This window comes from Melanostigma gelatinosum (genome assembly GCF_949748355.1).
Source record: "Melanostigma gelatinosum genome assembly, chromosome: 1".
Taxonomy (NCBI): Eukaryota; Metazoa; Chordata; class Actinopteri; order Perciformes; family Zoarcidae; genus Melanostigma; species Melanostigma gelatinosum.
Genome location: NC_136634.1, coordinates 27,538,810 through 27,682,988, shown reverse-complemented (window position 1 = coordinate 27,682,988; position 144,179 = coordinate 27,538,810). Strand labels below are relative to the sequence as shown.

Genomic DNA, 144,179 nt, shown 5'->3' with positions numbered 1-144,179 from the left:
ACAGGGTACAGAAGATGCTGGCGTGCACAAAAACGCAAGAGCAAGTCTATATCAATTTGCATACAGGAATTTTTGCCTCTCCCAGTACTCCAGAGGCTTTTCCAGCCTGCTTATATTTGGCTCGGAAAGGTAGCGCTAGACCTCCACAGTGGCATCTGGTGTTACATTTTGAGTCTTCCGTGCCTCCATGACCCTGTTGTCTAAACGATGCCACAGTTTGCTACCTAAGAGGAAACCACAGATCACGTTACTAAGTGTTCTCATCGGAATAATCAATCTCAAAATGTAAAATAATAGATTACCTCCTGTGACATCATGAGAGGTGGAAGCCTGGGGGATTTCCTCTCTGCTTTGTTTTGACCGTATAATGGTGGCACACTCGGAGGTCAGTCGTTTTATTGCTTCGGTGGCTTTTGTTTGGCTGAAAAATCCTATTACTTTAAATCGGGATCCAGTTTGGACACAAACGCCCTGAATCCAACATCATCCACAATACTGAAGGGCTGTGTGTCCTTCACTATCATGGAGACGAGGGCTTCATCCAGCTCTTGTTTTCTGGTGGCTGGTTAAAAGAGAATAAATACAGTGTCTGTTACCTGTCTTTATTTGCACAATAAACAAAAGTGAACAGGGAAAAATTGTGATGGTGCATTTGTAATATTGTAATGATTTACAATGGCTGGGTGAAGCTCCAGTTTCCTCCTTATTCTCATGCAAGGCACGGTGATGCCTTAGCATGGATGAGGTGTTATTGTACCCCAACTCCTTGGAGCACAATAAACACCTCACCTTTGAATAAAATAAGAAACTGTGAAAAATACAGTTCTTGATAAGCAAACCTAATGTGTCTGAAATAGAGTTAGATTTAGCTTACCTTATTAGGAGTTATCAAATCAAAGTGTTCCCACACAGGGGAAACCCTCCTCTTCCGAGCTGGCTCCATCTTATCACCTATCCTTCTCTCCTCACTCTCCTAACTCTCCAAACTATCTCTCTCTAAACTCTCCAAACTATATAAACGCCATCCAAACTATCCAAACTCACAACTCTCCACCAACAACCCACATTTTGAATGGAGCCTGAGTGGTTTATATTGCTGTCAAACCTCTCGGCAAAATCTGAACCACTTCCCGAAGCAGTCACGTGGTACAGCCGGGCAGCGAGGCTTCGGACGTCATCATTTTTGGCTCCTCCCCTAAATGAAGCAAGCCTCGATACGCGCTTCAAGGAAACGCCCCCTCCATTACTCGACACACGCTTCGAAGCGTCGGCACATCTCGTAACATCACTAGTTATTTCTAACCTTTCTGGCTGTCTGCAGCACTCCTGCCGCGCAGAGTCGATCCCCGGGAATTCACCTGTGCGCAGAGGCCGACCCGAGTAGTACCATGAAGTTCACCGGTCGGCGTCCTTTGTTTCCATCCCGGACCGTCTCCAGCCGTGAGTAAGGTTGAGTTTCCCTCCCGACTCCGGAGGCTGCATCATCCTTCCTCGGTTGAGTTTCCCTCCCGACTACAGAGGCTGCACCATCCCTCCTCGGTTGAGTTTCCCTCCCGACTCATGGAGAACGGACAGGCTTTGGCCACTGGACACGGTGCCGTAGTTCGTTTGTTTATTGTTTTATGTTTAAGTCTGCAGTTATATTTATAATAAAGATCTTGAAGGATTAATCTGCTGTGTGAGCGTGCGTTTGGGTCCATCTACTACACCACCACATAACAGTTCTGGACTCTTTCCAGCCTATCAGCCTTCAACACCTGATGGATTTAATCCTGAAAACAAAGCCTTCATCTTGTCCTCTGGATGTTATACCATATTCTCTATTCCAGAAAGTTCTGCTAATTATTGGCCCTACTGTAACGTCTATTGTTAATTCCTCATTGTCTACAGGTCCCGTCCTACTTTAAGCATGCCACTATCCAGCCTATATTAAAGAAACCCAACTTAGATCCTGCATTACCTATTAACTACAGGCCCATATCAGAACTGCCTTTCCCATCCTAAATCTTAGAGAAAGTGGTGAACAAACTACTTACTGCTGCACTGGAGAGGCACAACATGTACGACAAGTTCCAGTCTGGGTTTTGAAAACAACACTCTACTGAAACCGCTCTCCTGAGGATTTTGAATTATATAGTCATATCCTCCGATGCAGGTGACTGCTCTGTTAGTTCTTCTGGACCTCAGTTCTGCATTTGACACTGTAGACCAGGGGTCTCTAACTGGCAGGCCACGGTCCGGATCCGGACCCAGACGCAGTTGCATCCGGACCCAGGACCTAAAATCGATATTTCGGAATCATACATATTAGGCAGCGAGTTTCCACTTTTAAGCGGCGCATCTTATACAGCCGTTACGGTACTTGTTCAGCGGTGCAGGAGACACCGACCAATGCGTGTAAAGCTCAGCCAATCAAATGTGAGTATTCTGACAAGTTTCCTGACTGAGCGAGGTTTACACACCGTGACACACGGGGGAGAGACGAGGAAACAGAAACAAGAGCAGGACAATTGCGCTAATCGGAGAAGTTATCTCACATGACGTTCTCCAAAAAGAGAAACGTGTTCAGAGAGAATATAATTTACAAGCATGAATGAACAGACTCTTCTCTGTTAATTCTTCCCGCAGGCAGTTAAATCCAGCATGTCTCATATGTTCAGAAACCGTAACTATTGAAAAAAGCGTCAAATGAAGCGCACTACGAGACAAAGCACAACTCTTTTGAACAAACGTACCCACTCACATCTAAATGAAGACACAGAAAATAAACCTAAGAGCCCAATATGATCAGAATCCTAACGCATGAATTCACTGCCCAACAATGTTACCAGAGAGAATAGAGCTGAAACAAGTGGTTTAATAACCACAGATAACGTCCATGCTCACTGATTTATCTATTTAGAAGACACAAATATTATATTGTGACTTTTTTATTGACATCACTTCACACCTGAATGAACTGAATTTAAAGCTGAAGGACAATTCAGTGAAATTAATGTTTCTAAAATGAATTTATTTTAAGTTGCACATTTTTCAAAAGCTTTCTGTTATGTCAGTTATTCTTTAATCCAGCCCTTATTGTACTTGAAATAAGAACATTTATTTATGTATTTCTATGTATTATTTATAATCCATCCAGTTCAGTTTGAAGTTCAGTTTGATATATATATATATATATATATATATATATATATATATATATATATATATATATATATATATATATATATATATATATATATATATTAGGGGTGTAACGGTTCCCAAAATTCACGGTTGGGTTCGGTACGATACAGTGGAGCCACGGTTCGGTACGTTTCGGTACAGTAGAAAACTATAAATTCCAGAGAAATGTACTTGATTTTAAAATATATTTATTCATTACAACTAACATCATGAAGTTATTCTTTGACTTTGAACAATGATGGAACTATACCTGAGTGACCCATCTTCTGGGGTGTCTTCTTAGCAACACATAAGTGTCAGAAATAAAATACAGTAGTAAAATGCAGAAATGCAGTTGGATTCAACAATGACGGATAAGAGGCACAGCAAGGCAAGGCAAGGCAAGGCAAGTTTATTTGTATAGCACATTTCAACAACAAGGTAATTCAAAGTGCTTCACATAAAACCGTTAAAAGCATCAAAACACAAGGCAAAAGAAAAGGAGATTTCAAAAACAATTAAAAAACAGTGTAAGAAATAAAATGCAGTAGTAAAATGCAGAAATGCAGGAAATTGATTAATATATTAATTGAACGTGGTTCAATTAAAGGCAGCAGCAAACAGAAAGGTCTTCAATCTTGATTTAAATGAGCTGAGGGTCTCAGCAGACCTGCAGCTTTCTGGGACTTTGTTCCAGATATGTGGAGCAGAACAACTGAACGCTGCTTCTCCATGTTTAGTTCTGACTCTGGGAACAGAAAGTAGACCAGTCCCAGACGACCTAAGGGGTTGGGATGGTTCATAAGGTAGCAGCAGATCAGAGATGTATTTTGGCCCTAAACTATTCAGTGCTTTGTAAACCAACAGCAGGATTTTAAAGTCAATTATTTGTTTGGCAGGAAGCCAGTGCAAAGACATCAGAACTGGGGTGATATGATCCACCCTCCTGGTCTTCGTGAGGACTCGAGCTGCAGCGTTCTGAATCAGCTGCAGCTTTCTGACAGACTTTTTACAGAGACCTGTAAACACACCGTTACAGTAGTCCAGTCTGCTGAAGATAAATGCATGGACAAGTTTTTCCAAATCCTGTTGAGACATAAATCCTCTAATCCTTGATATATTCTTCAGGTGATAGTAGGCTGATTTTGTAATTGTCTTTATATGGCTGTTCAGGTTGAGGTCTGTATCCATAACTACACCTAGATTTCTGGCTTGGTTTGTGGGTTTTAACATCAGTGATTGAAGCTGAGCGGTGATTTTCAATTGTTCGTCATTGGTACCAAAAACAATTACTTCTGTTTTATCTTTGTTTAATTGAAGAAAATTCTGGCACATCCAGTTGTTGATTTGTTCAATGCAGTTACCCAGCCCTTGTATGGGATTATAGTCCCCTGGTGACATAGTTATGTAGATTTGTATGTCGTCTGCATAATTATGATAACACACTTTGTTGTTTTCCATAATCTGAGCTAGTGGAAGCATGTAGATGTTGAACAGAAGAGGCCCCAGTATTGAACCTTGGGGAACACCACATGTCATTTTAGACATGTCAGAGAAGAATGACTGCCTTGCATTTCTAAATTCCAAATTATAATTGCGAAGTCTCTCTTTATAGATGTCACAGTGAACCTGGAGATTAGTTTTTCGCCACCTGCGCTCAGCTTTCCAACACTCTCGTTTCTCTATTTTGACCAGCATAGCATTTCTGCAAGGAGATCTTTGCTTACCCGAGACAACCTTCACTTTAGTGGGTGCAATGGCATCAATAATATTTTTGACTTTAAAATTGAAGCCATCTACAAGCTCATTGACTGAGAGGCAATACACATAGCACTACACAGTCAGACTGTGAACATCATGCTGTATTGAAGAAGACTTGGATCTAGAGATTGAGACCATAAACTCATGTTTACAATGTTTACTGAGGTAATAAATCAAGAGAGAAGTAGAGTCATCTTCTCATAGACTTCTATACAACCAGAGGAGTCGCCCCCTGGTGGACATTAGAGAGAATGCAACTTTTAAGACACTTCCACATTGGCTTCACTTAACACTGCTCTAGACTCTAGAGCAGTGGTTCTCAAATGGGGGTACATGTACCCCTGGGGGTACGTGAAGGCACTCCAGGGGGTACGTGAGATTTAAAAAATATATATTTAAAATTAGCATCCATTCAAAAATCCTTCAAAAATAGTTATTTAATAAATATTCAATAATAATATACAAGTGTAAGTTCAGAAACTGAATTTGATATTCAGTAGGCTATTTCATTTCATTATCCTTAAAACCCAGAGTCTCCCCCATACCAGGATGGCAGCACTGAGATCCAGTAATACTAAGACTGAACTTCTGCCATTGTCTGTGTCATTGAAAACCTTAACAAGAGCAGTTTCAGTACTGTGGTTCTGTTGAAAGCCTGACTGGAAAACATCAAAGCAGTTATTTACAGCCAAAAAGTTGTTTGGCAATTATTTTACTTAAAAATGGGAGGTTTGATATAGGCCTATAATTTTTCATTGTTGCGGAGTCTAAACTAGCCTTCTTTAGGAGCGGTTTAATAACTGCAGTTTTTAGGGCTTGTGGGAAGACACCTGAGAGAATGGATGTGTTTACTATGTGTAAAAGATCAGTGGTCATGCAGTTTGAAATATTTTTGAAAAAGTGTGTTGGTAGAATATCCAAGCAGCAGGAGGATGACTTCAGATGTTGTATAATGTCTTCCAGGCTTCTACGGTTGATTCTAAGGTTTTATCAGCCTCATGCTCTATACAGGGAGAACTATGTGACTGTGACAGAAATGACTTGTACTGTGACCTTTTGATGCAAGCAGAGAGGTTTTGAGGTTGTGTATTTTATTAAATTTATCTTAATAGTTTCAATGTTTTAGGCCTGTTGTAACACATAAGTCAGCCGATATATTTCTCTCAAATTTGATGTCTGCACAATTGTTTTGCGGTATCTATGATACTTCCCATTTATTCTTATATTTCATTTTGATGTTGTTTTCTGTGTATCGATGAAGAACCACATTTTAATTAAGTTAATGCGGAACTTATAACTTGTTTTTTGAACTTGCAAATTTGTTGCTAAATTTGTGAATGTGAATGTGATTATTTCCATTAAATATCATATTACTTATAAGGTGTGTTTTTGTGGCAAAATCGTTTTGGTATTTGTTCAGTGTGGAGATGGAACAACGGGGAGATGTAACTGTGTCACGCTGTGTAGAAATGCCATCACATCAATGATCTGAGTCTGTATATAAACAGCAGTATGCATGAGTGTGCTGCAACAGGATCTCTCTGTCTGCTGATCCGTGTGAGAACGCTTGTCCCTCAGCATATGCATATATAAGCCTACAATACACTTTCAATTGCAACACTGTTCCTGTTCTCTCCCCCCCCCCCCCCCCCCCCACACACACACACACACTAACACAGGGACACTGAAAAGGCAGAGTCCCTTTTTTCCCAGTTATGCAAATAACATCAGCCCTTAAAACGGTTTGAGTGAGAATTAAACGTGAATTAAATGAGGCTTGGCTTCTTTCTTCCCATTCTGTCTGAATAAGGCAAAGTCCCGTCACCATGGGAGATCCCCACGCCGCTGCCATGCCTGTTATGGGATTGACAAGACGAGAAGTGACATAAATACCGTGGCCGGCGTTCAATCCAATTATGTGGCGTTACCCGCCTCAATACCTGCTAGCCATGCAGCGCTGTGCTGGCGTCCTTGTATTCAGCCCGCCTCAGAAATGAGACTGGCCGTATTCATCTCTAAGCCTAGCGCTAACCTCGGTCTCTTCACCTCAGCTAGCTCTGAGACTCTGCCCTCAACCCTACGCTCAAGCCACAGCCTGCTTTAATACAGGCCTTTGGAGAAGGTGCTTCTCCAGGCTCTCTAAATACCCCCGGGCTGAAACAAAACCCCCTCTGAACTATCCAAAGACCCCAAGCTAGCACTGGAAATGAATGAAAGCTATTGATACGATATACACAACACAAAGACAGGAAGTCTGAGTGGAAAGAAACTCTGGGTGATGTTTCTGTGTGTGACTGAAGTTTCTACTGAGTCGAAACACGAGGACGACCCAATGAAATCAGCTGTGAGCCCATAGGGGACCATTGCTGTTGATGAGCTTGTTTTGCACGATATAGAACAATTTGTGTTAAATTGAGGAATCGTGGTGCAATGGAACACAGAAATCACAGTCATTATTTTTGACTATTCTATCACTACACACCCCACTGCTCCACCTCAGAGTTCTATTTAATTCAATTAAATTTAGTTGTATAGCCCAAAATCACAAAATCCTAAATTTGCCTCAGAGGGCTTTACAATCTGTACACACAAAATGAGTTTCATTGTTTTACATCGTATCCTAACACAAACGTTACAAATGAACAGAATGTGTTGTTGTTGTTGTTGTTTTATTTAATTTTGAATTAGTGAATTATTGATCAACAAACGTGTTAGTTTAGTGCTCATCAGAATGCCCCCGGCTGCTCTTTGTTGCAAGTCCGTCACAGGTGACCCCTTTCACAGTGTCGCATTGTTCTCACATTGTCATTTCAAACATTTATTATACAAATAGGAATTACAGCTGCTGTACAGCTGAATGTAGTTTTCTGTAAAACAACATACAGTATATTTAGTGGTAGCGCTGTGAGAGCATATCAGGTCCTTTGGTTTGAATATATCTGTGCAGTAATACTCCTGGTGCACAGACGATACCGCGCTTTCTGCTTTCCTCTGGCTCTGAGACGACGATTCCAAGAAAAAAGTAAACTGAAGCAACACGTTGCTGTGAGCACTGCGTCACTTTCTTTTTTCCCCAACGAGTGACAAAACCAAAATGTAAAGTGGACTTGACAACCACATCGGTCCCCCCCCTCTCTTCTCCGGCAGTGCTCGGCTTGTGTTTGGGCCCCAGAACTCACTTTAACCACAGGCATTTACAAGCTCCCCTCTAAACAACCTGCCAGGTGCTTTGAGCTCCCGCTGAAGGGCCACAGAACGTTATGAGACTCCAATAAGATTAGAGCAGAATGGGCTGTGAAGAGAAGAATGGAAGCTCTTATAATGGGATAGATTGTTAGCACAGCGATATGTTGCTCTGAGCTCCCATGACCAATCTATAACTAATGAGCATTCAGTGAGTGTTAAGGCTAAAATCTCCTCACAATGCAAATGGAGCCGGCTAGCCCACGTGGAATGATAGCTTTTCAGACACACGGCGCTAAAAACATTACCGAAACTGATTTACAATTATAAGGAATTTAATTCCACTGATGCAAGCACGATCACAGTTATACATTGGAGTATATACTCCTATGACATATTAAAACAATAAAACCCCATTTGCAAAAAACTCTACTCAGCTCCTCAGATATAAAACACGTCTGTCCTCTGCGAGCATCCAGGTGAGAGAGAAAAAGGCTTTAACTTAAACCTCCCACCCCTGTTCGACACACCTCCCCTTCCGTCTATCTCAATTGCTATTGGCCAAATTCCCCTATGCACTTTTAGCTACTTAAACCTATATCACTTTATGTTTATCTTAATTATGCATTCCAAAACCCTTATGATTATGACTAATTATGAATTATTAATTATTAAACACTTTTATTATATCTACTAACTACAGTTTTTTGCTCAAATTTCTTACAATTCCCCCCTAACTCACAGTTCACTGTGAGTTAGCTACTCAAATGTAGTTAGTTATTCAAATGTAGTTATTTACTCAAATGTAGTTATTTACTCAATGTCCCTGGAGACCTCCCCCCTACTCAATCCAGGGAGAGGCTCCCTATCTATCTAAACAGAGGCAAACAATTCATGCACACAGATATCATTTCAAGTATTTCTGTTCAGTTCGTTTCAAGATAGAGTGCGTTGAAAATCACTGCCTTCCATGTCTTGGGGCTGGCAGGATCAGGATACAGCCTGTAGGCTAGAGAACACATACTGAGAAGCCTTGACTGTTCTTTTACACGACAAAATTACATTTCTTAATCTTTACACCCTAAAATCCCCTTATAACCCAATTAAACAAAAAATAAAATCTCGAGATACTCATCCAGAACAATCCATCTATTTCCCAAACTTCCAACATCTCACTGGATGTTTTAGAAGTCCATCTGGGCCTTTAGCAGGTCCTTCAGGATCTCCGAGAGGATGGTCAGGAACCGCTTGTGAAGTTCTGCTATGGCACCGCTGGTGGCCTCATCTAGACTGTGGCCATCAGAAGCTCCAATTCGTCCTCATCCTCGTCACATAACTGGTTGCCCTGGACTGGTGTCTGGCTCATCGTTGAAGCAATAAACCCCTGTAGAAGTCCACGGATGCAAGGGAACCCACATCCACAGACGACTAGGAGGGCTACGACGACAACACACAGAGTAGTTACGATTGACAAAAATGTATGTTTCCACTTGCCAAACATACTCCCCAACCAGTCGGTGAATGGATCAGTGGCACCAGAGTTCTCCGCTAGCTCTTGGCTGAGTGCTGTCAGTCCCTCCAGAGCCCTGGTCACCGATCCATCAGGAGCTGTGTTATTTGGAATGAAAGTACAGCACGCAGACCCAAACATCTGGCCCACGCCACTTTTCTCTGCTAAATCATATCTAATATCATTCTGTTCTGCAAGGTCATTAAACTAGTCTTCGCCAGCTGTGCATGCAGTCCTGATATGGCGTCACTGGTGAAGTTTACTAAACGCTGTTGGTTATAGTAAATGTAGTTGATCCAATCGACATTTTTATTAATCATCACCCTCTGAGAGAAAACAGATTCTAAATCTGCTGCTATTTGATTTCTGGCTTGAAAGTCATTAGACACCCCCCTTGGCAGTCTTATGACATCTTATGTACACTTGGTCATCAAAGGCTCCCTTCGGGCCACCGGCATCTCTTTTGGATCTTCTGTTGGCATGTGGGCGTGGAGAGATGAGTTCTCTATAAGTTGCAGCAGTGACAGGCAAGATATAGAATGACAATATAAGTTGCACCAACGCACATCTACCTGTCCAATCTTTAGGCAGGATTGGATGTATGGTTCTTCCTCCACACCATCACCATAAATCAGCTCTAGGTGCTGTCTGTCTTAACACACTGTTATATAGATAGTCGCTAGCGTTGTGACTGTTGCTACAATTTGCAATAATTTGCAATAATACTACCTACATTGGGCCCCTTAGCTGTATCTGAGACTATACAATCAAATGGACCCTCTGTAACCTTGAACAGAGGTGGGGTATTATATTATACAGGCGGGTAATGCCAGTGTAGCCTCTGACAAGTGTGATGGAGGGGCAAAGTGTCATCAGTAAACAGAGTTAAAATACAACTAAATTCAGGACTTATGAGTCTGAATCTTGAAGGAACTGGTGTTGCTAGGGGTTGCTAGGTCCTGAACACACAATACAATCTGTACTACTGACTCTTAAAGGATTACATCTACCCACCCCCTTTGTACACATCACAGGCATAATATGATAACAGCTTCCCATACTTATGTGTGGCAGGCCCACACTCGTCAGTTATGATGCACAAGGTTTTGGACATCCACCCGTAGGTGTGTTCATACTCGGGACAGGAGACTACCTCACAGAAGTCGAACTGGACCGTCGATGCTGTACCTTCTTTGAACATAAGAGTGAGAGTTACATTTTCATAGGTGAGTGTCGTCAGAGAAGCCTCTCTACGTGGTCTGAGATCGGTTTGATTAGCTACTGAGGCTAAATGTCGAATCCTGATATAGTCATGCATGTGATCTGGTTCCTGTCTGTGGTTAATTCCACATACTAAGAGGGAAGCTACTGAACTCAGGAATAAAATAATTACAGACTTCCATAACCTACTGAAGCTAGAGTCTCCTACTGGACGCCCTCGCTTAAACTGTGGGGAAAACGTCATCTTCAGTACTGTCTAAACCCCTCTTTTGAGGTGTCTTTGGCTTCAAATTTTCCTGTTTGATGTTCAATCCTGTCTCTGCGAGTGTCTTACTCGTTACCTTCGCTGCTGCACAGTGAGTGAGGTGGTGCCAAGTTGCTCCCATTTTTACCTTTCACCTTTACTGCATGTGAGGTTGCCAATACTACCTCCCATGGACCGGTCCACCTTGGTTCACTCCACTTGCGCTTGTGGACTCTTATCCACACCAGACTGCCTGGTGACACGTCAGCCTGCTTCCTTTCGTCAGCTGCTGCTTCTGCGTTTGTCACCTGAGAAAACAACACTCGGCTCATGTTAGTTAGAGCTCCCGTATATTTCTCAATTTCTAGAGTTAGCAAGTCTAGTTGTGGTTTATCATGACGTCATTAAATCTCAAAAATTGTGAGTAGCACCTTTACTGAAAACTATTCTAAATGTGGATCTACAAAAAATGTTTGACACCTTACCATAAATGTTTGACACCTTACCATATCCCCCCTTCACCTCGATATCTCTGCTGTAAGGGATCACATGGCAACCATCTATGTATCTTGGCTATACACTGAACCTCCCCATGGTCCTGGTGACAGCATGGGCATCTGTTGATGTCTCATGGGAGGAGGTCCAGCTGGACCTGGTCGTAGGTACTGCTGATGTTGTGGTAGGAACGGAGCATGTTGTGGTGCTGCATTGGGCTGTCTTCCTCTTCTTTTATGTGGGCAATCTCTCACCCAATGACCTTCTCTCCCACATACGTAGCACTTCCCTCTACCTACAGGTCTTTCATACTCTCCTCTGTAGTTACCTCTCCCTCTGTTGGACGCTCGTGCACGTCCTCTGCCTCTATAATGTGGTGGAGGTTGGTAGTACACCACTGTGTGGGCTGGTACTGCTGGATTTGGTTGGTATGAGGTCGGGGGTGCAGCTGGATATTGGGGCTGTTGTGAGGCCTGAGCCTTGGCTACGGCCATCTGTTTCTTGGCCAGATGTTTTCTACTGATTTCTCTGTCGACCTCTGCTACTTGCAGTTTCAGCAGTCGCAGCTGCATTCTCTTTATATCCTCGTCTTCTTTACTTTCTGCTCGTCTTTCCTCTATCTGCTGTTGCAAATCTTTTCTGATGCGTTCTACTTCTGTTACTTCACATTTTAGTCTTCTTACCAGTGCTCCTACTTCCTTACTCTGCTTCTTTAATGTAAACATTATGCAGCCTAGGAGTATTCAAATGTGTGTATTAAATGTGCACGCTTGTCATCACATGAATCAAAGTCAACTCACCCTCTGTGCTGTATGGCGTGTGGCCGTTGACTCCAAAACTGGGATCCACTGCTTCACTTCCCAGATCTGGACCCACTCAACCACGCACCTTGACTAAAACAAACACAAAACTGCCAAAAGTTCAGCAGTAAATGTTAGCATACGTCTGTAGTGTAAGAGAGGTCAACGATCTCTCAAATATGTTTGCGCCGTCCGTGTCAAAATTGATTCTTAGGAACGATGTAAAATAGTAAATGTACCAAAATTAGTCAATACTGGATATGTGAAGGAATCTCGAATCCAAAATTGAAGCTAGAATTCCGAAATCAAACTCAACATCTAAATCAGAATCACAATCACAATCCAGTTCCAAATCAGAATTCGAAAGGTTTAAAATTGGAAGTAAAATGAAATTAAAAAACAATGAATAATTAATCAATTAAATATTAAATTCAACTTTAAAATCAATAACTGTGTTCAAAGATATTCAATCAGAAATACCAATGCAAGTCAAACTGTTGAACTGCACTTACACTCTGGTCTGCACAATAATGAATCACAATTAAGTTCAAGAATTGAAGAACAACTGAAACCATTAATCTTTGTTAAAATGCTGAATTAAAACCAAAGTCAACGACTAAAGTTATAATGCTTAATTAAAACTAAGGTCAGGATATAAGCTCACAGCTCTTAGACAATGAATCTCTGAAAAATTTACAGATTCTAAACACTTATTTACGGTTATCTGCAGTTACTCCTTCTGTTTAATTGTTTTTAAATCTCCTTTTCTTTTGCCTTATGTTTTGATGCTTTTAATGGTTTTATGTGAAGCACTTTGAATTACCTTGTTGTTGAAATGTGCTATACAAATAAACTTGCCTTGCCTTGCCTTCTGCGCCGAACCGGAAGTTGTTCTGCGCCGAACCGGAAGTTGTCCTAAAACTGGCTGTGGTAACGGATATGCTAACCGCAATGCTAACGACAAAAACGGAGCTTCTAATAAAGCATACGCACACACAAGTATCACCAAAATCCCACACTTTAATTCCACTGGTACGCCCTCTGTCTCCTCTCACACTCTACTGGTTATTTTATTTTATAAGCACTTATTTTACATACAGAGTACCGCAACACCGGAGCTACACGTAGCTAGCGTTAGCTCCCCACAGCGCGGTTACAGATCATGCAATGTTATTCATCATTTTAAACGTATTTCCACGCTGCTAAAACACAGACTAGTCACACGTATTATTGGACTTATTTAGTCATCATTTTAAACGTATTTCCACGCTGCTAAAACACAGACTAGTCACACGTATTATTGGACTTATTGTCCGGTTTTATTACACCTTAAACCTCCGGTTAACAGGCTAATAGCTCCTCCAGACCTGAGTTCATCGTTACGTATATGAAACGCGAGTTATTCACTGCCAACGCCACAACCACTCACCCAGTCTGCCTAGCACCACCAAAAGCCCATCATTCTACCTCTTCCGAATCACCCACACGACCCTCTATTTATCCATTCACGGCCAAAACAAGCGAGAGTGTCTCTCCCGGAGCCGCAGCTTCAGAAGCTAACTCCCGCTAGCCTAGCTTCTCTAAGCAGCGTACGCGTCGAGACCTGAAAAGTCATGAACGAGACCCGCAACGGGTTGCACGCCAGAGCCGGAATGCCACAATATTTCAGTCCGCCAAGCTACATACCTGCTTTAAACGAGCTATCTGCAGGCCTAACAATACTTATGTTGGGCCGAAGGAGGCTCCCAGCATGAGCAAAGCAGTTCGCCCATTCCATAGCTTGTTTGGTTCCAATGTGGTGATTTAATTACAGCGCTGTCTGCCTTTAATTGATTCTTAGGATCCTTATACTCTGGACTAATCCCTTAGTTCATCATGCTTCAGAAAGTAAATCGTAGCTTACCTCAGTGGAACGTGGCCTCCTCGTGGAACGTCCCCCACCGGCAACGCCGCGCTAGCCGTTAGCACCGCTTAGCCAAGCAGACATTCCCCTAATGTCCTACAAGCTAACTCACAGATTTCATGAAACGGCTCTGCCTACCGATATTATGGGCCCAGGATGTCTGCTTGACCAACGCTGCCTCCAGCACACACAGCGAGGCCGGTAAGACTGTCCCTTCGTGTGTTGCCAAATTTGTTAAGGCTAAAATCTCCTCACAATGCAAATGGAGCCGGCTAGCCCACGTGGAATGATAGCTTTTCAGACACACGGCGCTAAAAACATTACCGAAACTGATTTACAATTATAAGGAATTTAATTCCACTGATGCAAGCACGATCACAGTTATACATTGGAGTATATACTCCTATGACATATTAAAACAATAAAACCCCATTTGCAAAAAACTCTACTCAGCTCCTCAGATATAAAACACGTCTGTCCTCTGCGAGCATCCAGGTGAGAGAGAAAAAGGCTTTAACTTAAACCTCCCACCCCTGTTCGACACACCTCCCCTTCCGTCTATCTCAATTGCTATTGGCCAAATTCCCCTATGCACTTTTAGCTACTTAAACCTATATCACTTTATGTTTATCTTAATTATGCATTCCAAAACCCTTATGATTATGACTAATTATGAATTATTAATTATTAAACACTTTTATTATATCTACTAACTACAGTTTTTTGCTCAAATTTCTTACATGAGCGTGCTCTATGTCACAAGTGTCCAGAGGCTGCGATGGGGACACCGAGGCGAGCAATTTCTCATATTTGTCAGCAACATGGGCTTATCGCTTCGGGCAAGTTTTACTTGTATTGTATGAATTCAGTATGCTGAGGACGTTCTCACACTCTGCTTGATGAAAATTCATGGGGCTGGTCACTGACAAGTCAGTATTTTGTAGTGAGATTTAAGCCTCCGGAGATTGAGTTTTGACATGCTGGTTCCCACGTGCTGGGAATGAAGTTAAAAAAACGAAATATTGCTGCTGTAATACAGATTGTACTGTGTATAAACCTTTGCTTAGAATGCTCAATGAGTTTGCTAATACAATTGAAACGCCCACTTCCAGCCAGTGTCAGTGTCTGCAAAACTGCAGCAAACAATGCTGTGGTTGTATGCAATGAACAGAAGTGATGAATAGAAACAAAACGAAGTGCCTGCAGCCATGCTAGCAGCACTGTGGAGCAGCTTTCAGCTAAATGCTAATGTCAGCATGCTAGCAGCACTGTGGAGCAGCTTTCAGCTAAATGCTAATGTTAGCATGCTAGCAGCACTGTGGAGCAGCTTTCAGCTAAATGCTAATGTCAGCATGCTAGCATGCCCATTGTAGCGGCAATCTTCTCTCCGTCCGATAGTCCACATTACCACTACTGTTACAGTCTGGGTTTGGCAATAAGCTTGACGCGTAATGAATCTTCGTAGGCAGTAGCTTCATTTAAAGAAGGTTTACTTAAAAAAATAAAGTTACAAGATACATTCTTTGCTCAACTTGTCACAGCGTTAGCACAACGGTCAAAAAACTATGTTGCTCCGCAGACTGAATAACCTCAACTGAGGGCTGTTGGCTGTGACGTAGTCAGTAATGCAACTAAAGGAGCATTTCCACATGTTTGTTACACAAATCACTTAAGACATCTTATCAAGTCTCATATGGCTCTTACACCCATAGTGACATTGCTGACATGCTGAGGTTCAGCAGATATTTTATAATTTGTAAACCATGTTCACCATCTCACCAAAGCGTTAGCTAGATTGCAATATTGAAAAATAATAATGTCAAATTTGGTCTCAGATCAAAGTATTAGACAACATGTAATTCTGGCCTAATGGTGGCAACAGATGAAAGGTCACAGGGTCACCAAAGAGAGTTCATATTTAGAATGAGGGGTCAGTGCAGTCCAGGCAACAGTTTGCAAGACCTTTCTCTCCCCACGAATGTCAACCTCATGGTGCTCAAAGAGAAGTCAGAGGATGACCTCATGCTCAATGCTGTGTTTTTATGATAACATAGAACTAATGATTGATTGTCAAGATGAATAATATCGACCTTCGTATGTATTATTACAGCATAAGAAACAATAAATAAACTTGTTGTGGTATTTGAATCGCTCCCTGTCCACACAGGTGAACCATCAGCTGATCAGACTGGAGATGTAACTTGAAAAATCGGTGAGTAACTGCAATCTTAGACATTTGAACTTTCAATTTTTCGATTGTGATATTTACTGAAATGACCAAAAGCAGGATACTCTCTGGCGATCTCCCTCCCTCCTCCTTTTTCCAATGTGAGGGTCTAAGGACAGAGGATGTTGTACAGATTGTAAAGCCCTCTGAGGCTAATTTGTGATTTGTGATATCGGGGTATACAAACAAAATTTAATTGAATTGGAGTGAAATGAAGAGGTATCGTACAGCTCCTCATTTCAACTTCACCAATCAGCTGCTCCTCATTCATATGATGCTTTCAAAGCGAGCGACAGGAATAAACCACAGACTGGATATAAGGAGTGGACGTAGTCACAGTGACGTCACCCATTGGTTTGTGAACTGTGGTTTTAAAGCCTTTAGTTCAGCATTTTTTCCGTCACCATCTTGGTTTTTGGTCGTCACCATCTCGTTTTTTTTGTCGCCAGAAGTGACTCGATAGGGTGGAGCTCAGTACAAGTAAACACTGAACACTTGTAACCTCCATGAAGTGACAACACACTGTGAAAGGGTAAAGTTGTGAGACAAAAACACGGGCAACTTCCAGACCGGACAGCGTCTCTGGTGAGAGACCTGTCAATCACAGTCGCCCCGCCCTAAAGCATCCCCTGCTTTATGGTCCGTTTGACTCTAAATGGACCATAATGTACGAAATGATCATGCTGTATTGAAGAAGACTTGAAACTAGAGATTGAGACCATAAACTCATGTTTACAATGTTTACTGAGGTAATAAATCAAGAGAGAAGTAGAGTCATCTTCTCATAGACTTCTATACAACCAGAGGAGTCGCCCCCTGGTGGACACGAGAGAGAATGCAGCTTTAAGACTCTTAAACATGGCTTCACTTGTCAGACCTGGAGGTTGCTGTCTGCATAAATAGAAACATGGTGTCTAACAAACGTTTAAAAATCCACGCTGCTGATTTTGTTGCTGTCGCAGTCGCTTCCATCACATTTCATAAGGATACGGTCAAGGAGAGTCAAAAGAGGAGCGGTCATGTGTTGTATCATTTGGGCTCAGCAGGATGAAAGGCTCTCTTGTTGATGCACAAGCGTAGAAGTTCTGTCAGGTCGACAACATCCGACTCAGCCATGAAGCACCGGCGGACAACATCCCTTTATTTCTCGCAACGTCTGCTGGAACCCTCAAACATGGCAACTCAAATTGCACTGCGCTTGTGTCCCATAGCTCAGGACCGCTTCCTAGCCGTCATCAGCCTTGGACACAGTAAACGCCGATGGAACCTGAACACAGCATCCCAACACACTAGACCTCTCAGTGTCACTGTAATGAGGTCATAGACACACGTCACTTCCTGCATCTGCTTCACTCTCAGCTTTTACACTTTGTGTTCAGGTTTGGTTTCTACAGTCATTTTTGCGATATCACTCATTGAGTATTAGCTGGGATATGACTATGCACAGTTTGTTGTTTACATCACAGTCACTCTGGATTATTTAAAGTTCAAAGTAAAACCAAAACGATGGTTTGAAAGAAACTAAGACCCGGACGGGAGCTGCAGAGACGGTGATGCTTCTCTGCAGTGTGACACGTCCTCATCTCATTCTTTGTTCAGATAACAATGAGCAGCTAAACGTAGAATTCACTTCCAGTCAGTTCACCTCGTGGACCAACAAACATGTATTCCATTCGGCTACATTCTTTTCTTATTATATCATTATGTTATTATAATCATCTGTTTAAAATCCGTGATATTTATACACATATCATAGACATATGATAAAATATAATAAATATTCTCATGCAGCTTCTTCTTCCCAATGCTTTGAAAGCTGATATTCACAGTTTGATGATGTCACTGACAACCATAACAGAACTACAGTGAGTCTGAATGGAACAACTCTCAGTGTGTCATTCAGTATTGTTCTGCATTGTCTTTTCCACTGCAAAACAGTACATTGAGGGAACAGGTGCATTGAGGGTGACACACACGCACACGCACGCACTCTCTCTCTCTCTCTCTTTCTCTCTCTGAGGGGCTTTATCCCAGGCCTTGTGTCTTTCTCTCCCTCCACAGAGCGAGGTGATGTTTAATGGAAAGTTAATATGGCTTTAATGCTTGTCGTCGCACTTCGACACTGAAGGCCCCACTAATCCACTCTGTTCCACACTGCCTGGCCCAGGGACACGCAGAGGGACAGAGAGAGTGAGAGAGTGGGAGAGTGGGCTCCAGGAGGAGTGAGAGAGAGTGGAGAGAGACGATACTATTGGCAGTTGTATTGAAACAGTATACAATATTTACACGATGACATTTCACCTTTTTACGAGCTCATGTCACTCTAATATTCTCGCTCTCTCGCATTCTGAACTTGTGACTTTTCTATTTCTGAAGCGAGGCACCAACCTGCATGGTTATGCATCCCTCTGTCACTGTAAACCCTGGTACTGATGTGCCTACAGTGCTTAATGTTGTTAACACAATGAACTTTTTGTCCTCGCTACACCTTTCTAGTCTACAGTTGCTTCATGGAAGTTTTTAGCAACACTGCGCAACTTTGGTTGCTATCAATTAGCATATCAATTAATATATGTGGAACAAAACTATGCAACACAACAGCAAGTTGAAGTTGTCAGAGGCGATATTGTGATTTCAGATCATTCTGGTGAGATGTTTGAGTAGATGGAGACGGCAGTGTGGCTGCACAGGACAGAGAGCGACCTCCTTCTTGGTGTTTGTGTTTGGTGGCTGGTACGAGTGCACCACGTTATATCCAGCAAACACGGAACGCTCACAGGGACGTCTCCGTCACATACATGTGAGAAAGTATGTCACATGTTGCATTGTCAGGAAACGGAGGATGTTCATGCACGTGAAGAACCGCCCATTTACATTATTACATTACATTATTACATTATTACATTACATTATTACATTATTACATTACATTACATTACATTACATTACATTATTACATTACATTATTACATTATTACATTATTGCATTACATTATTACATTATTACATTGCATTATTACATTATTACATTACATTATTACATTATTACATTACATTATTACATTACATTATTACATTATTACATTACAGTACCACATTATTACATTATTACATTACATTATTACATTACATTATTACATTACATTATTACATTATTACATTGCATTATTACATTACATTATTACATTATTACATTATTACATTGCATTATTACATTACATTATTACATTACATTATTACATTAAAGTACCACATTATTACATTATTACATTACATTATTACATTACATTATTACATTGTTACATTATTACATTTCATTATTACATTACATTATTACATTATTACATTACATTACATTATTACATTATTACATTACATTATTACATTACAGTACCACATTATTACATTATTACATTACATTACGTTACATTACATTATTACATTATTACATTACATTACATTATTACATTATTACATGACATTATTACATTACAGTAAGGCAAGGCAAGTTTATTTGTATAGCACATTTCAACAAGGTAATTCAAAGTGCTTCACATAAAACCATTAAAAACATCAAAACATAAGGCAAAAGAAAATGAGATTTAAAAACAATTAAGAACATTCATTGCATTAAAACATTTTTTTTTTTAAACAGTGTAAGAAATAAAATACAGTTATATCCAGCAAACACGGAACGCTCACAGGGACGTCTCCGTCACATACATGTGAGAAAGTATGTAACATGTTGCATTGTCAGGAAACGGAGGATGTTCATGCACGTGAAGAACCGCCCATTTACATTATTACATTATTACATTACATTATTACATTATTACATTACATTATTACATTATTACATTTCATTATTACATTACATTATTACATTCCATTATTACATTCCATTATTACATTATTACATTATTACATTATTACATTACATTACATTATTACATTATTACATTCCATTATTACATTATTACATTATTACATTATTACATTACATTATTACATTATTACATTACAGTACCACATTATTACATTATTACATTATTACATTGCATTATTACATTATTACATTACATTATTACATTATTACATTATTACATTATTACATTATTACATTACATTATTACATTACAGTACCACATTATTACATTATTACATTACGTTACATTACATTATTACATTATTACATTACATTATTACATTATTACATTATCACATTACATTATTACATTATTACATTATTACATTACATTATTACATTACATTATTACATTCCAGTAAGGCAAGGCAAGGCAAGTTTATTTGTATAGCACATTTCAACAACAAGGTAATTCAAAGTGCGTCACATAAAACCATTAAAAACATCAAAACATAAGGCAAAAGAAAATGAGATTTAAAAACAATTAAGAACATTCTTTGCATGAAAACATTTTTTCTTTTTTTTTAAACAGTGTAAGAAATAAAATACAGTAGTAAAATGCAGGAAAATTATGAATATATTAATTGAATGTGGAACCGTTTTGCCACTATTCATTTCTTTCAGTTTACCTTCTAAATCCCCTCATAACATTTTAAGTTTAGCGGCACTTAATGAGCCATTTTCTGGAAACCCAAACTCTTCTGACCAGTATGGAAGACATTCCAAACATGACTCTCCGTGTTTTTGTCGCATTAATTCAACAATCGGACCTTCCGGTTCCGCTGATTTTGAACATTTTCCACCCATGTTACCTTCTGGTGTGGACGTTGACGTTATCTAAGTACAATGCAATTGTCACTGCAAAGTTGAGTTTCCTTATACATCGGAAAAACTTCACAAAAACCTAGTCTGAAATTCACGCATTACGTTATTACCGACGAATCTTATTCGATCAAGTACATTAGTAGAATTCACGTATCAAGGTAAATAATCGTTACATTACATTATTACATTACATTACATTATTACATTACATTATTACATTATTACATCATTATATTACATTACATTATTACATTATTACATCATTACATTACATTACATTACATTATTACATTACATTACATTGCATTATTACATTACATTACATTATTACATTATTACATTACATTGTTACATCATTACATTACATTATTACATTACATTACATTACATTATTACATTATTACATTACATTATATTATTACATCATTACATTACATTATTACATCACATAATATTATTACATTACCTTATTACATTATTATATTATTACATCATTACATTACATTACATTATTACATTACATTGTTACATTATTACATTATTACATTACATTACATTACATTGCATTATTACATTACATTACATTATTACATTACATTGTTACATTATTACGTGACATTACATTATTACATTACATTATTACATTACATTATTACATCATTACATTACATTATTACATTACATTATGATATTATTACATTACATTATTACATCATTACATTACATTGTATTAGTACATCATTACATTACATTATTACATTATTACATTATATTATTACATTACATTATTACATCATTACATTACAGTCATTTAGCAGACTTTTTATCCAAAGCGACTTACAATTCAGATTCTATCACATTCACACGTAGGCACAGGAAGGGAGCATGTTTGGGGTTAAGTGTGTTTCTCAATGACACATCGACACGCGACTAGCGGAGCCGGGAATCGAACCGCCGACCCTCTGATTGAAGGACGGCCACATCATCTGTCTCTGCACACGAGATTGTGTTCTAAAAGTTGACGACTATTTTCTGTATTTACCCACAAAAAGTGCTTTGAGTGGTCGGAAGACGAGAAAATATCTATAAAAGTTGAAGTCCATAACATTCATCATATTTTAAAAGTATACGCTTATTCTACATGAACTGTAAAAAGTATTAATAAACAAAAAAAGATATTAAACTCAATGAATCGTCTCTTCTGTTCTTTGGTATTTTTGTCATATACAGATAATGATGCCTGCTGGGTAATATGTTTGTTCACGTCTCCATCTGGTCACGTGACTCTGGTACGATGGACAGCAGCTGGTTCAGCTGAGCGAGCATCGTGTCCTTCAGTCAGAGAAGCTTCAGGAAGAAGCCGGGTTCATTGTAGACCGAACCACCGAACCACCGTTCACCAGCGCACATGATGTGATGTTCTGTACATGACACCTGCCACACTCCGTGATGAACATCGTCGCCCAGAAACTCTTCTGCCTCTGATGAGTAAAGCATATCGATGTATGTAGTTTCACGTCGCATGCAAGCTGAGCTCTGTGCCTTTAAGACAAACAGAGGGAAACGACTTAACAAGCTTCTTGTGAAACATTCATCCCATCATTCTGACAACACGTTCCAGTCAGCATTGTCTCTTTGCTTTGTTTGCTGCATTTTTGTTGAAACTTGGAGGCTTAGAGCTTAACTAGTTACTTCACCACAGACACAGCCGTAGTTGTTTTCCCTCTTTGCATGTGTAACCAATCGGGCCAGTAAGGTGGGAGGCTTCCTGTTGTCAGACTTCAAGAGGCTAATAGCTTAGAAATGAGTCTTAACTGTGTTTAAGTCACCGACAGCTGTTGTGCTGGTTAAGAATCGAGCAGCAGGCCGGCCTGTCTGTCGGACCAGCAGCAGACATTAGTTCTGCTGATGCCCATGTTCCCTCCCAGGGAACCATCTGCTCCACTTCAGTACAATAGAGGGATTTTCTGAAGGAATAAAATGCTTTGAACGCAACTATTTCTCTCTCTCCCTCCCTCCCTCTCTCTCTCTCTCTCTCTCTCTGGTTCTGGTTAAGGTGCGATATTTCACGGCAGGACGGCCACTCAGAAATCTTCTGCATATTTAATGAGTGGTTGTTTTTATTGAAGAGTGGATCATTTCATCTTGATGACTTCAAAATGATCTGATCTAAGTGGGTATAGATTTGGGCCTGAGATGTCTGAAGAATGAGAAGGCTGCTATGTTGAGTGGGGTGAAGCCTCCTGGTTAAAGCTGCTGGAGCATGTGGCCACTAGGAGGTAAAGGCACAGGTGCCTCAGTTGGTTCGGTATCTTATGTTCGGCGTATGTCAGACCACACACGACCGTCCAGCAGCAGCTCCTCTGGTTCTAACCTCCTCAGCAGTAAAGATGCAGAATGGACTTGTGACCCGAAAAGTTGGTCCGAAAACATTTGAGGAGTCAGCGTCAGCTGTCAATGGATGTGGAGCAGAGTGCTGCAGGACAAGACGCCACGCCTTGTAATCAGTTAATTCATTCAGTCCTTCCTGAGCGTCATGCTCACCAGGACGTCATGCTGGTGAGCCGGTGGAAGAGAAGGAGGAACGATGGTGGCTTCAGAGCTCACGGAGGATGAACGGAGAGGAGAGCAGCACACGCTCAAATGCCATCAGTCACAGGTCTTATCAAGAGAGTCAAGAGAGACCAGATCTTCTCTGAAAGTCTTTGTTCCTCTCTCACCTCGATCTTTGTGAAGTCCAAACACCACCACCGCCTTCTCTCACAATCACAAACTCAATCTATAAGAAGACATCAATGCCAAAGGTCACAAACATTTTGCCTACTGCCGAGATCTGAACGACGATTTCCTCCATTCAGCCTAAAGCAGCATGCCAGGGGGCATTCAGGGGCAGTGGGTGCTCTGTGCCTCATTTTACACTCATTCAAGTCAACGGGGACATTCAGACGATCACATGATCAAAGGAGGCAGAACAAAGCTGACTTTAAGTCTCGCTCCCTTTCAGTCCTTTTAAGTGCAGGACACCAAGGACACCAAGGACACCTGTTTTCAACTTGACTGGATGACTAATCGATGATGATGATGACGATGATGATGATGATGATGAAACAACCTGGATTTAAGTAGAAAAATAAGTGCTGTTCTTTTTTGGGGGAAATCCCACAGAAAACGTCCAGATCCTGAAATGATTTAATTGACTTTAAGTGACTTGAATAAATATGAGCATTGTTAATTATCATAATCATTATTCTCACAGGCCTGTGATGATGCACAAGAGACTGGGGTTGTTGTTATTATGATTATTCAATTCAATTCAATTTATTTTTGTACAGCCCAAAATCACAAATTACAAATTTGCCTCAGAGGGCTTTACAATCTGTCCCTATTGTTGTTATTATTATTCATATTATTAATATATTTAGTTGAACTGTGCTAGTGGTGGGGTGTCCTTGTCTGAACACAGCCTGTGTAAAGACACTAGTTCTGTGTATTCCTCTGTCGGCTGCATTCATGTGAGTGATTAGTCAACAGGGTCGAGTTCTTCAGAGGTTCTTCAATAAGAACACATATTATATTACAGCTGTCACAAATAATCCAATGGGTCAGACGTAAAACACCTTGATGTGTGCATCTCATCAGTATCATGCGTGCATGAATGACATTTATTACACACATGAATTACAATGAATACAGCAGATCAAACATGAGGGTTTGACTAAAGCATCAGAGGACGTTGACCAATCCCGTCAGCCTGGCCTACTGTTCAAAGAGACTCAGGCGGAGGCTGAGGGCAGAACTTGTGCGCGTGCACATGTGCACGTGTCTGAGTGTGAGTGTGTGTGTGTGTGTGCGTAGAAGTGACTGCCTTGTCACTCCTCTCCAAGAGGGCGCAGAGGCGCACAGCGCGCAGAGTGACCGTGTCTGTGCGTCCCTCTTTATTTTCTCCTTCGAGGCTTCTCTGCAAACTAAACAAGAAAAAGTTGTAAACTGTTCCAGACTGGACGACCATGATGTTCCCCTGCAGCGCTCTGCCGCCTCCTCTGTACCCGAGCTCACTGCGTCCCGCTGCGGCTCTCTCCTCGCCCCTGAACCGCTCATTCCACTCAGGCTTCCTGGTGGAAGACCTCCTCCGGTTGAGCCAGCCGGTCAGCTACATACATAGGACCTTCTCTTCCACAACTCCCGGGGACATTCTCCCGCTCAGCGTGGGAGCGTGCGGCCCACCCCGGGCGTTAGGACCCAGCACAGAGCGCTCTGCGCACACTGCCCGCCCGGACTCCGGCTACCTGAAGTTCGGTGTTAGTGCGATACTGGCACCGCCGACACGGAGCGGTGAGTGTGAGGCCGGTGTACTGAACGACGATGATGATGATGATGATGATGATGATAGTTATGATGATAGTTATGATTCTTATGAAGGTAGAAGCTGCTGTTAGTATTCTAATGATCAGTAGAATATGACAAAATATGTATTTCTATTATTATTGCGATGTTATTTATTATTATAATTATGATTATTATAATTAGTAGTGATAGTAGTATCTCACAATAGACTTTGCAATATCAACTCTCCGGCTCTGCAAACTGCTGCTCCTCTCTCTTGACAAAATAATGATAATAATAACAATAATAATCATAATAATACATTTCACGCATGAAGGCTCAGTAAATTAGCATATGGCCAATAAAAACACTGCCGAGCTGCATCAATCAGAAACAATTAAAAAATGTTATGTTATCTGTTTTTTCAATCAATTATTTGTCTCTAGGCCCAGTTATTAAAGTATTGCATATTTAAATGTTCCTTATATTTATCATTGTGATATATTTCCTGCTGACGTTGTGAAATATCAGCTCAGTCGATGTGTTCTTGTTCCGCTTGCTCCTCAGTCCAGAGTCTTCAGACCAAGTCCTTCCCTCTGCCTTTCTTTGATGGAGGCCTTCATCCTTTCATCAGAGCTTCCTATTTCACAGGTTGGTGGACTGAGAGTCATTTTCATCTCTTTAAAGATGAACATCTCTTTTACAAGAGGGATCTGAGAACACGCAACATTAACAAGAACACAAACGACACAAACGACACAATATACAGCAATTAAAAGAGTTACAAGAACCACAAACATCAGACTGAAGCTTAACATCTCCAAACATCACATATTCACACATTGATCCCTTTTACATAGGTCTCACTTCAGGTTGAGGATATGGACCTCACTTTCACTTTTCTATTTACAATATATTGCATAAATAAACAAGATCAGCGTCATAGTGCACTACGTGCACTACGTGCACTATGAAGTTGCTCCTGTAGCTGTGCCTACGGTGTGATAGGATCTGAATTGTAAGTCGCTTTGGATCAAAGCGTCTGCTATGACTGCTATGACTGATTACTGTGATGACTGTGATGACTGTTATGACTGCAATGACTGTGATGACTGTGATGACTGCTATGACTGTGATGACTGCTATGACTGCTATGACTGTGACGACTGCTATAACTGTGATGACTGTGATGACTGCTATGACTGCGATGACTGCTATGACTGCGATGACTGCGATGACTGCTATGACTGCGATGACTGCGATGACTGCTATGACTGATGACTGTGATGACTGCTATGACTGTGATGACTGCTATGACTGCGATGACTGCTATGACTGCTATGACTGCGATGACTGCTATGACTGCTATGACTGCGATCACTGCTATGACTGCGATGACTGCTATGACTGCGATGACTGTGATGACTGCTATGACTGCGATGACTGCTATGACTGCGATGACTGCTATGACTGCGATGACTGCTATGACTGCTATGACTGCGATGACTGCGATGACTGCTATGACTGCGATGACTGCTATGACTGCGATGACTGTGATGACTGCTATGACTGCGATGACTGCGATGACTGCTATGACTGCGATGACTGCTATGACTGCGATGACTGCTATGACTGCTATGACTGCGATGACTGCTATGACTGCGATGACTGCGATCACTGCTATGACTGCGATGACTGCTATGACTGCGATGACTGTGATGACTGTTATGACTGCTATGACTGTGATGACTGTGATGACTGCTATGACTGCTATGACTGTGACGACTGCTATAACTGTGATGACTGTGATGACTGCTATGACTGCGATGACTGCTATGACTGCTATGACTGCGATCACTGCGATCACTGCGATGACTGCTATGACTGCGATGACTGCGATGACTGCTATGACTGCGATGACTGCGATGACTGCTATGACTGCGATGACTGCTATGACTGCGATGACTGCGATGACTGCTATGACTGCGATGACTGCGATGACTGCGATGACTGCTATGACTGCGATGACTGCTATGACTGCTATGACTGCGATGACTGCTATGACTGCGATGACTGCTATGACTGCGATGACTGCGATGACTGCTATGACTGTGATGACTGCGATGACTGCTATGACTGCGATGACTGCTATGACTGCTATGACTGTGATGACTGCGATGACTGCTATGACTGCGATGACTGCTATGACTGCTATGACTGTGATGACTGCGATGACTGCTATGACTGCGATGACTGCTATGACTGCTATGACTGTGATGACTGCGATGACTGCTATGACTGCGATGACTGCTATGACTGCTATGACTGCTATGACTGTGATGACTGTGATGACTGCTATGACTGCGATGACTGCTATGACTGCTATGACTGTGATGACTGTGATGACTGCTATGACTGTGATGACTGCTATGACTGCGATGCCTGCGATGACTGCTATGACTGCGATGACTGCTATGACTGCGATGACTGCGATGACTGCGATGACTGCTATGACTGCGATGACTGCTATGACTGCTATGACTGCTATGCCTGCTATGACTGCGATGACTGCGACGACTGCGACGACTGCTATGACTGCGACGACCGCGACGACCGCTACGACCGCGACGACCGCGATGACCGCTATGACTGCAATGACTGCTATGACTGCGATGACCGCTATGACCGCGATGACCGCGATGACCGCGATGACTGCTATGACTGCTATGACTGCGATGACTGCGATGACTGTGATGTAATGTAATGAATGTAATGAATGAAGTGGGGTTACAGTACAGATGTGTGTCAGACCTCCAGCTGTCTGTAAAATATGATGCCTCCATATCTAACATTTGGCGCTGAACATTTCAAACTGATATTGATTAATATATGAATGAATTATTTCATGGATATACCTGATTGATACGTTATCTGTGACTACAGCTGTTGATCAGATCTCACTGATGATGTGACAGCTTGTGATTATGAGCTGCACATGTTACCAGCTGATGCTAATAATGATGCTGATGATGCTGATGTGGTCTCAGCCGTTTAGCATGGGAATTCCCTGGACAGCTTGGAATCAGCTCCGCCAATTTGAAGGTCTGTTAAGCGGCGCACTGACTGCTGACATTAGCACCAGTTGTCCCAATCTACAAATTAGTCCAGTTTGTCACGCTCTCAACAGATCAGTGCGGTTTGTCACGCTCTAATGTGAGGCGGGTTTCTTCCCAGCTCAGGAACTCAGCGCCTCTTCATGCGCCGTCGTTTTCCCACCAAGCCCCTCTGCAACCACAAAGATCCCTCACCGTGACCAATACAGCCAAAACCACACACACACACACACACACACACACACTAGCTCTCACACACACTCACACACACATTGATTTGATTTATTGATTTGATTGTACACATATGAACATGTAGAAGGAAGAGCTTTGATAAGTAGCTCATGAAGAGCGCTAAGCTGTGTCATTATACTGACCTGTCTTTAATGGGCCTGTAATATACTGGCCTGTCTTTAATGGGCCTGTAATATACTGGCCTGTCTTTAATGGGCCTGTAATATACTGGCCTGTCTTTAATGGGCCTGTAATATACTGGCCTCTCTTTAATGGGCCTGTAATATACTGGCCTGTCCCACTCTGTTCATTACAACACAATCACTTTTCTCTGTGCATTTGCAGCCCATACACGCCTCCTTCATGCCTGATTAGAGGCAGTGTGGGCTGAGCTGTGGAGAGCCCGTCTCATTAGCATACACTCTGTTTCCACTGCTGGACAAATTGGGGCTTTTTAACACCAGATTTCAGGCAGAACAAGTATATTATCGGCAGCATGTGTGCTGATGATGGAATCAGAAGGGACGACTCGTTGCTGAGATCCTGAGGAACGTAGAAGTTCAGCAGAAATCCTGCTAAAGCAGCTTCAAAGCTTCTCGTCATGAATCACATTCAAACGTATCCGTTCAGAAACTGCAGTTTTACTAAATAAACAAGGACATCAAGAAAGTATGATAGATCGATAAGCTGATTGATTTCTAACATTTTCGACACATTAAAGGCACAAACAATGAAAAAGAAGCAGAAACACCAGAAGGCTCAGTTGGTAGATGTTCTCTTCTGGTCCTCTGACTTCACTTCAGAGCGCTTTAACACGACACCTCATCATTCACCCGTTCACACACTGGTGACTGCTCAGAATGGTACGAGTCAACCTTCAAGATGCTCAGAAACTCTTCATCAGAGGACACAATTATAATTAAAGTTATTAATGCAAAGAATTGTTAATTCATCAAATTGTACAATGAATTGTGGAATGAAACTGTTTCATCTTTAGCAGTGGATACAGAAACAACTGCACGGAAATGTAAAGCCCAACATTATGACTCATGCACTCATCATCATCATCCTCATCCAGTAGCTGCTCAAAGCTGCTGTAAACCATCTGTGTGTCTCAATGTTAGAAATCAACCAATGAATCCATCTATTGTTGCAGTAAGCATCAAACTAAATCATATGTAATGTTAGTACCACAGTATAGTTGAAGGTCATGATTGAGGTATGAATGGCTCACCTACCTGTGCATCTGTTCAGAGGAGCTTCTCTCCTCAGGCTCTTTACCTCCGTACTTTATCCTCATCCTCAACATACTTTCTTCTTTGTGTGTATTTACTTATGTAGCAAAATGACTTTAAACTTCATTTTGTTGTGCGATGACAATGAAGGAACCTTGTAACCTCGTTTTGATGGCTTGCTGTTCGATAATGAGCTCAACTAGTTCTCCATCTTTTATAAACCTAATGACGTCGATCGTTTCTTCTTTGTCCGCGTCGGCTGTTTCTGGGAATTTGGGAGTTAAAGCCACCAGCAGCTGTTCAGTGGTCCTGTCACAGCTCCGGGATATGTTTTTGTAGACTCAATCTCCTCAGAGTTGGCTACAGGGGTCCCAAGGGTCTTACAGAATTTGATTCATTGTTATTTCATTTATTTTTCATCATTAGCCAGATGCAGAATGCACGATGACAACTATAATGCAGTGTTTCCATGAGATGATACAGGGATGGCTTATGAATCTCTTTCGTCCCTCCAGCCTCGTCCTCTGTGGTTCCTGTCCCGGGAACGTTTTCATGGCCCCTGGCCCCCAGAGGGAAGCCCAGGAGGGGCATGCTGAGGCGGGCTGTGTTCTCAGACCTCCAGAGGAAGGCCCTGGAGAGAACCTTCCAGAGGCAGAAATACATCAGCAAACCAGACAGGAAGAAACTCGCCAGTAAACTGGGACTCAAAGACTCCCAGGTACAGTACCCCTCAAGGACCATTTCATCTTGTCCAATGCATTGAACACGTTCACGTTACATAATGAGCCAGCGCCCCATGGCTCTCATATTGTGTATTTAAAAACGTGAACGAGGTTATTCGTCGATGAGGTCAGTGACATTCACACACTGGCTTTCTTGTCCTTTGAAGGTGAAAATCTGGTTCCAGAATCGCAGGATGAAATGGAGGAACTCCAAAGAGCGGGAGCTGCTGTCGACAGGTGGCTGTCGCCAGCAGACCCTCCCCACCAAAACCAATCCCCACCCAGACCTCACTGATGTAGGCAGCACCCACTGCCACGAGTCCCGTCTTCACCACCATCATCATCACCACCATCTTTCCTCTCCGTCAGAGTCCGGCAAACAGTCGGAGCTCTCAGAGTCAGACAGTGAAGAAATCACCGTGTCATAAGAGGCAGACATCTGCCCACAACATCTGGTTAGACTCTCAAACAGCAGCCTCCTCTGAAGACCCCGTCAGCTGTGAAGGACTCCACAAACTGGTGAATGGAGGTGAAAACCACAAGTGCTTGAATCTTCTCTGTACATAGCTACAGCTACTCCGCCATGTCTGTACAGCGCTGTTTATATGACTTATATGTAGTCCAGTAAATAGAGTATACGGAGTTATTTTAGATATTTGTAGATTGAACTGTCCAAAACTCTTAAATATACAAAGTGGTCTTTTGATGCATATCTGTATTCTTTACATTTTCTCAAATAAATCTTGACAAGTGCCATTTCGTGTCCTGCTTCATGAACTCTGTTCCTAGCACGTCTGATATTAAACTAGACAGCACAGGCTGTTTGCCGTTAGCTTAGCTCTGGTTAAGGTTGAAGACCGACAGTGGAACCAGCACAGCCCACAACCTGCAGCTCAGCGAGTCGCCAGTGAAGAGCGGTGACCTAAGGTCATCATAGAGGAGCTGCCACTACATGACCTCTGACCTTCTACAGTGTGACAGTCAGGAATCAACCATTTATTGCCATTGTATGTTGAACATACAAGGAATTTGACATGACGGGAGGTGCGTAACATTTAACAAGCTGCGAGATCACGTGACTGTATGGAGACATTATCTGACATTGGCAGCCATGGAGAAGAGGAGGGGGGGGGGCTGTGTGAGTGATACATTAATCCGGAGGTCTGTCAGTGTGTGAATGACGTGTAGTGGTAAATAGACTCCTCCTCCGACCACTCAACGCATTCCCCACTCCACGTCCTCCGCAGCCCGCAGGAGGGTGAGGGGTCCGGCCCACGGACAGGAGCACCGCTTCAGTAACACACAGCTGAATAAAGAAAAACCGCAAAATCACAGCTGGATTGTTAAAAAAAAAAAACTTTATTTCCATTTTCCACTATGGATTATACAAGGAAAGCAACAACGTAGGACCAGCACACACAATCAAATTAAAAACAATGTTAGTGTTTTTTTTCCTTCTTTCAGATAACAGACAAGACCATCATCACAAGACAATCGCACGGCTTCATGTTGCTGTGGAAATGCAGCTCAAAGTACTTTGTGGCAGGAAAAATATCTAAAATTGATAGAAATCAGACATCCGTATTTGCACGGAGCTATTAGCCACCAAACAATGCTAATCTGACAATTCTCCTTTGCTGTTACAGACAGAAAATGTTAACTTTCTGCAAGTAATCCAAATCATCAGATGCTCCCAGTGCGGAGAATTACAAACTGATACTATGACAGTGTTCAGCCACAAGGGGGCGGTCACACGCTGCATTTACACAGCGACACTTTGCGCTCTTCACCAGCATCTCCTTCTGAACCAGCAGCAGCGCCGCTGTACATCATGTGAAACAACTTTTAAATATGTACAAACATATTGTGCAGGGATATTGAAACAGAGCGGAAGATTACCATTTAATTATCAGAATAAAACGTGTACATGAGTAGAGGGTGGGAGGCAGCCTGAAAGAAAGCTGGGACGGGACGGCAAGATGGATCTGTACAGACTGAGAATTAATAACATCAAAGCTTACTGCTAGACTGAAGTTTGAGTCTCGATCTGAAAGTTCTCGTCTACGTCATACATATCAGATTAAGGTGCGTTTGATGTCTGATCACTTACAGGCACAGTGGGTGGAGTCAGGTGTGTTTTGTCTGCTGCTACCTGGTTTGTTTAACTGCTTCCTGTTTCCGTCCACCAGAACATGAAGATAAACACAGACCGGGTTTTCTACCACCAGCTGAACTCCACAGGCTCTGAGATGGAATGAGGTGCTCCTTACTGCCGGTTGCTCTTGATCCTCTCCAGACGTTTCTTCAGGTCGTCCAGATTGGCCGCCGGTGAAGCTGAGCGGGCGTGCGTCGGGGAATGGGATTGTGCGTTGTGTTCCTGCTGGTACAGCTCTCTGGACTCTTTCAGCTGAGACAGCTTACTGTGGAGCATGTCGGTGGACGAGGCCACCGGCGGCTTGGAGGACAGCAGGGAGGACATGGGCGGTCGCTGCTGAGGCTCGTCCTCGCTGCCACCGACACCCTGCTGCAGTAGAAAGGGGAAGACTTGGGTCAGCTGCCATCAGGAGCACACAGTCAATGGTAAACTACAAAGTGTAACGTGCTGCAGCAGAACACCAATTCAAATAATATTCCAAATGTCATCGGAAGCAACATGTTCAGCAGGTGTTTTGTACAAAGCACAAGTTGAACTGCTTTGTAGAGCAGCAGGAGGGAAAGGAAGACCAACCCAGCTCACATCAACTCAGATATTACTCAGTGATGTATCGAGATTAATCATGACATTCCAGAGTACTGGTACACTGCATCTATTGATTAACTGCACATTTGATGGATTTACCAGCAAGTTAACAGTCAGGGATTTAGTTGCGATGGTCTAGATCGGGGGGGGCAAACTTTCTGGCTCGGGGGCCACATTGAGTTCTAAAATGTGACAGACGGGCCGGGAGCAGATGAATGGAGTGTTTGTGTGAACTTATATAAATTACAAGTAAAATGTAATTCCAGTGGGAACAGTGCTGTTGGTCACCCTTTTTAACCAGTGCGTCAACGTTTGGTGTCAGTTTGGTTGTGGCAATTCTCAGAACAGATCTGAGGTGTTCATCAGTTAGCTGGGCTCTTACACCGTATTTTTTTATTGCATAAATGCCTATTTTATCATGCACTTCATTATTAAGCAGTCATTTTTGACACAGAGTTTTTAGTGTAAAGGTCAATGACTGTGGTCTTTTTAGCAGTTTGATTCTTTGAAGGGATCATACAGATATTTAACTGTCACATGTAACATGATCAGAGCTCTGCTCTGTAAAGTCTTTCCTCGTCTCTCCCCCCTGTGCCACGGTGTGGGTACATCTCACTGGAGTCAGGGAACGTATCAGAATACCCTTATTTTATTGGTTAAACTGCATCACGTGACGTGATTTACAACGCATTGGTCGGTGTTTTTCCTGCACAGCTGAACAAAGTGCCGTAAATGCTGGAAAGGAGCGTGAATAACTCCGCTGCATAAAGCAAAGGCCACTGAAAACGGGTCCGCGACGAACCACCAGTTGAGAATCACTGGTCTGCAGGATGCTGACGAGCGGTGAACAGCTGTTTGTGTGGCGTGTCTTCCGTCTCTTCCAGTTTCCTTCGCCTACATTCCCCTGGGTCCTAAGCCCCTCCCTGTACAGTGTCAAGAAGAGTTGAGCCCAACAGAGCTGCCTCGAAAACATGCATACACGATCAGGGGAAGGTCAGGATATAAAAAGCATATACTCAGAAATCAATAGTTAAAGTGTAATCGAAAGATAAAGTGTATGATCGTTACATAACAAATGTTTAATACATAGAGTGATTTAACAAATGTAAACCTGATAATAATAATAAGTGTATCTGAGTATAGTGCAGTCTGAGTGTAGAAAGTACGGCGAAAGAGGAAGTAAGCAGGGTGTTTGCTTCAAGGGATGGGGAAATAATGATGGTTGAGAAGAAAAGACACAAAGCACAATAATGATGAAGGATGAGATCAATAATCATTTTATAAGCAAATGTGTACTAAGTAGAGTGATTTAACAATTGTAATAAGTGTTTAACAAATGTCCTGTGTAACCGGAGCGGCGATAAAAGTGTTTTGTCAGGATGACTTCGCAGAAAATAGGAAAAGACTGTCGCAAGAGATGAGTCATAGAGGCATGATACAGGATGAAGCCTGGACATGTCCGGACATGTTCGAACCCAACACCCTTTCCAGAGGGTGGGGGGATGAGATCATGTATTGAACAGGAGGGGGCTGACAGCCCAAATGATGGATAAAAGAAGTGACTTGCAAACAGCAAACTGGGATTTCAACACGGGTGCCGTCCAAGAGCACCGATGAGGAGATACGGACGATTGCAACTGATGTATTGAGGACTTCGTCTCTGTTCACGGAAAGAAGACCGCTGTTCGTGGACAATAAGATTTAAAGACGGAGGTTTTCCTCTCCCCACTGCTCGACTCTTAACATCTGGACAACGGAGAAGACGCAGCAGCCCTAGAAAGACTTTGTACTGAGTTTTGAGGACTGTTGAACGGACTTCGCTGCGAGAGCAGGAGGACTGAGGGTCCGGCCGGACCTTCGCTCCTAACAACTCCAAAAGAACCTTTTCATCGCACCATTGAACATCCAGCTCCAACCGAGCCGTCTCGGCATCTAAAACTAATGAGTATAATCTGAAGAAGAATCAAGTGTAGTAACGTTTAATGAGAGCTGTAGCTTAACCCTTGCAAACTAACTAAATATAACCTGCAATAAATATCTAATCTGTATTTAAAGTAAATTTCTCAAGTGCATTCATTTGCTCAAGTAGTAAAAAGTTCCTCGTGGCAGTAAAAAGTTAAAGCCATTGTATGTCTAACAACTGAGTTCTGTAAGGTTATCCTAGAGACCGAATCCACTTAACAATCCCTTACGGTTTTAGAAAGAAGAGATCCTAGCCGTTAAAACCTAACCTGGCATTTACCAAGAGCACGGATCCATAAGAGGGAAGCTGCCATAACCGACACGACTGGTAGGAGCGCCCGGGGTCAGGGTGGCCCCTCGACCGAGTGCACTCAGACCGGAGGAAGCAGGGTAGATGTCGGGAGTGACGGCAGTTAGAAGAGCCAGGCGAGTTCCCTCGCAAGAACACCAGCTCGACAATCTTTTAATAGAGAGCTGAGTCAGTAAGTAGCCCCGTATCGGGCCAGAAGTACCCCAGGATCTAACAACAGCTTGTTATCACCTCTTTGCACCAACGTACATTTATAACAAATACCACGCATATTACGGTAATCAGCGTTATTATGTGTCAAACTCTATCGGTGCATCTCCGGTCTGTCTTTGTTCATCCTGAATCGCTCTGTTCTGTTCTTTAATGGAACATTACTGGAGTACGGAGCCTCTCCCAGCTGTTAGCAGACTGTTGTGCTAGCAAGCAGGCTCGCGAGCGAGCTGTACCCAGCATGCAGTTCAGCGGTGAAATTTTATAAATGTACAATTATTAGTGTTACAAATTGTTTATGTGTCAGACTGTTGTGTGCTGTGGTGTGTTTCTCTGTTACAGAGCGTTAGTTGTGGGTTGTTCATTGTTGTGTTATAAAGTTATGACCATGACTAGAGTTCCCTCAATACATATAAGACAACTAGCGCTGACCACTGTGCGATAGCAGCAAAGAATACATTTAGCTGCCTGTTGAAAGCAGACAGCAGTTGTTTCGGCTATGATGTGTGTGAAGAATTCATATCACACGGGAAAAACCCGGGTATACTGCCCAGCCCTAGTCTTTATTATAGTATTGACAATTTATACCAATATTTGACGGGCCGGATTAAAACGCCCAACGGGCCGTAGTTTGCCCATGCCTGGTCTAGGGTCAGGGATTTAGTTGCGATGGTCTAGGTTAGGATCAGGGATTTAGTTGCGATGGTCTAGGTTAGGATCAGGGATTTAGTTGTGATGGTCTAGGTTAGGATCAGGGATTTAGTTGTGATGGTCTAGGATCAGGGATTTAGTTGTGATGGTCTAGGATCAGGGATTTAGTTGTGATGGTCTAGGATCAGGGATTTAGTTGTGATGGTCTAGGATCAGGGATTTAGTTGTGATGGTGTAGAGCAGGGATTCCCAAAGTGTGGTGCGTACGGTTCTCTAGGGGGTGTGCGAGAGGAAGAATGTAATGGTGGTCTCATGGTGCAGTCCTGTCTCCTAAAAATGACGTTCCCCAAAACTAAAATGCATTCTCAATTACGTTTGACCACAAACGTATTTTCTCCCCGATTACGTTTGTGTTTGACGTACAAATACGTTTCTCATCAACATATCTTTGCCATACTCTAGTCTTTATTATTTTTCTGTGATCTGCCTCGCCTCTAACCCGCCACCCACGAGTTGTTGACCCGCGGCCTGTTCCGAGGGCTGAAGACCTGACGATCGGGTGCCTCGCGGCGGGGGCGGCTGGAGACCTCGCGTCCCAGCGCCAACGGGTGAGCGCCCCGCCACTCGGAACCATAAAACCAAGTCCCGGATTTCACCCGGGGGACATTCTGGAGGTATTGTGACCGGGTGATGTGCCTCGTTGCTGGGGAGGTATGAGCCGAGAGTGGCAGGTGTTATGGAGGTATATATTACAACTCGGTGTTGTTCCCGTGCGTGGATGAGCGCATTTCTGCCGGAGACAGGCGGCGTGTTGTGGTAGTATTCTGACCGCGTAATAGGGAGAAGGAGAGGCGGTGGTGGAGAGGGGAAACATGTTAAAGAGATGGTGGAATGTATGATTGGAGAGAGAGAGAGAAGCAAAACAGTTGGACGTGATCCGGCGTCCAACAACACTGTGTCGCCGCATCGAAGCTTTGGCCGAAGACATCCTGGCTACATTAGTCGGTCGCGTGAAGAAGAGTGAGTTTTACTCTCTGCAAGTAGACGAGCCTACAGATGTGGCCAATCTGGCCAATCTTCTGGTGTACGTCCGTTACCTTTTTGAAGGCACGGTGCAGGAAGAGTTTTTGTGTTTTTATCTTGTGAACAAACGCCACGCGCGAGCAAACTGTTCCCTCATTAGTCCGATTTGTATGCGGCTATAAATAGGCTGTTGCTTTTTTTTTAAGGTGGGGGGGGGGGGGGGTGCGTGAACCCGTTCGGGATGTAGAAGGGGGTGCGTGGCCTAAAAAGGTTGAGTGGCGATGGCCTAGGTTAGGATCAGGGGTTGAGTTGTGAGGGTCTAGGTTAGGATCAGGGGTTGAGTTGTGAGGGTCTAGGTTAGGATCAGGGGTTGAGTTGTGAGGGTCTAGGTTAGGATCAGGGGTTGAGTTGTGAGGGTCTAGGTTAGGATCAGGGGTTGAGTTGTGAGGGTCTAGGTTAGGATCAGGGGTTGAGTTGTGAGGGTCTAGGTTAGGATCAGGGGTTGAGTTGTGAGGGTCTAGGTTAGGATCAGGGGTTGAGTTGTGAGGGTCTAGGTTAGGATCAGGGGTTTAGTTGTGATGGTCTAGGGCAGGGGTGCCCACACTTTCGGCTTGCGAGCTACTTTTAAAATGACCAAGTCAAAATGATCTACCTACATTAAAAATGCCGAATATCTATTTATATATATATATATATACATATATTCTGTATATTTTTGGTCGTTCCCTTACTCTGATGACTTGCACTGAATGGGATTGGCCAGAGTTGCATAGTCCTGACAGTAGCTGCTGGTATCCGCCTCAAGCAGACTTCAAATGATCATCAGTCATGGTGGAACGGTGTATGGACTTAATGTTCTTCATGTATGAAAAGGCTGACTCACATAAATGAGTAGAGCCGAATAATTCAGTCAAAAAGGGATCACATTTCCTCATGTTTGGGTACTCTTCCTCTGTGAGAAAACTGTCCATGAGCCCTGGACTTCAGCTGCAGTGTCAAAATCTCATCCTCCACTCCAGACGAGTTCAGGTGAAACAATGTTGCAATTTTTGATGCGAGTGAATCAACCTCAATATCTTCCCGAAATGTGCAGCACATAAGTGTAGCAACTGGCTCGAGTAAAGCAAAGTCTGGAAAGCGTTTGTCAAACCCTGACAGACACTTGTCAATCTGCTCTGTGTAGCGCGCACTGTCAAGTTACGCACACGCCTTCCGTTGCGTCTCCAGTTCTGACGCAAGGTTTTGGACGTTTCCCAAATCATGGCGCTGCAGATGTAGCTTCTTTAGTGGAAATAAATTGGAAGGCTGACTAATTAGCTCGCCGGAGTTTTGCAGTAGCTCGCGCGGTTGACCGCGCATACGTGGTGACCCGTGTGTTCGAAAATCAAGTGGCAAATGCCATGAGGACGTCTAACTTTTTTTGAATGGCATGCGATCTACTCGCACTACCTCCGCGATCGACCGGTCGATCGACGTATTGGGCACCCCTGGTCTAGGGTCAGGGACTAGGGAGTGAATAACGTCAGTGAGTGTCCTCCTGAAGATGAGATCCTGGGATGCGCTCCAGTCCACTAACCTTGGAGTTGTTCTCCAGGCCTTGTCTCTGTCGGAGGATCTTGAGTCTCTCATAGTAAACGGCTGGATTCAGCTCTTCATTGTTACTGCTCAGACTGAAGTCCACACCATGCTGAGGGATCACTGTGGAGATGCACACACACACGTTACTATACAGGACTGGCTTCACTGGGACCAAAGAGCCGGTGACGGCTCACAGGTTTACCTGCTGAGGTCTGGATGCGAGCCTTGCCCTCCCTCTCGGACTCGATCATACGAAGGCCTCGCTTTACGTCGCTCTGGAACAACCGGGACGTGTTTTTGAGGAAGGGCTCCAGGTCTGCGTCCGAGTACTTCTGTTTGTACTCGTACAACTCTGTCAAACCCTGGAAGAAGATCGGACACAAACTATATACTAAATGTGCTCCAAGCCCTTCGTCAAAATACTCATCTGAAGGTTTAACAAGGCAACGGTAATAGAAACATTTCCTTTAAGTTTGAGACTGCAACAACCAGTACACTTCGAATGATTTGAAAAATGGAGTGGACCTCTTTGGTGTTCTCCTTGGAGCCGATCTTCTTGAAGATTTCCGACAGAATGTCGCTGACCTTGGCCTTCGACATCCGATCCTCCTTGAACAAAAGGACAGAGTCACATCACTTCAGAAACACCGCCACCCCAAAGACTACGACACCGTTTGTGTAAAGTCTTGACCAACACGACGGCGGCTCCAGTGTGTGTAGCTCACGGTTAGAGGAGATACTCTCGGCTCCGCACAGTTCGAGTCAGAGGAATGCAATGCGGTTATAAAACGGATCGATTCTTCGTGATGCATCAACATTTTTTTCTCACCGACTATCTGCTACTTTAGCAGCATCCTCGTAGTAAAAACAGAACTCAGCATGTTCAGTCATTTGACATAGTCTGGTCCATAAATATTTGGACATTGACACAAATTTCATTCATTTCATAATTTTGTCTCTGTACACAACCACAGTGGATTTGAAATGACACAATCAAGATGTGCTTTGCGTGCAGACTTTCAGCTTCAATCTGAGGGTATTTACATCCAGATCAGGTGAACGGTGTCGGAATTACCAGACCTTTTATAGGTGGTCCCTCCCTTTTGAATAATGGTTGAAGAGACAATCCGCCACCACGACTCACCGTACGCAGACCGGTCTTCTCGTTGCCACGGTCACTCTTGAGTCCCGAGAGGTTTCCAGACTGTTTGACCGCCCGCCTCAGATAGGCCTCCAACCCTGACTCATTACGATTCTCTATCATCGATAGGTGGTCCAGGATCTGTTGATCAATGCATCGATACAGAAGTTCAAAACTCAATAAGTCAAAATGAAATACAGTTATCACAGCAGGTTTATTTATATCGCATGTTTCACAACAAGGCAATTCAAAGTGCTTCACATAAAAGCATTAAAAGCAGAACAATAACTAATAACATGGTGGGGTAGGTTTAGTGGTGCTACCTTGGCCCCCTTGAGCCTGCAGAGTGTGTGTAACAGAGTCTTCAGGGTTCTGTGTGGGACGTCATTCTTGAGCTGCTTGAGTTTATCTTTGGGGAAGATCTTCATGAAGTTGTGGACATCCAGTAAGATCCGATCCAGGTTGATGTTGTCGATGGTCTCTGGGAGAAAGCGGATCACCCTCCACAGACACTGAACACACACAAACCGCGCAGAGTCAGGTACCGGACAGCAGGGTCAGTAAGAGGAGGCGGAGTCACTCCTTACCTTCAAGACCAGCTCACAGAACATGGGAGAGGCATTCGTGACCAAACTGTCCTGAAGCAAAACCAGCAGAGCACTGCAGACAGGAAGGGAAGGGTTAACAGCGATGTTCTACCTATTATTATTATTCCAATAATGTCAAACATATTGGTATCGATAGACTGAACACTAAAATAAAGCACAGAACTGGATTTAAGAACATCTCTTGCTTTAAAGAGGAAACTATTTCTGCACTGTACACAATCACGGATTGTTAGCGTATAGAGGCCACATCCCTGGGACCATATTTTAGTAAAAATATGTACGATAGTCAACAGCAAGAGAATATTTTTTGACCCCATTTGAACAGTGCCATGAATTACACATATGGTGTTTGTCAGACAGTTTTGCAATTCAAGAAAGTGGCAGTTTGTTGTAGAAACAGTCTGTTTTGTGTGAATGCGATCAGTGAACTTCATCTCGTCACCAACATGGCCACTAGCTAGACTAGCTAGCTAACATAGCTAGACGTGCTAGCTAGCTAGCTAACATAGCTAGACGTGCTAGCTAGCTAGCTAACATAGCTAGACGTGCTAGCTAGCTAGCTAACATAGCTAGACGTGCTAGCTAGCTAGCTAACATAGCTATGTTCCTCGCACAAACGTCACATCTTTTCATCTCCCAGGAAGCAAAAGCAGGAGGAGACCAGCTGTTGGTGTGAGGCATCGTAGCTTCAGAGAGACGTCTCTTACGCCACTCCTGGGCGTCTTTGTAATCACGTATTTTCACAGCCTTATACTTTAACCCTTTTTGGACAAACTGCATCTTTCTTGACGAGCAAAATGATCTTTTGAATTAACAAACGTCATGTTACACAATTCAAAATGGGATCAAAAAATGATTTGTCCCTCTCCATAGACTACCGTCAATATTTTTTTGAAATGATATCACATGGTGGTCCACTGGAAGGGGCGGGACTTCGCTGCTCTATTATAATAATACAGGAGATTAAAACCAATTATTTGAAAGTCTGGTTCGGGCGAATTCTCTCTTCCCTCACTGAGTCACAGAAGACTCAGAGGTCTGTTACGTACGCGTTGAATAAACACATTGAAGAACTACTGGGCGGTTTGGAATAATGTTACCATTTCTTCATACCAACCTGTTTATGTTGGTCTGGTCAGACTTTTCCATAACTCTGGTCACCAGCAGGTTGACTGATCTGATGACCTGCTGTCCGTCTTCTATGTTCTCCACTCTGCCGTCCAGCATCAGCGTTATCACACCGTGCATCAGGTCCTTCAACACTCCCATAGATGCCTCTCGGGCCAGGGACTCCATCGAGAACAACTAATAGAAAGAGAAGGAGTCATATCAACCTCACCAATGTAGTTATTGATGCATCACGTTAGTATATGTGACTCACAGAGAGCATGTTTCCGATGATGCAGCTGTACAGTTTCATGATGTCCTTCTTGTCCATCCGCTCATCAGCCATGTGCGTGCTGTAGATGAGCCTCAGCTGCATGAAGGTAGCAATGAGGAACTGATTGATGTGTCCCGATATGACTTCTGCCTTGTCCTCCTGCCGCAACACCTCGTCGATCTACGGGGACAAATCACACCTCAAAGCATCTGTGTTGGATATTTCTAGTACAACAAATGCATCATGTGACAATATGTAGTGGGGGGGGTCGCTACTTGTAGTGGTGAACATACGAGAGGTATCACTATGATGACTATTGATTTTTTGACGCACTGCAAAATCGCATCCAACGCACCGCCGGTCGTGTTCACACCAAACGCCGCAAAATCGCTCCGTGCCGGAGAGGGGGCGTGGTTTATCGGCCTGAAGCCTGGAAGCCGTTCACCTGGCCGTCATTTCTTTCCGCTGTCAACCATTAAAGGAATAAGAACAATTGCTGCTTTGTACGTGTTGTGGAAGTCCCTCAAACATCGGAATGCCAAACGCCGTCATGTCTGGTTCATAATATTGTTCAGAGGAGCTCCGTGGATTGTATCGAGCTGTATTCACTGTGTCTAGCAAGCCACCGGTCGCTGTTTACTACAGCTGTACGAACACAACATAAACTGATTTGGCTGTGATTTAACGGCAATAAACAGACAAAAAGGGACTCCGAAATAACGACGTAATGATGCCGATTTGTACTTGTCTTCTCCGACAAAAAGGGACTCCGAAATAACGACGTAATGATGCCGCCGATTTGTAGGTTACTGGTCTTCTCAATGGAGCTCTGATGGATCGGTGCTAGGCTATGCTAACATCGTAGCAGCTCCACCAGCACTCAATAACGTCACGTAGACGTAAATACGGCAGCGTCTATTCATTGTTTGTACCGTATGGTTTACACACACACACACACACACACATGTATACACAGTTTGGTCCGGTCTCTATTGATATGAGGTATCGTAGAGCTCTGGGTGAACACAGACGGCTACAGGATTTATTTCCTGATTCAACAACGGCAGAAAGCCAGTGATGACAGGGGGAGCAACTCAACGCTGATAGGCTATCGCGCCACAGCGTCACGCGATTATGTCGCTGAAGTTGAAAAATTTCAACTCGCGCGTTGGCGATTTTGCCAACAGATGCAAATTCATCAACCGGATGGTATTTTTTATTTTAGCTGGTGATTTTAATTCAGATGTCAGATCTGTTTGACCTAAATTCCACCAGCATGTCCACATCTCCACCAGAGGAAACAACTGTGTTGTTTGTGTGGAGTCTCTTCCTGTTTCCTTCACCTACACTCCCCTGGGTCCTAAGCCCCTCCAGTACAGGTTCTTATCACCCTCTATGTACCAACGTACATTTATAACAAATACCACATATCACGGTAATCAGCGTTTCATACGTGTCTGACCTAAATACCATTTGTTGTTCAGTCTTTGTTCATCCTGCATCGCTCCGTTCTGTTCTTTAATGTAACGTTACTGAAGCGACACAGCCTCTCAGCTGTTAGCAGACTGTTGTTAGCAAGCTTTACCCAGCATGCAGTTCGGTGGGGAAGTTTTATAAATGTACAATTATTAGTGTCACAAATTGTTGATCCGGTATACCGCCCAGCCCTAGCGTTAACATCGCGGTAACTTGCCCAGCACTAATAAAAACATATTTCACACATGACCTGTTGATTTAATCACAGATTCGTTTAGTGTTTCATTATCAGAGCAGCCATGAGAAAGCTTTAATATTGCTCTCCAGACTGCATATTGTTATTGAATAGAATGACCAGCAGTAAAACTGTTTTCACACTATGATGGTTAAACTCTAACAACATTAATCTGCAGATCACTGACTCCTTGATACATTTTTATATCCAAAATGCTCCCACACTGTGATTTACTCTTTTGGCAGATATAAGGCTGGAGGACATTCTTACAGCTCTTCTATAACACTTCAGGTGAGTAGCTCGAGTGTCACACATAAAACAAACCAGAGCACACACATGCAGTACAATCATAGGCTCACTACTTCCCAAACACATGCATATCCACTCAAATCTTACCATTTAAAACAATTTGGACTGGCCCGGCGAGTAATTGGCCTGGGCATGCGCAAGACTTTTTGTTAGGGATCACTTCAATTTGGTTATTATAGAATTGTGTCTCAGTTATGTGGAGGGTTGGATTTTACATTTGGAAAATAACCGGTCTGTGCTGGACAAACTTTGAGACGCTGCGTCTCTCAAACCACTTCTTTTCTCTGCTGACCTTTCTTGTGACTTATTTGGCCAACATCTACAGCATACTGATGCATCTGTTATAGGCATTCAAGGACTGATTGGTAGGTGTTGTGGTGGTTCCAGCATGCTCCACCAAGGCTCACCCTTTGACCAATATTGTTTTCTAGCTCTAGTAATTGCAATAACGGCAGTAGACAGAAATCCAAGCTTCAAAACATCCCATCATCAGTGATGCCACAGATGCAGTCTTCATGTTTTCATACCTGTTCCAGTGCTTGTAGGCTGTTGCTGATGTCACCGCTAGCCACCTGAGCGATGACAAAGTTGATGGTGGAGGCCGTGCTGTTGTGGAGGTCATCAAAGTGTGGAGAGACTGAACGCATCCTTTGAACACAAAAACACACTGTATTAAATCACCAAAAATGATTTCCCCCCCCCATGGCTTTCTATCTGAACTCCGTATTTGCATCAGTGTTTGTCAGTCTGGTTGTGTGTCAGAGTGCGTTTACTTGGGTTCAGGGATCATGATGGGCTCCAGCAGCTCGTCCAGCTTGTGTTGGACGAGCTCCGGCAGCTCACACACTCGGCTCAGGTCCATCATGTCCAGGTCTAACTGAAACTCCTTGGGGATGGAGGGGTGGGAAGACTCGCTGTGCTGGGCGTTCTGACGGGCTTGGCTGGATGGACGATAGGACAAGAGAGTATATTTAGTCCAGTGTATTATCGATCAGTGCCTTTTAGCTTCAGTCCTGACTGACAAGCTTTCACGTATTAGTTTGAGCATCTATGACACTGGGTGTGTATCCGATAGCAGTCAGTCTAATGAGTATTCAGTGCACGAAGATCAATAAAAACGAGGATAAAATGTTTGTGATCCTCAAACGGCACAACGCTTTTATTGAGAATCAATTCCATTTTTAAAAAGCATAATTTCCCCTTTTGGCTTCAAAAACCATCAATATCTAATTCTAGTGAGTTAAAAACAACTTTAACAGTCAGACAACAGTCAAACCTTGAGGGTTTTCCCTCCAGTGCATCCCTGCTCTGAACTCTAGTTTAAAGGACCTCATATTACAGAGTTCAAGTGATTAGCTTCAACTTCTCCAAATTGCAGTTGGACTGTCAGGACTGGAGCTGATCAGTACTGATCTAAAACAAACATTGTGCATCTGTATCAAGTATTTTCCATTCGATGACTGTTGGCCACATTAATGAATAACATTGTTGCTACTAGGTGGTGGAGAGGGAGACACTGAAGAAACTATTATCCATATTGGATAACCCAGACCACCCTCTGCACCACCTGCTGCAGGGACAGACTGATCCAGCGCCGCTGTCACAGGACAGATACAGGAGAACATTCCTGCCCTCTGCTAGAAGACTGTACAACAAATCACCTCTGGCCAGATCAATCACACAACTACAACACCGCTACACTGTTTGGTTGGTTTTGTTACATCTTGGCACTATTGTTCAGTTAGTTAATATTCTATTTTATTGTATAGATTGTGCATTTTTATATTTAATATTTTTTACTCCTGTGCCTATAACTGCTGCTGTAGCAAAAACGTTTCCCCTTGCAGGATTATTAAAGAACCTATTTAATCTAATCTACCAACTGCCATTTACTGCCACAATGTTACCAACGTAACATTGCAAAGATCAGTCACATCCCATCTCAAAGTGAGTTCATGCATTTCTTACTTCTGGACTAGATTATTGCAATCCCTTATTATCAGGCTGCTCTATCATGTTCAAATTCAGACTCCGGTTGATCCAGAACACTGCAGCATGTGTACTAACAAACACTAAGAGAAGAAACCCTATTATTGTTAGTCCTCTTTCTAATATTATTGTATTATTAGAACTGTTGTGCCATTATTGTTGTTGCCGTCTCTCGCTTTCAACCCAACCAGTCGAGAAGGGACAGGTTTCTACTCATTAAAAGGTTTGTTTCTTGCCACAGTCGTCTAGTGCTTGCTCATGGACAGTTGAGCCTCTTAATTATAGAGCACAGTCTAGAGCAGCGGTTCCCAAACTTTTTAGGCCACGCACCCCCTTCTACATCCCGACCGGGTTCACGCACCCCCAACCCCCCCCACACACACACACCTTAAAAAAAAAAGCAACAGAGCCGCATAAAAATCGGACGAATGAGAGAACAGTTTGCTCGCGCGTGGCGTTTGCCGTGAGGCACCCGATCGTCAGGTCTTCAGCCCTCGGAACAGGCCGCGGGTCAATAACTCGTGGGTGGCGGGGTAGAGGCGAGGCAGATCACAGAAAAATAATAAAGACTAGAGTACAGCAACGATATGTTGATGAGAAGCGTATTTGTACGTCAAACACAAACGTAATCAGGGAGAAAATACGTTCGTGGTAAAACGTAATTGAGAATGCATTTTAGTTTTGGGGGAACGTAATTTTTAGGAGACAGGACTGCACCGCCATTACACTTTTCCTCTCGCGCACCCCCTAGAGCAGGGGTGTCAAGCTCATTTCCACTCTGGGCCACATCAGCATCACGCTCGCCCTCAAAGGGCCGGTTGTAACTGTAAGACTGTATAACTAACTTCTCCCGAACATATTGTTAAATAACTCTCTCTGTATTTGATTGTTGTTTGTTCAAGTGTGCAAATATTGTACAAGCAGTTATATGAATGAAAAATGATATTTAAACACATTTCTGTTATTATAACATAAATCATTTTAATTGAGGGTTAATAAACCCACATTACTCTATCAAAGATCAAACTATTAAATAAAATAACAAAGACAAATATCAAACACAAGTTATGACATTAACTTTGTTCAAAGCTGTTTGTGTCACCTCTCTGCATCACTAATGTTCCTCCCTGTCGTCGTCCTGTGCATGCAGCTTCATCCAAGAGCTGCTCACTGAGAGTCAGGTCTGATGAACATGATAGATGATGTATCCGTGTTGTCTGTGCTTTCATCAACAGTTCATTAGAAACACGAGTACCTGCTCGTCTCTTAGCGAGCTGTGTTGTTAGATTGCTGCTAGTTCATGAACTCGGTCTGCGATGGTGTTTCTTCACAAACTGACGTTTGTAAAAGTCTGTATCTGGTCGGAGCTCTGCTCACATACCTTCAGCATGCACTGGGCTGTAGCTGTGTAAATATATTCTGCTGTGATTGCACTCTGCCTTTTAGTTCTTGGACAATTTGATGTTTTTCTTGGAGGCTAAATTTAGCTCCGTGTTTGGTGTCAAAATGAATTGTATCCTTCATCACCGACACGCCTCATAACACAGAAGACAGACCCGTTTTCTCCTTGAAGCACAAACATGCATTCGCTTTCACATCTTTCATTACATTTTCTTCCCTCTGCATCAATTTTTCTCTTCGTGGACATTTTGGGATTATTTGTGGATCTTTTTCAATCGTTGGAAAACCGCTTTTCGGGCTGTTGCCTCTCCTGTCCACCTGTTGTGATAGTTTTAATGCTATCACATCATTTCAACTTTCTATCTCATAATTTCGACCATGGGGATCCTTTTATTTTCAAGTCTAACTTTTAATTATTAAAAAAAAAAAAACATTTTTTATCTTTTTTTTTTGCTGGCGGATTCGCGGGCCACATAAAATGACATGGCGGGCCGGATTCGGCCCGCGGGCCTTGAGTTTGACACATGTGCCCTAGAGGCAGCTCGCGCACCCCCAGGGGTGCGCGCACCCCACTTTGGGAATCCCTGGTCTAGAGCAGCGCTATATGAATTGTGTCTATGATTTGACACTATAAAAAAAATTATAAAATAAATAGAATGAACATTATAATTTACTTGTGGTAGGACAAGCATCGGGGTTCTTCTTGGTTTTTCCACCAACTACAGAGGTTGGTTTGGCCTTCTTTGATGGGCCCGATACAATACACATAGCTTCCATGAACCCATTTATGAATGCTTTCATTTCCTTTGGGTGTTAACAGTTGTGAAAGAACCAAAGACTCCTGCTGCATGTTGATAGAATGAAGAAACAGGAGATGGACCACCGCACGGTCATTTTGGGCTGGAGCATTACCCACCACTCTGCATTGCTTCTACATAGGGCCGTAATAGGTCGCGTGATGACCGGTCCCGGTAAATTACTCTTTTCTAGTCTTTCCGACCACTCCTAGCGCTTTAACACTATGTCACCATTCACCCACTGGATGGTAGAATGGTAGCCCCTGCCATCAGGAATAACTAACATTCACATACCGTAGGCACAGCTACAGGAGCACTCTTGGGGTTAAGTATCTTGCCCAAGGACACACCAGCATGCGACTAGCGGAGCCGGGAATTGACCTGCTGGAGCCGGGATCGGTAATGGAGTCACGGTCCGTAATGCGGAACCAAAGTTGACAAGTGCAAATTCTGCTCGGACACATTTAGCACACAAAGCAGATTGCTGGTTCAGTCAATCGCACTTGGAAATTAAATAGTGGAGCTGAAAGACCCACCAGCAGGTTTCTTGGTCAGCTGCAAAGTAACTACATATAGAGTGGTGTATAAGACGAGGACGGCGTACTTCCATCGGGAGAGGATGTGAATGAAAACTCATCCCCCAGGATGAGGAAAAAACAACCAAAATTTACTATTTTCAATTTCGAGTTCTAAGAGATGCTTTTCAGTTTCATAGCCAATCGTCACCGGGAGCCTTTTGGCAAAGTGTTTATGCAAAACACAAGTTAGCGGTATAACCAGCCAGATTCTCCTACGGCACGTAGAGAATAGACCATAGGACCCGAACCACGACTCGTAACCCTGGGGCTCCCAACAAATACCACAGCCAGGGTTGAGGCTGACCGTGGGGATGAACGTGAATGAGTGCAATTTAAACGCAGTTGAATTACATGCCTGCTCTCACTGATTGTTGAAACCGATAAAGTAGCCACGCTTCAGTAGGTTAAATAGCCAATGTTAGTATAGCAAGTCATGGTCAAAGTTGCTAGAGCTAGACAGACGATGATCCCGGCCCTCTGGTCCTACAGTGACAGTGTCTCCGTTTGACTGGTAAAAGGTTAGTGTTGAGGCTAATCAAAGTGAAACTACTGGTAAAAAGGCAGGAGAATCCTGATAATGACAGCAATAGAAGTAGTAGGAGGTGCTGATACCATTAAAATGGTTCACTACAGTTTATACAATAGTGAGACCAGTGCACCGGCACATCTCTACCAAGGACCTCACTTCAAAATTGTGCACAATATGTCACATTTTGAGCATAACACTATGACAACCACATAACAGTCTCATTACCAGTGTGTTTAGTAAATTCAGATTTCACATAGAAACACCCAAAATTTAGATAATTATAAAAAAGGTTAAAAAAAACAAACAAGGTGAGGCCATCAATGGGGGAGGTCTTTTTGCAACTGTCAAAAAGCAGATTTATGTCCCTATATTTGTAGCTGGCACAGTATAAACAACATACATGAGTAAGCCAAAGGGATGATGGAGAAGAGGAAGCGACAGCTAGACACCTTGACTATCAGTCTGGTGCTTTACCTACCATGTGCAGAAGCATGACTAAACACAACGTCACAGTAAACATTTCAGTTTATTAGTTGTTTGAACGATGAGTATTAGATCACATTCAGAGGGGAGTTCTTCCAACGACAACATGTAGAGGAGGGCGAGGAGGAAGAGGTACTCACATCCTATACGTGCGATACATTATTCTGCTCCAGAAGAGGAGGAAGGCAGAGCAGAAAAGAAGGAAATCACACAGGAAGAAAGATGAAGGGTTAAGAGACAGACGGGCAGAAGACAGCCAGCTGCTTTCACGGACCGTGGATCGGATTATTAGGTGCCAATTTCCCTTTAAAATAAGTATCTGTGAGAGCGGCCCAACATGCAATGACTTGCAACGAGAAGGACAGATTAGTTGCGAGCAGAACACAAACATTCAAAAGATTGAAGAGTACGAATCCAACCACAGTCCTCCGCATGTAGAAGGATGGGAAGTGCATCGATAGAATGGATAACATGCTTATGAAAAACCACTGGAAGAGTTGGATTTTAGTGCGTTCAAGACAATTCATGTCCAACGATAAGACATATTAACTAGGGGTGGGGAAAAAAAATTAAATAAATCGATAGTATCGCGATATTTTGCGTGGCGATAGTGTATCAATACACGGATGCCAAGAATCGATATTTTATTATATAAACTATTAAAACAAAAACTAAAAATTACTAGAAAGATCAAATAAATTGCTTTTTCAGTCCACTAGATCAGGGGTTCTTAACCTTTTTGACCTCGGGGCCCAACTTTTCAAGTACAAAGTGTCCCGGGGCCCACTCTGACTATATGCATCAAAAGTGTCAGACAACCTGTATGTCATACAGAAACAGAGCAGTGGGCCTTTGGAGTCAGTAAAAATTTAAGATTTTTGTCCGCATAAAATAAAAAAGTATCTTTCAGTATAAATAACTGCCGGTGGCTGTATCTGTACAGGTAAAGGGCAGTATAGGGCTGTAACTACACTATCAGTGAACAACTGCCTCAAATTTGAAGAATTGGACAAAGTATGACCATTCTACAGAGTTTCTTCATGAAGAGATCCAGGCGGAGCTCTAAAAGGACATTTGGAGACCCAAATGGACACATGGTACCCACATGATATTCTGACACACTAAAGGTGTTTCTCCCTTTATATTTTGATATTATATTATTTCCCTTTTATTTTTAGCCTTTGCAAATTGCAAAAACTATGTATATATGGTCGAAGACATGGTGTGTGAGTAGCGGACTTGCTGTGCTTAATGGCTGCGACCGAGCGCACGAACGAGAATGAGAATAGCTCAGTTACGCAAACGTTGGTTGATGGCTTATGGAAGAGGAGGATAAGGTTTGTACTATAAGTACTAGCGTTTTCTGAAGCCAGTAGCTCCATGGTAACATCCGCTAGCACGTTGTCGGGTCTGTAATGTGTCTTTTTCCGTCGAAATGCTGCAAGAAACGACTTGCAGCGGTTATGGCGACTTTGGACAGTGTGTGTGTGGGCTCCTTTTGTGGAGAAACCATAAGAAATGAAAGAAAATCGATGATTTCTTTGCAAAGATGAGGATTGTGGGCATGCTGGGATACCAAACACGCACATGTTTTGTGACGTATTTGCGCAAACAAGCCGTAGGAACGGAAGGGGAGGGGATCGAGGATGCCGGTGTTGAACAGGCGAAACCCTTGTTAAATAAATGATGATAGAATGTGATGATCACAAAGACATTTATTATCATGTGTATGTAAACCTGCATACACAACAAGAAGCCCAACAGGCTTTCCCACGAGCATTGGATGTTTCGTCGCTACGTGTCGCTTTATTTCTGAAGGCTCCAGTGCTTCGTTTGATAGCATTAGCTCACATTCCACACACTGAGCCCTCGGCTCTGCCTCGTTGCCTCCGTTCACAAAGCCGTACTTAAGAAAGTCAGGGTTGTACTTGCGCACACATTTAGACTTTAGGGGGGTATGGCACCACTGTTGTCTTCATTTTTTATTTTTAATAACTTATCCATAACTTTCGCTACAGGCTAGCGGCTAGCTGAGTGTCTTCTTCTGCTTATTGCAGCTTGTTAAACAACTGACTGATGCATTACCGCCACCAGGTGGTGGGAAGCTATATTGTAACTGAGCGTCTCATGGATAACAATAACAGTGATATCTCTGGTGTCTTCAATTGATAACCTATGCGGTCCTGCGCCCTCGCGGCCCACAGGTGCAAAACTGAAAGTTTTCCGCGGCCCTCTAGGTGGCGCTCGGCCCTATGGTTAAGAATCACTGCACTAGATGGTGCCGAGTTGTTTTCTGGTGAGGTCAGCAAAGGTCCCGGGTCAGCGTGATTGGTAGGAAGTTGGTCAAAACAAAGAGACATCTGGCCTCACAACGGGGTTAAACCTGCCAACAGTAGCCAGCTCATGAGGAGAGTGCAGCGCATAACTCTCTCTGCCCTCCACGCATCACAAGTTATATAACTCTAATATCCTACTTATATAAGTTATAGTTCATATACTGAGTTATATAACTCTAATATCCTACTTATATAAGTTATAGTTCATATACTGAGTTATATAACTCTAATATCCTACTTATAGAAGTTATAGTTCATATACTGAGTTATATAACTCTAATATCCTACTTATAGAAGTTATAGTTCATATACTGAGTCCACACGTTTGCATTAAGTTCAGTTGGACTATGTAGTGATACAAACCGTTCAGTTTGTCAGGTTCATGCAACATTTATGACATTGTTGGTCAGTCTGTCTGCTTGACAATCATATTCTGCTGCAATAAAAATGATTGAAGTGAGATGAACAGACTGAAAACTTTATCTTATCAGATAAAACATGTTGACAGTTTTCCTTTGGGGACATCATTTGAAGTTGAAAAAAGTAATAAATCGCAATATAGGCCTATGTTATCGCAATACTCAGAATATTGCGATGATATCGTGATAATATCGTATCGCGGGACCTCTGGTGATTCCCACCCATAATTTTAACTGCATTAATTTAGAAGCATGCCACGGTCTTCTACCTGTAAAATAATGGAATGAAAGTTTTGTTTGCTGACCAACATCACTGGATAAATCATTTCTGTAAAACAGAAGTGTGTGTGTGTGCGCGTGTGTGTGTAGGGAGCGGAGAAAAGAAGGGGCACCAGATTTCGCGATGGTTTTGCAGCCTTTCTACCAGTTGATGTTGGATCCACCCCATTCATCCCCGGTTGTAATGTTTGGTCATCAGTGAGGCTGCTCGATCGCTTAAGAGTCTTGTATTATGAAAGTCAAAACTTAAACCAATTATGGAAATATCAGTATTGATTTTACGTCTAGTTTTATTTCGGCAAGAAGGTAACTGTTAAGCATTAAAGTCCTAAAATATATTAAAGGATTTATTTGTGCAATACTGTCCAAACTCCCAGTTCAGAGAGCAGCAAACTTTAAACAGCTGAATCCAACCAAGTCTTTCTATATTGTATATTATGCCCACTGTGACTGAATGTTGTATAATAAACAAAGTGGTGAATACATTTCATATTTAGGCACTTTAACACCAGGCATCGCTATGTTTTTGTTGTTTGGAGAAAGATTTGTTGACTTTAAAAGTGGCTGAACCTGTTATCCATCCAACAGTAACCATGAAGCTTTCCAGGCCCGTCCACACAACCAACTATAAGGTCAAAAGCATCCTCCAAGTCAGCATACAGCTGACCACATAATCCACAAGCTCCCCATGTTCTAGTTAAATGCTTTTTACCGACAAAGCAAGGGATCGTAAATCATGGCTCGCTCTCTATCTATCTATCTATATTTCTTTTTTCTCTCTATGGCCATAGATACTGTATATGCTTTTAGTTTTTCCTCCTTCAATATTATACATTTAGTGGTGAGCTGGTATTATTGGCTTCCTTACTGGTTTTTATTCGGCTGACTTTAAAACGAAAGTTACGAACGTAACTACGGTTCTATGAATCCTGGATGACCGCCAGAGGCAGTGCTTAACACTGGATGTATCCCGTCTCGCGCATGCGCAGGTCGAATATTTATATCAACAAAGTCACGTGTGACCTCGGATGACCACCGTCATCTATAAGTTCCGGTGTCATCCTGAGCTCAGTCCTATGGAATCTTCTCGCGAGTTCACGGGATTCCGAGTGACCAAGAACTCTGGCGGTCATCCAGGATTCATAGAACCGTAGTTACGTTCGTAACTTTCGTTCTATTTCATCCTTACTGACCGCCAGAGGCAGTGCTTAACACTGGATGACTTATACCAAAAGAGTCACGAGGAAGCACAGTAACTACCCCTTATAGCTCCGGCAGAGAAAATTGGCCAAGAACCCTCCCCAGTGGGTGAGGGTCGGCAACGTTAACTCTGTAGTGTTTGGTGAATGTGCTCGGTGATGCCCCTGAGGCCGCTGCACATGTATCCCCCACAGGCACACCACTCAGGCTTGCCCTCGGTGTGGAGACACTCTTGGTAGTGACCCTTCACCCCGGATGGCCGAGCGCAGCCGCTCGCCTTGTATGTATCGGCAATGGCCTCCACTATCCAGTGGGACAGGTGCCGTTTCTCCTTTTTTTCCTTAAAAAGGAGCACAGCCCTTCTTAGGCTCACCATAACTGACTATGCAGGCGGTGGCTTCCATATAAGCTCTGAGGGCCCACACTGGGCACAGCAGCCTTGACCTCTCCTCTCCCGATGGGGGAGGGGGGGGTCAACTTTGCCAGCTGGATAGGCCGGTTTATATGTGAACGTATCCACCCCCTTGGGAGAAACACTGCCCTAGGCCAGAAAGTGACACCCAAGCCATCTGAGTTCCACCTCAGACCTGATTCTTCCACTGATAGGGCATGCAGCTCGCCCCCACATTGAGCTGAATTGACAGCAAGGAGAAAACCGACTTGCTGATAGCCATCTAGGCTCCGCCTGTGCCAGGGGTTCAAAAGGACAAGCATAAGCTGTCCAGTACCAAGGGTAGGTCCCATGCAGGGGAGACCGGCCCTTATCCAGGAGAGACTGTAGAAACTCAGTACCGCAGGCACGGGGCGCTGTACTGGGACCTTGTTCTGAGCCGCACACTAGTCGGAGAACAGCTTCCACCTGTTTCTTGTACTGCAGGCAGGTAGACCGCGCACTGGCATTCAGAATAGTCCATCAGACTGGTTCTATGCAGCCACTCAGCATCCGGTCGGGCCCTCCCGTGACCCCTAATTGAAGGCGGCAGGGATTGGAATGCCAAATCCGACCCTCTAGTCGCGACAGGAGATCCCTCCTGTCGGGGAAGAACTCTGACAAGCTTATAGCAAAAGCGGAGGGACTGGTGGAAAGGCACCAAGAAGATCCTCTGGCCACGTGTGAGCCAGGGCATCTTGACCCAGAGGGCTGGTCCCCTCCATCAGAGAGACCCAGTGGGGCCAGTGGGTCGACACGTCTGGATGCAGCCGCCACTCTCCCGGTGGAGGCTTGTAACAGAACAGGAAAACCACAACCTTGTTCCATTCCCCTGGTGGGTACATTGCCCACAGGCTGGTCAGGCGAGGGGCCTCCCAAGTCAGAAGGCCACGGTGATCCCCGTAGCAACTTCTGCAGATCTGGTGCCCCATCGATAGTTCATGGGAAATCACAGCAGAGGTGCTGTCCACCGGACAAGCACATGCTTTCCCTTCAACATGGAAGGAAGTGCTCGAGCGCTAGCTCTAGAACCTGGACCTGCGGTCTTTCAGCAGACAACTGCCCCCAGGCTGTCCCGTTCTGTCACCCTGCACCCGCCTTGAGAGGCAGGTACCTGTTGTGACAATCTCCTGGTGGAATGGAACCGAGCCCCTGGGGCTCGGTTCCTGGGACACTGTTCGCCAGATATGCACTCCCTCCATGGGGATAGTGAATAGATGAATAGACACTGTTTCGATAATATTATTGCCCTGTATCTGTGCCACTTGGCATCCAAGTGAAGGCTGTTCAGCCATCCGCACTGGGGCGACAGACAGGCCCTCATAGGGCCACCCTAATGAAGGTTATGCTCTGAGAAGGGCTCAGGTAGCTCCTCTCCATGTTCACCTTGAGGCCTACCGGGCCACGTGAGAGAAGGCGAGCAGTGTCCTGTGGCGCCTGAAGCCGGGACGGCACCTAGGTCAGCCAGTCGTCTAAGTACGGCAGTATGTTCACGCCCTGCGATTGCAGGGGGAAAGGACAGCAGTAACACACTGTGGACACCCATGGGGAGATGGGAGAGTCCGAATGGAAGCACCCAGGACTGAAAGTTGTGGTGACGCCCCATGGGAACAGGCGTCGATAGACGTGAAGCACTCTCCCTTGGAAATCCGCTGATGGGAGAAAGAACCCTGACAGCCGGCCTGGAGACATCTCCTGGCACCCCTCCGGGGGGGACGGGGACGTAAGTAGGGTTGTATAGGTAGCGGTCCGGCCTCTCAGCAGGACGCCGAGGCCTGTTGCGCTACTAGGGTAAGCTGGAGGCTGAGAAACGGCCTTGTGGGCCAAAAATGGGACCCCTAGGTCTGGGGGTGCAGGCATGTCCCTGCAAAGACCAGAGAACTGCTGCCAGGTCTGGCTAGCTCTAACAGTCCGCTGAAGCGCCTGTACAGCAGCTGACTCGAACAGCTCACCAGGCTCCACTGGGACAGTATGGAGGGTCCTCCTACATGTCTCAGATAGGGGTGACTGCGCCAGCCAAACCTGGCGGCGAGTCTGAACCAGGGTGGACATCATACATCCACGTTCCCTCGATATGAGCGCAAACGCCTGCAATGAAGCATCACTGAGCAGAAGCGTCGAAGTAGCCCGCTGCAGAGAATCTGCGAGGGAAAGCATGAGGTGGGAGAGGGAGTTGTCGATACGGTGCACAGCGCTGCTGTGTCCTAAGCCCTGGATAGCAGGTCATCTTTGACCCGACATTGGGTCGAGGGCACCTGGCATCGGGCCTCCCTGGTGTCTCCACCATGCACGCAACTCCCTCAGATATTCCTCGGAGGGAGGAAGAAAAGGTGGTGAGGGCGGGAAGGTGCCTGAAGAAGGCACTCACAGGTGGATGTTCCAGCTGCTGTGTATGCCCGGCGTGCAAGCGCCATACAAATGACCAGGGTAGGTTGGTCTGGATTCAGCTGCCCTGACAGGGGGAGGTAGCCCTCCCACATCAGGTGTTCCACTTCGGCCAGCCTAGCAGACCTTACTGCTCAAGGCGTGATGCCGCAGGTCCTGCCTGGGTTCTCCCTGCCAGGGCAAGAGGTCAGGGCCGTCCTCCGGCTGAAGAGGAGCTATACAGGTCCTACAGCCGGGAGAGTTTAACATGGCTGCGATTCTGGTGGAACCCTTGTCCCACTAGTTTATGCGGAATTCCAAATCAGTCCGAGCGGGAGCGCTCTGCTGAATGTTAAGAGAACAGGCAGGGGGCAGTCAGTGGCGAGTGATCCTTCGGACACTCCTCCCTTAGCCAGCCGCTGCGGATATTGGTGACCCACCAGTTAGCCTGAGCGAGAGCACTCTGCAACTGTGGAAACAGGTCAGGCAAAGTCCTTATAGTGAGAGGGGCGAGGGCACTCTCTAAGCCCACTCTCTTCACTAAGATAGTTGCTGCAGATATTAGTGTCCCCCCAGTTAGCTTGAGCGAGAGCACTCTGTTACCGTAAAAAACGGACAAAACAGAACACAGTCCGTACAGTGAGAGGGGAGCGAGGCCACTCTTCACTAAGATAGTTGCTGCCGATATTGGTGTCCCACCAGTTAGCTTGAGCGAGAGCACTCTGCCCCTGTGGAAACAGGTCAGGCAAAGTCCTTATAGTGAGAGGGGCGAGGACACTCTTCACTAAACTAATTGCTGCAGATATTGGTGTCCCACCAGTTAGCTTGAGCGAGAGCACTCTGCCACTGTGGAAACAGGCCAGGCAAGTCCTTATAGTGAGAGGGGAGCGAGGACACTCTTCACTAAGCTAGTTGCTGCAGATATTGGTGTCCCACCAGTTAGCTTGAGCGAGAGCACTCTGCTACTGTGAAAAACTGACAAAAAGAACACAGTCCTTACAGTGAGAGGGGAGCGAGGACACTCTTCACTAAGACAGCTGCTGCAGATATTGGTGTCCCACCAGTTAGCTTGAGCGAGAGCACTCTGCCACTGTGGAACAGGTCAGGAAAACAGTCCTCATAGTGAGAGGGGAGCGAGGACACTCTTCACTCGGATAGTTGCTGCAGATATTGGTGCCCCACCAGTTAGCTTGAGCGAGAGCACTCTGCTACTGTGAAAACGGACAAAAAAACCCACAGTCCTTACAGTGCGAGGACACTCTCCACTTGGACAGGTGCTGTAACTCTTGGTGTGCTACCAGTTAGCCTGAGCGAGGGCACTCTGCTAACTGATATCCGCTACCGATATGTCCATAATGTTTACAACAATCAATGGACCCACCGAGTATTAGCTTAGTCTAGTTAGCCGGAGCGAACTCGACAGCCGTAATGCGTAAAAACCATCAATGGGCACAACCTCGATGTTGATTTAGTCTAACTAGCATTCACCGAGTTAGCCTGAGCGAGCACATTCCACTAACTGTGATCGTTGTAATGCTACAAAGTTGATGGCCAATACAAAGTTGATGGACGCAGTCCCAGCATCAGCTTTTGTTTAGCTAGTTTCCCACTGAGTTAACCTGAGCGAGGACGCTCTGTTAACTGTGACAGCTGTACGGATACAAAGGTGATGGCTACAGCCCCAGTATCAGCTTTGTTTAGCTAGTTTTCCACTGAGGTAACCTGAGCGGGGACGCTCTGTTAACTGTGACAGCTGTAAGGATACAAAGTTGATGGCTACAGCCCCAGTATCAGCTCTGTTTAGCTAGTTTCCCACTGAGTTAACCTGAGCGAGGACGCTCTGTTAACTGTGACAGCTCTGTTAACTGTGACAGCCGTAAGGATACAAAGTTGATGGACGCAGTCCCAGTATCAGCTTTTGTTTAGCTAGTTTCCCACTGAGTTAACCTGAGCGAGGACGCTCTGTTAACTGTGACAGCTGTAAGGATACAAAGTTGATGGCTACAGCCCCAGTATCAGCTTTGTTTAGCTAGTTTCCACTGAGTTCACCTGAGCGAGGACGCTCTGTTAACTGTGACAGCCGTAAGGATACAAAGTTGATGGACGCAGTCCCAGTATCAGCTTTGTTTAGCTAGTTTCCCACTGAGTTAACCTGAGCGAGGACGCTCTGTTAACTGTGACAGCTCTGTTAACTGTGACAGCCGTAAGGATACAAAGTTGATGGACGCAGTCCCAGTATCAGCTTTTGTTTAGCTAGTTTCCCACTGAGTTAACCTGAGCGAGGACGCTCTGTTAACTGTGACAGCTGTAAGGATACAAAGTTGATGGCTACAGCCCCAGTATCAGCTTTGTTTAGCTAGTTTTCCACTGAGTTAACCTAAGCGAGGACGCTCTGTTAACTGTGACAGCCGTAAGGTTTACAAAGTTGATGGACGCAGTCCCAGCTAGCATCCAAGTTAGCCTGAGTGCAGACACTGCTAACTGCGAATTACGTCAGATGTAAAGATTAAATCTCCATGTACACAACGCCAATGCGGACTAGTGTCTCACAAAGTTTGCCTGAGCAGGAACACTCTGCTAACTGTGATAGCCGTAACACTGTGAAGGGCGGGCCGACAGCGTAATTCTACGCTCTCGTTAGCGCGCCACTCGATTACTAGAGCGGAAGCGCTCTGCCAACCGTGGAACAAACAACTGTTATAGAAAACAATGTTAATCGATCTTACCGATTGCTGTCATCACGACTTAGCTGCCCTTATCAGACTGGTGACGACCGATGATAGGGGCGTCCACCAGTCCGGGGCTTGATGTCCGCACGGCGAACACACCGTTCCCTCCGAAGAGGGACAGCTCGTCGCAGCCTTTGGAGGGCGAGAGAACCGCAACTCCGACCGGTAGTCACAAGGCTACAGCGACGAGCTCTAATATGTCTTGATCGTAGACACATCCTTGTTTAAGCTACCATGGTAGCTAACCTGCGACGCGAGAAGAAAAAAAGGACTGAGCTCAGGATGACACCGGAACTTATAGATGACGGTGGTCATCCGAGGTCACACGTGACTTTGTTGATTTAAATATTCGACCTGCGCATGCGCGAGACGGGATACATCCAGTGTTAAGCACTTCCTCTGGCGGTCAGTAAGGATGAAATAGAACAAACAGCGCTGAGCCAGAGGGGGCCCTGAACCCTACTTGAGTTTGTTGGGGTCTTCTTGTGCAGGCTTGCGGAGGAGGGTGGCGTTGGAGTTGGTAGGGTGCTCTCTCTGAGACCTCTCCGGCGCACTCGGCTTGGCGGGAGCTGCCGTCGTCTTCTTGGCTGAACGCTTGATCCTCTCCTCCAGCATGCTCATGTCTTTCTCTGATAACTGGAAAGGATAGGGGAAACGAGTCATGTACAATCGGCTGTTTTGGGGTTATTCTTTTGATAATGGTGTCCTCCATCTTACATTTCCTATTAGTTTGTAGACTTGGTCCCCACAGACATTGTAGACAGCCACCACAGTGTTCAGGGCAGCGTTGCGAACAGATGTGTCTCTGTCGCCTATGTGCACGGCTATCTCCTTCAGAGACTTCGCTGGTGTTGGCTGGCATACATTCATCCCATAGCCCTCTATCAAACAACCCAACTCCTCCAGACATTCTGAGGACAGGGAGCAACCCACAGAAACAATGTTGTTAGAATACATCTCTTCAAAGACATCATCCCTCACAGTTTGCCATTAAAGAGGCATATAATGGAACAGTACAGGTCTGTAGCGACTTACCAGCTCTCTGTTTGGAGTTCTTGGCCTTCGTTCCATCCATGAGGAAAGGGAAGACCTTGGATGCTGGGTGAACCTTACACAGCATGGCCAGTATGGCCCGAACATCTTTGCGAACCACATCCTTTGACTCTCCGACCTGAAGAAGAGATGAAACGGTGAGCAGAAAAGGCTCGACAGTGGCTTCTACCAACCTGAGGGGGCCGTGTGCTCACCTTGAGTATGAGGTAGGGGATGAAGGAGTTGGCCTCGTACTCAGTCAGGTGGTAGTTCTCTCTGCTCAGCATGGCAAACACCAGCTTCAGATACTCCAGCACCTTCATCAGGACTGTGGTGTTGGTGTCAACGAACCGCAGAGTGAACCACTTGAGAATCAGGTCCAGACAGCTGATGGTGGCTTCGCTCTCACTTTCCAACCTCTGCCAGTCACAAACACACATACAGACTTTATTACCAAAACTAGCCGACTCCTAATGCCGTCATGTGTAGATTAAGACCAACCACTACCTCAATCATGACTGCTATAGCCTTGACTTGTCTCTGGAAGTCGATGTGAAAAAGCTCGTCTTGTAGCCACTTGGCAAAGCAGGTGGACATCTGCGTTTTCAGCTGCTCCAAATATTCATCTCGGGGAGTGGTGAAGTTCCATTTCAAACAAGTCGCCAGTTTAGGCCGCCTGTTGGACTGCCCAAAAGGACGGGTACCTACAGTCAAATTGACGTTTGTATTGTAATATGCTTGTGGTGCCTTTTTTAAATGAGATTTATTGTTTTTTTCTAAACACTCTAAAACATTATTACTGATATTTCCTCTTCAATACATCTCACCAACAATTATAGACAACGCATTAGTCATGGTAGCCCCACCCAGTTACAGTCCATGCACCTCTCACTCAACTACTAGAGCATCTTACATGTCAGCTAACACTGGACAGAAGAACTCACACATTTTTAAGAGGTACAGATGAAGGTTGTCAATAAAACATGTTATTCATAAGAAGATGGTGAAAATGGATTTCTTTTCATGGATGTTGACAGTTTTTTCTGATTTGTAGAGAGATATCCAAAATACCATCTGCATAAACCATCGAGCTCAATATGTCAACAAAATGAAACTATTTTGAACCATGCTTCATCCAATGTTCAGATTTATGTTCTGGAATTGTATGCAAATAAACACATTTAATAAGACAATGCTTCATTTGCATGTTTGTAAGTATTTCACTGGGGAGGCTGCATGCTGGTATCCATCAGTTAAATAGTGTGACCCTATTCACCTGGGTGTAGTCAATAGACCTAATACACCGGCAGCTCAGTGTATACAGTACTGTTTTCATCAGCGTGTACAACAGTGCCTTGTTAGGCGTAAGTTTGGTAATATTTGATTACACTGCACAAAGCCTTACTCAGCTTCCTAGCCATCAGCTGACACTTTCACTCTCAGACACAGAATAGAGCTGATCTCCCACTGGGATCAGGACATGTTTCTCAGATACCTTTAGTTGTTTCTCTTCCTTGATCCTTTGCTCCTTAGCGCTGGGGATGAGGACGAAGATTGGCCCGGACCTATCTTCATCATCCTTCTGGCTTTTGGCTGCAGGCTTCTTGCCAGCTGCACCCTGAGAGGAGAGGCAGCATCACAGTGAGGGACAGCAAGTGAACCAATGTGCTCCGCCTGTGGAATGTTTGGCAGCAGTGTGTGTAACCAGCTTCTGCTGTGGATGACGGAGGGGTGTGTAGGTGGCAGACAGAAGAAACAGGAGACAAAGGGTGTTATGCTGAACAGATCTCAGTGCAGGTTAACACAGCGCAGAAACACAGATGTGATACTATTCCAACACATTGATAAACACACTCATGCAGTGGGGTGACCTGAAACGTGACCCCTCTCAGTTTGTGCTTCTGTTAGCATGCATTCACTGTCTGTCTGTCTGTCTGATGCACTGCATGGGCTGATTCATCTCATGTTAGCAGGTTTCTACATGTTAAAGGTTACTACAGACATGAGTTGATCTCATTCCACCCAACAACTGTGTGTACATGTGCTTCCGGTTATACAGTGGTGTGTTCACTGGCGGTTTTAGCGATTAGAGAAACAGGGTTAGACTGAGCCGAGCCGACCGGGTCAAGGCAGAGAGCCGGACAGGGGTTCACATCTGTCCACGGAAAAACGGGCCCCACATCTGCTACGCAGCTTTAATAAGTAGCAACAGGTAGATGAAGTGTAAACACATTTCATCACAAGGACTACCTGTTGACCGCTAGCAGCAGCCTTCCCTTTGCAGGGGGGCTTTTTACTAGCATTACTGTCCTTGTCCTTGGAAGGGGGGGGGACAGGTTCTTCTGGAGGGGAGGGAGGCTGGGTGAGTAGAAAAACCACATCATATTTACACCTCACGGTCATAAAATGAAACGGTGCGCATCAACAAAAATGAAATTGTGTCAAATGCTCATGCCTGATATGCACAACCACTAACAGGAGAGACATCAATGGGGGAGTATTTACTGAAGGTACAGATCAACTCTTAATGTCAAACCAAACAATTGGAAGGGTCAGACTGGACTTGAACCGAACAAGTCTCTCTTCCTTCATTATTAATATAAATGAGGACATTTATATCAATAATGAAACAAATGATACTTGAGCTAAACAGCCATTCAAACATGTATTAGGTCCTACCAAGTAGAACACATCTGGTCCTCTGTGCACACTGAAACGTCTCAAACAGAAGAGCATCCAGAAAGACGTACCTTCTTCCCGGCCGCTCCTCCTCGGACCTTCTTGACTTCAGGTTTACTGTCCACAGAGTCCTCACTGGCTGGCTGCCTGGAGGCTGCAGAGGAGGGTCAACTTTGTGAACATGTGATCAAACTAATATTGCGCAGACTATTAAAACATTTGATGTCAGACACTTCCTGTGTTTGCATTTTTTCTACCCATTTTGTAAATGGGCTGAATTCATACGATGCTTTCAAAAAGAAAATATAAAACATATATTAGCAGGGAGAATTCACACTGCTGTACTTCCTACATCGGTTACACATTCCTCCCCTTGTCTGCGTGGACGTTTAGTGAATACAGCTATTCTGCCGAATGGGAACCAGATCCAAGCTGTCAAACCCAACCATACCTCACATTATGTGTAAAAGTAGCAGAGACTTGGTTTGACATTGAGCATCTGTCTTAATGAGAGACCGTGGTTCTAATAAGGATTGACTGTCATGTGACACAAACCTGAAGCAGCTCTGCTGGGCTCTGCAGAGCCTCTCCCCCCTCCAGCTTTGGCAGGGGCAGCAGGTTTAGCTGGCATCACAGCTCTGGCCTTCTCAAACATGCCTCCCACCTGATCTTTGGAGGCCGTCTGCAGGCAGATGAGGAGAGACACATTCCTTATTGCAGACAAGATGGTTGTGAAAATGCATTTAGATAAATGCCAGCCACAGAAAGTTAGGAAACCCTGCCGTACAAGGACAATTCATTAACCTTGTAACTATCTGCAACGATGAAATTACCAAAAATCTCATGAAATCAGGGGCAGTGTGTTGACTTGAGGACTTTCATTTCATGTGGTTTCATTCTGAACAGAGCTGTGCTGCTGCAGGGACGTCTGCTCCCTTACTAACCAGGATCTTGTTGGAATCGCTGAGTCGGGCTTTCAGGGCCAGAGGCAGGTCTCCGATGTTGGCTGTGATCAACTTGGCCTCTGAGATGATGGCTGCAGTCTCATCCAGACCCTCCTTCCTGATCTTCCAGTTCTTGTCACTGATTTTAGACAGCAGATCAGACGTAATCTTGTCACTGTGAGACGGGAGGGAAGAGAGAAAATAGGCACAATACTTCAGTCTATGCCATCGCAATCAACGGAGTGTCTCCTCACTTGAGCCAAACAAACACAATGGGACATATATACTGTACACACACACACACACACACACTCAGTGGTATGGATAAAAGGCATAGCAAACTTTTAGCTTAAATACGCATCGTGGTTTCTTCAGTACCACGTTACTAATCATTGTTAAAATCTTGTGAGTAAATATGTTATGTTTAAGTGTAGCAACAGTGAAGTCATATTATATCATGTAGATGATGATCTTCTAGGAGGTCGACCGGTGCATATTAAAGGCCGATATAACGATAGTTTGGAGCAGGAACAATTTAATTGAATCATTAGTAAGAGAACATCCTGAAGTGGGATTTATTGGATTCAATAAAACCCTTGGATCCCTGATCCTGGTTTTTTTGCCGCCGATACAAATTATTGATGATCAATATTGGCAGATACAGTTCCCTTTGTTGTTTGATTATGGCAGCTGGTCTACAAGGATCCAGACTTTTGTACCACCATCCCAAAAATAATTTCAAGCGCTCTGAAGTCAGTGGCAAACATTCTACATGTTATCCTTCTACTTTGTTATAGTCATCTATAGTGTTCTTCCATAAAAAGGGAAACTATTCAAATGATTAGGAAATAAAAGATTGTATTTTCATTGATAAAACAAATCTTGGCATTAGTAGTTTTATTGATGCATTATAATCTTTAGGAGGCAGTGTAAACAGCTCATAATTCATCTATTACTTATTTATGTTGCTGTGAAAACATCTCCTTCAAACAACTGGATCTATTCAGGGATGTTATACGTTTACAGATCGTTAAGCCCTCTGAGGAAAATCTGTGATGTTTATTATTTCATGTGGCGAGATTATATAAAGTAAATGTGGCAACAACAAATGTTCAAATAGGCTAAATGTGTGTCACGAAAGCATATCAGCATAAAGACTCTCCTGACGTCGCTGACGGCCGTCGACAATAGTGCCTCATGTTTGTACAGAGACCAGACGATAAAGGAGATTGTACGACTAATAAATAGATAATCTAAATAAATACTGACCTATTCGTGACGTTATTTTGAGTGTTGATGGAGCAGCTACAATATTAACATAGCCACTGAATGAGCCAAACTCCAATCAGATAACAAGCATTTTAAAGTGGTTTGCTTATCGACGTGGACAGACAAGAAACGGCATGAATAGATACTGTATACATGAATAAAACATCTGGGACTTCCACACACATACACCGGTACAAGCAACACTAGCGTATATTTTGGCCAAGATGGATGTTGTATCTACATGGAGGTAAGCTCCTCCTCTCTGAACGAGTCACATAAGGCAAAACGTGGCATGTTTGATATTAACGTCAGGCTTAAGGATACCCTCTTCTCATTTATGGACAATTCCTAAAAGCTTGAGAATTCTCAGAATAGATGTAGAAAAATAAAAACAAGAAGTACGTTTACAAATTATTATTGTGTTCATATTTTGAAAAAGTAGGGCTGCATGAAGTTCAATCTTGTTTTGGTAGACTGGGGCTGTCAGTGTTTGGTTACCCGATGTCTGTTCTGGGCAGTAGGTCCATAATGTCCTGTGCTGCTTCTGCTCCATCTTCTTCCTGCTCCTCTCCTTCATCACCCTCTTCATCTGCTGCTGACTTCTTGGTGAATCGGATTGGTGCTGGTGGGGACTGGCCCTGCATCTGTGTGGGACACATAGAAATAGAGATTTTAGTTTTTTTTGCCAGGTTCTCTTTTCCCTGCACGGGATGACCAGGTGGTGAGAGGGAGAGGTATAAATGTATGCTGTGAAGCGGGGGATAGTAGTTTTGCTTGATGCCCATCCGTCGTCCATACCTTCTCAAACTCAGCATCTATCTGCGTGAGGAGAGCAGGCTTCTCGTCTTCAAAGAACATGCGGAGACGAACTCCCATGTAGAGGAACGTGACTCCCAGCAGGGCGATGGCTGCTGTCCGAATAGCAGGGTTAGCTGCTCCCAGAGCGGTCTTCACATTGTTGATGAAACCCTTCACATTGATACTGGAGAGAGGGGGGGGTTCAGGAGGTCTTAAGCCAAAACACTTTCAAACATTGGAATCATTTTTGAAGAAAATCACTGAAATAATATACATATTCCATCAATTTGATATAATAATGAGCTCTAAAATAAGGACTGTAAATTACCCAGCAAAGCCAAACTCCTTCATGGCATTAGCCAGCCAGTTGAGAGTCTCTGCCTGGTTTTTGGGGTTCTTCTGTGCAAACGCCATAGACACAACCTGACAAATACAACACAAGCTCTGTAAATACAGTCGATGGCTCTTAAACAGAATGTATTTTTAACTTTTATTTGGGAAAAATGAACTTTTCTTCTGTCCAGAGTATACCATCCCTCGTAACGAGAAACAAACCTGATCTGCAGTCCAGGGCAGAGAGCAAGCCTCTCCAATAGCAGTCAACCCCGCTTTGGCGTTTCCTCCACATTTGACATCTCCGACCTTGTCCACCAAGCCATCCAAAGCCACGGAGGCTGACATCTTTGAAAACTGTCCTCTCTGCGCGATGAGAGCCACGATGTGCAGCTTCATCTGCATCACCTACACAGGGCAGACAGCATCAGAATGGGTACATCCAATCCCCAAGTGATCATTCCAGCATCCATCTCTGCAGTCGACCTACAAACAGGCGGTTCTAAAGGAAGCCGACAAGATAATAACCGACTCATTAGGTGTGGAAATGTCTATTCTAAGATGCATCACTAAGCGGACGTGAACGGCTTTTTTTGTTTACTCGTTACATTCTTAACACAGTAGAGCGGTCCCTGACGTACAACCTCTTAACTAGAAAGAAGGCGCATGACGAAGCGAATACTAATAGTTAGGGGTGTAACGATACGCGTATTCGTATTGAACTGTTTCAGTACGCATGACGAATACTTTTTTTTTTTTTTTTTAAACCTTTATTGAACCAGGTAGTGCCATTGAGATTAAAAATCTCTTTTGCAAGATGTAAGTAACAATACAAGATGTAAGCAAGATGTAAGTAACAATACTACATAACATTAAGGAGCAGTTTTTGTTTTTTATGCTTATGTGTTGCTAAGAAGACACCACAGAAGATGGGTCACTCAGGTATAGTTCCATCATTGTTCAAAGTCAAAGAATAACTTCATGATGTTAGTTGTAATGAATACATATATTTTAAAATCAAGTACATTTCTCTGGAATTCATAGTTTTCTACTGTACCGAAACGTACCGAACCGTGGCTCCACTGTATCGTACCGAACCCAACTGTGAGTTACACCTCTACTAATAGTACAAACAGTTAGCACGGTCTGATTTCACTTTCTCAACAAAGAGAGTTTAGATGTATCTCACTGCTATTGCCTCTTGAAAAGGCAGCCATGTGCAGTAGTAAAGAGGATTGAGGATGCGACACATTGAGAAGCATCGAGAACTGAGAACCGTAATGGAATGGTGAGGCTTCACAGAACCACGGTGTCCACGGAATAGATCCCTTCATTATTTTATCCCCACTTAAATGAAACATTTTTAATGGCGGCAGATCAAATCAGGATGAAATCTGCAAGACAAAAAATAAGCTCCGTTGGTTTCCGTTTTATCGATACCAGTTTTGCACCATGTTATTATTGTGTTCTTAGTAGTGCTGGGCAAGTTAACGTTATTATCGCCGACAATTATTTTATCTCACGTTAACGCATTTTTAAAAATGTATTATTTTGAAAGTCTGTTGCTCACTGGCTCTGAAAACACAGACAGAGGGTCACAGGAGGGGCGGGATGTTGCTCAGGATTGGCTTGGGATGGGCGCCATCGCGCGTCTCAACCAATGAGAGCATTTGGGGCGGGCCTAAGACTGCTGCAGCCCTCACATGAACCGGGAACAGAAAAGAACCGGCGGGGACAGAAAAATGGAGAAAGGTACCGAACTCTTACAAGGACATCTTCATTATAAATCTATTCCACACGGCGGAGTTGACAGAACCAAAGTTATTCGCCACGAAGAGGGCTACAGTCGGAGCTACATGTCTAGAGTGTATTGAGAGGGACCCCTGATCATGGTTATAACACAACAATTAATAACTAACGCTCTTTAACAGGGCAAACACCACGACACAACAGTTTGTGGCACTAATAAGTGTACATTTATAGAATGACACCGCCGAACGGCATGCTGGGTACAGCTCGCTAGCTAGCCCACTAACACAACCGTCTGCGAACAGCTGGGAAAGGCTCCGTCGCTACATTAAAGAACAGAGCGATGCAGGATGAACCGAGACAGACCGGAGACCCACCGATGGAGTCTGTGCCCAAGAGAGGAGCTGCGTCTGCTGTTTGGAAGTGTTTTGGTTTTTAAAAAATCCAACGTAGACCAAAAGACTATATATTGCAAAGTTTGTCGAGCCACTGTTGTTGACGCTAGTGGTAACATGAGCAACTTACTCCATCACCTCAGCAGAAAACATGTTGGAATACCAACAGTGTGATGACGGCCGTCGGATTCGAGGTCGTCAACCGTTAACGTGAGTGAAACAGTGAAGCCGAAGCGTCAGACATCGCTTGAAGAGGCATTTGCTCGAGGCACTGCTTATGACAAGAAAAGCAAGCGATGGAGCGACATTACGAACGCAATAATGATCCAGCTCTGCAAGGACATGGTCCCGCTACAGACAGTCGCGAAAGACTCAGAGCAATGATTAAAACACTGGATTCAAGGTACGTCTTACCGGCAATACTTCAGCCAAACTGCTATCCCAACATTATAGGAACAAACGAGCACACCCTCTAGCAAGCAAAGCCTCCATACATGACATTAAAATGTTTTTATAGCATATGTACTTCTGACAGTATAAGCCACTATAAACCTATATAAAAACACAGTCAAGGAAAAAAAAAAAAAAACGTGAAACCACCAAAATCTTAAAAAATACCGTGATACACATTTTTGTTCATAGCGCCTAGCACTAGTATGACCCATAACATGGATGATATTTTGGGTGTTGATGGCGCAGCTACAATGTTAGCAAAACAAACTGATCGATCCAAACATTCAGAAAACAAGGATTGAACGAGTTGTTTGCTTGTCGTCTTGCGGATAGACCTGAAAAAGCATGAAGTCAGACTTCTTACAAATAGGCTTCATCTTGTAGTAAATTCGGCCACCTTCTGATGATCATAAACCCAGGTATCACAGCAGACGGTTTGGTATTTGCCCATCCAGACATGTTAAGGATATCTGCCGGCTGATCAGCTGTACCGTCTTAATCAGAATATGATGATTCAGGGGAGAGGATCTCTTTTCTCTAAAAACATGCTTCCTCACAATTAAGAGTGACAGTCAACCCCAGCCCAGACCACATGGCTTCAGGAAACAGTCTGCTGCTGGACCAGAGACACGTACCTGGAAGTTGGTCTCCTTCCAGCCTGGTTTCTTGGCCAGCATCCTGACTAAGGCCTGGCAGGGCATCTCCGCCCCATCCATGGTCTCAACAGCCTAGAAGCATACATCAATCCATCGATTATTATTACTGCATATTATTGGATAACACGTCAGCCTTTTCCACGGCTCTCCAACAGTCTTCAATATGAAATGTAGAAGTTTTAGCACTTCACACAGAACATGTTCATAGTTATATGCGTTCAATCAATGAGTTTCTTCAACAATTGATACTTTGATGACATTAAAAACTTTACTTCAATATTCACTTTAGTACCCTGTAGGGCAGGGGTATTCAATTGAAATTCAGCGAGGCCCAGTTAGAGAATACAACAGGTCCAGAACTGAATATCTGTTATTAAACCACTTCTTTCAGCTCTATTCTCAGCTCACATCTTTGTTGCAGTGAATTCATGCGTTAGGATTTTGATCTTAGATTGTTTATTATCCGACTTCATTTTGGATGCGAGTGGGTACGTTTGCTCAAAAGAGTTTGAGCAAACGACTTTGTCTCATAGTGGCGCTTAACATTGCTGCTTTAAATAATCCTCATGGTCTCTGAACACATGAGACACACTGGTTATGAACTGAACACATGAGACACACTGGTTATGAACTGAACACATGAGACACACTGGTTATGAACTGAACACATGAGACACACTGGTTATGAACTGAACACATGAGACACACTGGTTATGAACTGAACACATGAGACACACTGGTTATGAACTGAACACATGAGACACACTGGTTATGAACTGAACACATGAGACACACTGGTTATGAACTGAACACATGAGACACACTGGTTATGAACTGTCCGTGGGAAGAATAAACATAAGAATGTCCATTCTTGGTTAAAGGCTCTGGTCTAACTGTCCACTTTTCTCTTTTTGGAGAACACAATGAGAAATGTATATACTTCTCAGACTATTCTGTCTCTCCTGTGTGTGTTTATCTAACTTGGGTCACGATGCTTACGGGAATACACACATTTGATTTGTTGGGCAGCATCACGTGATGTGACGGGCAAAATCATTTTCATCCAAACAGATAAAAAAAAAAATGTATGAAATAATTAGTCATGAATTAACACAGTCATCAAGGAACAAAACACTTCACCCTCTGGAACTCCTCCATACTGGCCAGTCTCTCCTTCCAGTTGGCAGAGTCCAGCTGCTGTAGCCAGGAGGCAGGAAGTACAACCGCAGCCCGCTCTTCACACACCTCAGTCTGACATCACACACACACAAGTCATTAGAACGTCCAACAACAATGTACTGATAAAGCCTAAAGTTGGCGCTAAATGGTAATTTACAGTCTCCTTTCTAGTTCCACGACCACTCAAAGCACTTCGACACTACATGTCATCATTCACCCATTCACACACTGATGACAGGGGCTACCATGCAAGGTGCCACCTGCCGATCAGACTAACATCTACACACTGGAGGCACAGCCTAGAGGAGCGGGAGTAAAAAAGAAAGAAAATTGACTCTGACTGGAGGAGCCGGGGATCAAACCGCCAACTGAAGGACAAGCTCAACCTCTGACCCCCAGCCACCCTGGTGCTCAACATAATAGACTCTGTTCAATGCAGACATTGACTTGTCAAAAACAGCAGAGGCACACAGCTGTAAATAGCATTAACAACGGCTCCTAACTACGGACCCCTCTACACTTCCAGACACTCTGTAGACATTTTTTTTTTTTTAAACTTGAGGATCAAGAACTGCATTTAAAAAGTTTGAAGACTTTTAAGTAACTGCAGAGACCAGGGCTGTGACAAAAGCTTCAGCAGCAAAGGAAAGGAAAGCGCATGCACGCAGACTTACCGAGAGTTCGCTCTCGGTGAACTCTTTACTCTCGGGGTTCTTCTTGGTTTTTCCACCAACTACAGAGGTTGGTTTGGCCTTCTTCGATGGACCTGCTGACGACTGCAGAAAAGAGCCAAAACGCTTCTAGTACAACAGTAGACCCTTAATTCGACCAAGTTATCGGGTCATGATGTCCATAACACAGCAACATTGGGTAGAACCAGGGGACAAAGTTGTTTCTGGAGTGATTTTAGTTTTCTATATGTGCATCACCCTGAGCATACCTTGCTGGCAGCACCAGTTTGGGTCTTCTTGGGTGGGGCAGAGGATTTAGGTGGAGCTTCAGCGGGGGGAGGAGCTTTAGCTGCTGCCTTCTTTCCCCCCCCTTTTCCTCCTCCTGCACCCTTCTTTGCTCCAGGGAGCTCCACTTTATCAGCAGACTCCTTTATCTGTTCACATGTGGAATAAAAAAAAACAGTGGTCAGCAGGACAGTGGTAAGCAGTTCACTACAATTAAAATGGGAGCTTTATCCTTGTTTGAATTTATTTAACCGTCTTCTAGTGGTCCTTACCTTGTCCAGTTTGAGTTTATCCAAATCAGCCAGGAATGGGTTTACAGCTTTCTCTCCCACCACTTTCATGGCCGTCCCCAAAGCTTCGAAGGCGGCATCACGCACCTCTAGAGCAGAGTCATTCACTTGCTGAGACGGTCAGAGAGAAAAGCACAGGTATGCCTTTTAAAGATGGCAGTTGAAATGACATCATGTACAGCATTACCAAGAGGAAAGGGTAGTGGACTGTTGAGACATGTCCAGCCAGCAGACGAGTACCTTGGTGAGAGCAGCACAGAGTGGTTTGAGGACACTCTTGGGCAGCGTGGCCTGTGTGCAGTGTCTGAAGGAGCGGGCCAGAAACAGAGCGGCCTGCTGCTTAATGGAGGGGTTCTTATTGTCCATCACACTCAGAATCTCCTCCGACAGGTTCTGAAGAGTGGTCTGGAAAAAAAAGATGTCACCTTAAATATGACATTATATAAAATTACAATCCATCCAATTTAGATTAGGGCGTCTTCTAGAAGCTTGTCTGGAGAGTCAGTAGAGTGCTCAATAAGAAACACACGAGGTTTACATAAAAGCAGGAATGTTTCCATTTACTGCACGGTTAACATGATTAAAAGGATACAAGTATGCCTAACGAAAAAGGTTACCAAAGTAAAAACACCATTGTGTAAGGCTGTTTTTCAATCAAGTAGTGATGGCTGATGTCACCTACTGCCGGTGACATTTTAACCAGTTAAAGCAGCAGTATTATTATCAATTCATAATTTCTTTCATTAAATATTGTCCTATGAGGAAAATATCTTAGGATTTTAGGTCTCTCCAGGCTGCCAAAGAAAAAATAAAAAATAAAAAAAATAAATAAAAAAATAAAAAATAAAAAAGCAGCCCGAGTCTTCATTTGATGCTCCAAAATCAAATCAAGGTCAGAGTAAAGGCACTAAAGCAGTTCCACTGATCCAAATCCTGTCGAGAGATCATTCTCTGTGGAAGTCGTGCTTAGAAATTATGTAAAATATATATCATAGAACAATGCAAACACAGCTGCAGATTTATGCATGCATGGCAACTGAATAGGGGTGTAACAATACGCATATTCGTATTGAACCGTTCGGTACGAGGCTCAATAAGTTTGATTAAAAATATATATATATATATATATTTTTTTAAACCTTTATTGATGAAGAGCCACATTCACTCAGGTTTAGTTCCATTGTTCATACTAAAATGATGATGGAGAAGCTGTAAGTAACAACACTACATAACATGAAGGAGCAGTTTTTGTTTTTTATGCTTATGTGTTGCTAAGAAGACACCCCAGAAGATGGGTCACTCAGGTATAGTTCCATCATTGTTCAAAGTCAAAGAATAACTTTATGATGTTAGTTGTAATGAACAAATATATTTTAAAATCAAGTACATTTCTCTGGCATTTATAGTTTTCTAATGTACCGAACCCAACCGTGAGTTTTGTGAACCATTACACCCCTACAACTGAACCATGTCAACATTGGGGAGCTCTGATAGAAAGTTGTTCTGAGCTAAAGGGAAATAGGAGTATGTTGAAATCATTTTCCAGAACACTTGACTTTTTCTCTCATTTCCATGTGTTTTCAATGGCTGGAAAATTGAGCGACTGTTTTCCACATTTACCAAGATGCGTGAGCATCCGGAGTTTGACGCCCTTCATAACACTTTGTGTATTTATGTAAATGATAAGAACAACCAACCAAACTGAAAACAGAGCAGAAAACACACGGACATATTTGAAGTGAAATGACAAAAGGAGTAGAGATTTTCAACTGTACATGTTCAGGCTTGTGTAACATAGAGCCACACAGACACTGAGGAGCGCTATCGCACACTGACTTTCCTGAGCTGGGTTTGTCACAGTAACCAACTCCTCCATTACGCTCATTAACATTTCATTGGATGATTCAAGAAGAGCTGCTCACAAATGATGAAGTCAACTTAAGGACTGAACTTACAGTGAGGAAGATGGCATCAATAGCCTCCTGCAGGGCCAGGACCACCTGAGGCTTCTTTTCCTTGAACTTCTCCAGAATAGTTGGAAGCACCTAAAAACACAACCAATCTAATTCAGCACTTACCAAGGATTTGGGTACATGGAATAGAACTGTCATTTGCAGTGGTGGGCCATCAGGGCCAGCAAGGCCTTCTCTGCTGGCCTAGACACAATCACAAAGTTCTAGCTATTTTATAATTTCATAAATATACTACATGTATTATAATTTCTCTTTATCTTATGTTCTCATTGCACAGCTACTGTCTTCCTCAGTTGCTCTGCTTCCAGTGCAGCTTGTTTTAAGTAGAGCTTTTATCCAATCAGATCTCACCTCTGTGTCTCTAGGTAGAACAGAGCCAGAGGCCTGCAGACTCACAAGTGCATCCATGTGCACTTTAAGTGAATGGGGCCGATATTGTTGATTGTCATCGTGTTCAACCAATCAGATCTTTAGTTTGACATGATGGGTGTATTCTTTGACGTGTCAGAGCTGCTGGCCTACAAGGATAAGGATGTTTCTTGTCATCGTACGAACATACAACGAAGTAACGCGCCACGGTCGCCCAATGGTCGGTTGTATGAATTTGTGGTTACTTGTAAGTGGGTTGGGTGTAGTTATGCGTGATACATTGACTGAAAGAATAGTTTCTAAAATGTATTCTCAGTCATTCATTGATTAATTTCCTGTTGCAATGGTAATTAAACAAGGCAATACAACCATTGTATTCGCTACATGTCTCTCTCAGTGAAACACAGAGCATGTGGTGTACCTTGAGAATACATGCTTAGTTACTACCTGTAATATCGGCGCGTATATTCATATTGCGACGTCGTCGGGCAGTAGCAGCCACACAGTCAACATTTCCTGCGGAATTTTCTCGTTCATATATTATTATTTGTAAAACTAATTTTTATGAAGATGAATTTTTGTTTGGTTTTATATGTGATCGGAACGAAAGTTACGGACGTAACTACGGTTCTATGAATCCTGGATGACCGCCAGAGGCAGTGCTTAACACTGGATGTATCCCGTCTCGCGCATGCGCAGGTCGAATATTTATATCAACAAAGTCACGTGTGACCTCGGATGACCACCGTCATCTATAAGTTCCGGTGTCATCCTGAGCTCAGTCCTATGGAATCTTCTCGCGAGTTCACGGGATTCCGAGTGACCAAGAACTCTGGCGGTCATCCAGGATTCATAGAACCGTAGTTACGTCCGTAACTTTCGTTCTATTTCATCCTTACTGACCGCCAGAGGCAGTGCTTAACACTGGATGACTTATACCAAAAGAGTCACGAGGAAGCACAGTAACTACCCCTTATAGCTCCGGCAGAGAAAATTGGCCAAGAACCCTCCCCAGTGGGTGAGGGCCGGCAACGTTAACTCTGTAGTGTTTGGTGAATGTGCTCGGCGATGCCCATGAGGCCGCCGCACATGTATCCCCCACAGGCACACCACTCAGGCTTGCCCTCGGTGTGGAGACACTCTTGGTAGTGACCCTTCACCCCGGATGGCCGAGCGCAGCCGCTCGCCTTGTATGTATCGGCAATGGCCTCCACTATCCAGTGGGACAGGTGCCGTTTTTCCTTTTTCCCTTAAAAAGGAGCACAGCCCTTCTTAGGCTCACCATAACTGACTATGCAGGCGGTGGCTGCCATATAAGCTCTGAGGGCCCACACTGGGCACAGCAGCCTTGACCTCTCCTCTCCCGATGGGGGAAGGGGGGGGGGGTCAACTTTGCCAGCTGGATAGGCCGGTTTATATGTGACCGTATCCACCCCCTTGGGAGAAACACTGCCTTAGGCCAGAAAGTGACACCCAAGCCATCTGAGTTCCCCCTCAGACATGATTCTTCCACTGATAGGGCATGCAGCTCGCCCCCACATTGAGCTGAATTGACAGCAAGGAGAAAACCGTCTTGCTGATAGCCATCTAGGCTCCGCCTGTGCCAGGGGTTCAAAAGGACAAGCATAAGCTGTCCAGTACCAAGGGTAGGTCCCATGCAGGGGAGACCGGCCCTTATCCAGGAGAGACTGTAGAAACTCAGTACAGCAGGCACGGGGCGCTGTACTGGGACCTTGTTCTGAGCCGCACACTAGTCGGAGAACAGCTTCCACCTGTTTCTTGTACTGCAGGCAGGTAGACCGCGCACTTGCATTCAGAATAGTCCGTCAGACTGGTTCTATGCAGCCACTCAGCATCCGGTCGGGCCCTCCCGTGACCCCTAATTGAAGGCGGCAGGGATTGGAATGCCAAATCCGACCCTCTAGTTGCGACAGGAGATCCCTCCTGTCGGGGAAGAACTCTGACAAGCTTACAGCAAAAGCAGAGGGAATGGTGGAAAGGCATAAAGAAGATCCTCTGGCCACGTGTGAGCCAGGGCATCTTGACCCAGAGGGCTGGTCCTCCGTCAGGGAGACCCAGTGGGGGCAGTGGGTCGACACGTCTGGCTGCAGCCGCCACTCTCCCGGTGGAGGCTTGTAACGGAACAGGAAAACCACAACCTTGTTCCATTCTCCTGGTGGGTACATTGCCCACAGGCTGGTCAGGCGAGGGGCCTCCCAAGTCAGAAGGCCACGGTGATCCCCGTAGCAACTTCTGCAGATCTGGTGCCCCATCGATAGTTCATGGGAAATCACAGCAGAGGTGCTGTCCACCGGACAAGCACATGCTTTCCCTTCAACATGGAAGGAAGTGCTCGAGCGCTAGCTCTAGAACCTGGACCTGCGGTCTTTCAGCAGACAACTGCCCCCAGGCTGTCCCGTTCTGTCACCCTGCACCCGCCTTGAGAGGCAGGTAACTGTTGTGACAATCTCCTGGTGGAATGGAACCGAGCCCCTGGGGCTCGGTTCCTGGGACACTGTTCGCCAGATATGCACTCCCTCCATGGGGATAGTGAATAGATGAATAGACACTGTTTCGATAATATCATTGCCCTGTATCTGTGCCACTTGGCATCCAAGTGAAGGCTGTTCAGCCATCCGCACTGGGGCGACAGACAGGCCCTCATAGGGCCACCCTAATGAAGGTTATGCTCTGAGAAGGGCTCAGGTAGCCCCTCTCCATGTTCACCTTGAGGCCTACCGGGCCACGTGAGAGAAGGCGAGCAGTGTCCTGTGGCGCCTGAAGCCGGGACGGCGCCTAGGTCAGCCAGTCGTCTAAGTACGGCAGTATGTTCACGCCCTGCGATTGCAGGGGGAAAGGACAGCAGTAACACACTGTGGACACCCATGGGGAGATGGGAGAGTCCGAATGGAAGCACCCAGGACTGAAAGTTGTGGTGACGCACCATGGGAACAGGCGTCGATAGACGTGCACCACTCTCCCTTGGAAATCCGCTGATGGGAGAAAGAACCCTGACAGCCGGCCTGGAGACATCTCCTGGCACCCCTGCCGGGGGGGACGGGGACGTAAGTAGGGTTGTATAGGTAGCGGTCCGGCCTCTCAGCAGGACGCCGAGGCCTGTTGCGCTACTAGGGTAAGCTGGAGGCTGAGAAACGGCCTTGTGGGCCAAAAATGGGACCCCTAGGTCTGGGGGTGCAGGCATGTCCCTGCAAAGACCAGAGAACTGCTGCCAGGTCTGGCTAGCTCTAACAGTCCGCTGAAGCGCCTGTACAGCAGCTGACTCGAACAGCTCACCAGGCTCCACTGGGACAGTATGGAGGGTCCTCCTACATGTCTCAGATAGGGGTGACTGCGCCAGCCAAACCTGGCGGCGAGTCTGAACCAGGGTGGACATCATCCATCCACGTTCCCTCGATATGAGCGCAAACGCCTGCAATGAAGCATCACTGAGCAGAAGCGTCGAAGTAGCCCGCTGCAGAGAATCTGCGAGGGAAAGCATGAGGTGGGAGAGGGAGTTGTCGATACGGTGCACAGCGCTGCTGTGTCCTAAGCCCTGGATAGCAGGTCATCTTTGACCCGACATTGGGTCGAGGGCACCTGGCATCGGGCCTCAGAGTCTCCTCAGGGGAAACTGATGGACGCCATAGTCGTCGAACTGGCTGGCATACGTGCAAGGCCAGATTTGCCACCTCCTGCATGGTCTGATGTAAGGCGGGAGAGAGCCCTGGTGTCTCCACCATGCACGCAACTCCCTCAGATATTCCTCGGAGGGAGGAACAGAAAAGGTGGTGAGGGCGGGAAGGTGCCTGAAGAAGGCACTCACAGGTGGATGCTCCAGCTGCTGTGTATGCCCGGCGTGCAAGCGCCATACCAATGACCAGGGTAGGTTGGTCTGGATTCAGCTGCCCTGACAGGGGGAGGTAGACCTCCCGCATCAGGTGTTCCACTTCGGCCAGCCTAGCAGACCTTACTGCTCAAGGCGTGATGCCGCAGGTCCTGCCTGGGTTCTCCCTGCTAGGGCAAGAGGTCAGGGCCGTCCTCCGGCTGAAGAGGAGCTATACAGGTCCTACAGCCGGGAGAGTTGAACATGGCCGCGATTCTGGTGGAACCCTTGTCCCACTAGTTTATGCGGAATTCCCAATCAGTCCGAGCGAGAGCGCTCTGCTGAAGGTTGAGAGAACAGGCAGGGGGCAGTCAGTGGCGAGTGATCCTTCGGACACTCTTCCCTTAGCCAGCCGCTGCGGATATTGGTGACCCACCAGTTAGCCTGAGCGAGAGCACTCTGCAACTGCGGAAACAGGTCAGGCAAAGTCCTTATAGTGAGAGGGGCGAGGACACTCTCTAAGCCCACTCTCTTCACTAAGATAGTTGCTGCAGATATTAGTGTCCCCCCAGTTAGCTTGAGCGAGAGCACTCTGTTACCGTAAAAACGGACAAAACAGACCACAGTCCGTACAGTGAGAGGGGAGCGAGGACACTCTTCACTAAGATAGTTGCTGCCGATATTGGTGTCCCACCAGTTAGCTTGAGCGAGAGCACTCTGCCACTGTGGAAACAGGTCAGGCAAAGTCCTTATAGTGAGAGGGGCGAGGACACTCTTCACTAAACTAGTTGCTGCCGATATTGGTGTCCCACCAGTTAGCTTGAGCGAGAGCACTCTGCTACTGTGAAAAACGGACAAAAAGAACACAGTCCTTACAGTGAGAGGGGAGCGAGGACACTCTTCACTAAGACAGCTGCTGCAGATATTGGTGTCCCACCAGTTAGCTTGAGCGAGCGAGAGCACTCTGCTACTGTGGAACAGGTCAGGAAAACAGTTCTCCTAGTGAGAGGGGAGCGAGGACACTCTCTTCACTCGGATAGTTGCTGCAGATATTGGTGCCCCACCAGTTAGCTTGAGCGAGAGCACTCTGCTACTGTGAAAACGGACAAAAAAACCCACAGTCCTTACAGTGCGAGGACACTCTCCACTTGGACAGGTGCTGTAACTCTTGGTGTGCTACCAGTTAGCCTGAGCGAGGGCACTCTGCTAACTGATATCCGCTACCGATATGTCCATAATGTTTACAACAATCAATGGACACACAGAGTATTAGCTTAGTCTAGTTAGCCGGAGCGAACTCGACAGCCGTAATGCGTCAAAACCATCAATGGGCACAACCTCAATGTTGATTTAGTATAACTAGCATTCACCGAGTTAGCCTGAGCGAGCACATTCCGCTAACTGTGATCGTTGTAATGCTACAAAGTTGATGGCCACAGCCCCAGTACCAGCTTTGTTTATCTAGTTTCCCACTGAGTTAACCTGAGCGAGGACGCTCTGTTAACTGTGACAGCCGTAAGGATACAAAGTTGCTGGACGCAGTCCCAGTCTCAGCTTTTGTTTAGCTAGTTTCCCACTGAGTTAACCTGAGCGAGGACGCTCTGTTAACTGTGACAGCTGTAAGGATACAAAGTTGATGGCTACAGCCCCAGTATCAGCTTTGTTTAGCTAGTTTCCCACTGAGTTAACCTGAGCGAGGACGCTCTGTTAACTGTGACAGCTCTGTTAACTGTGACAGCCGTAAGGATACAAAGTTGATGGCTACAGCCCCAGTATCAGCTTTGTTTAGCTAGTTTTCCACTGAGTTAACCTGAGCGAGGACGCTCTGTTAACTGTGACAGCCGTAAGGATACAAAGTTGATGGACGCAGTCCCAGTATCAGCTCTGTTTAGCTAGTTTCCCACTGAGTTAACCTGAGCGAGGACGCTCTGTTAACTGTGACAGCTCTGTTAACTGTGACAGCCGTAAGGATACAAAGTTGATGGACGCAGTCCCAGTATCAGCTTTTGTTTTAGCTAGTTTCCCACTGAGTTAACCTGAGCGAGGACGCTCTGTTAACTGTGACAGCTGTAAGGATACAAAGTTGATGGCTACAGCCCCAGTATCAGCTTTGTTTAGCTAGCCAGCTAGCATCCAAGTTAGCCTGAGTGAAGACACTGCTAACTGCGAATTACGTCAGATGTAAAGATTAAATCTCCATGTACACAACGCCAATGCGGACTAGTGTCTCACAAAGTTTGCCTGAGCAGGAACACTCTGCTAACTGTGATAGCCGTAACACTGTGAAGGGCGGGCCGACAGCGTAATTCTACGCTCTCGTTAGCGCGCCACTCGATTACTAGAGCGGAAGCGCTCTGCCAACCGTGGAACAAACAACTGTTATAGAAAACAATGTTAATCGATCTTACCGATTGCTGTCATCACGACTTAGCTGACCCTTATCAGACTGGTGACGACCGATGATAGGGGCGGCCACCAGTCCGGGGCTCGATGTCCGAACGGCGAACACACCGTTCCCTCCGAAGAGGGACAGCTCGTCGCAGCCTTTGGAGGGCGAGAGAACCGCAACTCCGACCGGTAGTCACAAGGCTACAGCGACGAGCTCTAATATGTCTTGATCGTAGACACATCCTTGTTTAAGCTACCATGGTAGCTAACCTGCGACGCGAGAAGAAAAAAAGGACTGAGCTCAGGATGACACCGGAACTTATAGATGACGGTGGTCATCCGAGGTCACACGTGACTTTGTTGATATAAATATTCGACCTGCGCATGCGCGAGACGGGATACATCCAGTGTTAAGCACTGCCTCTGGCGGTCAGTAAGGATGAAATAGAACCATTGTTACATCCAATGTTGTGCTGGGGACATATTTAGTCGGTGCTAGTGTTGCCAACTTTCTCGCAACATCTGGCAACTTTCCAAACGCTCTTGGTGACTTTTTTTGTCAAACGCTACTAGTGACAAATCTGGCGACTTGTTCTGGTGTTAATGGAGACTTTTCTGGTGTTTTGACTTGACTGTTTTGACATGAAAGCACGTACTTTCTGCCCAGTCGTGAACGAGCAGCGGGTGCTGCCGTGAGCCGCCCCAAAGCACTCACAGGCGGTTACACTCACAGCAGCCTCGCGCTGCTGTCCCAGCTGCAGGCAGAACAGAGCGGAGACGCACTCTCAGCGTATTCATGCATCTGAACTCTGCAGTTAGTATTTATAGACGTTTAGGTTCATTTTTACACAAAACGAATAATAACCGTAGCTGTGGCATCATGAGGTTATTCAGCTGCAGGACAGCAGTGAAGGCCCAGGTATGAAATGCACGGCCCACCACTGGTCATTTGTTCACGTGACCAGTTAAATGTGTTGGGAACTGGAAAATAGTATGAACAGCCAATCTTAAATTCCCATGTAGTTTGTATATCCTGAATGGTATCGGTATTATCCAATATAAAGTTATCTAATGACTACACCCATTTCTTTCCCACCCACATGAATGCAGCACCAGCATTCTGCTTTCTGGCAGTGTGTTTGAAAATGTTAAGAAATAACTCGTCTCTTGATTTCATAAATGTCTGATAACCACTGTAGCCATTTTCTGTCAAATGAAAACAGCAATGCTCATGAGTTCTTTGTACCAATTAAACCCATTAGTTTCACTGGAATGAAACAAACTCTTTTAGGTGCCTATACAAACTTTTCCGTGGACATTTTGAGAAAACAATTCATAGAGGAAAAAAAAAGAAAAAAGCTCATCATAGCATAAAGAGATTGCTTTACTTACTTGTCCTGCATACGTTCCAAACTTCTTCCCGAGACCAGAGGCCAGTGCAGCAAGACATTTAGCTGCCAATGACACCAGCATCACATTGGCATCTTTCCCCACAACCTGAAATATAAACCCAGTAAGTCTTGTTATGCTGTGTTCACACCAAAAGAGACGCAAATTTATTGCGCGAGGTTATATATGAAGTCAATACAAAGACGCGAATGGACGCAACATCGTGTCAAGAATGATGAGAAATTGGCGAGACGCTGTCAGCATTAAGATTCTCCTCCTGTCATCACTAATGTCGCTGAATCAGAAAACTGAGGAACAAAAATACTGTAGTCGAAGGAGTTCACCCAGAGCTCTAAGATACCTCATATTAGTAGAGACCAGACGAAACTACATGTATAAATGCATGTGTATAAACCTTATGGTACAAACAATGAAAACAACACTGCTGTATTTACGCCTAGATGACGTTATGTTCAGTGTTGATGGAGCTGCTACAATGTTAGCAGAGCCTAGAATCAATCGATCCAAGCTCCATTGAGAAAACAAGCATTTTAAAAGTTGTTTACTTTTAAACAGCCGGAAAGATCATCGGTGCCCCACTCTCCTCGTTACAGGAAACATACACCACCCGCCTCACCCGGAAAGCCACTCAAATCGCAAGAGACACCAGTCACCCTGCACATAGTCTGTTCAGCCTCCTACCCTCTGGAAGAAGGTACAGGAGCCTCCGCTGCCGCACCACCAGACTAAAGAACAGCTTCACCCACCAAGCTGTCAGGACACTGAACTCTCTCCCCTCACTCCCCCCAATCTTATCCTCCAGCCTGACGGGAAGCTGAAGCTGACCCCCCCCCCCCCCCCCCAGTACAGAAGTACTGTAAATATGTATCCATATTTATATTATATTAATTGCCCACTTTTCACACACACACACACTATTATATTAATTGCCCATTTTTCCCATTATTATATCAATTGCCCACTTGCCCCTCCATTATTAATTATTATATTAATTGCCCACTTTTCCCATTTTTATGTGTATTGAACGTCCCTATGTGTATTGAATGTTTTATTGTAGTATAGTATATGTTTTAACTAGGATATCTGTCTTACCTAGCCTAGGAAGTGTTTTATGTTTTATGTGTCGTGCTTGCACTTTATGTTCCACCGTGGGAGAGTGGGAAACGTAATTTCGATTCCTTATATGTCCTGACATGCAAGAAATTGACAATAAAAGCTACTTTGACTTTGACTACTTGTGGAGAGAACTAAGAAACATGAATTCAGACTTTATTTTGAGTTCATACAGCTGTAGTACACAGCAGACATGCGGCTTGCTAGATAGTGATTACACCACATCTGGGACTTCCACAACAAGTACTAAGCAGAAATAGTGGTCATTTCGTCCACGGTTGATGGCAGAAATAAATGGCTTAGTTGATAACGGTTTCCGTGGAGATCAGCCTCGCCTCCTCTCCGGCTCATCTAACACGAATGACGCCAAAGAGCAAATAAAATAAAACTGATATTCGTTTTCAGTCGTGCTAGTGTGGACGGAGATCATTTCACAAATCATGCTGAAAGGCCCGTGTGGACGGAGATAGTCCGTTAGCCCGGTATTAAGCGAAAACATGGTGTGGATGTAGCCTGAAAACGTCTTTACCTTCTTCAGAGCTCTGACAAGGTCTCCATAGTCTCCATTCTCTAGTTTGAGGTTCTTTGTCAGAGCCTCTACAGCCTCCAGAGCTTCTTTCCTCTCCTGCCACTTTTTAGCTTCCTGCAGTCAGAGACAGAGGAAGGACACATACTGAAACATGCTGAAAGAAATGATTAATTACAAAACAGTGTGTGTGTGTGTGTGTGTGTGTGTGTATGTGTGTGTGCGCGTGCACACACACAGGAGTGTTTCAGTAGCAGAATCTGAATTCACCAAGGCTACGGCTTGGCCAGTTAACACAGACTTCATGCTTTGAAGGGTTGTTGAGTAATCTACGTAGTTAGAAAAACGTACTATTTTGTCATAGAAGTCTTTGGGTATCTTGGACAGAATCTCCACAGCTTCCAGCAGTTCATAAGGATCCACTGCTGCCACTGTTTCCACCTCATCCTCTCCTGAAAGAGGAACAGAAAAAGAGATGGCAGCAGACCGTCACTCTAGAACCCATCAACATCAAAGCACAAATTTGTATGCAGAAATCTGTTAGCTACCTTCTTAAACCTACCATCAGACGGTTCTCCTCCCTGGGCTTGTTGCTGTTCAAACTTTGCCTTCAGGTCCTGCTGTGAGCGCAGGAACCGGGTCTGCTTGGGAGGAGCTGAAGGCAGCTTCACCCACTCCTCCTCCAGCTCCTTCAGCTGCAGGGACAGAGAGAAAACAAGCATCATTTAGTTTAACTTGATGTTCACAGCTGAATAATAAAAGGTGGGCAGGTGTGTGCACTGATGTGTGTCCCACCTGTAGAGAGTTAATATTTTGCAGTGGTGGTCTCAGAGCATCTCGGATCCATTTGTAGATCTCTACAGCAAGCAGCTTGACTTCATCTCGCACCGCCTTCTCTCTGGACTCAAACTGCTTGGACAAAACCTTCACTACAGGCTTCAACGTCACTATCTTCGATCCAAACTCACTGGAGGAAGAAGATGAGACCGAGAAGGGACAAATGGTTCGTAAACATACTTTACACACATGGAATATTGTCTTCAATTAAAAGGAATTAAAGGAAAACAGTTTGTCTGAAAAATTGAAATTGTGTTACACCAGGACCATTGACAAGTATGTCAGTATGTTCCTTTCATATTACTTTACATCAAATAATATAGTCTGGTCCATCATTCAGCCATTTTTTAAAGGTAAAGTTTGCCAGCGTTAAAGCACTGTTTTCAGTGCTGATGGTAAATGTAGTCCACTGAAGCTATATTGACAGAGAAAGCCGACTCCTGCTCATGCCTACATGTACCAGGATGCACTACACACAAGCAGCTTGTTAGTGGCTCTCACTCAGTCTTCAAATATTGCCCTGCTGGTCTTGGTTGTGTTTTCCAGTTTATCTTCGGGATCCTGAAGACGGTCTCCAGCACACATCTGTCCCAGTGAGGAGGAGAACTTCCATGCACAGCAACGTACACAAGGACCGCTCGGTCTGGGTTCTCGTCTCAACAGCTTGCAGTAAAAACGGCCCACGCTGACATTCATTAATGATAGTCGGAATAAACACACTCAAATCTACACTGTTTAAATTCTTATCTATAACACCCTCTGCACTCATATTTTGGAATGCCATAACAGAAGCGAAGAGAACCAGGACATTTATGAATGGCTGCCAAAGCTGAAGTAGCACACAGTTATTAAAGAAGAAATGAAAAATAATAATAATGCATTTTATTTGGAATGCACTTTTCATTTTTTTTAAATCTCAGAGTGCCACAGAGCCAGTACATAGTAAAAAAACAGTTAAAACATAGTTAAAACAAACTATAATAAAAACCAGTGAATGTACAGAAACACTAAATAAATAACTGACAGTGATTTAGGTCAGAAAGGCTTTCCTGAATAGAAAGGTTTTTAGGCCAGTCTTAAAAGAGACCAGTGTCTGTGTTGCCCTTAGGTGGTCAGGGAGACTGTTCCAGAGGCGTGGAGCTGCCGAGCCAAAGGCCCGGTCGCCCATGGTGCGGAGCTTGGTGCTGGGGACCCGGATATGATCTTAGTTCATGTATAATTGTGTTTACAATGGCTGGTATGATGATGTTGCAGACTTTTATTTTAATATGTCTGGACTATTTCCGGTATTTTTCTCCGTGACAAATGCTTTCAACAACACGCTGAATGCTACACTTTTCTAAACATTGTCCTAACGCAGGGATTCCCAAAGTGGGGTGCGCGCACCCCTGGGGGTGCGCGAGCTGCCTCTAGGGGGTGCGCGAGAGGAAAAGTGTAATGGCGGTCTGATGGTGTAATAATATTAAATATTAAAACAAAAATGTAATTTTAATTTAAAAACTGTCAGGTGGGACATCTGAAGCTATCAGTCGTAAAAGAGGAGAGGGACAGAGAGAGAGAGAGAGAGAGGAATCGGAGGCGAGGGGAACGGAGAGGTGCGTGGGGAGAGACCGGGAGAAGAAATCGAGCCAGAGTCAGAGGAAGATGAGACGGCGCAGACTGGGAAAAAAAGAGGAAATATGATGAAATGATCTGTGTCTGGGCTTCACTTGGATTGGCAACGCAGATTCCCCAAAGCCACAGTGCGTGGTGTGCAGTGAGGTTCTGGCTAACAGTCTGAAGCTCTTATTTACGTCGCCACCTGAACACCAAGCATGCCAGTGCAAGTCAAAAGCCCCTTACATATTTTAATATCGAAATTGGAGGAGTTACAAAACAGCCAAAAACAACTGGAGTCTCATTCATGTGTTGGTCTATAAATGACGCACTACGGGCTTCATATCTGGTTACAGAATAGCGAGAAAGGGGCTACCGCACACAATCGCCGAAGACGTGAGCTTGCCAGCTGCCAGAGAGATGTTGGAATGTATGATTGGGGGGAAAGAAGCAAAAAAGTTGGACATGATCCCGGTGTCCAACAACACTGTGTCGCCGCATCGATGCTTTGTCCGAAGACATCCTGGCTACATTAGTCGCTCATTAATTGTAAATTAAATGTGATAATCTGCCTCTGAGCCTGTGCGTGTGTGCTCGCATCCGTATTGCTCTTTAAAAGTGACGCCTTGTGTCACTGAAAGTTATTGAAACTTTGTTGCAGTGTTTCAGGGCGTTTTCACACCTTCAGTTCGTTTGCTTTGTTGCAGTTGCTCCTTTGTTCGGTTTGTGTTCACACTGCAACATTTAACAGCGGACTAAATCTTGTAAACAAATGCCACGCGCTTGCAAACTGTTCTCTCATTGGTCCGATTCTTATGACTATGAAGGCTTAAAAGGCTCTGCTGCTTCTTTTTTTTCTTTTTTTTATTAAGGGGGGGGGGGTGCGCGAACCCGGTCGGGATGTAGAAGGGGGTGCGCGGCCTAAAAAGTTTGGGAACCGCTGTCCTAACGGGACCCAAATGCAAACTCAGAACCAAGATGATTTATTTCTCACTCAAAACCACGCACACAAAAACACGCAGGATCGCTATCGCCTTTGTCCTCCTGTGCACTAAAACCATTGAAGTCCTCTTCTTCAGTGTCGGAATTAAACAGCCTCAGAATTGCTTCGTTCGTGCTTGCAGTCCGTGTTTCGTCTGCACCCTCAGTGTCACTTTGCTCCGAGGCAAATCCATCCCTGAGCTTGCCTGTCCTCATTGCGCTGTCGTCTTCATCTCGTAGTAGTCCAGCCTTTCGGAACCCGTTGGTGATGGTGGATTCTTTCACACTGCTCCGCGCTGTTAGGATCCACTGGCAGACTTGAGAAAAAGCTGATCTTCTCATGCAGCGTGTCGACGTTGCTCATAGCTCTGAATAGCATTTACGGCTAACTGGCTTGGCCAGTTGCTGCTAGCACAACATCTATTCAGAGCTATGAGCAACAACAGTTATTGCCTCATTGCTTTTCGTTTGGTAGCCGTGAGAGACCTTAGTCTGTAATGCAAGTATGTCTGCCTGAAAAGATGTACAAAGATATATTATATATTCGCTAATGCTAATCGCGGTTAGCATTTCCCCATTGGCCGTAATGTTAAAATTAGCTTAGAAGCTAGCGAGTCGGACATGTACTGTTAAAAGCATCTTGCCGTTCAACCTTTTTTGTTAACAGTCCTAGTGAGAGGTAGGTCAAAGGTACTTCATCCATATTGTAGCGACCCTGTCAGTAACAGCTGGTAGCAGAGGGGTTGCTGGTAGCAACTGTTCTGTGTCGGGAGCTAGTAAATGTTGTGTTAGACCGGAACCGGAAGTTGCGGTTGTTGTTGTGGCGGAGAAAAGCCACAGAAAAATCCGTATATAAAGCGCACCGGACTATAAGCCGACTCCTCAAAGCGTGGGGTAAAAAGTAGCTGCTTATAGTCCGAAAAGTACGGTAGGTAGGGAGGTGCATGTCCATTTATGCATGGACGTAATGTAAGTAATAACATCGGGGATGGTCGTTTTTATCTGCATTACGTTGCACGAATAACATAACAGAGTGAGAATAAAGTACCATGGTGGCTTTATAGATGAGAGACTGCTCGTAGGACTGTTAAATAAAGAGACGTGTTCAACACTGACCTGAGAGCCTTCCGGAGCGTCTCGATGCAGGCCACCACTACCTTGGGGTTCTTGTTGTCCAGGCCTTTGAGCAGCTCGTCCTGAACCACCTCTGCCTTCTCTAGCTCCATGTACATCAGACAGATGTCTGTGCCGAGCTCCTTAGCGCGGGCCTTTGGCTGGTTGAACACTTTGGTCACCACGCCCAACACCACCTCCCCCGACGACCTGAAACAGAGCACATTGATAAAAACAGCATCAGAACACACCGGACAAACTCTTACCAACAGGTTGCCTCACATCATACATATACAGTCAGGGTCCGAAGTATTTGGACTGAGACACAATTTCTCTAATTTTGCCTCTTCACACAACTCTAATGGATTTGAAACTAATCAGTCAATATGTGTTTGAAGTGAAGACTTTCAGCTTTAATTCAATGGATAAAACTAAAATATCACAATAACCGTTTAGGAATTACAGCCACTTCTACACAGTCCATGTTCAGAGGCTCAAAGGTTATTGGACAAACTAACATAATTGTGAATAGAATCATTATTTGTAATGAACAGCGCATTTCTACCATTTACCTCACAGTCGCCACACCAAAAGTTAAAGTAGTTAAAGCCATGAGAACTTCCCAGAGGTGTAAATTCCTGTCTGTTACAAACTGCAGTGTTTTGGTGCCTTTAAAAAAAGAATCTGTTAATTGGTGGTGCAATGGATCATAACACTCACAGTTGGGATTAAAGATGGAATCAGAACAAAAGAAAAAGGAGCGAAATTTAACTTTTAGAGATCCCTGATAGTGTTTTATTTCGTTGCCGATACTAATTGCCGATCGTTGATGATCCATGTTGTTGATCGATGATCCATGTTGTTGATCGATGACAGCAGCTGGGTTACAAGGAACCACACTATTTTAATCACTCTGAAATCTGTAAACTAAACAATTATTCTAAAAAGGCTATCCTTTTACTTTACCTAATGTTTTTTCACACAAGATTGTGTTGTCATTGACGAAAACAGATCTCGTCATTCGTAGTTTAATGATGTATTCTAATCTACTTAGAGCTAGTGGAAACAGCTCATAATTCATCTCTAATATCTATTCATGTTGTGAAAACATCCTGAACACATAATGTAAGTGAACAGAACCTTCGCTCTCCTCCGGTCAGTTTAAACACAGATTAGTCGTTTACATTGTAACATCATGAGAGTTCAGCGACTAGAGAAGAATAAATGCAGATGTCCTGATCGCATATTTTACTGAATATTGGCAGATAATGACTCAGTAAAACTGTATTTCACACTGCGGTGATTAACGCTAAACTGTGATTAATCGGCGGTTCACGTGAGTGCTGAACCGCGTGGGGTGACCCATACTGATCAACAGTGGTCCGTTACACCACTACTTTTAATGCATCTGTACTGTATTTGATTGTCTCTCCAGTCCCTTAAACAACGCAGACCCCAGATGAGATTCCTTTGGCAAACATCACTTACTTGCCAGCTACATGGGCATTCTCAATGAAGGCCAAGGCAGCCTCCAGGCCTTTAAGCTGAGCCACAGCATTCGAGTCAGTAACAAACTTCCTTATCAGTCCCAGGTACTTCCCCCACTCCGGACTCTTCTCATCAGTTATCTTCTGGAACAACTTCAGAGCTTCTTCATAACCACTCAGACGAGCTTTCCACACCTGAAGAAGAGCAAGCCAGAGCGAAGGTGAAGGCCGGAAAGAGAAAGGGGTATACACAACAGCCATACACAACAGCCAGGAGTTTAAGGCAAACCCAGATGTGCATGAACAGATTCCTCTGTCTTAAAAAGCAGAAAGAGAAGCATGGCTCGTATTCATCACTGACGGGGAAAGTATATGGGTGAGATATGAAAAACATCTCGTGTCATTATTTGACGATATTCATCTATAAAATGAGTGAATGAGATTGAAGTTAACTGCATTGAGGACAAATATTAGTCAGTGAATCATTCACCTTGTGTTCACATTTCTGATCAGTGGGAAGCTTCATCCACTCGCTATCGTCCCCCATGACGGCCGCTCTGGGGTGGGCTTCCCCAAAGGTACTCAACTGGAAAACAACAGAATTATTGAAATAAAATTACATTTGTTGTACTTAATCTGTGACTTGCTGCTGGGGGAATAAGTGAGCCCTAAAATGTATCACAATGTTGGTGACAGCGGACCACCGCTTGAAAACGAAAACACCACTTTCAACAGATAAATTAGCTTTAAAAAGGAAAACGGTGCCTCACTCACACCTCTGCTTGGGATATTCAACAACATTAGGACTGCACAGAAGCTATTACACTCCAATAATTAGGACCATAGTGGTGAGAGTCGACTGGCCCTACAATTACTGCAATTTCCAAATTGCAAGGGGGTGTAGCTTAATACAGATCATCCACATGGCAACAAAACAGACTCACAGAAATGCCTTCAGTTGCAATGCCACCTCCTGATATGCACTCACTTCCACTTGAAAGCATTAGAATGAAATGGTCTAATGCACAGTCAGGGAGGGCTATGGGTTCATATTTCATATTGATCCAAACCATTCTGGTAAACAGTCCAAAGACATCATCAACATCTCGGTAAATACTGTCAGCTTGGAGCCAGTCCTACACATACGCAATGCAAGCTCAGCAATTCATTGTGTTCATAATGTATGGGCATATTGAGCCGGTATCCGTAGAAGTTCACAACAATGGCTAATAATGTGTGATACAAACATTATAGCAAACCTCTGGATGGAAACAGCACCTAGCCCTATTAAAACATTGCTAGTTTAATGTGCATACTAGAATGAACACAGGGGTTGAGTAGGACGGGCATTTCAAAACTAGACCATCAAATACAGCCAGTCATAATTAATTAGACTAGCAGCCGTTTGCAAACTGGGCTATCATCTAATTTAGCCAACCAATTAACTGGCTGTTCCCGATATTCTCAGCTTGCTCAGACTAGGAGTGGTGCCCATATTATCTAGCTAGCTGTCGTATACTACGAGCAAGTCATATGAGCGCCATTAACTAGCGAAGTTAGCAACGACTGTGACAGTTGCTACATTAGCACTTGTTTAGAAACAAGGCTATGAGCTAGCGGTAACCTTCCACAAGCGCCAACACAGCCAGGCCTAACAACGCAGTTCACAACGACAGATGCTGAACACAACAGCCTAGCATTCTAGCTTAGAGCAAAAGCCACGTTTTAACTAGTGATGTTACGAGATGTGCCGACGCTTCGAAGCGTGTGTCGAGTAATGGAGGGGGCGTTTCCTTGAAGCGCGTATCGAGGCGTGCTTCATGTAGGGGAGGAGCCAAAAATGATGACGTCCGAAGCCTCGCTGCCCGGCGGTACCACGTGACTGCTTCGGGAAGTGGTTCAGAGTTTGCCGGGAGGTTCGACAGCTATATAAACCACTCAGGCTCCATTCAAAATGTGGGTTGTTCGTGGAGAGTTGCGGTCAGTTGAGAGTTTGGATAGTTTGGAGAGCGAGAGATAGTTTGGATAGCGTTTATATAGTTTGGAGAGAGAGAGATAGTTTGGATAGCGTTTATATAGTTTGGAGAGAGAGAGATAGTTTGGATAGCGTTTATATAGTTTGGAGAGAGAGAGATAGTTTGGATAGCGTTTATATAGTTTGGAGAGAGAGAGATAGTTTGGATAGCGTTTATATAGTTTGGAGAGAGAGATAGTTTGGATAGCGTTTATATAGTTTGGAGAGAGAGAGATAGTTTGGATAGCGTTTATATAGTTTGGAGAGTTTAGAGAGAGATAGTTTGGAGAGTGAGGAGAGAAGGATAGGTGATGGAGCCAGCTAGGAAGACGAGGGTTTCCCCTGTGTGGGAACACTTTGATTTGATAACTCCTAATAAGGTAAGCTAAATCTAACTCTATTTCAGAGACATTTGGTTTGCTTATCAAGAACTGTATTTTTCACAGTTTCTTATTTTATTCAAAGGTGAGGTGTTTATTGTGCACCAAGGAGTTGGGGTACAATAACAACACCTCATCCATGCTAAGGCATCACCGTGCCTTGCATGAGAATAAGGAGGAAACTGGAGCTTCACCCAGCCATTGTAAGTCATTACAATATTACAAATGCACCATCACAATTTGTCCCTGTTCACTTTTGTTTATTGTGCAAATAAAGACAGGTAACAGACACTGTATTTATTCTCTTTTAACCAGCCACCAGAAAACAAGAGCTGGATGAAGCCCTCGTCTCCATGATAGTGACGGACACACAGCCCTTCAGTATTGTGGATGATGTTGGATTCAGGGCATTTGTGTTTGCGTTTTTGTGCACGCCAGCATCTTCTGTACCCTGTGAAAGGGTGTTTTCAAAGGCCGGAGAGGTCGTGTCAAAAAAAAGGAATCGTTTAAAACCAAACACTGTTGAGAAACTGTTATTTTTGAATAAAAATGAATAAAATGTCCCGTGTCCTGTACATCACTGTCCAAGTTCCACAAGCATATTCAGTCCCCTCTTCCTAGTTCCACAAGCACTTTTACTGTCCTCTGCCTGCTTAAGCCCATGCCATTTTCCTAAAGTGGCATAATAACATTATTACACAACCTGCCATAACATGATACTACCATTTTGGGAAAATGTACACACACAGAACACATTAACAAAATATTTTATTATGCACATATGTCATAATTTATGTACAGAAATGATTTGGTCATACATTTTTGTAATTCAGTCATTCCCAACAGCCATAACAGACACAACAATTCAATGCATCACATTATGTGGTTCAGATACAGCTGCCTGTGATTATACACTTGGCCAGTAGGTGGTATCGTGTGCACATGAACCACCGAGTAATGAACCATTACTCGAACCAATTGGCTGAAGTGTTACGAGGCCTCATGAGGCTTCATCTCGCCATCACTAGTTTTAACCAAAATAAGCAAACATTCGCACATCACTGACATACCTGTTTATGTCTCTCGAGGACAATGAGATGCTGGCTGTCCAATTAGATGACGGTGATAATGGTATCACTGGAGAGAAGCCCAGCCGAGCTTTATATAAGCTTTGCCAGTGCCACCCTGTTAATTGAAGCAACTGATTGTGCTCCCAATTATTGCCAATGCATTTCAGGTGTGAGTGTGTCATGTGACTGTCTATTTAAGCTGATGCACCTGCGCAGAATAAAATACGTGTTTTCTCAGAATTTGACCCAGTGGCTGCAGGTTGTTTGTTCTCCCAGGTTTAAATGTGTTGAGTCGGTATATCTCTAGTCAAGCTCTGCAGAACACACCCAGAAGACAAATCACTTCAGTTCTAAATAAAACTGACAGACAACGTTTCTTGCTCAATACAGAGTACCTAATTAATTGACCTATATTGTGCAGTAGTAAACGCCTGACGTAAATCAAAATAGCAGAAAATAGTTTAATTTGATCATGTCTTTCTGTGCAACTGAGACATTTTACACTCTTATATTAAATGCAAATGACCACCAATTTCCGGTGCAGTCACTGCTGCCTGTGTCCAACTTGTTGTCGTTTTTTGAAACGCCTTCACGGGCGGAGAGACAGAAGAGGGGCGAAGACAGGTGTAGCAGAAGGGAGCATCGGTGTCCCTTTAATTACCGGGCCAATCGCAGTGGGCGGGCATCGCATAAATGCGCCAGGGATCCCCTCTGCTCCCTCCTGACGTCAAACGCGTGTCCCGCTTCCGGTTTGCTGGACATCCGCCGCTGTGCAGACTATCTCTGGGGCTCCCCTCGTCCTGCACAGGTGATTCACCTGCGGAGCTGTCGGTGAGTCTCGATTGGGTCCTGATTTAAATATACTCGTGTTCTGTTAGTGACAGTGCTTTGCTTGTATAGCTGCCGGTAGCTACGCTACATGCCCTCCTCCCCCCCCCCTTCTGGAGCCGACGCACATTGCCTGATCGGTAAGGTGATTTTATTCTGTTAGTTTATATACTTTGTGTTAATTATCCTTTTATTCATTTTTTGCTATCCCGTATTACAGGGGACTTTTGGTTGGGTTCAAGCGGAACGCCGCCAGAGCTGCGGCTACAGCTAACCCTGCGTAAATTAAGGACGCTGCTGTTTTGTGTACCGGTGTTTTGTCTATGGCCTTGATTCAACTAACTGCGTTGGCCTACGGCAGCGGTTCCCAAACTTTTTAGGCCACGCACCCCCTTCTACATCCCGACCGGGTTCACGCACCCCCAACCCCCCCCCCCCCCACACACACACACACACACCTTAAAAAAAAAAAGCAACAGAGCCGCATAAAAATCGGATGAATGAGAGAACAGTTTGCTCGCGCGTGGCGTTTGCCGTGAGGCACCCGATCGTCAGGTCTTCAGCCCTCGGAACAGGCCGCGGGTCAATAACTCGTGGGTGGCGGGGTAGAGGCGAGGCAGATCACAGAAAAATAATAAAGACTAGAGTACAGCAACGATATGTTGATGAGAAGCGTATTTGTACGTCAAACACAAACGTAATCAGGGAGAAAATACGTTCGTGGTAAAACGTAATTGAGAATGCATTTTAGTTTTGGGGGAACGTAATTTTTAGGAGACAGGACTGCACCGCCATTACACTTTTCCTCTCGCGCACCCCCTAGAGGCAGCTCGCGCACCCCCAGGGGTGCGCGCACCCCACTTTGGGAATCCCTGGCCTACGGGATTGGTGTACTTTGACCGGCGCTGTGTCGCCTACAGAGTCTGACGCTGCTGTTATCAGCACTGCGCCCCTGTCTTGTGCTGTTGTTAGCAGCACCCTTGTTTTAATGAACCACCTCTTTTTAGCCTGAGCCATTCACTTCTTGTATTCTGACCAACGGATGTGAAGGCCCACTTTAGCTTTTAGTGTGTATAGATTGGGTTACTGATCACCCCCCGTGGCTGATCAGCCAACCCGAACTATTGTTGTTTTCCTTTTTGCTTATTTTGTTTCGTTTCCTTTCTTAAGAACCAGAGCCTTTTTATAATTGTGTTCTTTGTCCGAGTAGGAGCTGCTAAGCCAAGGTGGTGGGGTTGGTGCTTCCAGGTGGTGGTGTCTCCCTTTGTGTGCTGTGTCGTTTGGTGTGCCCCGGGTTGAGACCCTCACGTGTGGTTGTGTGTGTGAGTGTTGTGTACACGGGTGATCGGGGTGCCTCCTCTTTTGGGATCCTCACCTGCGCTGGTCCACCTCGCCACTGGTAAGCCGCAGTCCTCCTCTTTTTAAATGTATAACGGCGCTCTTAGATTTCGTGTATAAACTGTAAACAGTGCATTGTGTAGCAGAATAAAGATAATTTTGTATTGGAACCACGTCTCCTGCTCATTTGTATAATGAACCTGAGTGTCTTTGGTACCCTGATACAGATCAGGGGAAAGTGAATCTCTAGGTGCAACTCCTAGGGTGGCGTTGTTGTGCGCTGATAAAACAGTTAGTCCACGTTTCGCCACACAGGGACACCACCCTGACGGACTAACACTAACACACCTTATTAATCCTTATTCCAGATGTTGTATACAGTCTCACTGCATGAAGAATACAACACAGAATAGGAAACCCTTGTACACCCCACATGAAGCTGGATTCACGTTTTATACAGTTTAGTCATTAGCGGATGTGTTATTCGTCACTGGACAACGCCATTGATTGGTTGCATTTGAATTACGGCCCGCCCCCAAGGTATAACATCTCTTTGCTGATTGGCCCATCACGCGTCCTTATCCTTGGTAAAAATTAGATTGGTAGCTCTGAAATTAAGCCCTTCCTGTAACTACGAAAATCTCGCCATCATTAATTTCATGCATTGCCTTTGCATTGACATAATTTGTGAGCAATATGCAATACATATAGAAGCCATTTAGCACTTGGGCATTTAGCACTCTAATCATCCGTGTTGTCAATGTCGAATGTCTCTTACTGTATGTGTTATGATGGTTTTAAGTTGTTTCTGTGATGTTTTTTTGTTTAAAGCAACGGACTGTAGCACTGTCACTAAAGTAGAGTGGTAAGCATGCAGGAGAACAGCACTAAAAGGGACAGTGAGGACAGAATGCAGAGACAAACAGTGTCCTACTGTTAGTGGGGATTGAACTCCATGTTGAGCTGCTCAGGCATTCCCTGAAAAACAGAATCAAGTATGGGTTTGCTTCAAAGACAAGTACTGCAATACTTAAGAAAGACACAAAATCTTGCAAACAAACCTAAATCACTTTGAGAGGAATCACTTGGTAATGCAATTACCGTTCATTTAATCCTCTCTGAAGTCCAGAAACAACCCTACTAGACTAAATATTGAGTATGGGAATATTAGATACAACATAGGCGGTATAAAAGGCATGTTATCGAGTACTAACCATAGAAACACAAATTTAAGAAGACAAATAATCAGAAACGGTTTATTGGCAAGTATGATGACACAAAAGAGAACTCTGACAAGTATAAAGATATAACTAAGAATAATAATGTAAAAATAATCAATATAATATGAAAAGCAGTAATCGGATGTTGGGACTTCCTTGTACAGCAAAGGTGCAATTAAAACTGTAAAACGGCGATGGATAATATAGCGAGTAATAATATTAAAAATACTGCTAGTATAAATAATAATGATGACGATTATTATTATTACAGTATGTCGAAAATAGCAATGGAACCTTTGTGTGCTATGTTGCTTGGGGGCATTTCCTGAATGTAACTGACAACATCCTGCTGTTTCCATGGAAGCCCCAGCCCACCATATTAGGGTCACATCCACGCGACGGATGGTCGGTGCTAAGATGGTGCTATGATGGATGCTACAGAGGTCGCATTGCTTTTAACTGTGTACATTTACCTCAAGTCTATTCATGTTCATTTCAACGTCCTCTCCTGAAAGCATGAGCAGAATGAACCGCTTTAATTCCACCGTCCCAGATGACGAGTACCTCGGTAGGATGTGTGTTAGCTTTGCAGTGCTAACAGCTGAGCTCTTTAGCTGGTGTACTTTAGATCTGTCTAATGGTCGCTCTGTGTCTGTTTCCTCTCAGCGGACAGTAACGTGCTGTTCTACCTGAGTGATGCAGTGACCCAGCTGCTGGAACACAAAGAGGAGTACACCCAGTTTGGGGTGATCCGCTACTTTGCTGAATAGTATGTCACACTCCTCACACAGTTAGTCTAATAGTTCCTCTGACCTGGGCAATAGTTTGGACTGATGTAGGCTTTGGGAGGGCGAATCTCCTCAAAGATAATATTGGAAAATTACAGAATATAAGGAAACTGGAACTACAATTTTCAAACTTCCCCGGTACCTTTTATCTGTTATTAGGTGTACAGTATAGTCACAATCATTCAATTGCCATTGTAGTTGCTGGTTTCTTTTGTAGGAAATGTATACTAAGCCAGTGTTCTAATATGATAATGTGTTTAATTAATAATATACATTTGTACATTAAAACACTGTAAATGTGATGCATACTCGTCTTTCACGCTGTTTTGCGTTTATGCGTGGTATGTAATCTAAACGGTGAGAAGTCTACTGAACTAGATCACATTTTGTTTTACAACACTGTCACCCTCGCTTAGAGAGTCGGTGGAAGAAACACAATTTAGTGCTTCTTGTGTTTCTTTTTGATCTAACTGATTACATGAATGTTGAGGTGGACTTCTTCTTGTTTGTTTTAATTGCTGTGTGTGCATGTGTGTAGTTTCAGCAGTGTAAAGAACAGTAACCACGTCCTCTTCAGAGAGTATAACTACATCAGGGCCACTCCCCATAACAGAGCCTCCTTCATCAGAGTCTTCTGGAGATGCTACAGACAGATCGGCAAGAGCGGAGGTGAGTGAGAGCCACACACTTCTTCTGTTGGAGGTGTAGTTTGATCGTTATAGTCACTCAATAATTGCCCCTTTCTCTATATAAGGCTACGTTTATGTTATTACATGCGGAAGTATTAAAATATGAATAATTCATTGACGTGTAAAACCCACTAGACCTGACTTGGTTGGTTTGACTCTTTAACGTTGGAATGAATGCATCACTGTGTCTCTTCTGTAACTGCATTGAGTTGTATTCCAGACTCTCTGTCCGTGCTGGAGTACAGGTCGCTGCTGCACTTGTTGTGTCCAGACTTCCCTTTGGCGATGGTGCAGAGTGCAGCCAGGTCAGTACACAGACGCACCTCAGACAGCACGTGCACATTGTTTTATGTCTTTGTACTGTTGTTCCCCGATCCCAAGAGGTCACACCTTTGTTTGTTTGGTTACCACAACACTAATGTTGCATGCTGGGAAAATGTGCCTTTTTCAGTTTACTCTAACAATCAGTATGAGGCACATGCGGTAGAGTAAAGAGGATGGCCACTACATTTGTATTAAAGTACAGTGTAGTCGTTATTTTGTAGTTACACTGAACAAAAATATAAATGCAGTGTCAGTTTAACTGAAAGATCTAAGACCTTTTCTAGACCCGCAAAATGATTATTTCTCTCAGATTTTGTGTTGCTGATTTTTACACAGATGTGACTTGGGCTGGTCCCAATAATAGGCCACTGTAGCATATGCAGTTTTATCTTCATAAAACATGTATTAGGCTCTCTGAGCTATGGATTTGACATGACTGCTGCTACAGAAATGCATCTTTTAGTCACATCCGTCTTTTATGATGTTTCTCTTTTTGTTGAGTGTAGATTGTGTATACTGCACATGCGAATGCTTTGTTACAACAGACCTAACAAGAAGATATAATTCAATCAGTCATTGGGTGAGGAGCCTTCTCTTCTCTGTTAAATGCATTTCAGTGTGTTGCATACTGACGTGTTACTGGGCTAGTCGGGTCCCTTAAGGACCAGTTCTCCCCTGGACGTATCTGGTATGAACTGTTATCTGCTTTTCTTTTCTTGTCCTGTAGAATTGTTCTGATGGACGATGCCATCGACTCTCTGATGTCTTTTTCTGATTTCCTCTATGCCCTCCAGCTGCAGTTCTACTACCCAGGTACAATACAAGCTACTGTTTCATATGGCTGTGTTCAGTATGTCCAGGCTTATACATTCACTTCACTCAGTTTGGCTGTAACCTTTACTAACGTGGGTGTGTTAAAGGGACAGTTCACCCCAAAATGAAAAACTACATATGTTGCCTCTTACCTGTAGTGCTATTTATCGCGACAGATTTGGTGAGATGCCAAGTGTTGGAGATGTCATCCATAGAGACGTCTCCCTGCTCTCCAATGTCCACCAGACTCTCCGTCTCTCTCCAACAGCGCACTATAGCTCCGACAAAACTGCTCACAAGGTCTGAGGATTATCTTGAGTCAACGAGTTATGATTTCTAGAAAGTGACATCGCTGTTGAGGTTGTAAATGTACTTTTTTGGCGCTTTGAACACCACCAGCCGAGTGCCAACGAGTCGCATTATGTGGGAGAGAAGGGAGACGTCTCTATGGACGATACCTCCAACACTTGGCATCTCACACCAGAACCATGGCCGTGTAGGTCACTGAGGTCCTAACTGTTGCAGAGATGTTGCACGACGCCAAGATTACGACCTACGTATCTCATCGCCGTCATTGTTTGTGTGTGTGGGGGGGAAGGGGGGGCGTGGTGAAGTGGATGATCTAGTTGTTACTTTAAAGTCTTTACTCAACAAGTTGGTTCTTTGATTATATCAACAGCTTGAGGTTCACCTAGTGGACTGCTTGTAGTCTCGTGCCGTTCAATATACGTTGATGTCTGCTCGGTGATGTCTGCTCGTCAGCTTCACTTCCAGCCTGTATCGCCTGCATGTGTTTAAAATCGTCACTGAGACGGATGAAAATGAAACGACATCAGTTAGAGCTCAGCTTTGGGAAGGGTAGAGGTCAACAAAAAACCATCTAGACTGATAAATAGTGCTATTTATCAGTCTAGATCGTTTTTTTGTTTTTTTCAGGTAAGAGGAAAAATATGTCCTTTTTATTTGTTGGTGAACTGTCCCTTTAATGATTTGCATTTGTTTAGACTCTTACTCAATATAATCTTTGTGTTTTATTCTCTATAGTAAGAGGTATGTTATACAAATGTTTCATATTTTCATTATGGATTGATTGTTGTTTAGTTAGAGGGTAAAACTGTCTGACAAAGATAAAACTCTTGCCCACTGGAAGGATTTCTAAGTTCAGATATCTGATATGAAAATAATAACGGTGGAACCGTCCACTCTGGCTCAGTGTGTTGATGCCCTCTGTGACCGGTTCAAACGCAGGTAAAGCATACACACACGTCCAGCCCTCACTCACTGGGACCACACAGCGTGTAGAATACACTCTGATGTTACAGGGTACATCGTGTTTACAAGAAAAGACATGGATGTTCAGAGAGGTCAGTGTCCTTGCTTCCCATTGGCTGTTGAGCATTCAGGTTGAACCATTTCTGCAACACTTCTAAACATATGATGAAAGGACCTGTACTGCAGCTTGTTGACTGGTATTTGTTTTCATCAAAATAGTTTAAGCATGATTCAAATAAAATAAGACAACTTTTAGTTAAAGTTTAAAATGAGATTAGATACACTTTATATTTGTAGATTTATATTGTATTGATTTAAAACAACTATTTGTGCGTGCATCAGATATATATTTGTGAATTAGATGTTTTGTGTGGATTTTTTTTACATTTACACATTTGAAATGACTTGTTCACAAGTCATAATTTGGCTTTTTTTATTTCTGCCCGAGACCTGGCAACGGAATATGGAATGCATCCATTTAAACGGACTCCGCCCTGTGGACTGTTCTTATGTTGGGACACCGCGTTTGGCCGGCCGCGGTGGAGGTCTCGCCGCGGTGGAGGCCTTGCCGCGGTGGAGGTCTCGCCGTGGTCTGGAAGAATCAGTTTTCCTGCCATTTGGGGAGCACAGAACATTATACTACTTTTAAACTACAGCTGACTAGCTAGTAGCACCAAAGCTGTGGAATGCTCTGCCTGCACCTCTACGCTTTGCTGTTTCTGTGAACTCATCCAGAAATCAGCTCAAGACACACCTGTTTAGACTGGCGTTTGGGTAACAACTCCTGTCCTAGGCCTGCTTTTAAACCGTGTTTCTGTTTCTGTGCATTTTAATGTAATGATTGGCCCTTATATGGTCACATTGTGCTTTTTGTTTGTAATTCTTCTCCTGTTAAGCACTTTGTGACTTATGTCTGTGAAAAGCACTTTATAAATACATTTTACTGACTTACTTACTTACATATAATGATAACTATTTCTATGTGCATTGAAAAATATTTTTGTGGCGAGTCATTAATCACAAAATACATTTGTGAATCTTTCTGTGTGCATTCATTAATATTGAGACTGATCTGACCCTGTCGTGTTTGTGTTCCTGTGTGAAGTCATCCTCCCAGGTCCTGTATGAGGGAAGTACTTGAACAGACCAACAAAGTCTCTCACTACAGCTTCCTAATGAGCCTGGCTAAACACGAGACCATCAACCAGACTATTGGTAGGTTTAACATTACACAGTCGTAGTATTACTGCTGCTACTACTGCTTCTGCTACTACCTATACTGCTACTACTGCAACTTCTACTACTACTCCTACTGCTGCTACTACTACTGCCTCTTCTACTTCTACTACTACCTCTGCTGCTACTACTTCTACTACTACCTCTGCTGCTACTACTGCTTCTGCCTCTTCTACTTCTACTACTACCTCTGCTGCTACTACTGATTCTGCCTCTTCTACCTCTGCTGCTACTACTGCTTCTGCCTCTTCTACTTATACTACTACTACCTCTGCTGCTACTACTACTACTTTTATTACTACCTCTGCTGCTACTACTGCTTCTGCTTCTGCTTCTACTACAGTCTTCAGCAGACTGGACTACTGTAACGGTGTGTTTACAGGTCTCTGTAAAAAGTCTGTCAGAAAGCTGCAGCTGATTCAGAACGCTGCAGCTCGAGTCCTCACTAAGACCAGGAGGGTGGATCACATCACCCGAGTACTGATGTCTTTGCACTGGCTTCCTGTCCAACAAAGAATTGACTTTAAAATCCTGCTGTTGGTTTACAAAGCACTGAATGGTTTAGGGCCAAAATACATCTCTGATCTGCTGCTACCTTATGAACCATCCCGACCCCTTAGGTCACATGTGTCAAACTCAAGGCCCGCGGGCCGAATGCGGCCCGCCACGTTATTTTATGTGGCCCACGAATCCGCCAGCAAAGAAAAAATTAAATATAATTTTCTTTTTCTTTTTTTGGGGGGGGAAAAATAATTAAAAGTTTGACTTGAAAATAAAAGTATCCCCATGTTCGAAATTATGAGATAGAAAGTTGAAATTATGAGATAGCATGTTGTCTGTGTACCGACATTAACTATCACAACAGGTGGACAGGAGAGGCAACAGCCCGAAAAGAGGTTTTCCAACGATTGAAAAAGATCGACAAATAATCCCAAAATGTCCACGAAGAGAAAAATTGATGCAGAGGGAAGAAAATGAAATGAAAGATGGGAAAGCGAATACATGTTTGTGCTTCAAGGAGAAAAACGGGTCTGTCTTCTGTGTTATGAGGCGTGTCGGTGATGAAGGATACAATTCACGTCGGCAGTTTGACACCAAACACGGAGCTAAATTTAGCCTCCAAGAAAAACATCAAATTGTCCAAGAATTAAAAGGCAGACTGCAATCACAGCAGAATATATTTACACAGCTACAGCCCAGTGCATGCTGAAGGTATGTGAGCAGAGCTCCGACCAGATACAGACTTTTATAAATGTCAGTTTGTGAAGAAACACCATCGCAGACAGAGTTCATGAACTAGCAGCAATCTAACAACACAGCTAGCTAAGAGACGAGCAGGTACTTGTGTTTCGAATTAACTGTTGATGAAAGCACAGACAACACGGATACATCATCTATCATGTTCATCAGACCTGACTCTCAGTGAGCAGCTCTTGGATGTAGCTGCATGCACAGGACGATGACAGGGAGGAACATTAGTGATGCAGAGAGGTGACACAAATAGCTTTGAACAAAGTTAATGTAATAACTTGTGTTTGATATGTGTCTTTGTTCTTTTCTTTAATAGTTTGATCTTTGATAGAGTCATGTGGGTTTCTTAACCCTCAATTAAAATGATTTATGTTATAATAACAGAAATGTGTTTAAATATCATTTTTCAGTTATATAACTGCATGTACAATATTTTTACACTTGAATAAACAATAATCAAATGCAGAGACAGTTATTTAACAATATGTTAGGGAGAAGTTAGTTTTACAGTCTAATGCTGCGTTCACACCGGTCGCGTTGATTTTTTGACGCGCGTCGAGATTACATACAAAGTCTATGCACAGACGCGATGAGACTGGCGCGCCTCGATTTTGCGATCCCGCGGCGCGTTGGACGCGTTATTGCAGTGCGGTGGACGCGGTGGACGCCGCAAAATCGCCAACGCGCGAGTTGAAATTTTTCAACTTCAGCGACATAATCGCGTGACGCTGTGGCGCGATAGCCTATCAGCGTTGAGTTGCTCCCCCTGTCGTCACTGGCTTCCTGCCGTTGTTGAATCAGGAAATAAATCCTGTCGCCGTCTGTGTTCACCCAGAGCGCTACGATACCTCATATCAATAGAGACCGGACCAAACTATGTGTATGCATGTGTGTGTGTAAACCATACGGTACAAACAATGAATAGACGCTGCCGTATTTACGTCTACGTGACGTTATTGAGTGCTGGTGGAGCTGCTACGATGTTAGCATAGCCTAGCACCGATCCATCAGAGCTCCATTGAGAAGACCAGTAACCTACAAATCGGTATCATTACGTAGTTATTTCGGAGTCCCTTTTTGTCGGAGAAGACAAGTACAAATCGGCATCATTACGTAGTTATTTCGGAGTCCCTTTTTGTCGGTTTATTGCCGTTGAATCACAGCCAAATCAGTTTATTTTGTGTTCCTACAGCTGTAGTAAACAGCGACCGGTGGCTTGCTAGACACAGTGAATACAGCTCGATACAATCCACGGAGCTCCTCTGAACAACATTATGAACCAGACATGACGGCGTTTGGCATTCCGATGTTTGAGGGACTTCCACAACACGTACAAAGCAGCAATTGTCCTTATTCCTGTCATGGTTGACGGCGGAAAACAATGGCGGCCAGATCGAGGCTTCCAGGACGATAAACCACGCCCCCTCTCCGGCGCTACGAGATTTTGCGGCGACCGGTGTGAACACGACCGGCGGCGCGTTGGACGCTTTTTTGCAGTGCGTTGGACGCTTTTTTGCAGTGCATCAAAAAATCAACGCGACCGGTGTGAACGCAGCATAATGCTGCGTTCACACCGGTCGCGTTGATTTTTTGACGCGCGTCGAGATTACATACAAAGTCTATGCACAGACGCGATGAGACTGGCGCGCCTCGATTTTGCGATCCCGCGGCGCGTTGGACGCGTTATTGCAGTGCGGTGGACGCGGTGGACGCGTTGGACGCCGCAAAATCGCCAACGCGCGAGTTGAAATTTTTCAACTTCAGCGACATAATCGGGTGACGCTGTGGCGCGATAGCCTATCAGCGTTGAGTTGCTGCCCCCGTCATCAGTGCCGTAGCTCCTGCCGGTGCTGAATCGCAAACAACAATGGAGGACAACATACGTTGTCGTATCTCTACCGCGACCGAACTAAAAAGGATATGGCATGGAGGAAAGTAGGTGAGGACGTCGGACAACCTGGTAAGTTATTATTATGTCTTTGTTACTTGATTCTAGCTATCGGTTGTAATTTACTAACTAGCTATATGAACCATGTTAGCATGAAAGCTAGCCCAACCACCGGCTTTCACACTAAATACGTTATGCGTTCCTTGTCAGATGAGATTTGCCGACGGAAGTGGAAGACTCTCAGGGACACCTATTTGAGAAAGAGGAGAGAGGAGACAGAGAAAGAGTGGCTCAGGAGCAGGGCCATCAAAGAAGTGGAAGTACTCTGCGGTTATGTCTTTCCTCAACCCCTTCGTGACTCCCAGGCAGAGTAGCGGTAACATGGGGAGGGGGGAGGGAGACAGTACCGCAGAGTACTTCACAGATGCAGGACCAGACCAGGACGACATGTCAGAGGCAGCAACAGGGCCATCTGAGATTGACAGGAGAGGTTTGTTGAACGTGAAGACACAAAAGCACAGCATAGTTAAGTCATACAGAAAATATTACTACAGCTGAAGTAGTAACGACAGGCCAAAGCAGTGCAAGAGGTTTGTTTTTTTCATTTGGCAAAGCCTGGTTCTGTATAGTCTTCATACTTATTAAAAAAAATGTTTCATGAGCAAAAATAAGTTATAATAAAGGAGCTTTGAACCCTGGGCTCCGGATCTTAAACCACTATACTGTCATAGCTTTGAAGGCAAATTACTATTCAATTAAAGCAGCACTTTTGAGTCATAAAATTGTTTTATTGTTCATGTTCAAAGATGAAACAGCTTGGTCATCAGGACGGTGAGGAAGAACCTCAAGGTGCTGCTGCTCCTCCTCCTCCTCCTCCTGCTGCTCCTCCCGCTCCTGCTCCACCCATGGGTATGTACATCACAAAAGTTGGATTGCATTTTTTTGTATGAATACAATTTATGCATTCATGGTATGTTTTTCACAATTACAAATATTTACTTTACAAGCTATTGTAGTGATGGGATGCAATAGTTTCACGAAATATGTTGTTTCCATGTCATACAGGAAAAAGAAGGGCCCCAAAAAGGCCAACAGGGATCGAGAAGCAGCAGGAGATAGAGAAGCGCCTTCTGGAGGCATTGGAGAGAGACACCCCTGCTCCACCAGCTCCACCAGCTCTACTACCACAATCTGAGGATGAACTCTTCATGAGGAGCCTGGTTCCTTCCCTGGAAAGATTGCCACGCCAGCAAAAGGAATATATAAAATTGCAATTTCACAAATTAATTTATGATGCCAGCACTGTGGTGCTGAATTTGGAACATTTGGATTAGACATCTGGGGGACAATCTTTCCAGGGAACGAACCAGGAATTTAAAAAAAACAATTAGTTTGTTTTTTGTATATATTTTTCTATACATTTTCAATAAATCAATGCACTTCATTTCATGTTACTTTGTCCATGTTCTTTATTGTAGTTTTACAAGAAAACTTAAGGATACAACTATATATATATATATATATATATATATATATATATAGTGAAGGACACACTGCTACAACATATATTAAGTAACATTGCAGGAAGTTTGCTCAGTAGTAATGTGTGGGTGGCTCTTAAAAGAGCTGTTTTGGATGTGCTTGGGCATTACACGGTGTCTTGCCATGGGAAGATCTGGAATTAGCAGGGGCTTTGAGGACAACATGCTTTCCATCCAGTGCTCCACAGCAGAGAGGAAAATTCCACTGCTCCTCAAACTGCACAGCAATTGATCTCCACTCCTCTGTGGTGGGCACAGCCATGAACTCCTCCACAAGGCAGTCCCAAATAGCTGTGGCAACATCTGGGACAATACCGGAGACAGTGGAGACCCCGACACGGAAGCTGTTTGCGATGGTCCTAAAGGAGTCACCAGTAGCAAGATATCTGCAGCACAGAAGAACATTCAATTTAACAGAGTTATTGAACATACTGTAGCTGCTAATAGAAGTCGTTTTTTATTGATATGACTGCACAGCTGCTGTCATGAATAATAAACATCTTAAATGCTGGTGATTTTCGTAAGATTACGTTATTTTGAGTATTGTCGGACTTCGGATCCATCATGGATCCAAACTCCATTCAGAAAAACTATGTTAAAGTGGCTTCCTTGCCCTGTTGTGGACCGACAAAGCCTGAACTTATTTCATTCTTTCATTAATTCATTTTATGGAACTGCCACTCACCGGAGACAGACGGACAGGCGCTCCGCAGCTGAGATGGAACGTCTGTAGTAGGTGTCCAGTCGACAAATCCTGGGACCGACCCGAGCCAACAGGTCATCAAACTGGCTAATGGTTAGCCTCATGTAGCGCTGGAAGCGGCAGTCATCCAGACGTAGTTCCTGGAGAAGTCTGTGAAATTCACCGAGCTGTGTGCGCCTACGGATGCTGTTATGGACCCAGAGACGACGGCGTTTGGCATTCCGACGTTTGAGGGACTTCCACAACACGTACAGAGCAGAAATTGTCCTTATTCCTCCGGTTGACGGCGGAAAACAATGGCGGCCAGATCGAGGCTTCCAGGACGATAAACCACGCCCCCTCTCCGGCGCTACGAGATTTTGCGGCGACCGGTGTGAACACGACCGGCGGCGCGTTGGACGATTTTTTGCAGTGCGTTGGACGCTTTTTTGCAGTGCGTCAAAAAATCAACGCGACCGGTGTGAACGCAGCATTACAGTTACAACCGGCCCTTTGAGGGCGACCGTGATGCTGATGTGGCCCAGAGTGGAAATGAGTTTGACACCCCTGCCTTAGGTCGTCTGGGACCGGTCTACTTTCTGTTCCCAGTCAGAACTAAACATGGAGAAGCAGCGTTCAGTTGTTCTGCTCCACATATCTGTAACAAAGTCCCAGAAAGCTGCAGGTCTGCTGAGACCCTCAGCTAATTTAAATCAAGATTGAAGACTTTTCTGTTTGCTGCTGCCTTTAATTGAACCACATTCAATTAATATATTAATCAATTTCCTGCATTTCTGCATTTTACTACTGTATTTTATTTCTTACACTGTTCTTAATTGCTGTTAAATCTCCTTTTCTTTTGCCTTATGTTTTGACGCTTTTAATGGTTTTATGTGAAGCACTTTGAATTAAGACCTCAGAGAGGCCGGGTTAGAGTCCCGAGGCAGGGTTGGAGTCCCACGCTAAATAAGAACTCAGAGAGGCCGGGTTAGAGTCCCGAGGCGGGGTTGGAGTCCCACGCTATATAAAAGAACTGCACAATATATCGCCATTTCCTTCGGGACCGAGTTCGTGCAAAGAGTACACTATAAAACGCAGATCGGCAGAGATCTTTTCCAGACGTGGTTTGTGTGCAAGTAGTTGCAGAATTGCGTCAGTGTATGGTTGATTGCGTACAGCGTAATGTCTCAGGGAGAGAGAGAGAGAGAGAGAGAGAGAGAGGAAAGAATTAGTGAGAGAGAGAGAGAAAAGAAAGAATTAGTGAGTGAGAGCGAAGAAAGAATTAGTGAGAGAGAGAGCGAGAGAAGAAAGAATTAGTGAGAGAGAGAAAAAATAATTAGTGATTGAGAGAGAGAGAGAAGAAAGATTAGTGAGTGAGAGAGAGAGAGAAGAAAGAATTAGTGAGTGAGAGAGAGAGAGAAGAAAGAATTAGTGAGAGAGAGAGAAGAAAGAATTAGTGAGAGAGAGAGAGAGAGGCTCTGATATCTCTGGCAAACTTTCTCATTTGGAGATTGTCTGATGTTTTATCTTTTACAGCTTACATGACTGTTGTCCTGCTCTGCCATGTCTTTCCTCGTCTCTCCCTCTTGTGTCGCGGTGTGTGTAAATGTCACTCGAATCAGGAAACTTATCAGAATCCTCATATCTGATTGGCCGAGCTGCAACACGTAACAGCTGCAACAAATCATGTGTGTGCGGCTTTTATTTTGAAATGGGGTGGGTGTGTGGGGGGGGGTCCTCTAAAAGTCTCCAAGACCTGAAATGACTGTGTGTGTGGGGGGGGGAAGACCTCTAAAGATCCCTAAGACCTGAATGTCTGTATGAGAGAGACAAAAAGAGAGAGGGAGAGGAGTGTATGTGCGCGTGTGTCTGTGAGTCTGTGTGTTTATCAACATCACTAATTGGCTCAATCGCGAACACCTGTGTGCCTGAAGCCATTTGAAAATATTCTCCATAGAGATCCCATTGAAAATAAAAAGTTTAAAGGTTAGAAATATGAAAAGTCATAGCACCCCTCTGGTGAAAGAGCTGAACATTTTAATAGTTGAGCGGTTTCTGTAGCTTAAAATATGAAGGAGAAGAAGAGGCGCGACGGAAGAAATAGAAGTTGAATAAAGAAACAGGATAACAATAGTTGGAATGCTTAACAGCATTCCAACAATAAAGATTCGAAGAACAATAGTTGGAATGCTTAACAGCATTCCAACAATAAGCTGAACGTTGTCTTTCGTCCCTCTTCCTACAGGAGCATTACCCAGCATGGCAGAGTTCCTCATTGATCCAGAGATGGACCAGGAACTGGACAAACTGTGAGAACGCAGACAGTGTACTGTACACTGCACAGGATGACAGTATCATAATACGCAAACACGTTTAGCTTTTCTCACATTTGTTTAACAGACATGCTTTTCTCGTTCTTTCCTTTCGCTGTTTTCTCATTTTGTTGTCCTCATTTCCTGTGTCTGGCCTTTACTTCCTGTCCTCTTTGCTGTGTTGTTCTCCTATCTTCCTTTCTTCTCTTAATAACTCGTTCTTTTTTCCGGTGCTGTCCAGAATCGCCCAGATCTCAGTGAGTCCCGGCAGCAACAGCAGCGGCAGTGCGGTGGGGGGGCTGAAGGAGGTGCAGAGGAGGGCCTCCCCCAGGAGGAACATCCACCACAGGAGGAAGATGGAGGTGGAAAGCGATGGTTCCACGGAAGAGACCGACTCCTCTGAAAACTGACCTCTTATCTTCCACCAGTCTGTGACATCTCACCTTCCATCTTATGTGGGAAACACACTGTGGCTGTATGGTACATGTCAAAACGTCCATGACCATTATTAGTTATGTGAACCCACACTAGTAGTGGATCAGCGCACGGCGGTGCAAGAGAACACTCCACCTTGCGACAGACTGTCTTCATGAGAGTAGCTCTGCATGCACTCTAGATTGACTGATGCTACGTATTGTTAGAAGTCCCACGTCTGCACATGATCATGTGACATGCTACTGCTCTGCACAGTGTTTTGAATTTTACTGGAATCTTACCAAACAGAATGTTTGCATTGGTTGGCAGTAATGGTATTTATTTAGTTATGAGTGGTATAACTAAGTAGAATATCAACAGTATCACTCCACTTTCCACTCAATTTCAAAGTATTTACAATTTTACCTGAAATTCGGTTGTTGTGATGTTGGAGAAGCCTCTTCATACCATAATGAAACACCAATACTCTCCACTACGAGTGAAACTAAGAAGTTTAAGTAAGTTAGCTGCTCCATATTACGCAAAACAAGGCCGGTCTCATTGCTGGAACACAAGATAGGAACCTCTGTCATCTTGGGTGTGGAATATCTGACTAGGTGGTTGATTTTGACTTGATTTTGACCTGATTTGACTCGTAGTTCTCTTGAATACCGATGTTGACTACACTTATTGTAAGTTGCTTTGGGTAAAAGCGTCTGCTAAATTTAATGTAATGTCATTTTGTTTTGTAAAAAGCTGCACTTAATGTTTTCAAACCTACTTAATGTCGAGCATTCCTGCTGCTTTAAATCTTCCCTTTAAAGGGCGGGCAAATTGCCAAATTTGAATATCTGCAGAGAAGCTTGCGCCGAGCTTCTGCAGAGCCACAGAAATGGTTTGTGAGCCTCGCAGAGAGCTGCAAAGATGCAGTGCACTCCTAAAGAATGGGACTTTGTGCCGGAGACGGCGGACGCCGCAGAGGTTTGATTGGAAATCAGAGCCGGTTTTGGTGTTTTCCTGTTGTATTCCACATCCTCTGACAACAGCAGCACAGAGTGAATGTGTCTAACAACACGAGGACCATTGCTGTAGCTCTTCCTTTAAGAGCGGTCTTTTGGTTGTATTGAGTTATTTGTTCTAAACAGCATCCAACGACCCTTTTCTTTGCCTTTGCAGGTGTGTTTAGCCTTAATCCGAGTTTCTTGTAAATAAAACAACTGTCCGACTGGTTTTATGATGCTTCCCCTTTCCCCTAGTGAACTGGGTCGTAACAGGGTGAGAAACACGTCTTCTGGAGCAAAGCTGCACCTCGGCTGCAACATCTCAGCCAGCAAGAAGCTTGCACCATTTTATATCGCTTATGTTCCCACTGAGTATCATTCAGCTTCTCCCTCAGACATATGCCCATTTTAGAGTGAAACGACTGTTGTCCCTATTGTCCCGACACATGTGCTGCGCCGCCACACGTCATTACACACGGCCACCCCTCCGCCATTTTGTCTAGGTCACTCGACCTCCGCCATCTTGGTTTGTAGTTCTTGGCTGTAGTTCTTAAGGCCCCTCCCTTTTCATCACTGATGGAATAGGTTACACCCCCTCGCTTCACACACACTTAGATTCTCACACACACACACACACACACACACATATACATATATATCCTTCCCCATTTTATTCATTTGACTTTAGGTATTAGACATATAAAAGTGTATGATGGTGTTTGTTGGTTGCAATATTACTTAAACTCTGTTATATTTTAAAGAGCAGTCGTCTGTGATTACTTGTGCATATGTGTGTAATAAAGCTGGATGCAGTAGCTTGTGTACGAACTTAAACCTTCAATGTCACTCTGAATGTGTAGTCGCACCCGACTAGATAGATAGATAGATAGATGTAAACTTTATTTATCCCCAGGGGGAAATTCGTTTGTAGCAGCAGCAATTTACAGAGTAAAATATAACGTATGGAATGCACAATATCTACAGTACAATAAAATAACAGAGCAGATATTGACTTTAAGGAATAGATTAATAAAAATAAATAAATAAGCTAGAATAGAATAGAAAATAGAAATGCACAGTATATACCATGAATATAGTGGTATTAATTAAATAAAATTAGCAACTAGTAAACTAAACAACCTGGACAGTAGAGCCAGGATCACCAACAACAAGCAACAGCCGTGTAGCGTTGTAGTCATGTGAAGGGCGACGATCTGGCCCGAGGTGATTTATTATAAAGTCTAATGGCAGTGGGCAGGAATGTTTTTCTGAATCTGTCCTTGTGACAGCGGAGCTGGATCAGTCTGTTGGAGAAAGTGCTCCGCTGTCCCTGCAGGAGGTGATGGAGAGGGGGGTCCTGGTTATCCAACATGGATAATAGTTTCTTCAGTGTCCTCCTCTCCACCACCTCTTCCAGATTGTCTTGTTTGCAGCCAATGATGGAGCCGGCCTTCTGAACTAGTTTGTTAAGTCTCGGTGGACGCGTTCACCCCCACCACCCGCAGCTTCTCACTCAGCAGCACTGGTTGGATGGTGTTAAATGCACTGGAGAAATCAAAGAAAGTGATTCTCACAGAGCCACCGGATCCATCCAGGTCCGACTGAGCTCGTTGCAGCAGGTAGATGATGGCGTCGTCCACCCCCACACGAGGCTGGTATGCAAATTGCAGAGGGTCCAGTGAGGATTTCACCTGCGGCCGGAGGCGGGCCAAGACCAGCCTCTCCAGCACCTTCATCACATGGGATGTGAGGGCAACTGGTCGGTAGTCATTGAGGCCAGATGGTGTCGTCTTCTTCGGTACAGGAACCAGGCACGACGTCTTCCACAGCACCCGGACTTCCTCCTGCTTCAGGCTCAGGTTGAAGAGGTGTTGAAGGACATTAGACAGCTGGATGGCGCAGGTCTTCAGGACCCTGGGGCTGATGCCATCAGGTCCAGCAGCCTTGCCTTGGTGGAGTCTCTCCAGCTGTCTTCTCACCTGGCCAGTCGTCACAGAGAGGGGGGGGAGGGGGGTCATAGTGTTGGTGGTGGCAGAGCCCTTAGAAGTGGAGGGCTCTGAGTCCATGCAGCTCACCAGGGGGGACAGAGGGGGAGGTGTTTGGGAGGTGTGGTGTGTGGAGGAGACAGATGAGGGCTGTGAGCTAAACCTATTGAAGTGACAGTTTAGCTCATTGGCCCTCACCAGGGAGCCCCCTGGTTGTCTGCCTCCCACCTTGAAGCCGGTTATCTGCTTCATCCCTGACCACACCTCTTCACGTTGTTCTGCTGGAGTTTGGCCTACAGCTTCCTCCTGTAGGTGTCCTTGCACTCCCTGAGCTTCACCCTCAGGTCACGCTGGACTGTCCTGAGCTCCTCCCTGTCCCCAGACCTGAAAGCTGCCTTCTTCTTGTTAAGAAGAACTTTCAGGTCACTGGTAATCCAAGGTTTATTGTTGGGAAAGCAGCTTACAGTCCGGGATGGAATGGCGGTCTGTTCGCAGAATTTAATGTATTCAGTGATACAGTCCGTCATGCTGTTGAGGTCCTCCCCGTGTGGTCCACAAAGCACATCCCATTCCGTAGACTCAAAGCAGTCCTGCAGGGCATCGATAGCCTCCTGAGACCACCTCCTCACAGCCCTAGTGGTCACAGGCAGCCTCTGCACCAGAGGAACATACCTGGGTGTCAACAGGATCAGGTTGTGATCGGACCTGCCAAGGGGGGGAAGGGCAATGGCACTGTATGCATCCTTAGCATTAGCATACAGAAGGTCCAGAGTTTTAATGTTCCAAGTGGGGCAGTCAACATACTGGTGGAACATACTGGTGGACTATTGACATTATGAGTGGCCACTAATTATGAGACTTAGTTTTATCGTTTGGTTATTGGTCCCTGTTCGCAGGGTGGTGCCCCGTTGTTATTAATAATCATTAATAATTGTTACTTACATTAATAATTACATTGATGTCAAGAATTCAGTTTCTTAGATGCTGATAACCCAAACACGCTCCTCTACGTTCCCAACAACATATACAACTGATAGAAAAGGGAAATATACTGCTGAACTTTGGTTTTGTTGTTTTTGTTGTTTTTGTTCACATGGTCGAGTGGATCCTGATCTAGTCTCCGCAACGCCGCTGCTGGATGCTCCCCAGGCACAAACAACATTACAGCCAAAAACCCACCAGTCAGCACTCCGAGGATGAACAAGAAGGACTCATCAAAATCTATGGGCACCAAGTCAACGCTTACAACTACAGCCCGTCAATGAACATTGATGACAACATAACATGTATTTGGATTATCTGAACGCGATACAAAGAGGAGAAAGAAGACGTGAAGAAGAAGCCATGACTCATGTGGAGAGTTCGAAGAGCAAATTCACAGAATGCAAGAGAACTTTGACCTCCTTTGTGCGTTATTATAAAATATCTGCGGCATTCGCACCAGCCGTAATCGACCTGCAGTGTGTTGTATACGACAATGGAGTATAACCATGCAGTGACAGCCCTGACTGGACTTTGTAAAGAGGCTTTTACGTCATCCGTGAGCCTGAGATATATCACACCTAAGAGAGTTGTGTGACATGGAATACTGCAACCATATTGCAACACACTGAGGAGCAGTACAACAACAGACAACAAGCAAAGACTGAGTTTGTCAGTGAAACCCGAGGATGCCCAGCTGACAATGGAATCAGGCCATGACCGGCGAGGAGGAAAGGACAGAGACAACAGGGGCAGAAGAGGAACACAGAGGGGCAGAGACTTTGAGACACACACCAGCTGAAAACTTTGTGTCATCAATGTGGCCAATCCGGACACAGAGAAGAGACTGCCACCGATCTCCATGGAACAAAGACTGGTGGGGAGGCTGAACAATCAGATGGAGGGGAGGAGCAGGCGGCGGGGCGGACCCCAGTGATGGACCATTGGACGCACACACACTACAACACAGAGGGTGAGTAAACTTTAGATTCTGACTAAGACAACCTTGTACATTAATAACACACATCAGAAACTAGACAAACACCGCTAACCCCCACATACCATGTGTATTCGAATGAGAAATTAAGGGTTTAGAAAGTTACCACCGATTATGTTAACTATTAAAAGGTCAAATGTTACATTGTTAGTTGACTCAACAGCCACACATTCAGGTTTCCGTATGTCTGCTTTACCTGTCCCTCCCAAAAAGAGTGGAAGGTATTGTGGGACCATTGGCTCAGGAGCCATACCAATTAGTGAGCCGTACACAAAGCCCTTGTCCTGTACACTAGGTCAGGGGTTCTTAACCTTTTTGACCTCGGGGCCCAACTTTTCAAGTACAAAGTATCCCGGGGCCCACTCTGACTATATGCATCAAAAGTGTCAGACAACCTGTAGGTCATACAGAAACAGAGCAGTGGGCCTTTGGAGTCAGTAAAAATTTAAGATTTTTGTCCACATAAAATAAAAAAGTATCTTTCAGTATAAATAACTGCCGGTGGCTGTATCTGTACAGGTGAAGGACAGTATAGGGCTGTAACTACACTATCAGTGAACAACTGCCTCAAATTTGAAGAAGATTGGACAAAGTATGACCATTCTACAGAGTTTCTTCCATGAAGAGATCCAGGCGGAGCTCTAAAAGGACATTTGGAGACCCAAATGGACACATGGTAACCACATGATATTCTGACACACTAAAGGTGTTTCTCCCTTTATATTTTGATATTATATTATTTTCCTTTTATTATTAGCCTTTACAAATTGCAAAAACGATGTATATATGGTCGAAGACTTGGTGTGTGAGTAGCGGACTTGCTGTGCTTAATGGCTGCAACCGAGCGCACGAACGAGAATGAGAATAGCTCAGTTACGCAAACGTTGTTTGACGGCTTATGGAAGAGGAGGATAAGGTTTGTACTATAAGTACTAGCGTTTTCTGAAGGAAGTAGCTCCATGGTAACATCCGCTAGCACGTTGTCGGGTCTGTAATGTGTCTTTTTCCGTCGAAATGCTGCAAGATACGACTTGCAGCGGTTATGGCGACTTTGGACAGTGTGTGTGGGCTCCTTTTGTGGAGAAACCATAAGAAATGAAAGAAAATCTATGATTTCTTTGCAATGATGAGGATTTTGGGCATGCTGGGACACCAAACACGGACATGTTTTGTGACGTATTTGCGCAAACAAGCCGTAGGAACGGAAGGGGAGGGGATGGAGGATGCCGGTGTTGAACAGGCAAAAACCCTTGTTAAATAAATGAGATGATAGAATGTGATGATCACAGACATTTATTATCATGTGTATGTAAACCTGCATACACAACAAGAAGCCCAACAGACTTTCCCACGAGCGTTGGATGTTTCGTCGCTACGTGTCGCTTTATTTCTGAAGGCTCCAGTGCTTCGTTTGATAGCATTAGCTCACACTCCACACACTGAGCCCTCGGCTCTGCCTCGTTGCCTCCGTTCACAAAGCCGTACTTAAGAAAGTCAGGGTTGTACTTGCGCACACATTTAGACTTTTGGGGGGTATGGCACCACTGTCGTCTTCATTTTTTCTTTTTAATAACTTATCCATAACTTTCGCTACAGGCTAGCGGCTAGCTGAGTGTCTTCTTCTGCTTATTGCAGCTTGTTAAACAACTGACTGACGCATTACCGCCACCAGGTGGTGGGAAGCTGTATCGTAACTGAGCGTCTCATGGATAACAGTAAGATCTCTGGTGTCTTCAATTGATAACCTATGCAGTCCCGCGGCCCTCGCGGCCCACAGGTGCAAAACTGAAAGTTTTTCGCGGCCCTCTAGGTGGCGCTCGCGGCCCAATCATGGGCCGCGGCCCTATGGTTAAGAATCACTGCTCTAGGGGGTGCGCGAGAGGAAAAGTGTAATGGTGTCTGATGGTGTAATAATGTTAAATATAAAAAAAAAATGTAATTTTAATTTAAAAAGTGGGATTTTTCACAAAATAAAAACATGAATTATAAAAATCCCCTTTGTAAGATTTAAAATTAAAAACGTACAATTTAATAAATGCACTTGAGCTCCTTCCGGCAGTCTTGCCGCCTGCCGCCAGTCGTACACACTAGCCAGCCTAGCTTGTGCAGCTAGCGTCAGCTAACAGCGAACTTCATGCATTCAGCAACATTCATTTAAATATGCTAAACTGGCTGAAATCGGGGAAACTGTCAGGTGGGACATCTGAAGTAGTGATGGCGAGATGAAGCCTCATGAGGCATCGAACCACTTCAGCCAATTGGTTCGATAAAGGGTTCATTTCTCGAAGCTTCATGTGCACACGATACCACCTACTGGCCAAGTGTATAATCACAGGCAGCTGTATCTGAACCACATAATGTGATGCATTGAATTTTTGTGTCTGTTATGGCTGTTGGGAATGACTATGAATTACAAAAATGTATGACCAAATAATTTTTGTATATAAATTATCACATATGTGCATAATAAAATATTTTTTGAATGTATTCTGTGTGTGTAAATTTTCCCAAAATGGGAGTATCATATGATATGGCAGGTTGTGTAATAATGTTATTATGTCACTTTAGGAAAATGGCATGGGCTTAAGCAGGCAGAGGACAGTGAAAGTGCTTGTGGAACTAGGAAGAGGGGACTGAATATGCTTGTGTAACTTGGACAGTGATGTACAGGACAGGGGACGTTTTATTCATTTCTATTCAGAAATAACAGTTTCTCAACAGTTTTTGGTTTTAAACGATTCCTTTTTTTTTTGACACAACCTCTCCGGCCTTTGAAAACACCCTTTCACAGGGTACAGAAGATGCTGGTGTGCATAAAAACGCAAGAGCAAGTCTATATAAATTTTCATACAGGAATTTTTGCCTCTCCCAGTACTCCAGAGGCTTTTCCAGCCTGCTTATATTTGGCTCGGAAAGGTAGCGCTAGACCTCCACAGTGGCATCTGCTGTTACATTTTGAGTCTTCCGTGCCTCCATGACCCTGTTGTCTAAACGATGCCACAGTTTGCTACCTAAGAGGAAACCACAGATCACGTTACTAAGTGTTCTCATCGGAATAATCAATCTCAAAATGTAAAATAATAGATTACCTCCTGTGACATCATGAGAGGTGGAAGCCTGGGGGATTTCCTCTCTGCTTTGTTTTGACCGTATAATGGTGGCACACTCGGAGGTCAGTCGTTTTATTGCTTCGGTGGCTTTTGTTTGGCTGAAAAATCCTATTACTTTAAATCGGGATCCAGTTTGGACACAAATGCCCTGAATCCAACATCATCCACAATACTGAAGGGCTGTGTGTCCTTCACTATCATGGAGACGAGGGCTTCATCCAGCTCTTGTTTTCTGGTGGCTGGTTAAAAGAGAATAAATACAGTGTCTGTTACCTGTCTTTATTTGCACAATAAACAAAAGTGAACAGGGAAAAATTGTGATGGTGCATTTGTAATATTGTAATGATTTACAATGGCTGGGTGAAGCTCCAGTTTCCTCCTTATTCTCATGCAAGGCACGGTGATGCCTTAGCATGGATGAGGTGTTATTGTACCCCAACTCCTTGGAGCACAATAAACACCTCACCTTTGAATAAAATAAGAAACTGTGAAAAATACAGTTCTTGATAAGCAAACCTAATGTGTCTGAAATAGAGTTAGATTTAGCTTACCTTATTAGGAGTTATCAAATCAAAGTGTTCCCACACAGGAGAAATCCTCCTCTTCCGAGCTGGCTCCATCTTATCACCTATCCTTCTCTCCTCACTCTCCTAACTCTCCAAACTATCTCTCTCTCTCTAAACTCTCCAAACTATATAAACGCTATCCAAACTATCTCTCTCTCTCTAAACTCTCCAAACTATATAAACGCTATCCAAACTATCTCTCTCTCTAAACTCTCCAAACTATATAAACGCTATCCAAACTATCTCTCTCTCTCTAAACTCTCCAAACTATATAAACGCCATCCAAACTATTGTAAATAAAAATATACATTCATTCAATGTTAAACACAGCTTATACGCGGATATGTGAGTTCTAGTACACGGAGGTCAAAAACGCCAGGTGGGGCACTCTCGCACTCGCCTGAACAAAGTGGAAAATACTAGAACTCTGAAGGATAGCTTTTGCCCCAGTTAAATGTCACATAGTCTTACAGAGAACCAGTCTCAACTGCCTGCTCCATCTTAGAGATAGAAAGAGGCGCCCTAGCATATCTAGCGCCTAGCTTATCTAGTTGGCCGAACATAACAATATGCTGCTGAATCAACATCTCACACACACTGACGTTCCAGAGAAGGCGGATCCCGGACGTGAGCCAGTGTGGGCGGAGATGCTCAGAGCTCCAACAGGTCATCTTAATGCTAAAAACAGATCCACCTCCTACTTTGCTTTGACCAATAGGCTCCAAAAGGAGGACCTAATATATGAACGCATGCGCACTCTGTCTAAGCGCCTTTTAGCTTTTCATTCACTCCTACAGAGTGAACTTTTTAGGTCCGTGCACGTTTAACTGCTGGACATAATACTTCTGTCACAAATAAACCTTATTGCTTGAATTGAGCTAAACGCCTCGACCTAAGTCTGTTCACCTGAGTTTTCTCCTCAACATGAGATTTATTCTCAACACTATCCAAACTCTCAACTGACCGCAACTCTCCACCAACAACCCACATTTTGAATGGAGCCTGAGGGGTTTATATTGCTGTCAAGCCTCCCGGCAAAATCTGAACCACTTCCCGAAGCAGTCACGTGGTACAGCCGGGCAGCGAGGCTTCGGACGTCATAATTTCTTGGCTCCTCCCCTAAATGAAGCAAGCCTCGATACGCGCTTCGAGGAAACGCCCCCTCCATTACTCGACACACGCTTCGAAGCGTCGTCACATCTCGTAACATCACTAATCTGAAGCTATCAGTCGTAAAAGAGGAGAGGGAGGGAGAGAGAGAGAGAGAGGGGGACAGAGAGAGAGAGCGAGAGGAATCGGAGGCGAGGGGAACGGAGAGGTGCGTGGGGAGAGACCGGGAGAAGAAATCGAACGGGAGTCAGAGGAAGATGAGACGGAGGAGACCGAAAAGGAGGAAGGGATAGCACAGACAAATCGGGAGCACATCGGCCCATCGAGTCAAGGTAAAAAAGAGGAAACGAGAGAGCATCAGACTGGGGAAAAAAAGAGGAAATATGATGAAAAGTATCTGTGTCTGGGCTTCACTTGGATTGGCAACGCAGATTCCCCAAAGCCACAGTGCGTGGTGTGCAGTGAGGTTCTGGCTAACAGTCTGAAGCTCTTATTTACGTCACCACCTGAACACCAAGCATGCCAGTGCAAGTCAAAAGCCCCTTACATATTTTAATATCGAAATTGGAGGAGTTACAAAACAGCCAAAAACAACTGCAGTCTCATTCATGTGTTGGGTCAACAATGACGCACTACAGGCTTCATATCTGGTTACAGAATAGCGAGAAAGGGGCTACCGCACACAGTCACTGAAGACGTGTGCTTGCCAGCTGCCAGAGAGATGGTGGAATGTATGATTGGGGGGAAAGAAGCAAAAAAGTTGGACATGATCCCGGTGTCCAACAACACTGTGTCGCGCCGCATCGATGCTTTGTCCGAAGACATCCTGGCTACATTAGTCGCTCATTAATTGTAAATTAAATGTGATAATCTGCCTCTGAGCCTGTGCGTGTGTGCTCGCATCCGTATTGCTCTTTAAAAGTGACGCCTTGTGTCACTGAAAGTTATTGAAACTTTGTTGCAGTGTTTCAGGGCGTTTTCACACCTTCAGTTCGTTTGTTCTGATTCAGGGATTAATATGATACAATGTTGCAGTTGCCTCTTTGTTCGGTTTGTGTTCACACTGCAACATTTAACAGCGGACTAAATATTGTAAACAAACGCCACACGCGACCAAACTGTCATTTCTATGCGGCTATAAATAGGCTCTGTTGCTTTTTTATTTATTTTTATTCAGTGGGGGGGGGGGGGGTGCGCGAACCCGGTCTGGATGTAGAAGGGGGTGCGCGGCCTAAAAAGTTTGGGAACCGCTGCTCTATTGTATAGCAACTTCCTTCATCTGGATGGTGATAATATCAAATGAGTAAACTACTGAACTGATTGTAAAAAGTAATTGATAAGGTACACAGACAGAGTGTGACTTATCCACCAAACTGGACCTCCACAGTCCGACAGCAGAGACAACAAGAGATTTACTACTTTTAAAATAACCTGAAGGTAAAGAATGACCTCTTTATGAAATGATAAATGTTGACAAACCACTTCTACACCAAAGGAGATCATGGGAGATCTTTGTTATTTATTGCTGAGGAGCAGAAGAGGGGACTGTTGTCACCCAGTAACCTTTTTTTAATGAATCCACAGATTGATGACAGCCTCAATTCCTGTGATTCAGTGTGGTGGTGGTGGGGGGGCTGAGCGGTTGTCGGACCTGCTGTGTCACATCTCCTCCCCAAAGCATGTGACCATGTGATCACAGTCACTGCAGGCAGACAGACCGAGACAACTTGTGACCAAAGGCAGCAGGAGAAGCAAGCAGCTCGGCGCATACAATACATGCACATATTGAAAGTTAAAAGTATGTCTGCCTTCTTCTTCCACCACGCCTTCTTCTTCACTGCCTTCATCTTCACCACCTTCTTCTCCCCGAACTTCTTCTTCTTCTTCTCTGCCTCTTCTTCACCGCCTTCTTCTTCTCCACCTCATTTAACTTGAGGGTCCTCAACATATTCCGCGTATAAACTCGTGTTGTCCTGCTGAGAAGTTTTGCAAAACTCAGGCGTCGAGCTTTCTTCAGGCCCAATGTTCTGAGAAGTATATTAAATTGTGCAAAGTAAAGTTAAAATTTTGGAGAGTCGACACTGGTGGGGGTGTTGAAGACAGTAGGGGCAGGTTGAAGATAGATGATGGCATGTGGAGTGGGACTGCCCTCAGTGGAAGAAACCTTGAGCACCGGATGTGGTGATGAATGGGAAGGAGGGTCACATCGGTTCGTACTGAAATGACAGCTGACTGCACAGAAGAGAACAGGTCTTTAAAGTTTGACGAGAAATATATGATTGGCTGAGGGAGGCCGTGGCGAAATCGCCCACTGTCAGCTGATAGAGTAGGAGCCAGAGAGCGAGAGTCAGAGAGATGAGTGAGTGAATGAGAGCATAGCAAGACTGTCCTAATGTAGGAAGTTAGAGTAAATCCTCAAACTAATTCATTTACAACTGTATGATTGTAATCCTAAAATCATCATGGTGGCACCAAACGTCCTGAGCCAAATTATGAAAAGTGGTAGCAGTCAAAGTCTATTCTGAATCCAAAGTTACAGGTCAGATATGCTACTGGTTTACACGACAGGAGTTTGGTGAGAGTATCTGACCCCATCATCGTACATCGGACACCGGAAGCACCCTCACGCATGTTGGCACATGATTTGAAGACTGGCCATCCCCTTTTGATACTACTGAAACAGCAGCCCAACACGGCGACATGTCACCGTGAAGGACTCTCGAGCCGACCTTCTCTATCTCTCGAGAGACAGTCAGGGAGATACAGTCGACTGAGGAGGAAAGCAACTGTACCTCCCCGAGAGAGAGTGTATTTCCTCGAGAGAGCATCGGCGAGATACGTGAAAGTCTCTCCCCGACAGTTCACGCTCACTGTCACGATCAAGACAACCAGGGAGTAATACTCTTGCATGTGTCACATCTACGTTAGAGGCACGACCAGTGTCCAGATATAACGATGATCCATAGAAATGTGTGAGAGAAAGCACAGAGAGTGAGTGAATGAGAGCATACAAACACTGTCCTAATGTAGGAGCGGAAGCCTGAAGTGAGGTTGAGAAGCTTGCCAGATGATAGACCTTCATGTCAACAGGGAGCCCCCAGGAAGCCTGACCAATAAAATAAAATTAAATACTTTACTAGAAATTTTGACGAGTGGTTTTGCCTGTGGCTTACCTCAGAGCTGTCCAGCTGTCCTCTGTGGAGTATCCACAAAATGACATCACAACATTCTAATTCATTCCAGAACTCTGCTGTGTTCCAGTTCCATCCAGCATTCTTTTCTATTCTGTTCTATTCTCAAGGGCAGATAATGTCTCCTTTTATGAATTCACTATTTTCTAGTCCAGCGTTCATCATGTTTTCCATGCCACAGTTTTCACAAAACTCCACACATTATGACCCATTAGCAGTAATGATACACTGTATATTAAAAAAAATAATTGTCTATTGCTTCGCAGATATTTTAAATCATACATGCAACAAGTCACAACAAAAGTTTAAGCTGTTGCAAGTAACTCCACAAATGATCCTTTTAACATTGTTAAGCTGTCTATGTTTGCAAATTCATATTCAAACGCTAATATGTTGCATCCCATGTACTGTATGGTAATTATAGCCACACCCAAATCTCACCTGCACCTGAGTTTGGGAATTCGGCAATTGTTGGATTTAAGTAGACCTTAAAACTGTTCTGAACTGAATTATTTGGTGGATAATAGTTAAGACAAATAATAAAAAGTCTTTCTATAAATTATTTTTTGTTTGGGTGGCACATTTCACTGCTCTGATTGAAAGAAAAGATTACACAATTTACATTTTACTGCTATGACTTTTTTCAACATGTCGGCTGTATATTTTGGCTGTGCTGTTGTCCCTCCCCAGACAATCTGCACTGCCAATCGAGGTGCACCTGATACTCTACACCAGGGATTCCCAAAGTGTGGTGCACACCCTGGGGGTGTGCAAGCTGCCTCTAGTGACAGAGAGCTTCCTCTGCATAGTCCATCTGTCACTTTTCCAAGACTCCCTCTCTTTCAGGACCATGATTTTTGCAGTCCTCAATTTCTCTTCCATTCTTTTCATCTCAGCCTTGTTGTGAAAATAAAGCTGTCTTTCACACTTGGAGCGGGTTTAAGAATGAAACAGAAAGCTCTCAGAGGCGTATAGTTATATCAAAGCAATAGATTTATTTATCAACAGAGTTATTCAGCCCAAACAATTAAACATGCATGGGATATCTAATGGTTTCACTTCGCAGAGATTCACCATCAGAACACACTTCAACATATCAGCGTGAAGCTTAATATAGGGGTTCCACCCCTTGATACACATTGGTCAAAGTCAAAGAAGCAGGCGTGGCACGTTTTTACGTTATGACACCTGGATGGGAGCCGTGGATGTCCATCCACCTTGGCCCCTCCCAGTAGGCGTTGGTTTTCAGTGTGAGTGAGATGTTGCATGCGACAAGACCTGAGAAAGAGTGTGTGAAGAAGCCGGGCTCAGCTGGGGCGTTGTCCCTCGCTTGAATCTGACTGTCCATTGTGTCTTCCTTATCTTCTCTAAAGATGGCGTCCTGTTTCTTGTGATGCAGTTAAATCAGTAACCTTCCTCCTGCTTCTCTCTGGCCTTAGTGTGTGCTGTGAGCACTGTATAAGTGGTTAATAGAGCTGCATAAGCTAATGGTTATTAAAACTACAAATATGCTAGTGATTAATTAAACTGTATATAAGCTAGTTGCTACTTAAAGCTGCTGATTAAGCTGTATATAAGCTAATTGCTGATTAAAGCTGTATATAAGCTAATTTTATCAACAGCCTCCATTTTTCTCCTCATGTCCTCCATCTTCCTTTGATAGCTCTGTGCAAAATCAATACAAGAAATACATCAATACACCAACATGTAAAACTGTTTATGACACTGAGATACGATATTTAAATACAAGTCTGAATACAAACCCTTCTTTAACCTAAAAGTTCCTAAAAGTTCCATCGTGATTATTTCTCACAGAGAGGTTAAAAAGATTTTTTTTCCACCACAAATGGTGACGAGGATGGGATCGGACGAGTAATCAGGACTCCGTTAGACGACAGAATATAGCTATTCCTCCCTGAAGGTGAGAGGCTGTCAGACAGGGTTCCAGATTGCCGCTCCGATCCTGGAACCGGGAAAATAATCCCACTCTGTGAGAGATTATCTTGTGATGGAGCAGACACTTTAATGGTTGAACTTCGTGCTCGCACGTTTAGAGTGCTGGACATTAGGTCCTAGGCAATGTTCCCTCTAATTTTTCATGTGTCTGGGCATACACACAAGCTCCCTGAGCACACTGAGGACCACTGTGAGCAACATCAGATGTGCACGCTGTGGCCACACACCAGTATCACACCATTCAAAACCTTGGATCATAGCAAGTTACATGGCTTATTAAAAGAATCAAATTACAGCAGCAATTTTCACTAGTTTACTTTTAATATAAGTGATTTGACAAACTTTAAACGAAAAAGACAAAAATCTTGTTGTTCATGAGATGTGTAGTATGTTTTATGTGAGAGTCCTGCTTGGCCATGGGAAGAGTCTTGCTTTGGCCTGTGTGAGGTCCTGTTGTGGCCTATGTGAGGGTCCTGTTCTGGAAGAAATGATACATATACACCTTTCAGACATAACATTTTGTTCACATTAAAACATTCACATTTTGCACAATGACGTGTGCTGTAGCTTGTGATACAGTGTAAATTCCTGTAACTCTGTCTGTAAAATATGTAATTACTCAGTTTTTTATTATCATTTCTACTACCCATAAATTATCTAGTAGTAACATAATTTAATGATTAATATCCATAAGTAAAAAATCTTAATAAATGTCACTAGAATATGCACAAATCTGACTTAAATTTTACCTTATTTTTCACGTCTGTCCTTCTCACTTCTCCAATGGTTGTACACTTTGTCCAGGTTGATGGCTTCGTCTGCTTCTTGCTTTGACTTTATGCGCATCAGCTGGTCCAAATGTGCCACTTCAAGACAATTTCTGGATGCTGTTTTGATACGATTCATTAAACTGAATCCTCTTTCACAATCTGCACTGGAAGCTTGAAATGTAGCACAAATATCCACAAGCTGTGAGATCTCCGACAGCCATTCCATCTTAAAATAACCACATTTCTTTTTTCCAATGGCTTGGTGAGTGGATGTGGCGCTGCCCGTTCGTTTCGCCATGATAACGGGTTAGCATTTGCGTCTCGTAACTCCGCCGCACTGTTGTTAGCTAGCTAACCTGCACGGCGCGAATGGGCAGGGCAATAGTGTCAATGCTATGATTGGCTGCGTAGCGTAAGTGAACCAAATCGTATCATTGGCTGGACACCTGTCACTCACTTACATTGCAAAATAGTACAGAAAACAAAATTATTATTATTATTATTGGTTTAATTGTTTAGATAAGATTAGGACTAATATTAGATATTAATTAATACGTTTATGTTGAATTTTATTTAATGCGCTGCATAGATTTTCTTGTGCGCTGAGAATGTGCGAGCAGTGCGCGATTGCCCAAGCGCGCAGCTTAGAGGGAACATTGGTCCTAGGGTAACTTGAAGGTTTTATAGGGGTTTGGTGTATCCTTTCAATCCCTTGAGTGATTGGACCAGATGTTCTTAAGATCCTGAGACAGTTAACTAGAGAGAAGTTGGTAAACCGGTTTTCTCGCACACTGCTAGGGTGGTCACGGACAGACGTGTCCTGGTGAGCTTGTAGTATTTCAAAGACGATTTGGTGTATCCTTTCAAGTTGATTGATTGGACCAGATTGGGTTTTGAAGATACCAGAATCAAGAGTAACTAGAGAAGATGGGTAAGAGTCTAAGTTAGTCTGAGCCTAAGCAGCCTGATGCCAAGGTTTTATCTCCAATAATAAAATACATGTGGGACAAAGATAATCAGACGGCCAAACAATTGGAAAATGGACGAAATTGGGGTTCCCTGGAAAAGGCAACTTTAGCCCACGACAAAAATTGGATCAACTCAAACCGTGTCTAGAGCAAAGAGGACAAGGCGAAGCAGAAACAGATGAAGTAATGTCCAAGAGGTAAAGAAAGAAACAAATATATTTGAATAAGACATTGTTGGGGTCTGGCGCCACCTCCTGGCTGCCTGAGCCCCTCACATGTTCATTCCTCTCATAAGCCTGACCTGGGATCAGAGCGAAAGTCCACCCAAGATGACCACACCTCCAGCTCCGGCCGAAAACCTGATGCTGACCCTCCATTGGCCAAGAAAGTGCCTCCTGCTGTTTGTGAGACCTGGTTTATAAGCGCTAACACAGCTAGATTCTCTCTCTCTTCGTGCCAGATCCGTCCTGGCTACAAGGAGACCCACAGCCTTTCCCTCCAGCACCACGCTGGCAACGGACGGCTCACGCGGAGCCGCGGCCTCATCAACCCTCATCAAATCCTGTCAGGTCACATGGTACATTCGCTGGTCGAAAACAGACTGTTTTATTTTGAGTTCTGGATCCGAGTGCGAGAACGGATAGCTTCTATCCCGTACCTCCATCCTTTTTCTTTTTGTGCACACAGCCGGCAGAAGGGCGACTAACCCTCTTTCCCTCACCGATGATTGCCGGGAGGAACGTACCGACCACGTCGCCTCAGCCGAAGTTAAATAGCCCTCTCTGCAGAGAGGAGATCGAGTCTGCGCCCGCTCCAGAGAGAGCCACGCTACCGGGAGCATTGACTCCTGAGGACCGAGTTACCCACAGTCTGCGCCCGCTGCGACAGCCGCGCTGCCGAGTCAACACTCGAGGACTGACCGATTCCCATCACGGAAACGGGCCCCACCGAACGAAGCTTCTCCAAGAAAGATTCATGGCGTCTGGGCATAGCTTCGCTTAATTTAGCCTTAGTTTAATCTAGGTTATTCATTTATGTGTTGTTATTCCCGTATCCTGTTGTGATATTGACATCTTCACCACCTTCTTCTCCCCGAACTTCTTCTTCTCTGCCTCTTCTTCACCGCCTTCTTCTTCTCCACCTCATTTAACTTGAGGGTCCTCAACATATTCCGCGTATGAACTCGTGTTGTCCTGCTGAGAAGTTTTGCAAAACTCAGGCGTTGAGCTTTCTTCAGGCCCAATGTTCTGAGAAGTCTATTGTTGTAGATTGGCCATTTTCCCCTGGCTCCAATCGGGAAGCCAAAGACTTTGACTTCTGTCACCTGAGGTCTGCTCTCTTTGATGACAGGGGTCAAGGGACGGTACTTCCTTTCTTTCTTTATGTATATGTGTATATATATATATATATATGTATATATATGTATATGTATATATATATATATACATGTATATATATGTATATGTATATATATATATATATATGTATATATATGTATATGTATATATATATATATATATATATATATATATATATATATATATATATATATATGTATATATATATATGTATATATATATGTATATATATATGTATATATATATATGTATGTATATATATATGTATATAGACCGCAGAGTACTTCCACTTCTTTGATGGCCCTGCTCCTGAGCCACTCTTTCTCTGTCTCCTCTCTCCTCTTTCTCAAATAGGTGTCCCTGAGAGTCTTCAACTTCCGTCAGCAAATCTCATCTGACAAGGAACGCACGTATTTAGTGTGAAAGCCGGTGGTTGGGCTAGCTTTCATGCTAACATGGTTCATATAGCTAGTTAGTAAATTACAACCGATAGCTAGAATCAAGTAACAAAGACATAATAACTTACCAGGTTGTCCGACGTCCTCACCTACTTTCCTCCATGCCATATCCTTTTTAGTTCGGTCGCGGTAGAGATACGACGACGTATCGTAGAGCTCGGGGAAGCCACAAACCGCCACTATTAATTTGTCCTCCATTGTTTGCGATTCAGCACCGGCAGGAGCTACGGCACTGATGACGGGGGCAGCAACTCAACGCTGATAGGCTATCGCGCCACAGCGTCACGCGATTATGTCGCTGAAGTTGAAAAATTTCAACTCGCGCGTTGGCGATTTTGCGGCGTCCAACGCGTCCACCGCGTCCACCGCACTGCAATAACGCGTCCAACGCGCCGCGCCATCGCAAAATCGCGGCGCCCCAGTCTCAACGCGTCTGTGCATAGACTTTGTATGTAATCTCGACGCGCGTCAAAAAATCAACGCGACCGGTGTGAACACGGCTTAACAGAGTCTCATTCTTCTGATGAGGGGGCAACGATTGACTGTGCCAAACCCCAAAGACTCTTCTTGCACCCACAAAAATTACTGTTTTGTTTGCAAGAAACCTCAGTCAAAAATTTCTCGTCACCTTAAACCTCATGAAAATGAAGAGTCTGATATTGCTCAAGCATTCTTGCACCCTAAAAACTCTAAAGAGAGAAAAAGGGCACTTGAGAAGCTACGGAACAAAGGGAATTACCAACATAATCAAGATGTTATGGAGAATCAGAGTGGAGCACTGAAACTGAAACGAAGACCAGGAAGATCAAACATCTCTGTAAATGCCAAAACATATGTGCACTGTGTATATTGCAAAGGCATGTTTGTTCCCAAAGAGCTATGGCGCCATTCACGTCGATGCACTTCAAAGCAGACTGAAGCAGCTGGTACATCTCAAGTCCTAGCTCTGGCTGATGTTGCAGACTCAACATTCTCCCAAGCAATTTCTCCTGGGGTGTGGAAGATCCTTGGAAATATGAAGCAAGATGAGGTAGCATCAGTTGTTCGAAGTGATTTCCTCATACTGCAACTGGGTCAGTCCCTCTACAACAAACATGGAAGTGATCCAACAAAATTTGAATACATCCGACAGAAGGTTCGAGAATTGGGCAGACTCTTGTTGAGCTTGAGAAGAAAATGTTCCATACTTAGTTTTGAAGATGCTGTAAAACCAAACTGTTTTTAGAAAGTCATTGAGGCTGTCAAAGACGTTGCTGGTTACGATGAACAGACGCACTCCTATCGCACACCAAGTCTTGCCCTGAAATTAGGACATTCACTAAAGAAAATTGGTGACATTATCCTTTGCAGGGCTATTGCAGCAGAGGATGAAGAGATGATTAAAGCATCAGAGCGATTCACGAAACTTTGCACAAAGGAATGGTCTGAACTTATCTCCCACACTGCTCTTTCTACTTTGAGCAAATTGAAGTTCAACAAACCATCGACCATACCATTCACACAGGATGTACAGCTTTTCCACCAGTACCTTGAAAAGAAATCAGCGGTTGCTGTTGAAGACCTGAAAAAGCAAGAGTCTCCACAGACGTATGCAGAACTTGCCAGAGTGACACTTGCGCAAATAATTGTCTTCAACAGACGTCGTGCAGGAGAAGTCTCAAAAATGACACTCGAGTCTTTCCACAAAAGAGACCAGACTGAGCTCCATGAGGACATAGCTGTTGGCCTCTCCCCCTTTGAGCGGAAGCTGGCCAAGCACTTCAGCAGGGTAGAAATGTTGGGTAAAAGAGGGAGAAAGGTTGCTGTTCTGTTGAACCCTGAAGTTGTCAGTGCAACAACACTTCTTGCAGACAAAAGAGAGGCATGTAATGTGCACAGGGATAACCCCTTCCTATTTGGAAGGCCAAGGTGCCCCTCCACTAGCTACTATAGGGGACAGGACTGCATCAGGATTTTTGCACGTCGGTGTGGTGCAAAGAATCCTGAATATCTCAGGTCTACACATCTTCGTAAACACGTGGCAACATTGTCCCAGATTCTCAACCTCAAGGATAATGAGCTGGACCAACTAGCCAACTTTTTGGGCCATGACATTCGGGTCCACAGAGACTTTTATTGGCTGCCAGAGGCAACGATAGAAATGGCTAAAATCTCAAAGCTTCTACTGGCAATGGAGAAAGGATGTCTTGGAAGATTCCAAGGAAAATCTCTTGATGAGATTGAGATGGAAGGTATCTATTCAATTTAAACTATTTCAAAACTTTTCAAACTTTTCAAAACGAAGTTAAATTCAATGAAGCAGTAAGACTGGGATGAACAAATGCAACTACTTAAAAAAAACAAGACTAAAATGACAGGTGGAATAAGATAACATTTGATGACTATGGAAGAGTGTTAACTAATTTATAAAAAAGACAAATGCTTTACAATAAGAATTAGAAATGTGACAGGACATAAGCTTTTAAAAGTTATTCGTAAAATCTAAACAGCCATTCTTAAATGTACAGATAACTTGTTAAGAGAGGCTTAGATAGAAGTTATGCTGTCTCTTAGAAGACGTTAACAGCCAAGCAATTGCATTTTTGTACAAGCATGTGGCGTCATTTTATTGTTCAAAGAGATCAGAATCAAAAATGTTATGCTTTGCATATTTGACATTGGAGGACATGCTCCCAAGAATATTTAGGAAAAAGATATTTAGCGCTTCAATTTTGACCTACATTGCTCTACGACATACGAACACTTCCTTCACTGGATTTTAGGGCAATGTAGAGCTAGGTTTGATTCCAATTAACAATCAAATTGGATATTGTGTTTGGAAATTATGTGCCCCAAGGGCAGCACGTTAATTTAAACAACAAATGAAGAATAGTAATTTAGAAATTGTATACATGTAGATTGTGTGCGCTCATCAAACATGTTTTTCTGTAGATGAATTGGAATTAGATTTCGAAGTAGGCGAAGGGGAAAGAATTGGAGATGCTGGAGACGATGAAGATGCTGGAGACGATGAAGATGCTGGGACGATGAAGATGCTGGAGACGATGAAGATGCTGGAGACGATGAAGATGATGGAGATGGTGACGAGTCGGATCCTGTCCTTGGACTAAGGGGTATGTAATGACTATGTGGTCTTCCAGTATCCATTAATGGTACAGTGTGTGTGATATTGGAGTGGAGACCATATATAATTTTATTTAACAATGAAAGTCTGCAGACTGTAGTTCCCATTGGTTGCTTTATTGTTACCACAAAGTCCGTGACTTTCGAGCACATTGCTCTTAAGGTTTGAAACAAGGCAATCAGTAGCCAGGTTAAATGGACCAAACAATAAGCCAAATTGGGTCACCTGGGGATAGTCACATGGTGTGAGAGAGTGCGCCATCTAAGTGCAATGATATATCATAACTATATACACATAAGCAACAAAAATGCAAAGACACACTTATGGAATTTACAGAGGTTCAAAGGTCCAGATCAATACCAATGAAAGACTGACATAATTCAATGTCCATAACTTGTCCATAACATAACTGACACATATCTTTAAGTACACACATTAGATGCCACGTATGGGGTCTTGAATGAGTGATAAAATGGCATAGTTTACCTGTAACCATTTTAAATTGTAATCAACTGCATCTTGTAACTGCATCACTTTGGTATCGACCCAATTGTTCATTGATAAACTGCTGCCATCTGAGTTTTTTTTCGGAAATGTGTGTCACGCTTGTGCTCGCAGCCTCGCTTATATTCCATTCTTTTCACCAGAAAATCAAGAGATGAAGAAGCCTGAGGAAGCCACAAGCTCCAAAGGTAATGTGTGGGAATGCCATAGATTGTCTTTCATTATTTCACTGGCAGTACTACTGTGCCACATGTGTTCTAATGGGGGAGGAAACAGACATGCAGTATAGGTTATGCCTTTGGGCTTGAATTTTATGGGTTTGGGCTGGGGTTAGGCTTAAATTCCAGGTCTATGCAGACCTCTCTAGGGTTCCCACACATACTGGAAAACCTGTAAGACAGTTGACAAATTTTCCATTCATTGAAAAAAATATGGAAAATAAGAGGAAAAAGTAAAATGTCCAGAAAATATATGTTGTCCTGGAAAATTATTTCTACATAATTTTTTCCTTCTCAGCTGGGAAGGAACAACTAGGCTTTCTTTCAGAGATTTCCTTTGCCATCTGTTAGGACTAAGTTATGTTCAAAATCATAAAATAATGTTCAAATGGCAGTTCATGGACCAGAGTATTTTGAAAAGGCTGCTCTCAGTTATGTTGTGGAAACACTGTGAACATACCCCCAAGTCACGTCACATGGTAGTTCTTGCAGCATTTGGTGACATTACATCATGTTGCTTTGTTTCCATTTTGTTTTAAACGGTTGAGTAATGATAAATTGGTTGGCATGTTTTGTTCTATTGCTAAAGTGAACCTGCTTGCTTGCTTGTTTTGCATGCAACGGTTTGTGATTCAACTCTGTCTAGGAGCAATGGTTTCAAATATGAATTGGACATTGTTGAGAGAGTTGGGTATTAATGAATGGGAAGCCGGAGTTAAAACAATGAATGGGATTCCAAAACACAGACATAACAGCCCGATCATTAATCAAAGTGTCCTGGAATGTTATCTCGATAAAAGAGTAGAAACGCTGCTCTACTTTCAACATCTGGTAAATTAGTTTTGGTTGGTGAGGATTGAAAGATTTGTATTTTCAACATCAGTATGTTTCTGGAAAGAAATTCTATTGCTGCAGAGACTAGTTTAGTAATCAATTTTTTTCTTCTAAAGCTTATATAGTTAGCATTTGTTATTCATTAGTGAGTCATAAGTTGTTACATTGCGGTGAGAATGCAATCAAAACTTAGAAGCACAAAAACGTTTCTAGTCTTGGACTTAAACTCGTATAGTTTTTAAAAATAAAAGTTCAGATTTCCTGATGCTTAGAAACTTCAAGTATTTGGATTGTTAAAATTGGAGTTATGGTATAGAAATAAAGTTGTTTTTTGTTGTTTTAGGGAGAAAAAATAAGATTGATTTGACCCAGGATGAGGCCACCAACTCCGAAGGTAAATATAATAATGCTATGGATGGATTTCTTAATTATTATTTTTTTAGCAATTCAATGTATGTGGTCCTGTTGATGCTTAAGTGGGCCTGCATAAAGACTTAAGGCTTTGTCTACTGTGATAAGTTCTTCTGTACCACTACTACATTGTACTGTTGTGCGGAGGAAAAGACGATGCGCCTCATTCTGCATCTGAATTTTAGTTTTGGTTCTATTTCTAGAAAAACACATTGCCCTGGCAACCAATGCAGATAGTTCAAAGATGCCAGAACTCACAAGTCCGACCTGCACACTTGCAAAAATAACAGTGTAGAGAGTCAGTCCTAAAGATTTGAGAAACAAATAGGATTTGCCTGCATTCTGAGCAAAGCCTATTTGTGTCTGTCCATGCAGATATCAGATGGAGTTAAATTGAATTTGTTAAATTTTAAGTCTGCTGTTTTTATTTGTCCTTAGGAAAAAGAAAAAAGATGGAGCTTGCCCAGGATGAAGCCAAGAGTTCCAAAGGTAAATAGAAATGCCACTAGTTATCATGACTTGATTTTTTTTGTTTAAGTTGCAATAGTTCAGTTATGTGAAAGCCGTATATTGAACTCTGGATATTCAGTTTTAGTCTTCTTCTTTTAGACACTAAGTTTTTGTACAATTTCGAATGTTTCAAATATATATTTTAAGTGTACTATGTTACAACCTTAAGCAGGAGTTATATAAAGTTTATTTACCGAATACTATCGGTACAGTGGTGACATAATGCTGTTTTTATACTCATTTTAATTGAACTTAAGTATATGTAACTTTGATAAATAATATACTCGATAACCCACAAATGCTACATTTGAGTGCATCAAAAGTTATTCCAAGAATGTTGTAAATCTCGACCAAACTTATGATTGTCTTTATAATAATCTAAACAATGAAAATATGTTCTTGTGATTGGCAGATGTCTGAAGAAGATCTTCCAAAAAGCCGTGGAGCAAGGTGGAAGTTTCATCTGTCATGAAACACTTTAGAGTACACATTTCAAAGGGACACCTTGCTACGAAGTTGGAGTGTGAGCAATGTAAGAATGCTCAAGACCATGTTTTGAAAGACAGAACTGTTCAAAACATCCGAGATTTTGTGAGGAACAGGGGCCTGACTTACAAAAGGAATAATGTAACATGAATATCCATTAACCGTAGAGTTTAGTGCATCTGTTGCATTACTGCACCTGTTGCAGCACAGTTTGTAGCGCCGTTTACTGCGTCTGTTTCTGTTGCGGTGCCGGTTAATGGGGCAGTTTGCAGTGCGTTTAACTGCGTTGTTTGCAGTGTGTTTTACTGCGTTTGCATTGCACTGCGTCATTTGCAGTGCGTTTCGCTGCATCGTTTGCAGTGCGTTTCACTGTACACTGCACCGCTTGCAGTATGTTTCGCTGCGTTGTTTGCAGTGCCGGTCACTGTGTCGCTCGCAGTACAGTGCGTTTCGCCACAGTACGCTTCGCCGCAATGCGTTGCATTTAGTCGTTTTTCTGGTCACAATGCGTTTCACTGCGCATTGCATCGTTTGCAGTGCGTTTCACTGTACACTGCACCGCTTGCAGTACGTTTCACTGCGCTGCTTGCAGTGCCGGTTAGTGTCGCTTGCAGTGCGTTTCTCTGTTTCGTCGCAGTGCGTTTTAAATTTAGCTGTTTTCTTTTATTTACGACAGAAATCTTGTACTGTCTTCTCAATGTTTAAAGTCATGTACATCACAATAAATGTGTTTTCATTTAAAGGCCTTCTGATCTAGCTTTTGATTTTATTTCCTCCATTACCCTGTTGCTGATACCATTTTATACTTATTCTAAACAAACAACAAACAAAAAAGTGGTCACAATTTTAAAGTAAAAGCAACCTTTCAGAATAAACATTGAATATATGCAATTCAAATGTTGCCCGTCTATACCATTCTTATGCAAATGTACATTTGAACTAAAGGATGAAATTATTCGATTTTGATGGTCAAAGGTCACTGACCAGACAAAAAGTCTTCATTTGCTAATTATGACAATATCACATGAATGAATACAAAAAATGTGCGTGTGAAATGTTAACATTTAAACCTACATGGATGTAATTTGTAACATGGCGGGTTGATGGATGCATACAACTGTGAAGAGGTAATTCTAGTTTAATGGGAGGGGTTTGTTTGAGTTTATGTGTGTATTAGGGGTATACAGTTCAGGAAATTCTCGTTTCAATACAATACAGTGGTGCCATGGTTAGATTCGGTACATTTTCAATACAGCAAATAAGCAGAAATGCCTCGCTGGTGAGACTCGAGGGGGCGTGTCTGAAGAACATGGCTCTTCATCTCCCATTCAGTAGTGAGGTAATGTGTCGTTACTGTCAGGTAGCTTTGTGTCTGAAGAACATGGCCCTTCATCTCCATTCAGTAGTGAGGTAATGTGTCATTACTGTCAGGTAGCTTTGTGTAGTCCGTGATGGCCGGCCGTCTGTTGTTAGAGGAACAGCGGGAGCCTCGGACATTTGATTCTCTGTTTGGACTTTTGTTTTCTTTAACAAAGCAGGAATTGTGGTCTGGCGAAATGGGCTCGTGAATGAGTAGTGTCACGGGGCTCAGTAACATTAAGCATGTTGGTACAGTCTGGTGTTCCAGTCCAGATTAGGGTCTCGTATCTGCGGCTATAAATATAACTATCACCGTGGCGATTGCTTTAGCCCTGTTTGAATCGGTAGGGAGTAGCTGCCTAAACACTGCGGGAAGAGGTTAAAGTGGGTGTGCTGCTGTTGGTTTTACTGGTAAACTAGTTTAGCGTAGTGCGCCTCCCAGAACACATGTGCCTCACCAGAGTAGAATGTTGTTCTTCTGTGGTGTCAGACAGCACGTTGTCTGTTATGTCAGGTGGGTTGCCATATCTATCTATCTATCTATAGGATGGTCCTCATAACTCAGGGTCTTGCCATGTTTGTGTGTGTGTGTGTGTGTGTGTTGGTAATGTCCCTCTGAACCAGGATGGTCCTCATAACTCAGGGTCTTGCCATGTTTGTGTGTGTGTGTGTATTGGTAATGTCCCGCTGAACCAGGATGGTCCTCATAACTCAGGGTCTTGCCATGTTTGTGTGTGTGTTGGTAATGTCCCTCTGAACCAGGATGGTCCTCATAACTCAGGGTCTTGCCATGTTTGTGTGTGTGTATTGGTAATGTCCCGCTGAACCAGGATGGTCCTCCTAACTCAGGATCTTGCCATGTTTGTGTGTGTGTATTGGTAATGTCCCGCTGAACCAGGATGGTCCTCGTAACTCAGGGTCTTGCCATGTTTGTGTGTGTGTGTATTGGTAATGTCCCGCTAAACCAGCAGGGTCTTCATAAGTCAGCGTCATGTTAGGATCCGCCCCGTCCCAACAGTCCTGTAGAATGTCAGGTCTTCAAATCTCCAGACTCTTTGACGAGATATTAATTCTGAACAGTGAGATTTGTTCCCTTTGTCATAAGGACCAGTTTAATACTTATTATCACTGTCTACGACTAAGGAAAAGGTGTGTCTCCATATACCAGGGTTTGAACTGGTATGGGGGAAAAGTCCTCATAAACCGTGTGTGTGTGGGTGGGTGGGTAGGTGTGGGTGTGTGTGTGTGTGGGTAGGTGGGTGGGTAGGTGTGGGTGTGTGTGTGTGTGGGTGGGTAGGTGTGTGTGTGGGTAGGTGTGTGGGTAGGTGTGTGTGTGTGTGGGTAGGTGTGTGTGTGTGTGTGTGTGTGTGTGGGTAGGTGTGTGTGTGGGTAGGTGTGTGTGTGTGGGTAGGTGTGTGTGTGGGTAGGTGTGTGTGTGGGTAGGTGTGTGTGTGGGTAGGTGGGTGTGGGTAGGTGTGGGTAGGTGTGGGTGGGTGTGTGTGTGTGTGTGGGTAGGTGTGGGTGGGTGTGTGTGTGGGTAGGTGTGGGTGGGTGTGTGTGTGGGTAGGTGTGGGTGGGTAGGTGTGGGTAGGTGTGTGTAGGTGTAGGTGTGTGTGTGTGTGGGTAGGTGTGTGTGGTGTAAGTAAAGTCTTAAACATGTACAGTTGTCGCTGGAGTTATTGAATTAACAGATACTGTGTCTCTGTCAGTTCGAATTGTTGGAGTTAAGCCCGGCCTGCATGTCTTTAACCTCCACTTCAGGGGAGCCAAGGGGTTAAGCCTGAAGAGAGTTTATGTAAGAGTTTGTGCAGGTGACAAAGGATTCTGTACCGAAGAGATTATTAAATATGATGCACTTATAATCTGTCATGGACATATCCTTGCAAATGCCGCTGATGTTATATGGTGTTATTTATGTGTTGAACAAATTAAATAAACATGCAGTGGCAAACTTCTCATTTTGTATTGTCTGGTGTGTACGTTTTGGTGACATTGCAGGCTTTTTTCTACACTGTCAAAAATGAAGCAGCTCTAACTCACTTTGCCGATAGAAAAATCGTACTTCTTGCCCTTCAAAGAGGGTTTAACAGAAGAATTACATGAAGTCCTAAAAATAACATTTCCAGTTGATAAGACAAGGAAAGAAATTGGTAGTGACTTAAAACTACATCATGAATTGGAGTGTATAACACTTGTGGTTTGACAAAAGTATCACATAGGCTGGGAAGTGAAAGGGGGAGATTGACCTGCTTTGAAAGCCAGAGTGAATTAATTAGATCTAAATTAAAATATGGTGTATGGATCCGCAGCAAGCACATATCTTAAACATGTTGTTCAATATCAGGCAATGAGATTATGCACTGGTGCCTTTTAAAACGAGCCAAACTGCTGCTTTACAGGTAGAAACGCCGCCAGAATTAAGAATAACTCAGTTAGCATTGAGTTATTGGGCTAATCTACAGGGCATCCAACACAGGAAACTCTAAAACCCTGCTGGGGAGAGGAGGGAGAAGAAGCTGAACTGCAGTCCAACAGTTCCATTACCAGAAATGGCACAGTGTATACTTCCTGATGCAACAGTAGACTTTGCATTATTAAAAAAGAACACTGGTAGAGTGGGTATTTTTAATTTGCATACATTACAGGCACATATTGACAGTTAAAAGTATGACAGTTAAAGTAGGAAAACATGATACTGGCAAATGCTAGTATAGTGGACAAGAGGAAACAATACAACATGTTATTGTACGCTGTCAGAAATATGAGCAAGACTAGCAGCTAATTGGAAACCCCTGTTCTTATGCTGCGTTCACACCGGTCGCGTTGATTTTTTGACGCACTGCACAATCGCGTCCAACGCGCCGCCGGTCGTGTTCACACCAAACGCCGCAAAATCTCGTAGCGCCGGAGAGGGGGCGTGGTTTATCGTCCTGGAAGCCGTTCAACTGGCAGCCATTTCTTTCCGCTGTCAACCATGAAAGGAATAAGGACAATTGCTGCTTTGTACGTGTTGTGGAAGTCCCTCAAACATCGGAATGCCAAACGCCGTCATGTCTGGTTCATAATATTGTTCAGAGGAGCTCCGTGGATTGTATCGAGCTGTATTCACTGTGTCTAGCAAGCCACCGGTCGCTGTTTACTACAGCTGTAGGAACACAAAATAAACTGATTTGGCTGTGATTCAACGGCAATAAACCGACAAAAAGGGACTCCGAAATAACTACGTAATGATGCCGATTTGTACTTGTCTTCTCCGACAAAAAGGGACTCCGAAATAACGACGTAATGATGCCGCCGATTTGTAGGTTACTGGTCTTCTCAATGGAGCTCTGATGGATCGGTGCTAGGCTATGCTAACATCGTAGCAGCTCCACCAGCACTCAATAACGTCACGTAGACGTAAATACGGCAGCGTCTATTCATTGGTTGTACCGTATGGTTTACACACACACATGTATACACATAGTTTGGTCCGGTCTCTGTTGATATGAGGTATCGTAGAGCTCTGGGTGAACACAGACGGCTACAGGATTTATTTCCTGATTCAACAACGGCAGGAAGCCAGTGATGACAGGGGGAGCAACTCAACGCTGATAGGCTATCGCGCCACAGCGTCACGCGATTATGTCGCTGAAGCTGAAAAATTTCAACTCGCGCGTTGGCGATTTTGCGGCGTCCAACGCGTCCACCGTGTCCACCGCACTGCAATAACGCGTCCAACGCGCCGCGCCATCGCAAAATCGCGGCGCGCCAGTCTCATCGCGTCTGTGCATAGACTTTGTATGTAATCTCGACACGCGTCAAAAAATCAACGCGACCGGTGTGAACGCAGCATTAGAGGCTTAGATGCACCTCATTCTGCACATTGGATGAAGCTTATTACTTGCGTTGTCCATATTTAGAACTCCTAAGTGTACGAAGACGATTCTTTCGTATCCTCTCCGCCTTCCTCTCCGCCACCTTCTTTTACGCCTTCAACCACGCCTCCTTCTTCCGCCGCACCACCTTCTTCCACTGCGCCTTCTTCTTCCGCCACACCTCCTCCTCCACCTTCTTCCACTGCGCCTTCTTCTTCCGCCACACCTCCTTCACCGACTTCTTCTCCTCCACCTTCTCCTCCACCGCCTTCTTCTTCTCCACCTTCTTCTCCGCCTGCTTTAACTTGAGGGTCCGCGAAATATTCAGCGTATATATTAGTGTTGTCCTGCTTAAAAGTTTAGCAAAAATCAGGCGTTGAGCTTTCTTCAGGCCCAATATTCTGAGAAGTTTGTTGTTTTCCATCGGCCATTTTCCCCTGGCTCCAATCGGGAAGCCAAAGACTTTGACCTCTGTCACCCGAGGTCTGCTCTGTTTGATTACAGGGGTCAAGGGACAGTACTTTCTCTCTTTCTCAAGACTCGCTTCCCCGAGGGTGTCTTCATTTCTTTCGTACCTTATCGTAACGTCCACAATGAGCACCTTCCTTTTCTTTGAGCAGATTAAGTCTGGAGTTAGGATCTTCCCGGAGGGCATTATACAGCTTTTCTCTTTCTCCACTCTCCAGCCGTTGCGCTCAGCTTCTGTGCCAAGGATGTCACACACCCTGTTGTGTCTTTGGATCGCACCAAATTTATCCCTAGGACATCTCCCCCCAAGACTTGCATCCCCCGTGAGGGTGCCTGGTTTAGAGATTTTGCCCGGTGACCCGCCCGTTCTCAGCCAGGCCCTCTTAAGCACCGTGCGACTTATCGTTTGATGAGCGACCCATCTGACTATTTCCTCCGGGGAGTGAAGCAGCCCGTGGATCCTCAGGGCCTGCATGGCCGGGACAGTTCTTACCAACTTAGGGAGACCCAGACCGCCGCTGGATAACCTGGAGTACAGTAGTCCGTCGGTTGTACCAGTCGGCAGATGGAGCCAGCTCTTTACTTCCTGCTTGATGTGGCCGTCCATTTTTTTCAGGGCCTTCGCATACAGCATGCATTGATCGGCGACAAAGATCACTCTCGGAATTACATAGTCCCGCAACAAGAACACCTTACCTACCGGGTCTAACGGTGACTGTCCGATTGCCTTGGTCCATTGCTGGATCTTAGCAACCACATCTCCAGAAATCAGTCCCTTCCGTGGGTTCACCCAGACTCCCAAATAACCGACCGACTCGTCCGGTCCCACTAGGTGGATCGGCTTCTTATCGATGGCCCACGAGTTACAGTCATTTACCTTACACGTTTTACCAGCCATCTCTATGAAGAACCCATGGCACTTACTTGGCTGGACGCTCATGCCTGTACTCTTGCAGAATGTTTCGAGAATGGCTATGTTTATCACCATATCGTCCCAAGAGCTACTCAGCATCACCAGGTTGTCTGCAAATGCTAGCGCAGTAATGGGCTTCCCATTAACGGCAAAGCCCCGGCCCTCACGTTCAAGTGTCTGTATCAGTGGATCCAGAGCAAGGTTAGAGATGAGAGAGGACATGGAGTCATCCTGCTTCACTTCCAACTTCATGTCGATGTTTCTCGTTTCCTCTACAAGGCATCGCACTTCGGCCGTATATGCATCATAAGAGTTTTTGACATGCTCCAGCATGTGCTGGTCCAACTCCTTCTGTTCCAGTGCCCTCAGGAGGTGCTCGTGTGAAAAGGTATCGGAGGCCTTCGCAAAGTCGACAAACACTACTGCTAGGGGGCACCTTTCTGACTTACTCAGCCTCATAACTCCACGCAAAATCATAAGGTTCTCCGAGCAGCCAGGGGAGGCAATGAACTCCCTCTCCTCTTCTTCACTTGTGGGGCCTACAGCACTCTCAATTACCTGCTTTTAGATAAAAACACAAGGGTGACATATTAAAGCTCAGAATAAATGTCTTTAAACAAATTCAAATTAATTCACATTTGTGTTGGACTTAAATGAGACTTGCCTTCACTTTGGTCTCCTTCACAGATCGCAGGGCTGCAACAATTGCAGCACTTTCGTTGGTGTGATGGGCGCTGTGCCGTTGCCATTGACACGAGAGCTACAAAGAAAAGTACAAAATACATCATACACGTCTGAATTGCTGTACTTGAGACAAACCCAAAGAAATGTTTAAAGAATTGTACTTGAGGTCAGATAGGTACAGTGAGAGATGAAGCTGCTGTTCACACAGTTGTGATGATACTGTGTCTGTCAGTTCCTCCTACCTGTTCGTAGTCTGCCCCCGGCTTTGCACCTGATTAGCTAGATATTGTGGCAGCTCAATGGACACCTCATTGGTCTGAGTGTTCTTGTAGAAGTAGCAGCGAAAGATCTTATCCCATAACACCTGCCAGTCTCCCATCTCTACACCCACTGCAAAAAAACAACAACCATGAGATGCTTGGAAACAGATCAAAGCAGATTTTAGGTGATATATTGCACACAATCCTTATGTTCTGTTATACTAAAGGGTGGCTGATAGATTTCAACATCAAGGCAGTTCATTTGTCAACCAAATGTGTATCCTAGCAGTATTGATGATTTGTATTCCAAAGAATAATTGATTAGTATTAAATGTATTATTATAATAATATAATTATATGAATGGATTGTTTTTCTTCCAAGTACACCAGCAGCTTTAATGCTGCCTTATGTTATGGAGACAACTATAATGAATATGATATCTCTGTTATAAAACATGAACACTTCATCTTAAATACAGCACACAGACAGTTACCTCCAGAAAGTGAGTACTGAGTATTGTACTCAAACTCTGTGCTTTGTTGGTTCTGGTCTGCACTCACAGCTGGTGTCTGAGTATCAACCTGAGGTATTGGGTGGAGAACTGATTGCAGTTGTTGCTGAACTTGTTGTCTTTACTAGCAGCTGTTGTCCAGTTAAATTATGCATTGTTGCGGAGGAAGAAGCTGTTATTGGAGCGATTAGTGAGTGGCGTGTCCAGCGGTGTTATCAGACCTACAGAGTGGACGTTTGAAGTCACGGTTTGAGGCTTTGAGGAGGACGGACACAAAACGGAGGACTTTCCTTTTCTTATTAATGCTTATTTTGTTTTGCACAACTATTGTGAAGTCCACACATGAACTATAAAGGAACGAAACATGAATTGCTCTCCAGTACGACAGAGACTTCAGCAGCAGAGCTACGAGTGAGAACAGACAACAACGAAACCGAGGAAATGAATGAGAGACGTGTGTTGACCACATTTATTGACCCATACTCGAGTAAACAACTATGTGTAAGTGTTCATTTTAAAGTAAATTTGATGAGAGAGAGAGCGATAGAACAAGGCCCACAGTGTTGTAACCAAGTCTGAAAAACAAAACTTCTAAAAGTTTCCACGGAATGTGTCTGTTTGAGTTTATAGAGGAGGATTTTGGAGGAAGATCTTAAGTACCGGTGTCAAACACAACCTTTCATTTTTAAAGACTACTTTATTGCTCTGTTGTATTTTTTTTAAACGAAGCAACCAATCTACTTCCTGTTTACATCGGCACCCACCTGCATGCCCAGTGTATGTGAATAGTCACGTGATATTAATTTTCAGGTGTGTTGGTCTGGACGGAGATCTTTTAGAAAACGATACTGAGATGCCCGTGTGGACGGAGATCGTTTTTGTTTTTAAATGAAAACGTATTAGTGTGGATGTAGCCTGAGTTGCCATGCCCATGCTACACAATAGCTTCTGGTGGATCCGTTAGTGTTAGCTTAACTTAAACAAACCGGTCTCATGAGCTAGCATACTGCCATCATTAAGCATAAACATTAGCTATTTTGGGGTATGATGTATTTTTGCAGCTAATGTCAACTAATTTGTTCGCTACATTTTGTGAAGTGAATCGATTTTTTAAAGATGGCCACAAGCTGCATTCAGC

General features: G+C 44.0%; 3 protein-coding genes across 3 annotated transcripts; 2 read left to right on the top strand and 1 right to left on the bottom strand.

The window, feature by feature from the left end:
• Positions 1-25,266: 25,266 nt before the first annotated feature.
• LOC306779292 (homeobox protein DBX1-B-like) lies at positions 25,267-31,550 on the top strand (the record flags this gene model as incomplete). The annotated part of the gene is made up of 4 exons (XM_079271157.1): positions 25,267-25,591; positions 26,150-26,233; positions 30,677-30,879; positions 31,051-31,550. 4 exons carry the CDS (start codon positions 25,267-25,269, stop codon positions 31,309-31,311), a joined length of 873 nt encoding a protein of 290 aa, XP_079127283.1. The 3' UTR covers positions 31,312-31,550.
• Positions 31,551-32,265: 715 nt separating this feature from the next.
• LOC306779301 (cytoskeleton-associated protein 5-A-like) lies at positions 32,266-90,973 on the bottom strand. Its single transcript, XM_079271167.1, has 40 exons — positions 90,881-90,973; positions 90,392-90,585; positions 88,907-89,113; positions 85,172-85,343; positions 84,939-85,071; positions 84,728-84,828; positions 84,380-84,493; positions 82,720-82,824; positions 74,730-74,819; positions 73,015-73,179; positions 72,757-72,885; positions 72,469-72,633; positions 72,203-72,304; positions 71,490-71,600; positions 70,329-70,421; positions 67,319-67,504; positions 67,092-67,186; positions 66,764-66,947; positions 66,464-66,609; positions 64,697-64,871; positions 64,308-64,434; positions 63,824-63,906; positions 63,324-63,431; positions 62,569-62,691; positions 61,581-61,730; positions 61,289-61,492; positions 61,077-61,212; positions 60,759-60,952; positions 60,505-60,677; positions 45,281-45,448; positions 45,035-45,155; positions 42,488-42,667; positions 42,224-42,411; positions 41,086-41,158; positions 40,822-41,010; positions 40,502-40,639; positions 39,883-39,966; positions 39,560-39,719; positions 39,356-39,477; positions 32,266-33,407 (listed from the first exon to the last, which is right to left on the bottom strand). Exons 1-40 carry the CDS (start codon positions 90,935-90,937, stop codon positions 33,150-33,152), a joined length of 5,703 nt encoding a protein of 1,900 aa, XP_079127293.1. The 5' UTR covers positions 90,938-90,973; the 3' UTR covers positions 32,266-33,149.
• Positions 90,974-97,632: 6,659 nt separating this feature from the next.
• LOC306775768 (centriolar satellite-associated tubulin polyglutamylase complex regulator 1-like) lies at positions 97,633-112,183 on the top strand. The gene is made up of 10 exons (XM_079266268.1): positions 97,633-97,808; positions 97,907-98,009; positions 98,567-98,697; positions 98,938-99,022; positions 99,769-99,854; positions 100,899-100,904; positions 101,015-101,102; positions 102,232-102,341; positions 109,970-110,033; positions 110,278-112,183. The coding sequence occupies exons 1-10, from the start codon at positions 97,727-97,729 to the stop codon at positions 110,444-110,446; spliced, it is 924 nt and encodes a 307-aa protein (XP_079122394.1). The 5' UTR covers positions 97,633-97,726; the 3' UTR covers positions 110,447-112,183.
• Positions 112,184-144,179: the final 31,996 nt, after the last annotated feature.

Coding starts and splice junctions, on each gene's coding strand:
- LOC306779301 (XM_079271167.1), bottom strand. CDS start 90,937: ATGGGGGACGATAGCGAGTGGATGAAGCTTCCCACTGATCAGAAATGT. Junction 45,156..45,280: donor ATCATGATCCCTGAACCCAA/GTAAACGCACTC, acceptor TTGTGTTCAAAG/GATGCGTTCAGTCTCTCCAC. Junction 39,720..39,882: donor CCAAGGAGAACACCAAAGAG/GTCCACTCCATT, acceptor ATCTTCTTCCAG/GGTTTGACAGAGTTGTACGA.
- LOC306775768 (XM_079266268.1), top strand. CDS start 97,727: ATGTTCATTTCAACGTCCTCTCCTGAAAGCATGAGCAGAATGAACCGC. Junction 98,010..98,566: donor ATCCGCTACTTTGCTGAATA/GTATGTCACACT, acceptor GCATGTGTGTAG/TTTCAGCAGTGTAAAGAACA. Junction 110,034..110,277: donor GACCAGGAACTGGACAAACT/GTGAGAACGCAG, acceptor GGTGCTGTCCAG/AATCGCCCAGATCTCAGTGA.